Raw genomic sequence first — 144,179 nt, 5'->3', positions numbered from 1 at the left:
TTTTAATCTGAGAAAATTAGCTCTGAGAGGTTATAACCCCCCGAAAGGTAATATAGCTGATAAAGGAGGGATAGTAAATTTCTACAGTCCCCCCTTTTTATGCAGGTTGTAACCTAGGCATTTAACATTTGCAAACTTCAGTAATCCAGATAATTTCTTCTAAGGCAATGATTTTTTTTTTAATTGAAGTATAGTCAAGTTTACAATGTTGTGTCAATTTCAAGCTGTTTTTTGAATTTTGAATTAAAAAATATTTTTTGAGGAGGGTAATTAGGTTTTTTTATTTGTTTCATTTTTTAAAATGAGGTACTGGGGATTAAACACAGGACCTCATACTTGATAAGCACGTGCTCTACCACTGAACTGTACCCTCCTCCCCAAGGCAAGTTTTCTTATTCATTATTCTGCAGCTTAGGAGTTCAAATAAATTGGATAGAAATCCAGATATTTTGATCCCACTGTGGTTCTTTTCTTTATATTCTGCTTAAAGGGGTGTGGAAAGCAGTTCCTTTGTTCATTTCTTTATTCAGCAGTTTTGAGCACTGTCTTTGCATTAGGGTTTGGCTAGGTGCTTGGAATAGAAAACAAGAAATGACCCTGCTCTGCAGGGGCAGGAAGCCTAGACCAAAAGCTGGGTAATGTGATCCGAACTACAGTAGCCATGTGCAGGCACTGAGGACAAACTGTACCCCCGTCTTTGCTTGGGCTTCCCTTGCCTTCTGGCTGATACACACCAGCTCACCGCAATCCAGAGGGGCCCACAGCCCACAGCAGAGTAAGTATATCGATCTCCTCTCCCCTCTCGGCAGGGGCTGCAACATGAGCACCCCTGACTACGTGCAGTGTGCTGAGGACAATGAGACTCTTCCCGTGGTGGTCAAACCAGTGGGGATCATCTCAGAGGAGAATTTCTTTTGCATCTATAAGCGAATCTCCTTGGTGAGCCAGATCAGACCGTGCAGCTCCCAGGGCGCACTCTGTATGCACTACAGGCACCACTATGCACCCGAGAATGGGTGGGGAATCTTCCAGACCCACAGCAAGGTAGTGGGCCTTGTCACCATTGCCGACTGCCTCTCGGCCAAGGCCTTTGAGAAGCTCCACGTGCAGAGGAGCTGTATGGCACATCGTTAATGACTCTCAGTTCTTTGTGCTGCATAGGTAGGTAGCCGAGCAGAAGCGCACCGACGTGGCCTTCAATCTACGAGGACTGCAGGCTGGTGGAGAAGAGGATCGAGGACTTCACTGTCTCTCTCTTCATCATGCTCAAGTCCAAGTGGCTGGATAGGGCCCCCAACAAGTCTGGGGATAAGATCCCCCTCCTCTGCACCTTGTTTGAGAAGGAGGACTTCATGGGATTGGACACAGACAGCAGGTAAGTCTACTTGGAGGCCCGGCCACCCTCGATATGTGCCAGATTGCTTCCCTATATCCAGGAAGGGATCATCAAGGAAGAGGGCTGTCTTGTAGCCAAGAGTGGATAGAGGTGCAGCCCGCTGGTTTACAGACATTTAAAAGTGAATCCGCCTTTGTTTCAGAGAGATCCTTTTAGGGATATTGGGGACACTTACTCCAGCTTTTCAGCCAGGACCCCTGGTGGGACCCCTGGAGTTGCTGTCCAATAGAGTAGCCACAGCCTCTGATGCTAGGAGAGCTGGGGAGGAGGCTGGTCTGAGCTGACATGTGCTGTAGGTCAAATGAACATCAGATGCTGAGACATCTAATAAAAGGAATGTAATCTACCTTGTTCCTTTCTATATTGATTACATGTCAAATTGATAGTATTCTACGTACAGTAGAATAAGTAAGATCTGTTCTTAAAATCACTTTCTAGTATTTGTTTTTTGTTTGTTTCTTTGTTTACTTTTTAAATGTGGCAACTGGGAAACTTTCTTTACATGGATCTCATTTCATTTCTGTTGGGCAGCCTGTCCTGCGACAGTCTCATCCCTTTGCTTAGATAAGAGATTCTGAATCCCGAGATGCAGAACGAGGCTCTGGTTGAGCTGGGGGTGGACCCGGTGTCTCCTGACTCCTAGGCCCAGTACCTGCACGGCTCAGGTCCTCTCTTCATGCCCGACAGACACCATGCCAGGTTAGGTCATCAGAAACACCGCCAGGGATTTACGAATGAACTCCTTACACAGGAAAAGGCGTGTCACGGAGTATGGGACAGAGCAGGGAAAGGTTCATCCTCACTTTGTCCCTGTGATTAGGTCAAAGGCCTCACTTTGCCTCGAAAGTGCAGATGAGTTCTTATGGGCTGCCTACCCACCACCCCCACTTTCTGCTCTGTTTCCCCGTGTGTCCATTGTGCCGTCCCTCGGGCAGAAGAGGTTGAGATGCCTTTGCCTAGAGGTGGTCCCCCTTTGCTGGGGAAAGTGAGGGAAGTTGTGTACCCCCGGCCTATGGCCTCGGGCCTTGAGTCTGGAGAGCACTTATGGCGGTCTCACAGGTGACGGTCGGAGAACCTAGCACGTGCAGCCGGGTCCGCTGTGGAGGCGGTGATCTGTGATTCTTGAACTTGCCCAAGATCAGATCCTACTTTCTGGTTGTTGGTCAGTTGGAGGAGAAGGTGCCAGAGAATTGAAAAAAAGAATGTCCAGACCAGCCCTGTGAGTGAGAGGCACAGGGGACCTGAGTCCCACCTGCGTGGGGATGCCTGGCAAACTCTGCATAAATTTTCAGTTCCTCCCCGGATATTCCTCTATGGCTTAAGGAAGGGGCAAGGCATGTCGTGGCAATGATCTGTACTTGTCCTCACACGGCCCTGCGATCTACATGTCCGCACTCCCCTTCTGCTCCTTGGAGATGAGGTGGCAGGTTTAGGAGCCTGGGCACTGCTGAAGGCACAGCTGCCAGCACCGGGCTTCTCCCAGACTGGCTCCGTTCACCTCACCTGTCACCTCCTGCTGAGCCCCCAGGCATTAGTCCAGGTAGGTGCATCAGTGCAACGTAAGAAGGGACCAACTTCTCCCCCTGGACAGACTGTTCGGTGAGCAGTGGAAGCCTGGAGCCATGCCCCAGCCCCATGGCCAGTGCTTCCTCTTTTGTCATAGGAGGCACTGGTGACATTTTTGCTCAGCAACTGCTTTGTTCTGAGTCTGTAGACCCACCAGAGAATGCCAGCTTGTTTTTGCCTTTTCAAGTCTGTCCTTGGGATTTGGCAGAGTAGATGGATGTGTGCTTAGCCCATAGCGGTTGACACTGTCACCATTGTTTACCCAGAATCTCGTGTACCAGGCATGGTTCTCGGCATCAAAATACAGCAGCGCATTAAACCTCCCTCCTGGTGGGTCTGTCTGTTGTGGTACAAAAAGCACCCAGCCAGCATCTGAACGTCAGTGAGATAACGCGGCCAGTGAGCTCGGGTCAAGCACGTTCTTCTCCAGTCACTTTTACTCCATTGTTCCTTTTACTATTCTACAGTCATTAATTTATAAAACAACGCTTTAGTGCAGTAGCAGAGCCTAATCCTCTAATGCTACTCTTGGTGGGAGTGAGTAAATCTGTCCAGCCTGAAATGTGACCACAATTTGTAGCTCAAAAGCTGTCTAGACGCATGTAGGTGGAGTTTTGGTTTGGGGCTCTGACCACGTTGGTGTCCTCTGGCAGCGCTGCTCCACACAGGCCCCTGCCTTCCCGGGAGCAGGAGGTGAGGATGGGTCTCACTGTCCCTGCGTCCCTGGCCTCACACACTCACGTAAATTCTTGTACAGGCTGTCAAATTCATTTTTGTTCTTGTGTGTTTCTAATTTTCGCTTGTTCCTCTTTTCCTTTTTCTTTATTCCTTTTTCTCTTGTACTGCCCTTTGAGTATGTTGTTGCATCTGAAAAGGTGGGCTGTGCACACCCTGCATTGGAAATAGCTGGATCGCCCTCCATGCTGTCTCCATCGCTTTAAAAACCAAAAACTTAACAGCTGCCTTGATCCATGTATTATCCTAGACAGCTTTTAATTTTCTAATTTTTTGGAATATTTGCTTTGTTAACACATCACCCACTGGTGTTTGATACCTGTTAAAATCCTTGCTTTGAGGAACCTGTTTAGTCCTCCTCATATTTGGTGACGAATGCGCACTTATTAAATTTGTTCGTTTGTTTTGAAGAAGTGAGATGGGAATTGATTTAGGCGGCTGCTGAAGGATTCTTTTCATGGAGTATTTAAACTTCTAAAGTCAAAGTCTGCAGCACCTTGCTCGATATCTGCTTTTACACAAAAGTGCTCAGCACGCGGTTCCTGGCTGTCGCTGTGTGACGTGCCTGATAGCCCTTCTTGGCCGGTGGTCACAGGTGAGGAAGTGGCATGCTCGGGGGTGAGCAGCTGCAGGGTACGCTGTTGGAGGAAGCAGTCACTTTTTTTTTTTGCATTCAAATTCCCCTATGTCATTTACTTTACTTTGCCTTCATAAAGGGGCAGTATCGGGTCCAAAATCCATGCCACTCTTTTGTTCCCTGTACGAGGCTGGTTTTTCTGAGTATCAGGACAACATGGCCTTCTCCGAAGAGGCTGGCTTACCTGGATCTGGTGGACACAGTGACCTCTAAAGGGGACCGTATGTTCCACTCTGCTTCATCCAGTGGGCATTCAGAACTGGGTCTGTGGTTTGCCTCAGCAGCCGTGGAGGCCTCCCTGCACTGGCCTTTACTTTTAACCCACGTTGGCAGTAAATGGCTGATTCAGTGTCTCTTGCAGCTGACGTCCACCACTGACGGCCATGTAGTTACTTTTCGGTAGTGAGACCCCAATACCCTAGTCAGCCTTGAAGGAAGATGTTTGGCCGACCAAACCTTGCATTCTCACCCCTACCATGGTTCATCTCACCCAGTGGAAGGGTTTGGCCACCACCATAATGCTGACCTTGAGGCTTTGTTTCTCCTTTCATGCTCTGGTCCAAATGTCGACACTGCGTTTTTCACTGACTTGGTCTTTCTTGAAACAGGCCAGAATTTATGAAAGAGTCCACCACATTCTGGGTGGGGAACAGAACAGAAATAAATGTCGCAAATAGAAGGAGTCTAGGCTGTCCGGGTTGGCAATTGCAGGCTGGGATCTGTGATGGCTGGGCTGTGCCCTGGACACAGGCCTTTCCCGTGGCTCCTGAGAGCCCAGGGGTCGGAGTGAGAACAGCCTTGCCTGGGTTCCTCCATTCTCTTCTGCTCACTGGCAGGTGTGTCTGCTAATTAGGAGCTCCCCCAGACCTCGGGTCCTTCAAAGCTCAGACCATGGACGAACCTTGAGTCCCTTCTCCTGGGCCTCCTGTGTGAGAATACAGTGCCTTCTGAGGTGACCAGCGGCAGGAGATGCCTCCTCCTCCAGGGAGCACCATTTGGAGGACTGTGACTCACTGCACCATGCTGTGAGCTTATGGGGTGACGGCCATGGTCCCTGCAGAACCAGACTTGAGATGGGCTTAGCAATGGAAATAACAGGACTGATTCCAGGGCAGGGCTGGTGGGAGGGAACAGGGGATATTGAATGTGACCTCAAACACCTAGGTGGGTGATGGTTCTGTTAGTTAAATGGGGAGCCTGGGAGGTACCTGCCAGGAATTGAATTCCAGAGTAAATGGTGGACATGAGGCATTTTTAAGATGCCATTTGTCATCCAAGCTAGGACTTCAAAGAGGCACTCGGGTCTATGAGCCTGGGGCTCAGGTGAAGGTGCCGGACTAGAGACACACGTTGGGATTTGTCCTTCTTAGCTGGAGTTCACAGCCTTACATGTGGGTTAGCTCTTCTCAAGAGGGCAGACTGAGGCTGAGGGAGGGCAGGGCTGTGCCTCGGTTGGAGGAAAGCCCAGATAATGCAGCTTTGGTGTGTCAGTCAGTGGCATTTGGGATTTTCAGAGCAATGTCATTTATCCTTAAAGGGCCGGGTGGTGGGCAGGGCCAGCCAGGATGAAATATAAAGGGAGGGTCGTGGCCACGTGTGCGTCTTGGGAAGATGCAGAGGCTTCAGGGTCCGGGAGGGGAGACTCCTCAGAAGCTGGAGTTGGATTGGGGAGTGGGGAGAAGGTAGTCACACTTACCTGTGACGGTGGGAAAGAGTCCTAGGGAGTCCCGACCCTACCGGACTCTCTTTCCCATGAACAGAAGGCAATTAGACAGAGGATCTGAGATGAAAAGGGATGGGTGCTGTGAGGGGAGCCAACCTGGAGAATGGTGCTTGGACAGTTCTGGAATAGTCTTCCTGCCAAATAGAGTTAAAAAAACACAGACTCTAAAGAATATTGACAGTAACTGAGGAGGAGGCAGTTTTTCTGGCCTCCTAAGGGTAAGTCATGTATACGGGGATACACAGAAGAATCGGGCAGTCTCTTGCGGGGGCTTGATCCTTACCAGAGGCAACAGTGCAAGTTTAAAGGGGGAGAAGGGCAGCGGAGGTAAACTAGCCAGGCCTTGTGTCAGGTACCAGTTGGCCGCCCTAATTGCTTGTTCCATTCACATCCATCCCTCCCATGTGGGCGGTGGCAGCCCCCTTTTGCGGATTGACAAGACTTCTCAGAGGGGTTAAGGTATCGGTCCATTTAGCGGCTAGTAAATGCTGTAGCAGGATTCAAGCTGGGCCTTGTCAGACTTAAGGGGCATGTTTTATCTACTAATTCCGGTACCTCCCTGTTGTACCTGGAATGGTGAAGTGGGTCAGTTTTGGAGCCTTTCAGAAAAAGTGCGATTTAAGTGCCTCAGGACTGTTTCACAAAGCTCAGTGTTCTTTGATTGTTCGGAAACAAAGCAGTGCTTTACGCCCCACCGATGTAAGGTCTTACTCCTTTGACGATGACGTGGTTGCAAATGACATACAGGTGCAAAACCAGACTTAGCAGCTTCTGAAGGGAAACTCTCCAGTTCTTCCTTGATCCGCTGTCTTCTGCGGGATGTAACTCTGCTGCAGCGTAAGCCTGAGTTTTCCGTATGGATTGAGGGTTTGATAACCAATGTTAACATAAAACGATCAGATGGAGAAAATCGACGTTGGCAATTTATTTTTGGGTATCATTAGACAAGATGCACTATCGGTTAATGGCCCATATAACGTATGAAATTGAGTACAGAACATTGCATTTCTTACTTTCTACTTAGAACTGTGTTCCATTGTAAGGTTGTCTGCTTTGAAAATTCAGCTCAGCCACTAGGGCGCCTGTCAGTGTGTTGGTGTGATTGCTTTTACACAGTGCATGTAATCTGGGCTTCCTCAACCCCAAACACTCCAGTGCAGAATCATGGGCTGTAGCAATCACTTAGTTATACAAATACTTCTGAAACTATGATTCCAAAAAAAAAAAAAAAAAAAAAGGAGAGAGAGATTGCCTTTATCATAGTTCCTTTGGAATTAAACTGCAAACTGTTGTTGAGCAGTTCTGGCTTGCTTTATATATGAATATATACATTTCTTTGCATGTAACTTGGTTTTTGGACTAGAACACCAAGCTCTTGTTTTCCATGAGCCACAAAAATCGTAGCCAAATGACACACGTATGAAACATTTTATTCCTTTTTTCTGAGAAAGGATACTTAAATTTTGAACTTAGTCTCTGATTTTGGTTTTAGCTCTTCCCTACCCTCTTGTCATCTCACTCCTATTTCCCACGTGGCCACCAAGATGTCATGGTCTCAAAGGAGTGGGTGGACAAACACCATTTGTTCGCCATGCACTGCTGCTCTAGATGAAGCCCAGCCAAGAACTAAAGGACATTATCAGAGAGGACTTCCTGGAAGAAATGGGCTCTACATACAGTTCTGAGGACAGAGTAAGAGTCAGCCAGGAGAAGGAGTCAAGAAGGTGGCTCAGGTGGCAGGTGAAGCCCGGGCAGAGACATGGAGGCTTGTGGGGTGGGGACCCGGGGAAAGTGCCCTCTGTGGTCCAGGGTGAATGGTGCCCTTACTGGGGAGGACAATGGAGAGGACCTGGGAGGAGGGCTTTGGAGGAGCTTGGGTTTTACTAAAACTGACCAAGGAGGCAGTGAAGGGTGTCAGCAGTAAGTGACTCTCAGGAAAGGTACTTCTGGTTTTGCTTCTGATATTCTACAGAAAGAAGGGCAGGGATGGGCGAGAGCAGGTAAGTCTCTCCCTTTGAGACCCATCCCGTCATTCATTTATTCATAACATGCGCAGTTCTGAGTGTCTAGGGGAGAGTGAGCCCACATTAATAAGCAAAATTTATTAGCTTCTTGGGAGCTTAGAAGTGTCAGAAGTTGACTTAGCCTAGAATGTTCTAGGAACAGAGGAACAAAGTGCCGAGGTTGGAGGGAGGGAAGGCTTCCTTGAGAAATAGTCAAGATGAGCCTGGAGGCAAGTGGAAAGTAGGAGCAATTCAGGGGTCCCCTGAGGTCACTGGGGACCATGGTGCTGAGGTGAGGCTTGGCGAGCAGGGTCAGGGTCAGGGTCAGGGTCAGGGGTGGGGCTAGAACTCTACCAGGGAGCCTCTGAAGTGTTTGAAGTGGGGGTTGATGTAATCAAATTTGTGCTTTGGGAAGGCTGCCCTGGCTATGTGTGTGTGTGTGTGTGTGTGTAGCGGGGAAGAGGGGGAGGGTGCCACCAACTGGGGGGGGGCATTAGAAGACCATTCTCAGGCTGGGAGGCGACCAGTGGGAGAGGGACATCGGGGTTGCTTGGGGAAGTCAGGGGCAGTATGGATGCCGGATTTCCTTTTGGGGAGGGCTTGTTAGCGGGGCCGCCCTAGCGGCACCTTGTGGCTGGAAGGAAACAGATGGAGGTCGCCAGGTGGACTTTCCACTTCTCTCCTTCCCTGCCTTGCCTGATGATCTTAGCTCAGCCAACATTTGGAACAGAAGAGGTAAGTTCTAGGGTATCCCAGTACTTTGTTCCGCTCGTTCGAATGAGATCTGATAGGACATAAGTTTGTGTTCAGATCTGCATGTTCACTTAGCTAGAAACGTCCCGTCTTTTGGATTTCCATAGGGGTTTTTATTCTTGATAAAGATTGCTTTCTTGGTGAGAGGAAATTTAATACAGCTGTTGTTTTTCTCAAAAAGAAATCATATCTTTTAAGAAATTTAGCATTCAAAAGAATCAGAATATTTAAAAATGATAAAGTAAGGTTTTGGTGTAGTTTCTTTGGTTTCTGAGTTAATGTGGAGTTAGAGCCTTTGCATTACTTAATAGCACATCCTTGTCAGTATTTAAAGAGCAGTTAGTGAGCGCCACAGGCCCCACCTCTCAAAGCATCGTTAAAGTTTGCTCTGAAATAGTGAAGTCATACAGTTCTTGTTTGCAGAAGCCAAACAGTTGGTTTATAATATGCAGCATAGCTCCCTTTATAAAATAAACATAGGATCAACATTAAGAAAGTGGAAGATAATTGATTTTTTTTAAAGCTGAAACAAAAACTTTCTTGTTCTAATGTTGCAACTGGAAATTTTGAAAAGAAAAATCCTTCTGTAATATCATCTACTTGGAATACATATAAACCTTTCACGTTTGAAAAGTAACTGCGCAGTGGTTTTTGAAGTCAGGAGAATTCCACATCAGATACTGGCAGTGATGGTTGCTGGTTTTCAATGGAAGAGCCCAAATTTGCCTTCTTAGCTTTTTTTCTTTTTTTTTTTTTTTTGTAGTGAGCGGGTTGAGTAGTTCTTTGCCAGCATGATTTTGGGGCAATTTGGGGGCAGATGTCATGCACCAGCAGTGAGATATTTCCATGCATTTTACTTTCTTGACATCAACAGGGTACATGTTGGGTTTATACCTGCAGGCTGGGATGCTGAAGTACTCCCTGATCCATCACCGTTATGTCCTGGAGCTGCTCCGGTCAGTGAATGATTTTCTGTGGCTTGCATGTAAGGTGGTCTGATGCAGATGATCAGATGTGTAGTTAAAATGCTATTACTTGAAATAAGAGAAACCAACTAACATGGCTCTAAAAATACAGGATGAGGGATGAGAATTACCTGAGCTGCTTGCAGTAGAGAGTCTTCTCAGATGACACCCTCACCGTGATTCCTGCCAATATCAGCCCCAGCCATGCACGGTAATCCTGCCGAAGCAAGCATGCACTTTGCTCAGAAACGCAGTGAATTTCCTTGTGCCTCCATTGGTTGGCTTTTTTTTTAAGGTACATCTTGCCCTTTGTTTAAATGCCATCCCTGTTATTCACATTTTTCACTCATTGTTCTGGACCTCGTCCATACATAGCTGCTGAATGGATGAAAAGAATGTAGTATCTCCATGTAGTGGAATATTATTCAGACGTAAGAGTGACAAAAAAAGAAAAAATAAAAATAAAAGGGCAGATGAAAAAGGGCTCCTGTTCTGGGAAGTCCACCCTGTCTGCTCAACCCGACCTTTTATCTTTGAAACCCAATCCATTATATTCCACTATACTCTTTTTGACAGTACTTACCACCTTCTAATAAACTTTAACATTTTCAAAAAAAAAAAAAAAAAGAGGGAGATGCTGATACCACTTCAACATCTACGAGCCTTGATAACAGCATGTTAAGTGAAAGGAACCAGACACAAACGGCCACATATTGTTGATTTCAGTGATCTGAAATGCCCAGAAAAGGCACATGCAGAGGCAGAGAGCAGGTGATGTTTGAAAGGGGCTGGGTGGAGGGGTGTTAGGGAGTGACTGCTAGTGACAGGGGTGCTCTTCTCGGGTGATGAAGTGTTCTGGAGATAGATGGTGGTGAGGGCTGCACAACCGTGAGTGTGCAGAAGACTGCTGAGCGCTGTCTCTGGGAGTGCCTGTTGTTGGGGCGGCTTTATTTTGACCTCATCCTACAATGTGAAGAGTCATCTTCTGCTGTGGCCTTTCTACTCCTGTGAGTGGTGAGGGTCAGACACTTTGCAGAGTCATGTTTCTTTTTTCACCCTTGCTAAGTGTAGGCAAAAAAGGTTTAAGCCTGAGAAAGTGCTCCATCTGCAGAAATGTCTTTTAGTTTTGCATGGTGTAAAAATCTTGAGAGCATTTAATCGTTGAGGACAGTCTGTGGGGGGAAAGAGCCCGTGAAGCCTGGGTGAGACCTGGAAGAGCCGTGCTTCCCTTCCAGACACGGGTGGGGACTTCACCCCCGTTCAGGCAGTGAAGGGCCCAGACCCGTGAGCGGAGTTGACACTCGTGAATATTTACGTGTATTCGCTGCTTCATCTTGGATATTAATTTCAAGCTGAGTCAGTTTGTGGCGGCAGCCTCATCCTACATCAGGAATTTATAGTATCTGCTCTTTGAGGTGAAGACCAGACAGACTTGATTATTTAACAGTCTCTCTTGAATTGATATCTCAGATTCCTTTGTCAAAAGCAAAACAGCAGAAATACAGACGTCCTTTAATGCCGATGTGACCTGGAACGGGTTTAGTCTCAGTGCCTCAGTAGCCTTGTCTGCGGGTGGAGAACATGATAACAATGCTTCCCTCAGAGGGGCTGGGGAGGGGGGAGTGAGAACCACAAATGTAGGACTTACACGTGATGCTCATGAATGACCGAATTTAGTGCTCTCAGCCTGGTGAGGCCTCAGGGGCAGAGATGTCAGAACAGAGCAGTCCTAGCCGGAACTCGATCCGTGTTGGCAGCTGTTACGATCACTATCACCACTGTGGGTTATCAGGTAGTTTTAAGACTTGGTAATATGAATTCTTGAATAATGTTAAAAGACTAGACATCTCAGACCCAGTTTACATAGTTCTCAAGAATTCCTCTGAGAAATGGATGTTTTTTTCCCCATCTTAAATCTGAGTTGTGTCTCTAAAAAAATTCTGTATTCCTCCATCATTTTGCTTTAATTCTCCATTTCTTAAAAAATTTTTTTAAATGAAGTTACTGGGGACTGAACTGAGGGCCTCGTGCATGCTAAGCACATACTCTCCCAAATGAGGTATAATCTCCTCCCTTTTTTTTTTAAACTTTAGTTTCTTAATATTCAGAGTTTAGAGGCCTCTAATTCTTTTTCTGGAGACTTGTCCATGAACCTGTAAATCTATAATTAATGGACAAAACTTGTTTTATTAAAAAAATCAATAGAATATTCTGCAATCCATCCAAAAGGGAATGCTCATTGACATAAAATGTTTCTCCTTTATGGTGATTTCTCCTTTTTGGTCTAGCTTAATTTATTAACAGCCATCCTCATCATCATAATGACCAAACTCTCTGTGACTGGACACTTACCTAAGGCTAAAATGCTTTCCTCATGTTTTACTTCATAGCAGGTGTTTGAGGGTAGGTATCAGTGTCTCCTTTTTTGCAGCTGAGTGATTGAGAGATGGGCCAGCTTGTCCCAAATCACACGCAGCTGGTGGTGTCTAGCTCGGTGCTGGAATCCAGGCTGCACAGGATGCAATCTCAATTGCTCCTCTAATCAGCCTCCCATTGAGTGGTTTCCCGAACTCCTCTGAGTCCATAAATGACCGATTTTAGCGATCTCAGCCTGATGAGGTCTTCAAAGGAGAGACACCAGTGAGAATGTGAGACAGACTGGCATAAATTAAAATTGTACATTTTCACAAATGTTTTATTCTCAGGTAATGACTTAAAAAGGTAATTATTTTTTATTTTAGTGCTTTGTAAGCACTAAAAACAAAACATTTAAAATAATTATTGTGCAAAAGAGAAGTGGGCTTTGAAAATCCAACCGGTGCTAATGATGTTACAGTTTTTCTCTAGGGGAGCTTATTGACTGAAAAATTTACACAGACTGAATTGTTTTTATGTAGCCTTAGTATGGAAGAAAAGATTGTCAGTGAGTATTGTAAGTAAAATCCTTACTCTTTTCTTTCCTGATGATGAATATGTTAGTTGTTTTCATGGCTGAAATACATTTCGTTATTTGTGAAATTTGAGTAATATCGTTTACCTTGTCTGACTGTGAGAGTTAGACTCCTTGTATACAAAGCACCGTAGAGGTGCTTAATAAAAACGTGCTGTCACAATGACTGATACTTTAGAAGTATCAACTCTGAATACTAAAAAGTGTAGCTTATTTCCGATGCATATTCAGTATGTATATATATGATATATATGAATATGGCTTAAAATAACGAGGATTCATTTTTTTTTCCTTAGTGCAGTATGAAGTTTTAATGAAATCTGTATCATTCTTGTGAGACAGGGAATACTTAAATTGCCTTAAGCAGACGACCTAGAAAATTATTTACACAGAATGTGTAGTGTTAAAGCTCAAAATTAATGTTGCCGTGTAAACATCCACTCAGACTTTTAAATTCGTGGGATTGTGACCAGAAACATTAAGTTTAGAAAAATCCGCATTGATCACTTTCAGGGAATAAGCTTCTCTCATTTGTGATTAAAGAAACTTTTGATATTTTTTCTGCACTCTTAACAGGTTTTAAAATATCAACATTTTGATTAGACATGTCACATTTTTAATAGAGAGAATAAAGCTCAGGCTGTTTTAATATGTAAATAAATGTTTTTTTATTTCAACAAACTTGTATGATTTCCTGGCCCTTTGAGAAGTATTTTGCAAGATACTTTGATTACCTGCTGTTGGAAAATTACAGACGTGACTTTTATGAATATAGGCCTAGTACAGATCTGTTGGTTTTTGCTAGAGTGCAAGACATGAGGCCTAGGAGAGCTTTGCTGAGGATTGCCAGGAGGACATATCCAAGGTCTCAGTCTCCCCTCCTGTAAAATGAAGTGGCTGGACTGGATTATTTCCTCTTCTAAGATGAGTTTCCATGAGCCTGTGTCTTTTGTTTATATTCAGGAGTATTAGCAATATCAGATTAAATACTGACTACCCCTTCCTTCCCCCAAAGCAAAGTGCAGTATGTGGTACACAAGCTTTTAGTTACCTGATTCTCTTTTCTGATCTTACAGGCAATTTTTGTGTTGCATGTTTACCGGGAACCTGGAAGGTATTTTTAGCCGTAGGTGGCGCTGTTGCACCTTCTTAGAGTCTTAATTTTCCTGTTTATAAAAGAAGGTTTAAAAAACATGATTTTATTTTGATTTCTTCGCTTAATGCTTCAGAATAGCACAATGTCCATTGTGTCTGTCTACCTGGAAAAATTATTCTGCTTATATCTTAGTTTTATTCTGTCATCTCGCTGTGAACATTTCAGACTTGCTGTGCAAACAATGGCAAAATCGGACTTTTCTTCCAGTGTTAGAAATCAGTGGGCCGGGATTTTATAAAAGAGCAAGAAGCGGCCTCTGGAGCAACTTAAAGCTAAAAAGTGTGTTGAGTTCCCTGAGAATTGACCCCGCCGATGTGTGTTAATTGGTGGGAGATGACTTGGTACATATACAAAGGGGTGTAGTTTTTTGACTTGGATTTGTGTGCACGTGCTGCCACTGAACCACGTGAGCCTGAGTCAGTTCGTTCTGAGTTTTTCCCTCGTCTGTGAGATGGGGACGCTCATATCTGCTTTGTAGAATTGTGTGAATTAGAAGTTATGTGAAGTGTTTACCACAGTGGGTATGTCAGGAGGGCTCATAAACTTTAGCTGCTGTTTTGTGTGAAGCATTCATTTGATGGTCTTTGGCAATTACTAAGAAACAGGAAAATAAGAAAAGCTGGTTTTATGACGAAAGATATTTGAGGAGGTTCCATAGTTCCTATACCCATAATTTAGCATCAGCAGAGTCAGAACTGTTACACAGTCGCCCTGAAACAATGTTAAGCCTCAGAATTTTTTGTTACTTCATATATGTTGGGGCCTAAGGGGATCCAATAATATACATATGTTGTCTCCAGCACCAACTGAGAGATGACACAAAAGAGTAGACAGGCGATAAATGTCTTATTTTTTACTGATGAAGCCAAGTTCTCCATGAACTTCAGGGCTGTGGGTAAATGAGTGTCGTGATACAGTGTCCCAGCAGTAGAGACTTACCCTCTCCCAGGTATCTCTGGGCCACAGCGAGCCTTCCCTTGAGAGGATCTGCCCCATCATGCACAGGGATGTCCTGCCATGGAGCGGAGCATCCAAGGTGCTTCCCAAGGGTGGCCAACCCTGGAGGGAAAGGAAGGGTTTCACATGCCCTGCTTGTCTCCCTGGAATCACACCTCACTCTGTTAGTGTGAGGAGGGCTAGCTGTGTGGAAAGGGGTCAGGGGTGTGAAGGGAGATGCACTCTCCATGGCCCAGAGGAGTGGGGAGGAGGTATCACCTCCCTCAGTTTAAAGACGTGGTGGGATGGAACAGAACGGTGCACCCCAAGATTTTATAAAAGGAGAAATAAGGGTTTTCTTTAGGACTTAGACTAGCCAGGACACACAGAAGATGATTAGAAGGGAGACTTGTAAACCACTGTAATATTAATTTGACATTTGTTGAGCACCAAAAAAGTGCTACATTCTTTTCTGAGCGTTTTACAGAAATGTATCCTTCAATCTTCTCAACAAGCGAGTAAGAAAAGTTTGATTTTTATCCCAGCTTTACAGTGTGGAAATTGAGGAACACAGAGGGTAAGTTGGCCAAGGTCACAGAGCTAGTAAGTGGTAGAGCTGGTATTTAAACCCTGGCTGTCTGGTTTTGAGGCTCACAGAGACGGGCTTTGGGTGTTTAGATGTATCTGCATCCCTGGATTTCTGTACATCTGTGCATCAGTTAGCCCAGAAAGGACAGAGAAAGGAGTCACACAGTTGCTCACATTCGTGTCTCGGCCACTGTCCACGAAGAGTGCACCGTGATTAGCGTTGTTTTCCAGGCAGTAGATCTGTTGGTATAACAGAAATTCAGTCCATTGAATTAATCTAGAAATCCTTACTGCTCTGCTTCTGTCCACGCTTGCCATGTGACTGCCTGCCCGTGATTGGGCCATGGAGGAGAACATGTACTCATGGTTGAACTCTGATATTGCAGTCTGGTTCATATTTTCACGTCTTCTGTTACATTAATAAGTTAAATTTCTGGTTTTCTTGCATCAGTGTCTCATGAGTTTGGTTAATGTGAAACCAGTCCATGGGAGCCCAGGGGTAAAGACAGTATAATTTCTTAGCACGTTGTGGCACTTCTAGCAGTGCACACCTGACTGGAGGATGTTCGCGTTCCTCAATGATTTCTCCCAACTGCAGGGTCCTCTCTCATCCCTGGATGTGACGCTGGGAGCTCTCTGAGTAGGCCAGTCAGAGGCCATGTCCACCAATCAGAAAATGATGAAGTACCTGGAAGTGGGTTTAATAGAATAAAAGGGCTTCCAGGTAGTCCGAAGGGCTGTTCGAGTAATTTAGTGAAAAGCTATCCACTGTCTGTGGTTGAGCTGCTTCTTTGCTGTTGAAAAGTCTGGATTAGATGAAGGGATTTTAAAAAGCAGAAAGGAATGATTTCAGGTGGTATATCCACACCGGGGAGAATTGATGGATGACCGCCTGTGTGAGGCATAGACAGAGTCTTACAAACTTAATAAAACAGCTTTAAAAGCTCTGCCATCTGAGTGCACTTCATAAGGGGTCCAGATCATCACTGGTCTTGCTGAGAGGGCAAGTAACTGATGATGGCAGAAAGGACACGGAGGCATCTAAAAGGTCTCAGTCACGTTCACTTTTTAAAGAATGTGGCACAGTGTAATATATTTGAGCTGGTATTCCACTGAAAAATTTTTAGTGTTTTCTGGGACTCCCCAGTTCCCCAAGGTTCCATGCAGCTGGGTGTCCCCTCAGTACAGCTCTGTCAGCTTTTGCCTTGGGCTGACGTGGTGTCACGGGGAGCAGGACGGTCAGCGTCCCCGGCTCCTCCGAGCTTCGTCTCCTCATCCTCAGTGCCGGGTTTCTCATCTGTGTCTACTTAGTAGGGTTGCTGAGAATCACACGTGATGGTTGTCAAGGGTGATTTGTGGTTGTCTCTGTGATTGGCATAAAGTCAATATTTGATAGAAACACTTGTTTTTTTTATTCCAATTGTGGCTCCTAGATTGAAGTGGTTTTTATTTGAATTTTTTAATAACTTTACTCATTTTTAAATAAGCACTTATTTTTATTTATTTTTTTGGAGGTACTGGTGACTGAAGCCAGGATATTTTGCATGCTAAGCAGGTGGCCTACAACTGAGTAACACCCACCCTCCTTGTCTGCACTTAAAAATAAATATTGCAATACACAAAAGAACTCTTAACACCATCATGGGACATAGTCTCTGTATAGGCATTTGAACATGTATACTATATCAAGAAGAATAAATGTTGTTGGGACAAACCTTTCTGAATCTGTTAATGTGCTTAAAAAAGATCATAGCTAGTGATAAACACGAGACTTGGATCCAGTACTTCTTAGTGTCTGTTTTGTCATCATGGGAAATTACATTCTACAGAGAAGGCTAATTGGGTCTCTTTGATAATTGGATGGTTTAGCAGATGATCAAGGCTTTCAAAAGCTGACAGTTTTGTATTTTAAACTAACTACAAATTTATCTTCTAGAAGTTGGAAGTCCTAAGCTTGTGAAGTGCCCAGTAATCCAGGGGGAATATGTCTGTGTCCCTGTGAACGATTGTGTGTGTTATTTCAGGAATGTAGAAAGAAGTTCCATATAGACTTCTGATATATTACTCCTCTAGTTTAAGCTGTAGGCATGTATTTACACAAATAAATTGATATTCTTTTGTCATTTGGCATATTGGTGGGAATAAGTTGTTCTCATACTTGTTTCAGAAGGGTTGGGGAGCATGAGCTTAGAAAACGGGAGGAGAAAGAGGCAGGGAGGCACTTCACACACTGCAGGATGTGAGAAACAGTAGCTTTTGTTTTCTCTTTTATTCTAAAGCAAACTGGCACTGAATCGTAACATACTATTACTCAGAATTTCTTTTCTAATCAGATACAAGTGCCTCAGATTTTTCAAGGCAACATGAATGATGAAATGTGTTTTAGCATTTATCTTTAAAAGTAGTTTTATTTTTCAAGGAAAAGGGTATAGTTTGTTCTTTCTTCCAGCGGTACATGAAGTTCTCATTGATCCAGGTACATGATCTATGTGCTTAGTTTCTTTGGGTTTTTTGTTTTTTTTTTTAAGTGCTTGTTTCATTGTGGTGTGAATGAATGTTTAAAATTTCTGGATTTTAATCTTTACAACATGCTGATTTATCAGAACTGTTAAAAAACTGATTGTTCTTTGGTCCTTGTTTGATGGGGCACCCTATTGATTACTGTTGTCTGATAAAGAGAAAAATTCTTCCTCTAGCCTGCAGATCATTAAGTGAATGGTTTTCAGTGTGCCTTTAAATTTCCTTGAATGCATTGAGCATGTTTGTCCAGTGAATTCTGTATTAACTCATTCTATTGACTTTGCTTTGTTTCTGTGGCTTTTGCTCCTCTCCACAAGAGTTTGAATTCTCTGTTGCATTTTGTATACGTGTTCTTAACAGTGGAAGAAATTTTGAATATTTTACAGAGGTGGGTTTTCCTAACCCCTCTGAATGCCTTCTGTAATTGATACAACAAAAATCTGTTATTGCACTGCTTCATTATTTCATACACTAGTTTTTGGCTTAATCAGAAACAATGACAGAGTGATAATAAAAATAGGAAAACCTTCCTTCCTTTGAATAATAGAAATCAGGTGGTCAGGCCCACCCATGCTTTACTCTCATGCCATTGTGTATCATGATTCGGAGATGGAGTTACTTCAGGTTTATAGATTTTTGTTTAAACATTTGTGTTGAATTCTTTCTCCAGGCTGATGTATCCTGTTGGGTATGTTGAAAGTGTAGAAGGGAAACAAATGCTTTTTTTTTTTTTTGGTTTCCGGAGGCCTGAGTTGCTGATGATAAAGAGTTGAGGGTGAGCTGAGGAAAAAATTGACACTCCCTATACTCCCAGCTGAAACTGATGAACAATGAAATCAATTAAGTGTATCGGTATTTGACCAATAGAATTCAGCGAGACCAAACTGGCTAGTTATGCCCAAAGAAAGTACTGAATTCACCTGCAGAATTAGTTGCTTTTCCAAGAAGAAGCAGCTTAGAGCAATCAGAAAAATCAGTCCTATGATGAGATATAAAATGAATATAATACCTTTTATTTCTGAAACTTTTCTACGTTAAGTTGTGTAGAGCTAAAATTAAGTTTCAAGCACCAGGAGTTAAGAGTGTGGGTGGTTCTGTAGGATCGTTATCCAGGGATCTGCCTAGACCCTGCTAGAGAGGCTGAAGCTGGCAGGAAAAGGCCCAGAGCCAGGATTTGTCACCCAAGGGTGTCCTCCATAATGGTTCCATGTGGGAGCCCATGATTGGATTAACAAATTGAAACAGACCCCAGCCGCCTGTCAACTTTAAGGAGAAAAAAAAAAAAGCTTAGTAACTGCTTTGCAAGCAAGCGCCTGTGCATCCTCACTCCTGTCTTCTTGCCTTAAAATGCAGAGACAATGTTTTGCTTGCATAGTTGAGATTTTAGATAGCACTCTGCTCATTGCAAACCAAGGACCCAGGCCCTCAGCTATAAACGCTGGGCTTGTGTGCAGTTAGATAGTCTGTTATCCCCAAAACAAGGACTTAGCTGTTCTGGTGGTCTGCTTTGTAATTCACATATCAAAGAATGTATCTTATTCCCCTCAACCCATGACTTCCCTAAAGATACAGTAAGACTTTGTACTCATGGTGGATTCTACAATCTCTTTCTCATCCCTTCTTTCCCCAAGTTCCTGCTTAGTATCACACAACTGTTAATGACTTTTTCCTTTGATTATACACAATAAATATGGGAGCATTTGATAGGCTCGTGGAGTTGGCTCCCTACTCCCTATCGATTTCTGGGTTTTTTCCACAGAGTCTTGAGTAATCATTTACTGTAGCTAAGATTTCTGCAAGCAAGAAACCACAGTTCCAGGTGAGAAGGATGCAGATTTATCTCTCCTACCCGAGGGAGAGAGAGTAGAGAATTGAGATCTGCTCCTTCATGGTCCCTTCCTGCCCCAGGGCAACTCCAGTTCACCTGCAGCCTTCTGGCCTCTGCTCACAGGGCCTCTGTCCCAGGACTGACTGCAGCCTTTTCTTCCCTGGTCAACATTTCCTGTGCCTTTTAGAAGTTGGTCTCTTCTCTGCAATACAACCCTGGCAGATGTGATGGTGGTCAGTGTGCTGGTGGGCAGTCACTTGGGGACTGCCAGGAACCATGCTGATTCTCCTGAGTCTCTCATTCGGGGTTACAGAACTGTCGAGCACCAGAGAAAGCCCATTCACGTGAGGCCAGCACAGCATTGCGTCACTTTCATTTTATTTTTGAAATTTCAGTGGAGAAATTATTTGTAGCTAACTGTTCCAGAATTTCGGCCACCTGCTTTCCTCACCACCATTTCCTTGTTGGCTCTGGTGCTTGTTTTAAGAACCAGGTTTCTTCTCTGGTCATTTTTAGCAGCTGGGCTTGCGGAATCCTTGATCTTCATTTGAAGCAGTATGCTTCTTCGTGATGTCAGACTGATTTTCCTATTTCTGAATATTTCGTGTACACTCAGCAAGTGTTTCAAATGAAATGCTCTTGTCCAATTTCAGTTTACCCACATTTGAAGATCTCCTGCTTTCATGCTGAGGGCAGTTTCTTCTTCCTGTGATAAAAGTTAGCAATTTGCATCTACTATTTGAAAGTACTGGCCCTAGGTGCTTTTGTCCTTAACAGTTTTAATACAATTCACCCATTAAAATGTACAGCGGCTTTTACTCTATGCCATAATTGTGCATTGCAGTCAATCTTAGAACATTTTCATCCCACAACAGGAAGCCCCGTACGCACAAGCAGTCATTCCCATCTTCCCCATCCTCCCCCAGCCCCAGGCAGCCATTGTTCTCTCTCTGTGGATTTGCCTGTGTTGGACATTTCATGTAAAACGAGTCATTTCATGTAAAAGGAACCGTCTATTATGACTGACTTCTTTCACACTGAGTAATCTTTTAAATGTTTGTCCATGTTGTTGCCTGGGTCAGTACTCTATGCTTTGCTATTGCTGAATAATATTCCACTGCATGGCTGGGCCCCACTGTTTACCCATTCATTAGGTGATAGTCATTTGTGTTGTTTCTGCTTTTTGGCTGTGATGAGTAATGGCGCCGTGAATATTCCTGTAGGAGTTTTTATGTGGACATTGGTTTTCAGTTCTCTTACGTGTGTGCCCAGAGAGCAGAAAGGCTGGGTCATTCATAAACCAAATGTTCAAATCTCTGAGGACCTGCCAGGCTGTTTTCCAAAGTGGCCACACAGCGTTACATCCTCACCAGCAAGGGCTGCGAGTTCCTCTTCCTCTGTGTCCTCATTAGAGCTTGTTACACTTTTTGTTATTATAACCTATTGTAGTGAGTGTGAAGCCGTTTCTCCTAGTGGTTTTGACTTGATTTCCATTACAGCTAATAATATTGAACATCGTTTGATTGTGCTTATTGGCCATTTGTATATTTTCTTTGAAAAATACATTTCCAGATCCTTTATTCACTTTTTAATTGAGTTCCCTTTTTATTGTTGAGTTATAGGAGTTTTTTTTTTTTAATTTGAAGATAAAAATTCCTAATCAGATAAATGATTTGAAAAAATTTTCTCCTGTTGCTTTTTCACTTTCTGGATGGTGTCCTTTGAAGAAAAGATTTACATTTTGATGAATTCAAATTTATCATTGTTTCCTTTGTTCCTTGTGTTTTGGGGTAATATTTATAATCTGAGGTATTTTATTTAAACATTTATATATAAAATAACTTAATTCTTAGGACCGTTTTAGGAGACGGGTTCTGTTGTTGTCCCCAGTCTATGGATAGGAGACTGAGATGCAGAAAATTTCACTGACATATCAGTGTCAAAGCTACCAAGTGCTGAGGGAGTTCAGACACTCATGTTTGTCCCAAGCATCTGTGCTCTTCACCACCATGCTCCACTCCTTCCTGGAATCGTTATGGAAAAAGTCTTTCCTTTTTTGATTTCTTGTTAGTTTGTTTTCTCATTGGGGACCTCAAGTCCTCATTTTCCTTGCAGAGATCAGTGTAGGTTTATTTTAGGTCTCATGTAGGCAGAAGCATTGCTATCAGTTTACTTCTTTATTACTCACTTTCCAGTGATGATTGTTGCTAGTTGAACTAATCAAGTCATGCTTAACTCTTTCCTGCTCATGACACTAAAAAGAGAGTCATTACTTACAGAATGCTCAAAGAAGAAAGTACTTGAGTGATTTTATTTTTCTAACAAATCAAACCAATCAAATAAAAACCCCTATGTTGGAATAGATTATAAGCCCTCCAGAATAGGGTCACTGTCATCCTTGTGTTTCATTTGTTTAGTCACAGTGTCTGGATAGTGCCTTGTTGTCCAGCAGTTTTGTTAGGATACGGTGCTCGTGAATCATTGTAAGGACAGAATTTTGACGACAGACTGTGTTGTTCATTTCACGAGGGAAAAGATCATATAGAAATACTGCTCAGATCTATTTTAAAATTAAGCTTGGAATTTTGAGAAGAGTTCAAGAAAGCATATAAAGATCTTTTTCACTAATTTTAGATCTATCTTACACACATTATGTTTACATAGCAGAGTAACTTATCAACAAGATTTGACAAGAGTAGTGTATTATTGATTATTTGTTTTAGTTGAAATATTCTACCTGGGATAAAGTAATCAGTGCCCATAAATGAACATATATATATGTATTTCTATGCAACATGGGAGCAGACTTCATATGTTTCTGTATAATATATATGACTGTGTGTTTTAATCTGTCTGTCAGTGTTTTTAGTTTTTCAGCAATGTTGTAGCCTTAGAATTCTTCTAAGAAAATCACCCCCTATTCTAGTGCAGTTTGTACTGTGTATCCTGTCTTATGCATGGGATTCCATTCTTCCCTCAGTGAGGAATTTCCTCTCCTACTGAGGTAGTAGCAGAGTTAAAGGAACTGTGATTTCTAGGACTTTGCTCTCCATGTGTTTGCAGTTGGCTGTCAATCACGATTTTCCCTTTCTTGAGTTTTCATTCTTCAATTAGAATTTTTGAAAATAACTATTAATATGTTGCATCAGTCTCCCTAGAAACTTGATGTGTTTGTACTTTTCAGTTTTCAATTTATGAAAAATATAAATGCACTCTTGTTTTAAGTAGTCCTTTTTCACTAGATATTTGTTTACCTCTTTATAGTTAAAATATTAATTTCCCAATGAATGAATCTGTGTGCATGTTTTAAAAGATACCTTACTTTTTATTTTTCTTATTGTAACAGTTATATTCATTGTAGAGAATTTAGAAAATAAGGATAAACACAATAATAACTTAAAAATGGCCTCTAGCCTCACCTAGAGATACAGTTGTAAGGTTTGAAATTGAGAATTACAAGTCCTCTCACGTTGTTCTTTTTCAAGCACATTTTGGTTACTGAGACCCTCGAATTCCCATATGAATTGTAGCAGCAGCTAGTCAGTTTCTGCAGTGGAACCCGCTGGGATTGTGATCAAAACCACGTTGCATTTATGGATCGCTCTGGGGAGCACTGCCATTCCAAGAGCGCTGTCTTCTGATCCAGGAATGTGCGTGCTGTGTCTGTCCAGGAATTTAGGTCTTCTTTAATTTTTTTCAAAAATGCTTTGAGTTTACAGAGAATTATTTTACTTTTTTTTCTTTGCCTTTATACTGAGGACAAGTGTGCCAGTTCCGGGATCAGAAGTGTATTTGAGCCCCGCCACTTGCTGCCACCATGGACGCTGCACTCTTGCTTTGCACTGTGTAAAATCTTGCACAAAGTAGGACCTCAGTAACTCTCTTTTGAATGAATGATAATATGATTGTTGAATGATGCTTGAGAGTCCTTGTAATGATGTATTTTTCCCAGCCTTTCCCCTATTCATAATGAAGCCCTTTCCCTTCCTTTCCTCCAGCCTGGTTTTAAGCCTGCCTGTGGCATTGATTTTCCCTGTCTGTAGACTCTTCTTTTCACTGGTTCACGATAATCTTACATGTGCCCTTTGGAAACTTGCTAAATGACAAGAAAGAGCAAATCCATTGCATGCTAGTATTTTTAGAGTGTGTTATTCTTGTATCGATTGAAATTAAATCAGGCTTACCCCCTGAGCCCTCCCATGAGCTTTTTCTGCCTTCCTACAGGTGATACTGCTCTTGTTGCTGCATGTCCCTGCACCCAGCCTTGGTTTTGGAGTTGAGTAAGTCACCATCAGTGGAGTACTCTCTTTAAAATTTGAAGACATTTGCTCCTTCTCCCTTGTTGGGGACTTGGATGAGATGAGGTACCAGATAAAGAATGGAGCCCCACCTCATTCTGACCCCTGCTCTTTCCGTTCCTTTCTCCAGGGGAAAAGAGTACAATTCTACAGTATAAAGATTGATTGTGAGCTAATGAGATAGACAAGACAACCGAACATTTATTAAATATACTTTCATGCCAGAAAAAAATGTATTATACACACAAAAAGCACACAGAGCACGTTAGTACCGTGCTTACAAATGTGGGTCCGAGTTCGAGTCCTGCTCTGGAGTGACCAGTCCTGTGAGATGGAGAAATGTTAGGTCAGCTTAGCCTCTCCCGGACTTGTTTCCTGTCCTGCAAAGACGGACTCGATAGGCGTCCCACCCCCATAGAGGTGCTGTGGGGTGTAAATGACGTGCATGGGCAGACCAAGCACAGCTTCTCGTTCCTCGTAAGTGCAGGATAGAATGGATTTGCGGAGACGGCGTTATGGCCGCACCGTGTAGACTCTCAGTGCTCCAAAGGGAAGACTTGTGGTTTGGAGATGGGATTCTCACTTCAGTAAATACCCAATGATTGTGTTATTGGGCTCTTCTGATTTGAATCTATTCTTTGGAAAGTACATATTGTAGATATATTTTTTCAAGCATGCGTGCTTTTTTTCTTTTATTATTTACAGTTCTACTCTCTCATCTCTTGGTGTGACTTTTCATGGAATCCAGGAAACAGCCCTAAGCCACCTGCCTCTTCACACTTCTCCGTGGTGGTTTTCTTCCCTGACTAGAAGAGGGTTTTGCATAGGAAATTTTCTTTGTTCCCCTTTTCTTGCAGTCTCTCTCTCTGTCTGCCCATCTCTCACCTGTCCATCTGTCCATTTATCTACCCACTCATTCTTCTGACATGTTCCAAGAAGCACTTCAGGCAGCTTACAGAAGAATAGATACCAAATAAACAGGTGAGAAAATGGGGCCAAGTTCAGACAGTGAGGCTAGGAAGCGAGCTTGTGTGATGTTTGCAGGCGTGAGACACACGCCTCTGCCCTGTGACTTATCAGATCGACAACAAGAGTGTGCCTGAGGCTCCCAGCAGACACAGGGAAATAGGGTTTGTGGGAGATGCTCACTGGCTGTGAAATAAATAAGTGGATGTGAAGAAGCCCAGCCTTTCCAGCTACTAAGGCTTAGGAGGATATTTTGAGTGTCTTCCAAAATCAGAGTATTTCATCTTTTATATTGTCAGAGTTCTACATATTGTTGGTTACATTCTATACCTGGAAATTTCTCCAAAACTCCTTCCTACATGAGTCCCATGGCTCAGGAATGGGGTGGTCCTGCTCATTGACGGTGTTTGGACAGAAACAGAAAATGACAGCCTCAAAGGAGCCTAGGATTTGTCAGTTATGTTTTGTCAGTGCTGTAGATTTCAGAGAATGTTTTCACAGTTTCTCTCCATCTGAGGCCGCAGTGTGCTCTCTTAGCAGCATCAGGAGCTCAGGGCCACGGGATGGTGAGTGCTGACTGCACTGCCGTCAAGGCATCTAAGGTAGTCACTGCAGGCGTGGTGCTTTTACATACGGCATTTCATGTTCTTTAATAGAAGGTTTCAACAGGGAGTTAATTGAGTTAATTAACATTTAATAAATATGATAATTTTTTGAAAAGACAGTTATAAGCAGAATATAAGCTGTGAAGATTTTAAGAACGGTTTCATTACTGAAATTTCAGTAGGGAAGATTCAGTTTACCTTATTTATGCCTCTCTTTTAAAGTAACAAAGAAACAAGACAGAAAAATCAGAGGATGATTTCTGTTCTTCCTCTCGGCTTGCAGGTGCCCTTACCTCCAGTGACATCCATCCAGACACCAGCACTGACACTGGCCGTGCTCAGAACTGCCTCAGCCCTGAAGACACAACTGACAAATAGAAGGGGGCCACGCCCTGCTTCAGCAGGTGCTCTCACTTAGTGGGTCCTTATGTAACTGTGCGGTGTTAATCAGGATCGCCCGTTCTACATTACATGACTCTGCTGCGGTGTCTCCTAGTTACTTGTTTCTGTATGTACTCGTGTATTTTCTCCAATGTGTAGTACTACACATCTTAAAATGCTTTTTTCAGATGAAAAATAATGTGTATTTAATATAATAAGTCTGAAAAAAGGGGCAAAAGAGGCTATCCTTATCCCACTACTCAGAGATAATAATTAACACTTTAACATCTATTTTCTGTTCTTTTCATCAGTGTGTATCAACTCTCTCATAAAAACCAGTGAGCACTCTGTGCCTGTTTACTGTGTGGAGACCTCCATTTTCCATTTGGCTTTTTATATGTTTTTCTACAATATTCTAATTCCCCTGGCATGATTTTTAATGACCAGTATAGCATTCTGTCTTGTGGAGGCATTGTCCATTTTACTTCGGACTTAAATAAACTTTTAAATTCCAAGTATATTTAACTGAAATACTGAAAAGAGAACTGTGGTGGTACTGAAAGGCCCCTATATCCCTTCCCCTTTTTTCCTGAGGGCAAAACTGTTGACAATGTGGTGTATATATTTCATGACATTTATGCCTATGTATATACACATACATACATAGATACATACACGAATCTGGGAAATCTATGTATATGTGTGTGTATATATGCTTTATTGAAAAATAAGGCCATAATACATGTTTTATGCAGCTCGCTTTATTCACTCAGGGGTATAACATAGACGTCCTCCCACTCCATACTCACCCGGTCCTTTCAGATAGAGTGGAGGGGTCCCCTGATGTGCAGGTCTGTTCTCTTGTGCAAGGACAACTTTGGTGGGAGAGTGCTGTGGACAAGGCCCTGAACCATGCCGAAACGCCTGCCCCATCAGAGCCCACAGCTTGCCGTGATTTACCGCTTCATTGTATTGATGGTGGACACTTAAGTTTTCTCCATTTTCCACTGTCAGAAAAGATGTTTGACTGGCATCCTTCTTCTGTAAATATTCCTGTGATCTCGTATGAGTATTCCTTTAGTTAAGGCTTCTGGAAATTTAGTCCCTGGATGTGACATTTACATTCATCACAGGCTCTTTTCAAGTGACTCTAGAAATTCCATCTCCAGTGGGAAATGAAAAGATGTAGAATTACTTATGTAACCATTTCTCTATAGCAGGATTTGATTTCACTTCAGCTTTTCATCCCACCATTGTAAACAGTGCTGTGAAAATATCCTGATGAGTACATCTTTTTGAACTGATTTTTTCTAAACGAAACGATTCCTAGAAGGGGAGTTCAGTCTGTGTGTACACACGTTTTTCAGAGTTTACATATCCATTGACATGTCGTCCTCCAAACACGTTGCTCACAGTTTGTTCTCTCACAGATGGACACTAGCTAGAACAACTTTTAAAAATATTTGCCAATATGATGAGCAAAAGTGCTTTTTCATTGTTTTAGTTTGCATTTGATGACCAATGAGGTATTCAGCATTTTTCACTTATTAGCTATCTGACTTTTAAAAAGTGAATGATCCCTTTTGTCCTTCGCACACAGTTAAGTGAGGGAGCTTCTTGTTGCTTTGTGACAGCTCTTTGTATGTTATGAACATTAACCCCTTGACTTCATCAATATGTATCATGCAGTTTTTACTTGTCATTTCTTGCCTTTCATTTTATTCAGTAGGTTTACTTTTGTTGTGGCCCAAAATATACTTAAGATAGTAAATGTCTTCTTTTTGGGTTTTATTTTTGGTATTATTTTAGAAATACTTTCTTATAATGGTACAAATCTCTTCTGTAGGTTTTTTAATCTCTAAGATGGAGATGATAATAGTACTTGTTATAGTGAGGAGAATTTGAATTAATATGAGCAAAGAGTTGTATTTGCTGTTATTAGTACTTTTTAATATTTACATCACTATCTGTAATTTTTCTTGTGGTCATTATGACAGGAATAGAATTTGTTCTTTCCAGGTGATTCTCTGATTTTCCCAGGACAATTATTGAATTCATACTTTGCTCTTTGATTTGAAATCCCACATGCACAAAATACTTATGTACACTAAAGTCTCTTTTTGAGCTCATGGTTTATTTCTGTCAATCTTACTTTATTACTCCAGCACCATAACTTACATATTGTAAAAATTTATTTAATATCTGACAGTGTGATTTTTTTTTGATTCTTTTCTTCCATCCCAATTTTTCTTGGCTAGTATTATGACTTTATTATTCCTGAAGAATTCTAAAATACTTTGTTCAAGTTAAAGAATAAAAACAGATAAGGGTTTTCATAGGATTTTTTAGTAAGTTTTGAATTATCTTTAACAGAGCATTCATTTTACAAAGCTGCTTTCCTCCATGCAATATGTTGATGTCTCTACATTCACATCTCTTACTTTACCCCTCAGTATAGTCCTGTATTTTTCTCCATGTACAACATGGGCATTATTTTTGAGTTTAGCCCAGATTATTGTTTATGTTTTACTTAATTTTGTAAGTGAGAATTTTTTGCAATTATATTTTTTAACTCTTCAAACTGACACCTAGGAAGGCAGATTCGGATTGTCAATACTCACTTTGTAACTTGTCATTTAAAATTGTAAGTATTAAATACTTGTTCCAGAATCCTTTCTTTTCTGTTTTTCAAAATTTGTTTCCAAGATTATCAAAGTGGTCGTAGCTAAGTAGTATATTTGGGGAGACTGATGGAGAGAGGTAGTGTGGCTCATGTACAAACTGTGAGCATTTTCATGGCTGCCTTTAGGCTGGAGAGGCCTCCGAAGAACCCAGGTTAGACCAGGGATGGCTTTTTATGCACTTGAAAGCCAGCATTCCTGCCTTTGTGGAGAAGCCTGTTGGGCGTGACAGGTAGATGATCAAGGTCCGATGGAGGCCATTGGCTGCACAGAGCGCTGTGACTGTGAGAACTGGCGACCATTAACATGGGAAATGCTTGGGGACAGGAACACTGCAGGGGAGCTGGGGAGCCTGTGTGTTAAGGATTTTCCAGTCCTGGGAGTGAGAAGAGCAGACTCTGCATTCAGATCTGAGTTTGAATTCATCCTCTCTTGTTTAATGGTCCTCTGACTTTTGTCAAGTTATATATCCGCTTTGAACTCCTGTTTTCTTGTGTCTCAAAATAGGAGAATTACGGCCTGCTGCTAGAGTGTTTGATCAGGGTAAATGATTTGTGTCTATAAGATGCCACGTACTGTCACAAGTTCAGTGAGAAATGGGCTGTTGCCTCTTCTGCAACTCAGTGTTCGACAAGACACCTGGGGAAAGCCAGTCCCTAATTTGTGTGTGATGCAAGTAGGAACAAAATTAATGTCTTGCCTTTCGCTAGCAGTATTCTTACTCCTTTGCTTCATTTACTTCTTTCCTCCTTTCATTTCCCCTTTCCCCTCCTCCACCAAAAGAACCTGAGAATATCTCAGAACACTAGATTCAAATTACTTTAAAGGTTGTCTCATCCTCATGAAATGACAGTAACATAAAAAAATCTGTACACATCCCAGAATTCATTGTATTTGATTTACGCACACACGCGCGCGCGCACACACACACACACACACACACACACAATCAGGCTACCTCCCACTTACAGAGGAAGAAGAACCACTTATTCTGAGTTTTCATTCACTGTCCGTGAGAGCAAAGTGTCTTACGCAGAATTTCACCTGGCTTCATGCATGGTGTTTTTAGTTGGATTTCTGCTTTGTGGCCATAGAATTATTCTCCTAACAGAAGAGAGGAAGTGGAGACATAGACATTCTGCTCAGATATTGGTGTCATCATATTTGAGTTGGGAAGGACTTAAGACAGCATAGAGTTGTATCTGTTTATAGGTGAGAATCCATGATAGTGTAACTTGGACAAGAACCTGGATCTTCGGCCATCGTGCCCACGAGGGTGAAGAGGCAACTTGGTGGGGGATGGCAGTTATCCTTCTTGCTTGAGTTCCAGGGTCTTGCTAGTTTTCATTGCTCACCTGCCTTTAGTTAAGGTCCATGTGGCCTCTCATGGGAAGGTCACGCTGTTCTGATAAATAAAGTTACTAATCAGCAAAGAGCTCTGGACCCACTCATATTTCCCAGAGTTTTTTCTGCTGACCTGCTGACACTTTATATAAATGAGACCTAAGAAACTACTGGATATAAAATCCTTTGTGTTATCCTCGAGTTCCATAGGAATGGGGTGCTGTCTCAGGCTGTCTAAGGCTAGATCTGAATAAAGATAGGGTGATAGGCTTTGCTGCTGGACCCTCCACAATCATATGTGTTTTCCACCTTAGTGTTTAGAATCAGGCAGATGAGCTCAAATCTTGCCTTTACCAGTTATTAGCTTAGTGACCTTGGGGAAGAAACTGTACTTAATTGTGTTCAATTTTCTTTGTTTGTAAATAAGTTCAGTATTTATTTTAAGGTTTTTGATTTAGAGTTGAATGAGTTAATTTCCTCATTTATACCTAAAATATATATCGCGTGGCTCTATGATGGTGCCTTGGTTGTTGATTACTAAGGCACTCGGCAGGGAGAAAGGGGGTGGGGGACCCCTGGATTCTAGAGCTTATTATATTCCAGGATATGCTTGTAAAAGACTGGATGTGCAGTGGATTTTTAGTAAATATCCATTCCTTTCCTAATCCGCATTGATTGTGTATATATCTTTATATTAATATATGAACAAATTTATAATGCAATTTAAATATTTCTGTAGAATTTAAAATATGTAGTTGTAACAAAAATACGTGAAATAAAATGATTTCACTTTTATTTTCTTTTCAATAAGCAAAACAAAATAAAATAGAAAAGAAAAAAAAAGGTTTGAAGGAGTAGAAATAACTTTCTTTCCATAGAATCAATTCCCTAACAAAGGTTTTTTGATTGTGTTGTTAAACAGCATATAAAATTGATAGGTTGTGACATATTGGAAATGAGGAAACAGTGGAGACATACTACCTCCAATGAAGTCATTTAGTTACCACGTCAAAACTAGTTCTGCTTCCTGAATGACAGGCCAGTAAATCGGGAGATGAGGTGTTAGAGCAAGGAATACTGACTTTATTTGAAAAGCTGGCAGACCCAGAAAATGGCATACTGATATCCTGGAGAACCCTCTTCCCCAAGTAAGAATTCAGTCTCCTTTTTTACTAAAAAGGGGCGGGGGTGTTGTTGGTTGTTGCAAACTTCTTGCTGTACCAATTGATTTCCTTGGAATCCTTTGTTCTTGCAGCTGTCCATGTGGGTCAAATCATGGTACCCCTGTAAAACCTCCAAAAATAAACAAAGTTTATTCTGTTTTACTACTTGTCATCTATATATAAGTGCAGAAGAGCTAACATCCTTAAAGATCAGAGCCCGGAGAATAATCTCTCTTGGATATTTCAGGCTAAAGGCAACTTTCTTTTACAAAAGCTCCAGAGCTAACAAGTCTGAACCTAGAAAACAGGGCAGAGGTTTAAAGCCAAAGGAACACATCTAATATGGAGTCAAATTTGTTCTTTTCTATTACAATTTCTTTTTCCACCTCATAAATAATTTTATTAAGAAACATGGGCAATTTTTTTTTTTTATTTTTGCTTCTTAATAACGGATAAGTGGACCAAATACATTTTTGTGAACAGGGATGCTGTGCGTGCCTTGGGGTCACAGCAAATTCTTGTTGGGGGTGGTCGACCCTGCAACATGCCTGCTGCCCCGTGACCCTTGGTGAGAGTCCCCCTAACCAGGGGCTATCTTCAGGAACCAGCATATGGGCATTGACCTCTGGAGACCTCTTTTTCAGGTGCAGGAAATTTTTTCAGATTCTGTGATTGAAAAATCACTCCAGCTGGGGAAAATTAGGGAATAAAGGAAGAGGAAAGGGGCTTGGAGTAGAGTAGAAGAGAAGGACAGAAGATCATGGAGCCTGGGAGCTTGGCAGCGAGGCCTCCGGAGAGAGAGAAGCAGGGGTGGGGATGGGCCCTGTTCCAGAACCAGCTCCTGCACCTGTCCCCGCGCCCAAGACACACAGCCTTTAATGACCCAGGACTCTCTGCTGTCTGGGCGTCACCCTAGGCAGAACCTTGAGAACAAAATTAAGGGGTGGGCAGTACTCACATAGGGGGTCACAGAGGACTTTGTTCAAGTCCACAGTGCGTTTTCTGGTCATGTGTCTTCAGTTGTCCTTTATCTCAGGATCTGAGGAACAGGAGCAAGGAACTCAGGGAGAGATCCAGGAAGACATCTGAGTGTGTTAGGGAGGACATTCACAGCGAAACGGGGAGCGAGGACACCTGCAGCAAAGTAAAATGACTTTACAACTATTGCCTCAGAGCTGCAGGTATGAGAGAGCCTAAGCCTGTTTCAGAGTGCAGGGGACAAGTGGAAAGGAATGGTAAAATTTCCACTGACAATTGAAATTTTGTTAAACAGCCTGCTACTCTTAATTGTATCACTTGAATGTAGGCAGGTGTATGTCTGTGAGCATTTATAGGTTCACACAAACCCACCAGCCCCTCTTGACCCCATCAGGGATGGGCTTTCTCAAGCACAGTGCACCTCCTGCTTGGGTGGGCCATGCTGCATGTCCTCACCTTGGGCCGGGTTGCTGCAGGGCACTGAGTCCCCAGGCACGGGCTGTGAGACACGACAGGAACATCTCTGCTCATAACTGAGAGCATCCGTTTCCCCCTGCAGTGTAAGAATGCCGGTGACTCAGTTAGAAGCATGCTTCAAAGCTGTCCGTGTCTTTGCCATCCAGAAGCGGAGCCTGGGAGCTTCCGAATTTCTCCAGAATGCGGTTTACATTCACCTTCGATAGGTGAGTGCATGTCCACTTACAATTGGAGGAATTACTGCAGTTTTTCTGAAACTTACCACTATTCCATCTGATTTTTCTGTGCTAGGATTCAGTATAGCCTGCTAAAAATTCTGGAGTCAGATCTTGAAACCCTGATGAAGAGGACTATTTATCTTATTTCTTTATATGATAGTATTTTACTTTCAAAATTCAGAGTTTTTGGTTTTTTGAGGAAATTTGGGGGGGTTGGAGAATCAACTTTTCTCTTACCATCTATGTGACCTGTTGCTATATGCCTCTCACCTGTCTTCTGTCACTTGTGAGGCAGTTCCATTTGTGACCCTGTCTGGTTTGTTCATGTTATAAAACATAAAGTCTGTAAAAGTACAGTCCCTTTTACTCTGAAGACATTCCACAAGTACTACTTAAATCTGAGTGTGGTTTTTAGAAGAGAGAATCATTAGAACATGTACTTGCAGGTTGCTAGTGCAAAATCCCCAAATCAATACTCTAGCTCAACATCTAAGATCTTTCTAATCTACCTTGGATTTATATGGATAAGTGAAGCAGTTTGCTAAGAACACAAGACCAGGTTTAGAATACAGGCTGGTGTAGCTCAGCAGGTCCTTCCATGCTGATGCTCTGCCAGAGGGTGGGGCCAAGGGGAGAGGGCGTGTCCTGCCCTCCCTGAGCTGACAGTTTGATGGCAAAGACCTTCACCAGGTGAAGAACTGGGAGTTTCTTCTAAGAACAGTGGGATTGAAAAGAGTCCTATAAGCGCGGGACTGACAGAATCCCATTTGACTCAAGTAGGGGAGAGCGGTTGTGGGGCCACTTGGGAGACTCGTGAGTCCAGGAGTGCAGTGCTGGTGGCTTCCACTTGAGCGGTGAGATGGTCAGTGGGTAAAAGCGAACAGATTGAAGACATGTTTAGATGGTAAAAAGAAAGGATGAATGCTGTCTGTGAAGGTAGGATGGAGTAAGGCCCAGCTTTCTGGGTGGATTAATCAGGTAAATGATGGTCCTGCTGTGCTTTTAGGAGGGAAACTTGCAGAGGAATTTCGGGGGGAAAACTGATGAGTTCAGTTGTGGGTAAAGTGAAAGGCTGCTCGATGTGTGGTCTGGGAACTCAGGTGAGAGCCAGTAGTGAGTAGAGGAAGGGGAGAGGGTTTTTCAAATCATTTTGTCTTGTGAACATACAAACAAGAATGAGTAATGACACACAAAACCTCTAAATTCTGGATTTAAAACCCAATAACATTTTGTTATATTGAGTGCAGAGGTTCTTAAATTTTTAATAGAAATTAAACAGATAGAAACAAAATAGTGGAGTTAATCAACATCTTAGAGTTGATGTGTGTCCTTGTATGTATTTTGATACCTCATCTCTTTATAAGCATAATCTACAAAAGCTTGTTTAGCATAAGATTTAAAAAAAGGGATGGGGCACACAATGTTGTGGGTTGAGGCTGATCACCTTGGGCAAATTTTGTAGTCTCTCTGTGCCTTAGTAGCATCTTCTGTGACTGCCCCCGGGCCCCTCATCACAGCTGATTTCCTAAACTAGATTTTGGGAGGGAGGCTGCTGAAGGGATTAAGAAATGGCAAATGCTAGAGATACTGAAGAGAGACAAAAAAACAGATTAAAGCCTATAAACTTTGTACAAATACCCTCAAAAGTGAAAGAATCCCGCAGTGTTTTGAGCCACTTAGCGTAAGGGAAACAAAATCACGTGGACCCAATTCTCTTGAGCATGTGAGTATTGTGGGTGGGAGGATGTCATCAGAAAAGTGTTGAGAAGAGGCCTTTTGGTTTCCCTTGACATTTCCAGTAAGGATGGGGCAGAGGAGCGAAAACCCCCTCTTCACAGTGGAAGCTGCTGTTTTGTGCGAAACTGACCAAAGGTTGGAGACCAGTCATCAGCGGTGCTGGCAAATGAAGAGACTTCAGGTGCTGGGGCACTTGCTGTGACTTCCAGGTGACCTGCTGACTGGGGGCTGTGAGGAGGGCAGTAGGTTTGCAGGGTGACCCGGGCATAATCCCTGGCTCTGAGGCTGCTGGTCTGATTAGCAGACCTGGGCACCCGCAGTCCTAATGGGGCAGCTCATGATGTAGCCTGGGACACCTGCCATTCTGAGGGCGAGAAGAGGGCTCCTCTGAGGGGGTGTCCCTGTGGAGAGTGGAAACATCCTCCTGCAGGGGAGAAAGTGCCTCTGAGCACGGGGCCGGAAACACAGGCAAGACCAGCCTGAGCACGGAGGGTTTGGGAACCCGGAAGTCATACAGTGGCCTGAGCAGCCTTGTTCCTGAGAGACTGGAGGGACAAGATGCTGAAAAGTCAGGCAATGGTCCGACCCTGTGGTGGGTTATGAGTGACAAGAAAGGACTGGTCAGGCAGGCACGAGAGAACCCTGTGGCCATCCCAGCTGGGGCATCACGCCGGAGGGAGGAGCAGTTATAGACTTTGCCACTTATTAGCTGTGTGACTTTGAGCAATATCACTCCACCTCTCTCTACATATATCTTGATGTGTAAAGTGACAGAGTGACAGGCTCGTGTCATCAGAAGGCTTAGTTTAGCTCTGATCCTCTGTGTCCTGTCCTGTCAGTGCTACCCTGCAAGTTTCTGCAGCGGCTGCTCTTACCCTGAGATGGGAGGGCGCAGAGGGACATTGTAGAGCCTGAGGGCAGGAAGAGGTTGCTTTAAAAGCAGACTTGTAGCCGCCTGCATTTGCAGACCTTCAGGCAGTTTGGTTGAAGTTAGTGGAGAGAACTTTGGAGGCCTTAGTATCCTCATAAAACTTGTTTTCCCTTGGGGACTGGATTTAACTTTGCAGATCCATGTTGAAGATTTGAGCTTCTGGCAAAGCTGTTTTCAGAGATGGGTATATACATAACATATGGTATAAAATAAAATGCTTTTATTTAATGTGTGGGACTTTGCAGGTCTTGGGAACAGCTAAGTTGGCCTGGTCTCCACGGATGACAGTAGGGGTCAGCAGAGCGTGCGGGAGGGCAGGCTGACCGCCTTGCTTCTGCAGGGGGTTCTCCATAGCAAGACACTCTGTTGAGTTGACTCTTCTCTAAGTTTGGTCTGAGCAGACAGCAAAGTAATGAGTTCTGGTGGGATTGTATAATGACAGGAAGAAAGAGGAACCCGTGGTTTTCGGGACTAGAACACGCTTTTGGTTCGTGATCCAGTGTGTTCCATTACATAATTGATGAGTTGTGTCTATTCTGGGACTTGATTGAAAGAAACATTCAGCCTTAAAGTTAAGAGTTATGTATTATTTGGAGGGAGGACTCGAGCCGGGATGACAGCCTTTCAGATCACTCTGAGGGACTGCTCCCAAGAGGTAGGGAAGGAGCTGGGATATATAGGAGCTTTACAACAAAGACCAGGTAGTTGGAACAATAAAAGATTGTTATCTAAGAAAGCCAGGTATCTCAAGTTCAAGAATTTAGTGTTTTTCTATGTATGGGAGGATGTGAACATTTTGGTCATTGAATTCAATTCTTTAACGAGCACCTGGCTATCTAGGGCCAGTATCCTGTTGTTTCTTACTGTGAGTCCGCTCAGAGGGCACCACTGTGAGTGGCTGAGAGGCTAGGCTGCAGGCTTGTACTCGCTGAGGAGTGGCAGCAGCTGCTGATGACTTGGTTTCAGCATTCTTTGTTTACTGACATGGATGCAGTATTTTCATTCACATTGTAGTATTTTCATTCACAGTGCTCCCCCTTGGTCCTAAATTCGACCAATATTTTGAGAGACATTTCATGACCAATTTTGTCCCATTGTGCTAGGATGGCTCATTCCTAGTTAAGTTGAAGAATATTCTGAGCTGCCATTGAAGGTGTTAGATTTTTTATCAGGACCTGTTGATACTAAAATTTCTCTGGATCGCCTGTCTTACTAGTCTATTATGATCGAGGAAATGTTTGCCCTTCGTTGCTCATTCCCATACCTAGAATCACACTATTACAATTATTTTATACAGGGTTATAAATTTTATCTATTTCTTCAAGATGTTTAGCCATCATCAATCTTGTAGGCCTAGTTACACATTGGGAAATGTAACAGACAACAATTTTATTATATAGACAGGATATAAGTAATAAAGCTAGTAAAGTTAATAAAGTCACGAATGAGAATTTAATAGTCGAGAAGTTATATTTTTGGGTTAAAATTTTGCTTGTGTTCCTGATTGAGTTTGAGTCATCTTATGAGGAATTTCATATTTATGGTCAGGGTCAGAGCAGGTATTAATTAGCCTGGTGAGGTCTCCCACCTTGTAAGATCAACAGTGGCCTAAACAGAACTATAATTTCCTTTTTAGAATAACGTTTCTGAGGGCTATCTAGTTAGAGCCTTGGAGTAGGGAAACCCACCAAGGTAACACAGAAGTACTAGACATAGGTAATTTACCATAAACTTAACAGTTGGAGTAGTTCATAATCAAAGGTAGGAGAAATTATCAAAGTAATTGGCATACAGGCCTGGTTCGGTGTTTTGGGTCAGCTGTCTTACCTCAGATGTCGTCGTCTTCTCATCCTGGCCTGGGTAGATTTTTCTTCATTTGGGCATTGTTTTAAGGTGAGCAGTGCTCTATAGGCCAGTGCACTGCAGGGGCTGTTTCTGATAGGAAATGAATCCAAAAGTCCATTTCCTTCAGCTTTGGTGTGTACGGTCTAGTTAAGAGTACCTGATAAAGGATCCTTCCATTCAGGTAGTAGACAGTTCTTTAAGTCATGCCTGTTCCAGTATGTATAATCCCCTGGCTGCAGGTCATGGGGCATTGGAACTTTACCCAAGGATAGATTACTGAACTTCAGAAACAAACCTAGAGTATTCTTTTCATAATTCAATTAACCTTTACAGCAATGTGACATAACAGCAAGGAATGATCTGGGAAATGTCTTAGTAAATATAGACCTCAATTAACAAAACTAGAAATTAATATCCACTAAAATATAATCTTTTTTCTCTCTAAAGTTACCCTCATTTTTCTCAAATATAGTCAAATCAAGAGTAATTTGTTTACAAGTTAAGTCTGATTATTTGATCATATAGGCTTTTTTAAATTGGCTGTGTTGGAACTTTTAATTAGGAGTCTCAGGGTAGAATGTTAATAAGGTTTTCTAAGGCCAGGAAAGCCACATCAAGGTCTTGTCATGGTTTTCTGCCTTACACATTTAGGTAAATTCTTTTCTCTTTAAAATCCTTAAAATACCTTGAGATTCCTATATCTGTTAGGAGATGATCTTCCTCATTTGTCTGATAGAGCCACTGGGGACCTAAGAGATTTTAGTCCCTTGAGGGATCAGATAGAGAGAAAAGATAACTGTTCCAAGTCTGCTTACATAGGTATAATTTATCAAATTTCTGTGAATCATAACTAGTTAAGGAGAAGAGTTTCTTTATGTCAGGGAAACAGGTTAAAAGCCAGTAGTATGTCAGACAAAATCAAAAATTATAACCATATTCACCAGTTTACTCAGTCCCATGTAACTAATTTTTTAATCAGTTTTCATTAGACATTTAAAATTTCTTACCGAGTTTAGTTCAGTGTTATAGTTTGAAATTTATTAGAAACCAGTAAATCTCCTTGAAGAGAAAGCATTTTGCAAAATCATCAGAAGAAAGCAATTAACTGTCTATAAATGACAAAAATTTAAAAGCATATTTAGACACCGTTACACTATAATCGATGAAGAAACCTGGTCACTATAACCAGAAATATGACTGGTAACATTTTAGATATGCCAGATTTTAGTGAGTCCATATAATTTCTAGAGTATCTATATTAATAATATTTTCTCATACAATATAACCTTAGAAGATTTATTATTCATTTGACAATACCGTGTATTTAACATGCCAAATAAATTTACTAGTTTAAAATCTCTCTTTGGGATGTTTCAGGGGCCCTCTGTAGCATCCCAAACTTAACTGGAGATTAAAAGAACTTTAATTAGAAATTGATATTTGGGGAGTTTGTTAAAAGATTTCAAAACACTTGGTCACGTAAACATATAGATCACTGTGAAGTAGTACTTATTCATTAAGAAAATACGTCAAAGGTAAAGGCAGAACAGATCAGGTAAGTGGTATAAGAAGCTTTACAATTTGTTACTGAAGGTGGATTAACATTTCAAGACAATTTTGTCCTCTTAACAGAGAGTAAACCAAATCTACTCTTGTACCAGTTTATGTCTAAGATTCATTTACTTTGCCCAAGTTGATTCTAAATTTAGCCAATTCCGACCACGTACAAATCCCTTTCTTCAGGGTTCCTCTTCCACAAGCCTTCCACAGCTTTCTATACTCATATTAGTTTGTTCCTTATTTTCTATTCCATTCAGAAGTAACCAGCTTCAGGACAAAGTCACTATTTTTCATTAACAAAATATAATTCCATTCTTATATCTTCCTTTACACATTTATCTTACTTTCCTAGGATACTGAGATCATTCCCTTAATAATAAAGACTATTTCAAGGTGGCACCAACCATTTATTAATACTTCTAAACACCTTTATTTTCTCTGTAAGAGGAAGTTAAATGTTAAATAATTCATATTTCAATCTTATTTTATCTGAAAATGGCATAGCTATTTAATAAAATCCTATCATTTGACTTAATGTAGCACAACTCTAGAATTTAAAGATATCAAACATTTAGATTATCTTAAATATACATTTTAAAAATATATTTTAAAAATTTACCCAAAGCTCTCATCTCATTTGCATTTAATTTATTTAAATTTTACCACACCTAATTACTATTATATTTAACAAATCTGCACCAGATATAACAGGATCTTATTTGACTTTCATTAAACCTAGGTTCAGTAAAAGTACTATACTTAATATTGGTGACTTTAAAGATGTCTATATTAATTAGAACATACTTAAACTAAACAATATCAAATATTATCTTAATATTGAATATTTTCCAGTTCACATGAAGGTGAAGGTCAATTTGGTCAGTTTTTATTTTAAAACTACTTAATTTGTAAGCTCTTATTTTTTACGCCAATTAAGCAGAGCTCTTTGACATTGATTTTTATTTTTTCAGCTGTAGAATTATCTCACATCTACAATGTGTACGCAGGCTTATAAACAGACAAAAGTTAGAGATTTCATAGCTTCACTTCAAAACTTACTTATGAGATAAGTATAATAATAGTTGTAGTGAACTGAATTTGCTTGCTCAAATCACTCTTACCATTTATGAAACAGACATTTAAGATTTCTTGACAAAGACTTAAGGACCCATCAGGGTTCTGAGTTGTAAAATGCCACAAATTTCTTTGCCCCTGAGTTTTATCTCGTTGAGCCAATTAGGCTCAGTCCTAGGTCACTGTTTGCTGTATTTACATTTCTGATCTGCAAGACAAAGACACACGCTTCCAGTTCCCCAGAGAATTTCTCTGTCATGCAGGCCCAATTGTATCTCCTTAATTTGCTTCTTTGTATCAGTGAGAAGAGCTGTAAACAAAGAATTCCATGTTTAAAATTTTAAGGTTTACTTTATCTTGCCTTTGAAAGCTTGCATAAGGCATTTAGTAAGGTCTCTTTTCCTTGAGTTATAAGTTAAACCCAGGGTAAACCTCTTATTATATTTTTTATTAGCTACTGAATATTAGTTTTTAGTTTTACGTTATATTGGACAGCTCATGTAACTCTATTGGTTTCCTTTACTGTGTTCAATTAATATTTTCTGAGGGATAGATACGTGCCCAGCCTTGTAATACCAAGAAAAGGAAGCGTTTATCCATTGAAACATATCTATCCCAAAAGATAATTAAGGAAGATGTTTATACAAAGCCCATTTAATATACCAATTTTACAAACTTTTATCTCAATTTTATTAAATCTTATACCTTTAATTTTTATATTTATTATGTTTAATCAATAATTCTTATTTCTAGAAGGAGTGCCAAAAGCCTTTTTTTTTTTTCCGTGCATTGTATCTAATTTTATAGAAAAGTCTCTGGGATCCCAAAGTTTGAGCCAAAGAGCTTAGGCCCTTCTCAATTTTAATTTCATTAATTGGTCTGTTGTCCCAATCATTGATCAAGTATTTCAGTCTCTATATATTTATATATATATATATATATATATATATATATATATATATATTTTAGCCCTATAAATACATATATTTAAAACTGTGGTAAATAAAACGGACTTGTTTGAACTTTAATGTTGGAGGTAGTAGGTGATATCTTTGGCTCTTTTTTTTTTAACTTTACGTAGTGTAGTATCAAAACCTTGCATGTAAATGCAAAAATGTCCATTTTATTTATCTCATTCAAAATAACCATATAAAAATATTTATCCATTTGGGATAAGCCCCTTATCTTTTTTTTTCCTACATATTTACAATTCTTTTTCCAGTTATTCAACCTAATTAACATTAATTATTCTAAGTTTTTATTAGCATGTCTAAAACCATTGATTGGAAAGTAAAAACACAAATGTAGCTTTTGAAACCAGTTTTTTTTTTTAACTGAGTTATTAAGTTAAACATTAGATATATTTTTCGACCTTTAAACTTGATTTTATTAGTTACCAATAAAACAGATGTTTATACAGAGAGCTCTTTCAACTTTCACCAATTTAAAAGTTTTTCCAAATTAAAGGATCCAACATATGGCCATCAATTTATATATATTCATTTATATAAAATAAAATATATATATATTTTTTAAACCAATAAGATGAAGAGGATTTTCCACATGAGAGTGGGTGTGTTGCCTAAATAAAATTCAAAAGTTTACTCTCCAAAAGCTAAAGGCCTTTGTGGTACATGCTGATGAAACAAAGGTTAAGATGGCAAAATATCTGAAAATTGGTACAATCAAAGGATTGTTGAGAATCCCAATTTATTTGCGTGGCCACCATATGTACACAATATTTCTACCTTTTGTATGGCAGATTCCAAGGTTTCCTTTAAAAAAAAATGAAACACATATATATATACGTAAACAAAAATAAAATACCCAGAGAAAGATAAAAAGTTTTCATTTCAAGGACATAGGAAAAAACATCCAAGATACCCCTAAAGGGGATTTTGTTTTATAAGTTCAGAATTCCTAAAAATGTTTTTAACAGTCCTGGTTAGTTACTTTCAGGGTGAGGTTTTTTTTTTTTTTTTTTTTTTGCAATTAATGTTGTAAGATTTGTACGTATATAAACCTGGCTGTGGTATAAGATGGAGGCTGGCAATCTGTCATTTCTTTTTCTTTTCTTTTCTTTTCTTTTTTTTTTCTTTTTTTGAAAGTTCTATTCCCCATTCTAAGGTCGGGTTCTCAAAATAAAATTGCTAGTAAGTTTTCCCACAGGGACAACTATATGGCATGAAGTATTTGCCTCTACCAATCCTGCAAGTTTCTCTGTCACTGGAGAAAGCTGCTACCAGCCAGGAGGAGGGTCCCAATTTTGGAGTTGAAAGGTTCCTCATAAGAGTTTTACTTTTATCCTGAAAAATTCAGTAGAGGTAACCAAATTGAGGAAAACATTAGACCAGCCTCTTACCTAACCACTCAGTCCTGAACCCAGTGTCTTTCAACTTGGACCAACTCGGGACGTCTCCACTGGGTGAGTACTTTCCTGGTATGTTTCCACCAGCCCCACTTTGGACGTCTCCTCAAGTTGGGTGTTTCCTGTTATCTTTCAACCAGGCCCCACCCAGCATGTCTCCACTGGGTGGGTAATTTTCCCCCCAGTATCTTTCAACTGGAGGGCCAGGTACCTGGATACACTGCCAAATAAAACTCAGGATCATCAACCAATATGGGAGATCCTAGAACCAGAAGAGACTCACTCAAATTCATCTGGACTCCCCGAGGAGGCAGACGGGCACAAAGGGCCACTGCTGGTACCAAGGCTCCAGTTCCTCGGAGAGTTCAGCTGGAGAGAAGTCTGCTCTGGGTCCTTTCATGGTTTCCAAAACTTTTGACTGAAATACATGTGCAGCCTAAAAGTTAAGAGTTATGATTTATTTGGCAGGAGGACTTGACCTGGGATGACAGCCTCTCAGATCTCTCTGAGGGACTGCTCAGAAGAGGTTCGGGAGGAAATAGGATATAGAGGAGCTTTACAACAAAGACCGGGAAGTTGGAACAATAAAAGATTGCTTGTTATCTAAAGAAAGCCAGGTATGTCAAGTTCAAGAATTTAGTGCTTTTCTATGTATGGGAGGAAGCAAACATTTGGACTCACTGAATTCCTTCTTTAGACAAACACCTAGCTATCTAGGGCTAATATCCTGTCCTTTCTTATTCTGAGTCTGCTCAGAGGGCACCGTTGTGAGTGGCTGCAGAGGCTGGGCTGCAGGCCTGTCCTTGCTGGGGTGTGTTGGCAGCCGCTGATGACTTGGTTTCAGCATTCTTTGTTTACTGACATGGTTGCAGTATTTTCATTCACATTGTAATAATTTCTTTCACAGACTGACTATGGATAATCTGCAACCTTGGAAAGCAACCGAGATGGAATTACTGCAGGTACCTTCTACTTTAATAAGCTGCGTGCAAACATAAACATGGAGGAAGGATACAAAATGATTTGGTGGTGTAGGGAAGGCTTTCTGCACATTACAGGAGAAGGCAAGGCAGATTTCCTCTCCTTTGTGGGCAGGGACGTGATTCCACCTTTCTTTTCTGTAGTGGTTTCTGAGAACAATTTATGGTAATTAACCAACATTGACAAAAGTTGGAACACAATGCATTTAAGAGCTGGCCAGCTGGAAATTGTGTATTGGACAGGTGGATTTCATAGGCAAGTGATCAGGTGGATGGGAGAGAGATGAAGCCCACGTCTGGGCCCAGATTCAGGTTTAAATCGCCATTTCCTCACCATAGGGCCTTGGAATAGAATGTAACCTCTCTTAACCTGTTGGTGATTCTGTGAAATGCGCATGATAATACTCTTTTGTTCCTGGGATTGTTGTAAGTTGTAAAGAGTATTAGAGCACACATGAAGCACTTAACACACTGGCACTTAGCAGTGTTCACTGTGTGCGGCCGCCCCGCTTCGCGTGTGTCAGAGCCGTAAAGACAGCATGTGTCTGTTGAGGGCGCACTGGTGGCCCCTTGAATACGTTGTGAATTTGGTGATTTCTATTAATCCTTGTAACTCTGTGTGCCATGGGCAGTTATTTTCATGGACAGATGAGGAATCTCAGGGTAAAGAAGACTGTGTAATTTGCCCAAAGTCAGACCATAATTTTGGGTGCAGGTGCCTCGATTTGGCATGGGCCCCTGGGCCTTCTACCCTCTTCGTTAAGCACCAGAGCCAGATGTGGGGTCGACTGTCACCCAGCACAGAATATCCAGCAGGTAGCAAGACACACCTGGCCCTGTGCTCCTTGAGGAAAACTCCGGAGGGGAGGCAGTTACAAAAGTGATAAACATAAAAACAGATGACTGCAAACTGTGATCAGCTCTGAGAAGGAAAGGAACAGGCCTCGCAGTGCAGCGCTGGGATCTTTCTCGTCGGGGCTGCTCTGGGGGCGTTCATCTCAGCTAAACAAGCTCTGCTGCTGCACCAAGGCAGGAAGGCAGGGTGCTTGTGACCAGGTAGACTGGGCCTCGTTGATCATTCTCATTCCCCATTAAGTGGCAGCTGTCACAGTCACTTACCTAGTAAACAGATGTTGGCCATAATCATCATGCATTTTGCTAGGTAGTTTTATTGGCCCCACCTTTGAGATGAGGTCATTGAAGCTGGGAAATTTGCTGCATGCCCGTGATCACCATGGAAATAACCCCGCTTGTCTTTCAACTTAGACTGGTGTGGCTCTCATGCCCCAGCCCTGTGAATGGCATCATGTAGCTTCTCCCAAGTGGCCCAAATGACTGACATTGATTTTCTTAATTCATAGGAAATGGTATGTGACAATAGGAGAAAAAGATAGTAAGAAATTTTTTGGAAAAATAGAAAAAAACCATTTCTTCCCCAGCTGGGGAAGCGTACCCTGTGTCACTCACCCCACTCACTGTCTGGCACCTCCTCCCTTCTGACTCCGTGTTCAGAAGCCACTCTGAGCCTTTGAAGAACATTTTGCCTCATGACACTCTTGACTAGGACCTGCGACCTCTCTGTCCCTGGTTAACTCTCTCTTCAAAGTCATTTAAATTTTATGCAGGCTCATCTGCTCAGATGTAAGAATAGCCTCTTTAAAACGTCTTGATGCAGCCCCTTAATGAAGATCTTGAGAAGGAAACCTAGCCAAAAGCAGGGTAGTATGCACATAGTGACCGTAAACTCAGCACTTTGTGAAGTTCAGAATCAGTTGGGTGGGAGACTCAGGAAAGACTTTTTTAAGGTAGCAAGGGTAAAGTGAAAGGACGCAGGCTGTGTGAGACTGAAACATCTCGGTCCCAACCAGCAAGGCACCTGCGTTCACGATGGTGTGTGGGGAGTGCAGAGTTCTCACAAAGAAAGAAGTGGTGGGATCGGAGGGAGGACAGTTAGGTTTTTACTGGGGAAGGAAAATGTGGGCTGAACATTTCCTGGTTGAACAAGAGGACTGTGACATGATGTGCTTGTATTTTGGAGAGAAGGGTTTTGTGGGGATAGGCCTAGGGAGAACTCTCTCTGGCTGGGGAGTCAGCACAACAGAGAACCACAGAGAACTGAGCAGACCCCAGGCCCCTGCTGGGGGAGGGGCTGCCCGCCAATTCGAGCCCTGGGGGCTGCTTCTGTCCCTTAGCTGGGTCCTCAGAGCTCCCTTCAAAATCCAGTCCTGTTGATACAAAAAAAACATGGGGCATGAGAAGGGCTGTGCCCCAGGCTTTGGTTAAGCCCCTGGAATGTGCCCCGTCCGATGTGGGTCCTTGGTTTCATGCAGGAAAGAATTCAAAACCAAGCCACTGTTGAGTAAAGGTAGATTTATTCAGATAGATACATTGAAAAGCAAGAGAAACACCACGAGGTTTTGGGGTTTGATGCTCAGATTAAAAGTAGGTACTGGGATATCAAAATTGTAGAATAGATAAACAAGATTATACTGTACAGCACAGGGAAATTTACACAAAGTGTTATGGTAACTAACAGAGAAAAAAGTGTGAAAATGAGTGTTAATATGTGCATGTATGACTGAAAAATTGTGCTGAATACTGGAATTTGATACAACATTGTGAAATGATTATAAATCAATAAAAAATATAAAAAAAAAAGAATGTGAGGAAGTTTTTAAGGAATGGTTCCAGATATAAAACCCTTTCTGAGCATTTTCTCTATTTTGTGTGAAATGCATTTTTACTTGAAATTTGACTATAGTTGATCTTAATTCTTTTAAATATGGCAGGGTTTTTTATTTTTTTCAATTTCTTCTTTCTCTTTTTTTTTGTTTTTTTTGAGCATGAAATCTGTTAGAACTATGGCTAAAACGTAAACAAAGCGTTGCTGAATTTTAAGTGTCATCTGTTGGCTGTAATGCTTAGAAAACGTCTGTATTTTGAAATAAAAATCTTTAATGCTAACTAAAAAAAAAAGCAGGTACACACTCCACAGACAGAGTGTGGGCCTTCTCCAAAGAGGGAGAGGGAGGGGTGCCCGCGAGGTGGTGCTGTGTTGCTGGTTTTCATGGGCTTGGTGGTTTCATATGCTAATAAGTAGAAGGACCTGCCTAGGGGCAAGGGGTTGGAATTCCCAGGGAGTTGGCCATTTCCCACCATTTGACCTTTTTTGGCTAGCCTTGGGACTGCCATGATGCCTGGGGTTGTGTTATTCACCATGTTACTATTGCAGTGGGTGTAAAATGATGCTCAAGTTCTGCTAGAAGTTAAATCTCTTCATCCTGAGCCTCAAGGCCTATTGGGGGTTGAATGCTTCACCATTTTGATGTTAATTACTGTGGCCTTCCTTGAATGGCTGTGCTCTGGCCCCTTCCATCCTGTCTCACTGTGGTGACACAGAGAGAGCAAAGGCCAGGCCCTGCTTGTGCTCCTGCATTTAACAGGGGGAGGGGTGGTGTGGGCTGAGGATGACTCTGAGTGGTGAGAAGGATGTTTCAGATTTTCCCACGTGGGACATGGGGACTTGCCAGCAGCCACCGCAGATTTATCTCACGGGCATTATCGCTTGTGTCACTCATCTTTTTCTATTTTTTTTTTTTAAGTATTTAATCGAAATTTAATATCAGATATCTTTCATAAAGAAATTTCTCTTTTCCTTTTCTTTGGGGCTCTTTTTGGGGGTTAGGCAATTAGGTGTATTTATCTGTTAGTGGAGGCCCTGGGGCTTGACCCCAAAACCCCGTGCATGCTAAGCACTCGCTCTACCACTGAGCTCTACCACCACCTCATCATCTTTTTCTTTTTGCTTTAGCTGCCAAGAATCTTACAGCTGAATTTCTAGTCGGCCTTTAACACTTACCCTGACTTCATGGTATCCATTTTTATGACTTTACCTCCCCCTGGTTTCATTTAAGTATTGAATCTCCTTTTTCTCTTCACTGTCACTTTTGTCTTTTTGTTGTTATGGTTGTTAAGCTGTGTTTAAAAAATTGTTTAAATTCTCTTTTAGCAGGAAGTTGAAAGTAAATATATATGTAAACAAATTTATCACACTTAAATGCTTTTATACATTCTAAGCTGTTTAGTAGTTACTTAAAAATCGAATGGAATATTAAAGGGAAAACATTTTAAAATCACTTTTTTAATTTTTTATAAAGGTATAGCTGATTTACAATATGATATAAGTATCAGGGTTTTAAATAGATGCACAATTTTTAATGTTATGCTCCTTTTATAGTTTTTGTAAAACATTGGCTATATTCCCTGTGTTGTAAGATACATCCCTGTAGTGTGTTTATGTTACATGGAGAAGTTTGTATAAGAAAGCTGGTTATCGCAGAGTCTGGGGCGTGGCTGTGTCTGACCCAGGTTCACGCTCACCCTGCCTGTCAGAGCCCAGGCCCTCACTCCTGCCTGCAGGGCCGCAAGTGGAGGCAGGTCTCATCAGCGCTGGCACCACCCCCTGAGTGGCAGTGACAGCAGTGACTGTCTGTGGACATGCAAATTGTTGTTCCAGGAGCTTTACATGCATTTCTGCATTTAATAATTAAAGCCCTCCTGTGAGGAATCGTTTTATGTTTTTAATGAATAATACATTTTATTTTGATTTTGATAGAATTCAAACCTCCGGAAAATTTATAGGAATAGTACAATAAACGCTTAGATACAGTTCACCTAAAAGGGCACAATTAGCCCTTTTGTGTCTGGCTTTTTTTAGCATAAAGTTTGAAGGTTCATCCATGTTGTAGCCTGAATCAGTACTTTATTCTTTGGTTTGATAATATCCTTTTTCTTTTTGTTCGTTTTTGGTCTATTTAAACATATTTTAATTGAAGTCTAGTCAGTTTATAATGCTGCATCAGTTTCTTGTGTACAACACAACACTTCAGTTATATAGGAACATACCTGTATTCATTTTCACATTCTTTTTAAACATAATTTACTATAAGATACTAAATATATTTTCCTGTGCTATACAGTATAAATTTGCCGTTTATTCTATACATAGTCGGTATCTGCAAATCTTGAACTCCCAATTTATTCCTTCCCATACCCTCTCCCCTCTGGTAACCATAGTTTGGTTTCTATGTCTCTGTGTCTGTTTCTGTTCTGTAGATAACTTTATCTTTTTGTTTGTTGGTTGTTTTATTTTTTTTTAGATTCCACATGTGAGCGATCTCATATGGTATTTTTCTTTCTCTTTCTGGCTTACTTCACTTTGAATGTCATTCTCCAAGTCCATACATGCTGCTGCAAATGGCATTAATTTATTATTTTTTTATGGATGAATAGTAGTCTAATGTACAAATATACTACAACCTCTTTATCCAGTCATCTGTCAGTGGACATTTAGGTTATTTCCATGTCTTGCTATTGTAAATAGTGCTGCTCTGAACATTGGGGTGTAGGTGTCTTTTTGAATTAGGGTTACTTCTGGATATAAGCCCAGGAGTGGGATTTCTGGGTCATATGAGAGGTCAATTTTTTGTCTTTTGAGGAACATCTATAGTGTTTTCCACAATGGCTCCACCAAACTGCATTCTCACCACACTGTAGGAGCGTTCCCTATTCTCCACAGCCTCTCCAGCATTTATTGTTTGTGAACTTCTGAATGATGGCTATTCTGACTGGTGAGAGGTGATACTTGATTGCAGTTTTGATTTGCATTTCTCTGATAATGATATTGAGCATTTTTTCATGTGCCTATTGGCCATTTGTATGTTTTCATTGGAGAAATGTTTGTTTAGGTCTTCTGCCCATTTCTGGATTGAATTGTTTGTTTTTCTTTCTTATCAAGTGTAAAAGGTGTTTACGTATTCTGGGAATTAGGCCCTTGTCAGTTTAATTCATTGCAAATATTTTCTTCCATTCCATAGGTTGTTTTTTTTTTTGCTTACTGTTTCCTTTGCTGTTCAAAAGCTTGTAAGTTTAATTAGATCCCACTTATATATATTTGCTTGTATTTCTATTGCTTGAGTAGACTGCTCTAGGAGAACATTGCTGAGATGTATGTCAGATGATTTGCCTATCTTTTCGTCTAAGAGGTTTATAGCGTCTTGTCTACATATTTAAGTCTTTAAGCCATTTTGAATTTATTTTTGTGTATGCTGTGAAGGAGTAGTCTAACTTCATTGATTTACATGCAGCTGTCCAGTTTTCCCTACACCATTTGCTGAAGAGGCTATCTTTATTCTATTGTATGTTCTCACCTCCTTTGTCAAAGATTCAAAGACCAAAACTTTGTGGGACTATGCTTGGTAATTTTGTTTATACATTCATTGATGGATGGATATTGTTTGTAACTTTTGGCTACTATGAATATTGATGTACAAGTTTTTTGTGAGAATATGTTTTCATTCTTTTGGCTGTAGAGTTGGCCCACCTTATGTGTAGTTTCCACTTCATGGATCCAGATGGCTGATTGTAAAGAGACTCGAACATCCTTGGATTATGGTATCCAGGGTGGGGGTTCCAGAAATCAACCCCCCGAGGATACTGAGGGATGGCTCAATATGTAGGAGGGGAATTGCTGAGCCATATAACTCTAAACTTTTGAGGAAACACCAGACTTCTGCAAAGAAGCTGCACCATTGTCCCTTTCCAATGGCCACATATAAGGTATCTCTTCCTCCTGAACGACACTTGTTATTGTCCATGTTTGATTATAACCATCCTATTGGGTGTAAAATGAGATCGCATTTTGATACTGATTTGGCTAGTGATGCTGAACATCTTTTCATATGCTTATTGGACATTTGTGTATCTATTTAAATCCTTGGCAAATTTAAAAATTGGGTCGATTTTCTTTGTCTTGTTCAGTTGTAAGCATTTGTTATATATCCTGGATACTACTCTCTTATTAGATATATGCTTTGCAAAATTTTTCTCCTATTCTGCAGATTCTCATTTCACTTTAGTTTTCTTAAACATTAAAACAATTTCTTTATAGGGGAGGTAATTAGATGTATTGATTTATTTTATTTTTCTTGCTAAGCACGCACTCTATCCCTTAGAAACAACCTTCCCCTGTAATTTCACTTTCTTGATGATGTCCTTTGTAAGAAAAAGGTTTTAACTTTGATGAAGTCCAGCTTATCTGCCTTTATCTTCTGTCACTTCTGCTCTTGGTATTGTATCTAGGAAACCAAAACCTATCCTAGGACCACAAAGATTTATACTGTGTCTTCTTTTAGAAAGTTTATAGGTTTAGTTATTATGTTTCTGTCTGTGATCCATTTTGAATTAATTTTTATTTGTTATATACATTATGGGGGGTCCAGATTCCATATTCATTCTTTTGCCTGCAGATACCCAGCTGTCCTTGCACCATTTGTTGAATAGACTATTCTTTCAATGGAGTGTTGTTGGCACTCTTGTGGAAAACTGACTGTAAATGTAAGTTTTTCCCCTCTGGGTTTTATTGTGTCTCATTGACTTATTTATCAAAACTTATGCCAGCACTCTACTGACTTGAGTACTGTAGCTTTTTAGTAAACTTTAAAGTGAGTCCTCCAACTTTGTTCTTCTTTTTCAAGATTGTTTTGTCTGTCCTGGTCCCCTTGCACTTCCATATGAATTTTGGTATCAGTTTTTCAATTTTTGAAAAGAATTCAGCTGGAATTTTGATAGCGATTCCACTGAATTTGTAGATCACTTTGGGGAGTCTTAACATTTTTAACAATATTGTCTACTATTCCATGAACATGGGATGCCTTCCATATATGTAAATCTTTTAAAGTTTTCTTCGGTGATACTTCAAAATGTTCAATGTACAAATCTTGTAAATTTTTGTTAAATGTATCTCTCATTTTATTTTTAATGCTGTTGTAAATGGAAAGGCTATGCTTCTTCAGGCGGACTGTATATCAATTTGTTTATTTCTAGGATTCCTACACAACAAATACCCTAGGTTTAAATTTGCTACATAAATCTATCCACATCTCTTCCCAACCCTGTGTTATAAGAAACCAAGACCCAAGTTAGGCTACATGAACACCTATGTGGAAGTGAGAAATGAGAAATGAGACCCTTGTGTGGGGCTTTGTGTAGATGATACTGACAGCTTATTCAGGATGGCTTTATCTTAATTTCTTTTAAACAACTCTTCCGGTGTATTTAGTCAGATACATTAAGAACATGCCCTTTTGATGTGCAGAGGAGCTAAGATTATCATTTTCAAATAATTTCTAGTGAGAGTGTTGTACTTGAAACCCAATTTGCATCAATCTTTGAAGATTTATGTTTCAGGAGCTTTGACTAAACTACACATGTTTATTCAATAATGACAACTAAATGCTCAAGCAACATGTAAGAGTTTGAGCAAACTGCCCCCCGCCCCATAGTGCTGGTTGGCTGCAGCTGTAAATGGAATCAGCGCTTACCTCTCCCTGTACGCTTGTGCTGATCTGCTCAAAGGGTTTCATCCAACAGTTTGTCTGTAGTCTGTTGGACAAAGCCATAAAACGTTGATTTAAGTTTGCTGGAATGGAATATATTCTTATTAATATTAAGTAAGCACATATTGAGCGCTTACTGTATGGTGGAATTGTCCCTCAGCCTCACATGAATATTATTTCTCTTAAAACCTCACATATTTCCTTGTTATTCTCACTTTACAGATAAGGAGACTGAGAATTAGGTCTTCTCTCTTTTGGGGGGAGCTCATTATCAATGACTGGAAGTTGTGAGGAAAAAGATATTGATTCATCCTGAAAAAACATTTTTTTGAGAGTCAGCAATGAAGAGGGTGACCACTGAAGAAGGTGATCATTGTTCGAGTGAGATGAGCCCCAGGTTGTACGGAGTCAGCATCCTTGTCTTGGTCATGGCCAGTGTAGAGCTGCGTTGTGGGTGAGGTGGCGTGGCCATGCAGGGAACGAGGATGCCGGGCCATTGGGCTGTTCTCAGGCCCAGTGGGGCTTTCTCTTAAGGGCAGTGGACCGTCATTGACAGATTTTAATTAGGGGAGTAGGGTGCTCTCATAGATCACTTTTGTATTGTAGAATGCTGGGAAACATTTAGAAGGCTCGGCAGGAGGTGATGTGATGAGTCAGAGTAGGGTGGCTGCGAGGTGTAGCAGTGTTCAATTTTCAAGTGGTTTTCAGTCCCATGTTTGTGGCTTAGTAGCCGTTTCACTTTGGATGACGCACTCAAGGAAGTGAAACAATTTATCTAATCAATTAAAGCAGTGACGTACCGACTTCCCAGGACTGCTGTGGAGATCCAGTGAGATAACGTGTTCACAGTGTGCAGCATGGACCCCAGCACAAAGTCAGTGCTGAGTGAGTTCCAGTGAGTACCTGGTAGGTCAGGTGTGGGTGGTGGGGCTCGGTGACTGAGGAAATCTGGGCCCTGAAGGATGGGTCCAGTCACATCTGTGAGTGATGGGCCTGAGCTGGGAGAGGCAGAGAGACCTTGCCCCCCAACCAGTGGCCCTGGGCAGGACGGCTATGGGAGGAGATCCATGAAGTCAGCTCTTTGCAGGTGGAGTTGGAGGTGCCCTTGAGACATCTAAGTGCAATGTCACGAGCTCAAAGAGGAGGTCTGGGCTCAGGCTGTGCATTTTCCTATAATCTCAATCACTGAGGACGCCGAGGTATTGATCACTGAACGTGAAGACATACTTTACAGGACAAGTGAATAGTAGTATCATCTCTGTCATGAAAGCTCACGTCTCTTTACTCATCACCCACTTTCCTAATTGGGTACTTACAGGGCGGTTCTTCACCGCCCTCCCCTGGGCTCTGGCTCCACATTAAAGAGCTGGTGGGCCTCCCTCTTTTCCAGAAGAAGACACATTTAGCTGGTAGCCTTCTGTACCTTGCCAGACGTAGAATTTCAGTTTGTTGTTTTAATTCTATTTTCTGTTGGCCATCTCCTGACAAGAGAGAAGTTCTACCTCATGGTCATGTTTCAATTAGCTGTTACTGAGAATTGCTGCTCTGATCCATTATGTATGTATTTTATTAACTTTGTAGAGTATTTCTCATTTTTCTGCCTTTGCCCTTTAATTTTGTATACCATTTCAAGGTTCTATCCTATTTGGGGCCTTATTTTTTTAATTAAAGAGTATCTGTTAGTTAAGAAAAGAAAAGCAAAGAAAAAATGCACATGATACCTAAATTTAGAAAATATCTAGTGTGTTTCCTGTCTCGGCAATGGAGTGATATAGAAACTCGTTAAAACCTTCATTACATAAGTTCCTTAAAATGCTGATTAAGAAATAAAACCTTCCTTCCTCATCTTTCCAGCTGCACAGCTAATTGCCAAGAAAGTGAGGGGAAATACTCAGAATCCAAGACAAACAAGAAAGGGATTCTGGGAAGTAAGCGAGCATTAGAAGTGCTTGGGGGGCCGTTTGGCTCCTGAGCTGGGTTTCAAATGCCCTGACAGGAGGGCAGGAGTTGAGCCCCAAGCCTCTCACAATGGGATTTGAGTGGCTGATCTTATGTAAGGCCAAGCAGATCCTGAGAAGCCTGGTTTACTAAAGGGTGAACTAAGAAAAAAAAATTCCTCAAGGCAAGAAAGTAAGGAAAGTCAATTTTGTTGGGAGAGGGGAAAATAACAAATCCAAAGTAGGGATTTAATTTAAAGCTGTTCTGGCATGAGAGTGACCACAAACTCCTGGCAGAAAAAAACAGCTACTCCTGGAATGAGAAATTGTGTTTTGAATGGATCAGTGAACCGCCATTCCGAAAAAGGCCTCCAGAGTCTTGTGGATCAAGATACTGGACCGCAAACACCTCTCTTCCAAAGTCTCATTCAAATAACCAGAAAGGTTTTAAAGGAAAGAAGCCATAATCATAGTTCTATTTATTGACATTACTGTATGCTAGGAATTCAGAGGTGACTATGGAGTCACCTCTTTTATGGACCTCACTTTCTGTTTGGGGAGACAAACTGACATAGTTGGGGAGCTTGGTGGAGGGAGTTGTTAGTCTGTTGCAATTAGCTAGGAAAGGAGATTAAGAAATCAGTGAAGAGTGGGTGAACTTTTTAGCTGAGGAGAGTCTTGTTCAGTTGGCTTTTAATTGCAGGCTCGATGAGTTTTCACTGGAGGGAACAGATCTTATGGAGGATGGACTTAGCTCAAGCCTCTTTAGAATGGACAAGTGAACCTGGACAAAGACAGTCAAATCTGTGCAGACATTGAAGTTCACTTGAATGAGCTCCATCCCTGAGCCAAAAATAGGACAAATATTCAGCACTCCTTGAGGACAGAGGAGTGGTTTTTAAGGTTCTCCAAGAATGAATCCCAGGGAACTCTGATGGCCAGTTGTCAAACTGTGACTTTGTTCTTTGGACGGTGTACCCACCAAGTGTATTGGAATTTTATAGGTTTCCATTTCTCTTTAATTCATGTCAGGTGATGAGGACGTGGTCACAAGCATTTGACACCTTGTCGAGGTGACTTTGGGTACCTGCCTAGAAGCGCAGGCACAGCTGAGGATGCATCATACGTCTTGCCGCCCTTCCCGTTCCCTGGCTCCGTGATCACGGCAGAGTGGTTCCTTGTTGACCTGTCCGTCTCCTCTGTGACATCATAACCCATGAAAATATTGGAGCATATTAACTTGGCTTTGTTAAAGTCAAAGAACAGATCTAATATGGAGTCAGATTTGTTCTTTCCTACTTCAGTAGTACCATGGAGAAGGCACTTTGGGCAGCTTTTTATAGGGTCCTGGAGGCTTTCTCTCTCAGCCTCTGGGCGCCTCTATAACAAACTCTTCATAGATATCTGGCTTGCTGGAAATCACTCCGACTCTTTTGCCCTGAAAATGTGTTCTGTTTATAACCCATCCCTACACCTTGGAAAAAACTCAATAAAAACTCAGTGGGTTTTACACAAACCAAGGGCAGGGGTGAGGGATAGCATGTTACAATTTTATAAAATTAATAATAATAATAATAATAATAATAATAATAATAATAATAATAATAATAATAATAATAATGGAATACTTAAAACAGCACTGGGCACATAGGAGAGAGTCAATAAATGGTTCCTGGCTTAAATCAAAAGTGATGGTTCAGTGATTCCATGGCTGCTGTATTTGCTGTGCTAGTTACTCCTTTGCTCCATTACAATTTTTTTTACTGAAAAAGAAATACATGCATGTGGTTAAAAAAATTCAAACAGAGCACAAAAATACACAAGTGAAAGAAGTTTTCCCTCATCCTCTGTTCTTTCAGCCCTCCCTGGAGATGCCACTGTTTACTAATCTTTGTGTGATTTTCCAGATATGCTATGCACATTCCCACCTATGTATGTGAATTCCTTTAAAGTTTTAGTTATATTTAACTTAAAGTGATGTAAATACTGAAGTGGCTTCTTCCCCGGTAACAGAAAAGAACAAATCTGTCTCCATATTAGATCTATTCCTTTGATTTTAACCCTGTGCTCTGCCTCCTAGGCTTCATCTTGCTTGTATAAAAATGTTGCCTAGAGCCTGAAATATACAGGAGAGCCTATTCTGAAGGCTCTGCCCTTTAAGGATATTTAACACTTTTTCATTCATAAAAAGATTACAAGTTGCAGAATAGAAAATAACGTTTGTTTTGCTGGAGGTTTACAGAGATTTGACCCAGGCAGATAGCTGCAAGAACAAAGGATTCTAAAAACAAAGAATTCCTACACCAAGAAGTTTGCTACAACTAAGCACGTAGGAAAGGAGCCTGAATTCTGACTTGGGGAGATGGTTTTCCAGGACATTAGTTTGCCATCTAGGTCTAAAGAAACTTGCTATTCCATGCCCCAACACCTGGTCTCCGAAATTATTGGCCTGTCCTAAACTGAGGAGAATGAATTTGGACTCGGTAACACTCCTATCTACCTAGCAAGCTGGGCACTGGGACTGAGGACATCTTTCCCACACCCAGGGAACTGCTGTGAGCCCTTGATGGTTCCACTAGGGTGGGGTGTGGTTTACCCAGGAGGGATAGGGACTATGCACCAACACTGAGGCAGTCTGCTCTGTCTGGGGCTCTGATCTACCTCCCGCTCCCCACCAGCCCAACAACTGGGACAGTGGAGCCAAGGCAGAGATCGTGCCTGCCTGTTTCCCAGCGTGTAAAAGCTGAATATGTACTCTTCCCAAGGTAGTTCTGAGCGACAACACCTTCGGGCGCTTGGTTCCCAGAGCAACAGAAAACCCAGCTCTGCGTGGGGGCAACGGGTGTGATCCCTGTAGGGGTTCTGCAGAGGCCTTGGCTGGAGGGCTGGACCAGGGAGGTAAAACTTGAGCTGCGGGCCTTGAAGTGTTAGAGAAGGGTACAGAGGCAGGACTGCCTCCTCCTTTGTGGTGCCCCCAGAGGTAAAGATTTTTCTCCCCATCTCCGCTACTCCCCTCCCCTCTCCAGATCCCTCCCTTCTCTCTGCACCTCCTGTCCATCTGTTTCACTCCACTTTCCCCTCCTCTCCTCCTTCTCCCATCTTATCCCTCCATTGCTGCCCCAGCTTTTCTCGCAGAACCAAGAGGATCCCTGGTCCTCCTGCGCATGCGAAGTCGGTGCACGCTGGACCGCCGGGTTGGAAGCCCCAGCTCCAAGCCGGGGATCGGCCCCAAAGGCTTCTCAACTCTGTCTCCCTGTAGGCTTTGGCTCCTTCCAGAAGCCTGGGCCTCTTGCTGTGGAAGTGCAAGTTGGGGGTCTCCCGGGAAAGGGGTCAGGCGGCTGCGGGAGGGCGGTCTGCGTGTCACAGCACGCGAGGGCATGAGTCAGCGTGTGTTCAGCTGAATTCATTGGACCAGGCACCTCTGACCGCACCACCTGCCCCGGCGCCCCGGCCACAGCTGCCCAGGGCCAGGTGTGCAACTGCCGCCTCTCGCCCCAGCCGGGCTCCCTTCAGTCCGCGGCTGGCGTCCCCTTCCCCTCTCCCGCTCGTGAGTCCTCTCCTCCCGGGCTTCCTCTCCTCGGCTGCCGGCCCGTCCCTGCCCCTGGGAGGGCTGTGTCCCGGGCAGGCGGGGTCTGTGGACCCAAACGGGGGCGGCCGGCTGGGGCTGGAGCTGGCCTCCGAGCGGGGCTGCAGCCCGCGTCCACACACCGCCACTTTCCCTGCCCCGCGACCCCGGGGCTCCCCTCCTCTCCCTTTCCCGCTCCCTGAGGACAAGCTCAGCAGCGTGGGTGCTGCTCCCCGGGCTGAGAGTCTCCAGCTGTAAAGCCCAGCTTCTCCTGGTGGAGTCAGGAAAAGGGAGCGCCAGTGCTGAGCGAGCTTCCTTCTCCTCCCTCAGTGTTTCTGCTCCAGGTAAGTACCTTGAACACTTTCAGTTTTTATGATGGCGGTGCTTGTTGATGACACGTGTTTTTGTAGTGAGAGGGATTACAGTGTTGAAAGCAGGGCTTTGTTCAGTTAGAAATGAACTGAAGGCATGAGGCTGCGACAACCTCCTTCCTTCCCTCTCCCAGAGTGAAACATGTGACCGCTGATTTTAGGAATACAGTTACAGTCCCTAAGTAGTCCAGCCCAGCTAGTATGTGTTAACAGGAACAGCACCACCAGAGGCGTTGAAGACCTAGGGACATTGCAGTCCTAAAGAGCTCCTGGCACAGTTTGGTTTGTTTTGGTTTTTTCTTTTTCTTAAATTGTGGGGCAGACTAGTTGTATAGAGTGAAAAATAAGTGTCAAGAAATATTTTTTCATATAACAGCTTTATTGTGATATTCTTCACACACTGTGAAGTCCATCCATTTAAATGGTACAATTCAGCAGCGTTTAGCATATTCACAGTGGTGCAACCATTATTATTCTAGAACGTTTTCATCACTTCAGAAAGAACAGTGGAAATGAATGACCTAACTACCCTTCCCCAGTGGTGGTTCTAAAGAAGTTTCTTGGCTGTTCCTGACCCTAAATTAACTTGTTACATTCCATGAAATATCTGGTTGGTATTCTAATCAGAATTGCATTGAAACTGTCTATCAAGACAGGAAGAATTAATGTCTTTATGGCTTAAACTTCTTCTACGCATGAATAAATCTGGGATCCTATCTTTTCATCTGTCCAGAGCCTGGCCCATGGGAAGTCCTCACTAATTTTGGGGCTTGTGAATGATGAGATTCTATACATCGTTAGTTGCAACTGTTGCCTTTCACAGGAGAGAAAAGTAACCTCAGTGAAGCCAAGTAACTCTCTGATGGTGAGAAAGATTTCAGTCAGTGCTGGAGTGATCCAGTGGACTTGGTGCTTGCAACCAGAATTCTCCACCACCTACTGCTAAGGGGATTAGAGTTTTCTTCTATTTTTTTCTTAATGGCGTTGCTTTTATTTTTACTTATTTTTTAAATTATTTTCATTGAAGTGTAGTCAATTTTCAATGTTAGTTTCAGGTGTACAACAGAGATTCAGTTATAAACATATTCATATGTATATACATGTTTTAGATTGTTCTTAGTACAACTCATTACAAGAAATTGAATATAGTTCTCTGTGCTATATAGTAGGTCCTTGTCATTTATTTTATATTTATTAATGTGTATCTGTTAATCCCCCCTTTCCTGCCTGCTAAACACAGTTTGCTTTCTATGTACATGAATCCATTTCTGGCAGCACCGTTTTTCCTATAATATATGCTGGTTGTCTGCTTTCAGTTTCAGTAATTCCATCTTATCTGTGGGCGTTTTTCTTCTGGTGGGCCTCTATGTGTTTTGCACACGTGGTAATAGAGATCTGTATTTGGGAGAACTCCAGGCCTAGTGTCGTCCCTGGTATGGAGTGCCCACTGAGCTGATGCTTGAACTGGGAAAAAAGCATATTAAATGTTGGAATTTCCACTATGGTTGAGAATTCCAGGTTTCTATAATCTGTTTAGCCCATCTTAATATTGGCTGCACCCATACTGGGTAATTTGGTGGAAATTCATGGTATTGTGTTGTAGATACAAGGACGTGTATGCTTCTTCTCTTTCCTTTTTCTAACACATATTCTCCTGGGCCTCCCAGATCCTCCCCCAGAAGTGCCGAGGGAAGGTTTGGTGCTATGCTGAGGCAATATCTGTTAATAAGGCCCTTTCCTCATCTCTTCTGAGCCTCCATTTCCTTCTCTGCACAATGAGGGTTTAGACTAGATAAGTCCTTTTCAGTTTCTTTTTAAGCCATGTTTCCTTTGAGAAACAAAAAATGCAAATCTCTCCTCCCATCCCAACACTTTAGATTTTGATAAGTCCTCCAAGGAGTGACATAGCTCTTTGTGGAAAATTGATGTGATTGTGATTCCAGGTGGCATAGAAAAGACTCTTCAGTGATTTATTGCAAGGAGAAAGCAGGAAAGGGTCAGTATGTCACACTTTCTAGTGTGAGCACTGGAGTAGGGGCTTGGGTTTAAATACGGTGACTGACGTGGCCTCTCTCTAATCTTGCACAATGTGATAAACCTCTCTCCCTCAGTTTCCTAATGTGTCAAGTTGGGGTGATAATATTTTAAGGCTTTTGTGAAACATTATACACATAAACCATTTGTGTCTCGGTAGAAACAAGACCTGCTAAGGAGTCAGGGATTTCTTCGAAAAAAAAAAAATCTTGTCCATAGCAATCTGTCTGTGTGTATTTTGAAGTTTCTGGGGAGTGAGGGTTGAGTCTAAAGTCCATCATGGGACAGGTGGCCCATGGGTCTGTGTGCCTCAGATTGCCCCCTCTCCCCAGTCCTCTTCCTCTCAGTCCAGGATGAAGTTCCCTAGTATATTTACACAAAGGCCTTGTGGAAATGGCTTTTCATTTTATTGTTTCACCAAGAAAGGCTGCCATCATGATCTCTGTGGTCAGTTTTTGGTGACCTGAAGGCTATGCAACTGGGGGTTTCTATTTAATAAAAAGAAAAAAAAAATTATGAATACAAAATAAGACCTAGGGTGGTGACAGGGGCTGTTGGAAGTGGGGAACATTAGCTTTGTTAGTTTCAGGTGCAATGTCCTCTGGCCAAGAGGACACATCCTCGTGCTCTTAAGTTGGAGGGACAAGTGGGTTCAGTTTGAAATTTAACTGAGTGTATCTCATGGGCTGGGCATTGTTCTATTTGTACTGTGTGTTCCTTATTTGAGACTGTGAGCTCATTTAAGCTCAATAGCCTCTTTTAAAAATTAGACTTTTTATTTTAAGATGTAATGTAGATTCCCATGTAGTCGTAAGAGATTATATGGAGAGGGCCTATGGTCTTTTGCCCAATTTTCCTTAATGGTTCCACCTTGCAAAGTTGGGATACAATTCATTACTGACTCACTAACCCTTTGAGGTTTGTGTTATTGCCCTCATTTCTATTCATGATTAACCTGGGTCTTAGAGAAGCACACAGGCATGCCCAGGTCACCCACATGGTTAATGTAGAGTCAGGTGGAATGGGGGCTTGGAATTTCCAGGCAGTACCATTATGATGGTCTGTGGCAGGCAGCAGCATTCACTTTGCTTGTTTATTCATTCATTCAACAAACTTTTATTGACTAACCTCAGTGGGTCAGATGCTTTCATAGGGTTATCTGATTCTTCAGCAGTACTGATAATCAGGTAATATTTTCTTTTTTAATCTGAGAAAATTAGCTCTGCGAAGTTATAAACCCCCCAAAGGAAATATAGTTCATAAAGGAGGGATAGTAAATTTGTACAGTTCCCATTTTTTATGCAGGTGGTACCCTAGGCATTTTACATTTTACATATCAATAATCCAGATATATTCTTGTAAGGCAAGGATTTTTTTTTAATTGAAGTATACTCAAGTTTACAATGTTGTGTCAATTGCAAGGTGTTTTTTGAATTTTGAATTAAAAAATATTTTTTGAGGAGAGTAATTAGATTTATTTATTTGTTTCATTTTTTAAAATGAGGTACTGGGGATTGAACCCAGGACCTTGTACTTGCTAAGCACGTGCTCACCACTGAACTGTACCCTCCTCCCCAAGGCAAGTTTTCTTATCCATTATTCTGCAACTTAGGAGTTCAAATAAATTGGAGTTGAAATCCAGATGTTTTGATCCCACTGTGGTTCTTTTGTTTATATTCTGCTGAAGCGGGTTCGGGAAAGCAGTTCCTTTGTTCATTTCTTTATTCAGCAGTTTTGAGGACTGACTATGCTTAAGGGTCTGGCTAGGTGCTTGGTAGAGTAAACAATAAATGATCCTTCTCTGCAGGGCCCGGAAGCCTAGACCAAAAGCTGGGTAATGTGATCCGAGCTACGGTAGCCATGTGCAGACTCTGAGGACAAACTGTACCCCCAGCTTTGCTTGGACTTCCCTTGCCTTCTGGCTGGTACACACCAGGTCACCGCAACCCAGAGGGGCCCGCAGCCCGCAGCACAGTATGTACTTCGATCTCCTCTCCCCTCTCTGCAGGGCCTGCAACACGAGCATCCCTGACTACGTTCAGAGTGCTGAGGACTACAAGACTCTCCCCGTGGTGGTCCAAGCCGTTGGGATCATCTCAGAGGAGAATTTCTTTTGCATTTATAAGCAAATCTCCTTGGTGAGCCGCATCATCCCCTGCGGCTCCCAGTGGGCACTCTGTATCTACTATAGGCACCACTATGCGCCCGAGAATGGGTGGAGCGAACTCCAGACCAACCGCAAGGTCGTGGGCCTTGTCACCATTGCGGACTGCCTCTTGGCCAAGGCCTTCGATAAGCTCCACATGCAGAGGAGCTGTATGGCACCACGCTTAATGACTCTCAGCTCTTTGTCTTTGTGCTGCATGGGGAGGTAGCCGAGCAGACACGCACCGACGTGGCGTTCAATCTACAAGGACTGCAGTGTGGTGAAGAGGATCGAGGGCTTCACTGAGTCACTCTTCATCTCGCTCAAGTCTAAGTGGCTGGATGGGGCCCCCGACAACTCTGGGGACAAGATCCCGCTCCTCTGCATCCTCTTTGAGAAGGAGGACTTCATGGGACTGGACACAGACTGAAGGTAATTTACCTGGCGGCCCGCCCGCCCTGGTTCTGTGCCAGGTTGCTTCCCTACATCCAGAAAGGGATCAACAAGGAAGAGGGCTGTCTAGTAGCCAAGGGTGGAGGGAGGTGCAGCCCGCCGGCTTACAGGCATTTAAAAGTGAATCCGCCTTTGTTTCAGAGAGATCCTTTTAGGGTTAGTGTGGACACTGCCTCCCACTTTTCAGACAGGAACCCTGGTGGGACACTTGGAGTTGCTGTCCAATAGATTAGCCACAGCCACTGATGCTAGGAGCTCTGGGGAGGAGGCTGGTCTGAGCTGAGAGGTGCTGTAGGTCAAATGCACATCAGATGCTGAGACTTGTCTAGGAAAAAGAATGTAAACTATCTTGTTACTTTATATATTGATTACATGTCAAAATGATAGTATTTTACATACAGTAGAATAAGTAAGATCTGTTCTTAAAATCAGTTTCTAGTATTTGTTTTTGTTTGTTTGTTTAGTTCTTTGTTTACTTTTTAAATGTGGCAACTGGGAAACTTTCTTTACATGGATCTCATTTCATTACTGATGGGCAGCGTGTCCTGGGATAGTCTCATCCCTTTGCTTATAGATGAGATGCTGAATCCCAAGATGCAGAATGAGGCTCCGGTTGAGGTGGGGGTGGAGCCTATGTCTCCTGACTCCTAGGCTCAGCACCTGCACGGCTCAGGCCCTCTCTTCATGCCTGACAGTCACCATGCCAGGTTAAGATATCAGAAACACCGCCAGGGACTTCCGAAAGAACTCCTTATGCAGGAAAAGGCTTGTCACGGAGTTTGGGACAGAGCAGGGAAAGGTTCATATTCACTTTGTCCCTGTGATTATGTCAAAGGCCTCACTTTGCCTCGAAAGTGCAGACGAGCTCTTCTGGGCTGCCTACTCCCCACCTTCTGCTCTGTTTCCCCGTGTGTCCAACATGCTGTCCCTCGGGCAGGAGAGGTTGAGATGCCTTTGCAGAGAGGTGGTCCTCCTTTGCTGTGGAGAGTGAGGGAATCTGTGTCTCCCCGGCCTACGGCCTTGGGCCTTGAGTCTGGAGAGCGCTCATGGCGGTCTCACAGGTGACGGTCGGAGCTCCTAGAATGTGCAGCAGGGTCCGCTGTGGAGGCGGTGATCTGTGATTCTTGAACTTACTTAAGATCAGATCCTAATTTCTGGTTGTTGGTCAGTTGGAGGAGAAGGTGCCAGAGAATTGATAAAAAGAAAGTCCAGAACAGCCCTGTGAGTGAGAGGCACAGGGGACCCGAGTCCCACCTGCGTGTGTTGCCTGGCGAACTCTGGATTAATTTTCAGTTCCTCCCCGGAGATTCTTCTATGGCTTAAGGAAGGGGCAAGTAATGTCGTGGCCATGATCTGTACTTGTCCTCACAGGGTCCTGTGATCTACATGTCCGCACTACCCTTCTGCTCCTTGGAGATGAGGTGGCAGGTTTAGGAGCCTGGGCACTGCTGAAGGCACAGCTGCCAGCACCGGGCTTCTCCCAGACTGGCTCCGTTCACCTCACCTGTCACCTCCTGCTGAGCCCCCAGGCATTAGTCCAGGTAGGTGCATCGGTGCAACGTAAGCAGGGACCAACTTCTCCCCCTGGACATACTGCTGCGTGAGCAGTGGAAGCCTGGAGATATGCCCCAGCCCCGTGGCCATTGCCTCCTCTATTGTCATAGGAGGCACTGGTGACATATTTGCTCAGCAACTGCTTGGCTCTGAGTCTGTAGACCCACCAGAGAATGCCAGCTTGTTTTTGCTTTTTCAAGTCTTTCCTTGGGATTTCGCAGAGTAGTTGGATGTGTGCTTAGCCCATAGTGTTTGACACTGTCACCATTGTTTACCCAGAACCTCGTGTACCAGGCATGGTTCTCAGCATCAAAATACAGCAGCGCATTAAACCTCCCTCCTGGTGGGTCTGTCTGTTGTGGTACAAAAAGCACCCAGCCAGCATCTGAACGTCAGTGAGATAACGCGGCCTGTGAGCTCGGGTCAAGCACGTTCTTCTCCAGTCACTTTTACTCCATTGTTCCTTTTACTATTCTACAGTCATTAATTTATAAAACAATGCTTTGGCGCAGGAGCAGAGCCTAATCCTCTCCTGCTACTCTTGGTGGGAGTGAGTAAAACTGTCCAGCCTGAAATGTGACCATAATTTGTAGCTCAAAATCTATCTAGACGCATGTAGGTGGAGTTTTGGTTTGGGACTCTGACCACTTTGGTGTCCCCCGGCAGCACTGCTCCACACAGGCCCCTGCCTTCCCTGGAGCAGGAGGTGAGAATGGGTCTCACTGTCCCTGCGTCCCTGGCCTCACACACTCACGTAAATTCTTGTACAGGCTGTCAAATTCATTTTTGTTCTTGTGTGTTTCTAATTTTCGCTTGTTCCTCTTTTCCTTTTTCTTTTTCCCTTTTTCTCTTGTACTGGCCTTTGTGTATGTTGTTGCGTCTGAAAAGGTGGGCTGTGCCCACCCTGCATTGGAAATAGCTGGATCGCCCTCCGTGCAGTCTCCATCACTTTAAAAGACAAAAACTTAACAGCTGCCTTGATCCATGTATTATCCTAGTCATCTTTTTATTTTCTTATTTTTGGAATGTTTGCTTTGTTATCACATCACCCACTGGTGTTTGATACCTGTTAAAATCCTTGCTTTGAGGAACCTGTTTGGTCCTCCTTATATTTGGTGACAAATGCGCCCTTATTAAATTTGTTTGCTTGTTTTCAAGAAGTGAGATACGAATTGATTTAGGCGGCTGCTGAGGGATTCTTTTCATGGAGTATTTAATCTTGTCAAGTCAAAGTCTGCAGCATCTTGCTCAATTCCTGCTTTTCCACAAACGTGCTCGGCACGCGGTTCCTGGCTGTCGCTCTGTGACGTGCGTGATGGTGCTGCCTGGCCGGCGGTCACTGGTGAGGAAGTGGCCGGCTCATGGGTGAGCAGCTGTTGGAGGAAGCATTCACCGTTTTTTTTTTTTTTTGCATTCAACTTCCCAGTGCCATTTACTTTACTTTGCCTTCATAAAGGGGCAGAAGCGGGTCTAAAATCCATGCCACTCTTTTGTTCCCTTTACGAGGCTGTTTTTTCTGAGTATCAGGACAACATTGCCTTCTCCTAAGTAGCTGGCTCACCTGGATCTGGTGGACACAGTGTCCGCTAAAGGGGACCGTGGCTTCCTCTCTGCTTCAGCCAGTTGGCATGCAGAGCCAGGTCTGTGGTTTGGCTCAGCAGCCATGCAGTCCTCCCTACACAGGACTTTACTTTTAACACATGTTTTCAGTAAGTAGCTGACTCTGTGTCTGTTGCAGCTGACTTCCACCACTGACGGCCGTGTCGTTAGTTTGCCGAGTGAGTCTCCAACACCTAAATCAGCCGTGTAGGAAGAAGCTTTGACCGACCTAGGACCTTGGATTTTTACCCCCACTCTGGTTCATCTCACCTGGGGGAAGTGTTTGGCCACCACCGTCATGCTGGCCATGAGGCCTTGTTCTCCTTTCATGCTCTGGTCCAAATGTCGACACTTCACCCTTCACTGACTTGGTCTCGCTTGAGACAGGCCAGGCTTTCTGAAAGAGTCCATCACATTCTCGGGGGGAAGAGAACAGATGTAAGTGTCACAAGTAGAAGGAGTCTAGGCTGTCCGGGTTGGCAAATGCAGGCTTGGATCTGTGATGGCTGGGCTGTGCCCTGGACACAGGCCTTTCCCGTGGCTCCTGAGAGCCCAGGGTTCAGAGTGAGAACAGCCTTGCCTGGGTTCCTCCATCCTCATCTGCTCACTGGCAAGTGTGTCTGCTAATTAGGAGCTTCCACAGACATCGGGCCCTTCAAAGTTCAGACCACGGGAGAACTTTGAGTCCCTTCTCCAGGGCCTCCTTTGTGAGAATCCAGTGCCTACTGAGGTGACCCGTGCCAGGAGATGCCTCCCCATCCAGGGAGCACCCTTCAGAAGATTGTGACTCACTGCACCATGCTATGAGCTTGTGGGGTTCCGGCCGTGGTCCCTGCAGAACCAGACTTGAGATGGGCTTAGCGATGGAAATGACAAGACAGATTCCAGTGCAGGGCTAGGTGGAGGGAACAGGGGAAATTTAATGTGACCTCAAACACATAGGTGGGTGCTGGGGCTGTTACTAATATGGGGAGCGTGGGAGGTACCTCCAGAAATCGAATTCCAGAGTAAATGGTGGACATGAGGCATTTTTAAGATGCCATTTGTCATCCAAGTTAGGACTTCAAAGACGCACTCTCGTCTATGAGCCTGGGGCCCAGGTGAAGGTGCCGGTCTAGAGATACACGTTGTGAGTCGTCATTCTTAGCTGGTGTTCACAGCCGTGTAGGTGGATGAGCTCATCTCGAGAGGTGCAGACTGAGGCTGAGGGGGGGCAGGGCTGTGCCTCGGTTAGAGGAAAGCCCAGACAATGCAGGTTTGGTGTGTCAGTCAGCGGCAGCGTTTGCGATTTTCAGAGCAATACCATTTAACCTTAAGGGGCGGGGGGATGGGGAGGGCCACCCAGGAAGAAATCTGAAGGGAAGGTTGTGGCCACGTGTGCGCGTCTTGGGACGATGCAGTGGCTGCAGTGTCCAGGGTCCGGTAGGGGAGTCTCCTCAGAAGCTAGAGTTGGAGTGGGGAGAAGGTAGTCACACCCATCTGTGAGGGAGAGAGGGAGGCCTAGGAAGTCCCCACCCTACTGGACTCGCTTTCCCATGAACAGAAGGCAATCAGACAGAGGATCTGAGGTGAGAAGTGATGGGGGCTGGGAGGGGAGTCAACCTGGAGAATGGTGCTTGGACAGTTTTGGAATAATCTCCCTGCAAAATAGAGTTAAAAATTCTCAGACTCTTAAGAACATTGATGGTGACTGGGGAGGAGACAGTTGTTTTTCTGGCCTCCTAAGGGTAAGTCATGTATCCGGGGACACACAGAAGAATCAGGCAGTCTGTTCCGGGGGCTTGACCCTTACCGGGGGGAACAGAGCAAGTTTGAAGGGGGAGGAGGGCAGCGGAGGGAAACGAGCCAGGCCCCGTGTCAGGTACCAGTTGGCCGCCCTACTTGCGTGTTGCATTCACATCCATGCCTCCCAGGTGGGTGGTGGCAGCCCCCTTTTGCAGATTGGGAAGCCTTCTCAGAGGGGTTAAGGAATTGGTCTGTTTTGCGGCTAGTAAATGCTGTAGCAAGATTCAAGCAGGGCCTTGTCAGATTTCAAGAGCATGTTTTCTCTACTAATTCCGGTACCTCCCTGTTGTACGTGGAATGGTGAAGTGGGTCAGTTTTGGAGCCTTTCAGAGAAAGTGCAACTTATGTGCCTCAGGACTGTTTCACAAATCTCAGTGTTCTTTGATGGTTCGGCACCGCAGTGCTTTTCGCCCAACAGAAGTAAGGTCTTACTCTTTTGACGATGACGTGGTTGCAAATGACATACAAGTGCAAAACCAGACTTAGCAGCTTCTGAAGGGAAACTCTCTAGTTCTCCCTTGATAGACTTTCTTCCGCAGGATGTAAACGTGCTGCAGCGTAGGCCTGAGCTTTCCGTATGGAGTGAGGGTTTCATATATAAAGTTAGCATAAAACGGTCAGATGAAGAAAATCGACGTTGACAATTTATTTTTGGGTTTCACTAGACAAGATATACTATCAGTTCATGGCCCTTATAGCGAATGAAATTGAGTACAGAACATTGCATTTCTTCCTTTCTATTTAGAGTTCTCTTACTGCATAAGGCTGCCTGCTTTGGAACATCAGCTCCACCACCAGGGCGCTGTCTTTGTGTTGGTGTGATTGCATTTACACAGTGCATGTAATCTGGGCTTCCTCAGCCCCAAACACTCCAGTGCAGAATTACGGGCTGTAGACATCTCTTAGTCACGCAAATACTTCTAAAATTATATGATGCTAGAAAAGAAAAAAGAGAGAGAGAGAGACTGCCCTTATCAAAATTCCTTTCAATTCTAACTGCAAACTGTTGTTGAGCAGCTCTGGTTTCCTTTGGATATGAATATATACATTTCTTTGCATGTAACCTGGATTTTGGACTAGAACACCAAGCTCTTGCTGTCCACAAGCCACAAAAATAGTAACCATATTGCATACGTGTGAAATATTTTATTCTTTTTTTCTGAGAAAGAATCCTTGAATTTGGGACTTCAGCTGTGATTTTTGCTTTTTGCTTCTCCCACCCCTCTTGTAATCTCTCACTCCTTCACACGTGGCCCCCAAGAGGTCGTGGTCTCAAAGGAGCAGGCAAACACCCAGTTGGTCTCCATGCAGTGCTGATGTAGAGGGAGCCCAGTCAAGACCTAAAGGACATTATCAGAGAGGACTTCCTGGAAGAAATGGGCTCTATATTCAGTTGTGAGGACATAGTAAGTGTCAGCCAGGAGAAGGCATCAAGAGGATGGCTCACGTGGCAGGAGCAGCCCGGGCAGAGGCCTGGAGGCTTGTGGGGTGGAAACTCGGGGAGTGTGCCTTGTGTGGTCCAGGGTGGAGGGTGCCCTGCTGGGGAGGACACTGGAGATGACCTTGGGTGGAGGGCTTTGGATGAGTTTGGGTTTTACTAGAACTGACACAGGAGGCAGTGAAGGGTGTCAGCAGGTAGTGACCCTCAGAAAAGGTACTTCTGGTTTTGCTTCTGATATTCTACAGAAAGAAGGGTCGGGATGGGTGAGAGCAGGTATGTCTGTAACTTGGAGTCCCACCCCGTCATTCATTTATTCATTACAAGAGCACTTCTGAGTGGCCAGGGGAGAGAGAGTGGACCCACATTAGTAAGCAAAATGTATTTGCTTCTTGGGAGCTTAGCAGTGTCAGAAGTTGACAGCCTAGAATGTTCTAGGAACAGAGGAACAAAGTGTGGAGGTTGGGGGGAGGGAAGGCTTCCTTGAGAAACAGTCAAAATGAGCCTGGAGGCAAGTGGGAAGTAGGAGCAGGTCAGGGGGCCCCTGAGGTTACTGGGGACCTGGGAACTGTGGTGAGGCTGGGTGAGCAGTGTCGGGGGTGGGGCTAGAACTCCACCAGGGAGCCTCTGAAGGGTTTGAAGTGGGGGTGATGTAATCAAATTTGTGCTTTGGGAAGGCTGCCCTTGCTCTGTGTGTATGTGTGTGTGTGTGTGTAGCGGGGAAGAGCGGGAGGGTGCCACCAACTGGGGTGGGTCATTAGAAAACCATTCACAGGCTGGGAGGTGACCCGTGGGAGAGGGGCGTCGGGGCTGCTTGGGGACGGCAGGGGCAGTGTGGATGACGGATTTTCTTATGGGGAGGGTTTGTTAGCGGGGCCGCCCTTGCGGCGCCTTTTGGCTGGAAGAAAACAGATGGAGGCCACCAGGTGGACTTTCCTCTTCTCTCCTTCCCTGCCTTGTGTGATGATCTTAGCTCAGCCAACATTTGGAAGAGAAGAGCTAAGTTCCAGTGTAGCCCAGGACTTTGTTGAGCTCGTTCGCTTGAGATCTGATAGGATTTAGGTTTGTGTTCAGATCTGCATATAACTCTGGTAGAAATATCCGTCTTTTGGATTTCCATAGGTGTTTTATTCTTGATAAAAATTGCTTTCTTGGTGAGAGGAAATTTAATACAGCTGTTATCTTTCTCAAAAAAAATCATATCTTTTAAAAACATTAATATTCAAAAAATAGGAATATTTAAAAATGATAAGGCTTTGGTGTAGTTTCTTTGGTTTCCTAGTTAATGTGGACTTAGAGCCTTTGCATTACTTAATAGCACATCCTTGTCAGTATTTAAAGAGCTGTTAGGGAGCGCCCCAGGCCCCACCTCTCAAAGCATCATTAAAGTTTGCTCTGAAATAGTGAGGTCATAAAGGTCTTGTTTGCAGAAACCAAACAGTTGGTTTATAATATGCAGCATAGCTCCCTTTATAAAATAATAATAGGATCAACATTAAGAATGTGGAAGATAATTGATTTATTTGAAATCTGAAACATAAACTTTTTTGTGCTAAAGTTGCAACTGGAAATTTTGAAATGAAAAATCCTACTGTAATATAATCCACGGAATACATATGGGCCTTTCACGATTCAAAAGTAACTGCGCAGTGGTTTTTGAAGTCAGGAGCATTCCAGCTCAGATACTGGCATTGATGGTTGCTGGTTTTCAATGGAAGAGCCTAAATTTGCCTTCTTAGCTGTTTTTGTTGTTGTTGTTGTTGTTGTTTATAGTAAGAGGGTTGAGTAATACTTTGACAGCATGATTTTGGGGAAATTTAGGGTTAGATGTCGTGTAACAGCAGTGAGATATTTCCATGCATTTTATTTTCCGGACATCACCAGGGCACATGTGTGGTTTGTGCTTGCAGGCAGGGATGCTGCAGTACTCCCTGATACATCACCGTTATGTCCTGGAGCTGCTCCGGTCAGTGAATGATTTTCTGTGGCTTGGAGGTAAGGTGGTCTGATGCAGATGATCAGATGTGTAGTTAAAGTGCTATTACTTGAAATAAGAGAAACCAAGAAACATGGCTCTAACAATACAGGATGAGGGAGGAGAACTGGCTGAGCTACTTGCAGTGGGGCGTCTTCTCAGGTGATTCCCTCCCCGTGATTCCTGCCAATATCCTCCCCAGCCCTGCACGGTAATGCTGCCAAAGCAAGCATGCACTTTGCTCAGAAACGCAGTGAATTTCCTTGTGCCTCCATTGGTTGGCTTTTTTTTTAAGGTACATCTTGCCCTTTGTTTAATGTCATCCCTGCTAGTCACCTCTTAAACTCATTCTTCTGGACCTCGTCCATACATAGCTGCTGAATGGATGAACAGAATGTAGTATCTCCATGTATTGGAACATTATTCAGACGTAAGAGTGAATAAAAAAGAAAAAAAATAAAGGGGAAGATGAAAAAGTCCACCTGTTCTGGGAAGTCCACCCTGACTGCTCAACCCGACTTTTTCCCTTTGAAACACAATACCTTATGCTCCACTCTACTCTTTTTGATAGTACTTACCACCTTCTAATAAAATTTAACGTTTTCAAAAAAAAAAAAAAATAGAGCGAGATGCTGATACCACTTCAACATCTACGAGCCTTGATAACAGCATGTTAAGTGAAAGGAACCAGACACAAACGGCCACATATTGTTGATTTCAGTGATCTGAACTGCCCAGAATAGGCACATACAGAGGCAGAGAGCAGGTGATGGTTGCAAGGGGCTGGGTGGAGGGGGGATGGGGTGTGACTACTAGTGGACAGGGGGTTTCTTTTTGGATGATGGAGTGTTCTGGAGATAGATGGTGGTGAGGGCTGCACAACCGTGAGTGTGCAGAAGACTGCTAAGCGCTGTCTCTGGGAGTGCCTGTTGTTGGGGCTGCTTTATTTTGGCCTCATCCTGCAATGTGAAGAGTCATATTCTGCTGTGGCCTTTCTACTCCTGTGAGTGGTGAGGCTCAGACACTTTGCAGAGTCATGTTTCATTTTTCCCCTTTGCTAAGTGTAGGCAAAAAAGGTTTAAGCCTGAGAAATTACTCCATCTGCAGAAATGTCTTTCAGTTTTGCATGGTGTAAAAATATTGAGAGCTTTTAAATCATTGAGGACAGTCTGTGGGGGGAAAGAGCCCGTGAAGCCTGGGTGCGACATGGAAGAGCCACGCTTCCCTCCCAGACACGGGTGGGGACTTCACCCCCGTTCAGGCAGTGAAGGGCCCAGACCCGTGAGCGGAGTTGACACTCGTGAATATTTACGTGTATCCGCTGCTTCATCTTGGATATTAATTTCAAGCTGAGTCAGTTTGTGGCGGCAGCCTCATCCTACATCAGGAATTTATAGTATCTGCTCTTTGAGGTGAAGACCAGACAGACTTCATTAATTAACAGTCTCTCTTGAATTGATATCTCAGATTCCTTTGTCAAAAGCAAAACAGCAGAAATACAGATGTCCTTTAATGCCGATGTGACCTGGAACGGGTTTAGTCTCAGTGCCTCAGTGGCCTTGTCTGCGGGTGGAGAACATGATAACATTGCTTCCCTCAGAGGGGCTGGGGAGGGGGGAGTGAGAACCACAAATGTAGGACTTACACGTGATGCTCATGAATGACCGAATTTAGTGCTCTCAGCCTGGTGAGGCCTCAGGGGCAGAGATGTCAGAACAGAGCAGTCCTAGCCGGAACTCGATCCGTGTTGGCAGCTGTTACGATCACTATCACCACTGTGGGTTATCAGGTAGTTTTAAGACTTGGTAATATGAATTCTTGAATAATGTTAAAAGACTAGACATCTCAGAACCAGTTTACATAGTTCTCAAGAATTCCTCTGAGAAATGGATGTTTTTTTCCCCATCTTAAATCTGAGTTGAGTCTCTAAAAAAATTCTGTATTCCTCCATCATTTTGCTTTAATTCTCCATTTCTTAAAAAATTTTTTTAAATGGAGTTACTGGGGACTAAACTGAGAGCCTCATGCATGCTAAGCACATACTCTCCCAAATGAGGTATAATCTCCCCCCTGTTTTTTTTAAACATTAGTTTCTTAATATTCAGAGTTTAGAGGCCTCTAATTCTTTTTCTGGAGACTTATCCGTGAATCTGTAAATCTATAATTAATGGACAATACTTGGTGTATTAAAAAAATCAATAGATTATTCTGCAATCCATCCAAAAGGAAATATTCATTGACTTAAAATATTTCTCCTTTATGGTGATTTCTACTTTTTGGTCTAGCTTAATTTATTAACAGCCATCCTCATCATCATAATGACCAAACTCGCTCTCAGTGGACACCTGCCTAAGGCTAAAGTGCTTTCCTCATGTTTTATTTCATAGCAGGTGTTTGAGGGTAAGTATCATTGTCTCCTTTTTTGCAGCTGAGGATTTTCAGATGGAGCAGCTTGTCCCAAATCATACGCAGCTGGTGGTGGCTACCTCTGTTCTGGAACCCTGGCTGCACAGGATGCATTTTTAATTGCTCCTCTAATCAGCCTCCCATTGAGTGCATTCCCGAACACCTCTAAGTCCATAAATGGCCGATTTTAGTGATCTCAGCCTGATGAGGCCTTGAAAGGAGAGACACCAGTGAGAATGTGAGACAGAGTGGCATAAATTAAAATTGCACATTTTCAGAAATGATTTATTCTCAGATAATGACTTAAAAATTTAGTATTTTTTTATTTTAGTGCCCTGTAAGCATTAAAACAAAACATTTAAAATAATTATTGTGCAAAAGAGAAGTGGGCTTTGAAAGTCCAACCATTGCTTATGATGTTATATGTTTTTCTCTAGTGGCCCTTATTGACAGATATACTTACAAAGACTGAATTGGTTTTATGTAGTCTTAGTATTGAAGAAAAGATTGTCAGTGAATATTGTAACTAAAATCTTTACTCTTTTCTTTCCTGATGATGTATAGGTAATTTGTTTTCATGACTTAAGTATATTTCCTCATTTGTGAAATTTGAGTAATATTGTTTAAGTTGTCTGACTGTGAGAGTTAGACGCCTTGTATACAAAGCACCCAAGGTGTGCTTAATAAAAATATGCTGTCACAACGCCAGATAGTTTAGAAGGATCAACTCTGAATACTAAAGAATGTGGCTTATTTCTGATGCATATTCAATATGTTTATATATGATATATATGAATATGGTTTAAGGTAACAAGGATTCTTTTTATTTTTGTGTGCAGTATGAAGTTTTAATGAAATCTGTATCATTCTAATGAGACAGGGACTAGTTAAATTGCCTTAAGCAGACGACCTTGAAGATTATTTACTCAGAATATGTATTGTTACATCTCAGAATTCATGTTGCCGTGTAACCACCCCCTCAGTCATTTAAATTCGTCTGATTCTGAACAGATCCATTAAATTTAGAAAAATCCACATTGATCATTTTCAGGGAGTAAGCTTCTCAATTTTGTGATTAAAGAAAATTTTGATTTTTTTTCCTGCACTCTTAACAGGTTTAAAATATCAAAACATTGATTTGACGTGTCACTTTTTAATAGAGAGAATAAAGCTCATGCTGTTTTACTATGTAAATAAATGTTTTTGTATTTCAACAAACTTATATGATTTCTGGCTCTTTGAGAAGTATTTTGCAAGATACTTAGATTATCTGCTTTTGGATAAATACAGACGTGACTTTTATGAATATAGGCCTAGTACAGATCTGTTGGTTTTTGCTACAGTTCAAGACATGAGGCCTAGGGGAACTTTGCTCCGGATTGACAGGAGGACAGATCCCAGGTCTCAGTCTCCCCTCCTGTAAAATGAAGTGGCTGGACTGGATTCTTTCCTCTTCTAAGATGAGTTTCCATGAGCCTGTGTCTTTTGTTTATATTCAGGAGTATTAGCAATATCAGATTAAATACTGACTACCCCTCCCTTCCCCTGAAGCAAAGTGCAGTATGTGGTACACAAGCTTTTAGTTACCTGATTCTCGTTTCTCATCCTACAGGCAATTTTTGTGTTGCATGTTTCCCGGCAACCTGGAAGGTCTTTTTAGCCATAGGTGGCACTGTTGCACCTTCTTACAGTCTTAATTTTCCTGTTTTTAAAAGAAGGCTTAAACAACGTGATTTTATTTTGATTACTTTGCTTAATGCTTCAGAATACCACAATGTCCATTGTGTCTGTCTGCCTGGAAAAATTATTCTGCTTATATCTTAGTTTTATTCTGTCATCTCGCTGTGAACTTTTCAGACTTGCTGTGCAAACAATGGCAAAATCGGACTTTTCTTCCAGTGTTAGAAACCAGTGAGCGTGAATATTATAAAACAGCTCTAAGCGCCCTCTGGAACACCTTAAAGGTGAAAAGTGTATTGAGTTCCCTGAGTATTGACCCCGCTGCTGTGTGCTTATTGGTGGGAGATGATTTGGTACATATAAGAAGGGGTGTAGTGTTTTGACTTGGGTTTGTCTGCACGTGCTGCCACTGAGCCACTTGAGCCTGAGTCAGTTCGTTCTGAGTCTTCCCCTCGTCTGTGAGATGGGGACCCTCGTATCTGCTTTGTAGAATTCTGAGAATTAGAAGTTATGTAAATTGTTTACCACAGTGGGTATGTCAAGAGGGCTCTTAAACTTTTGCTGCTGTTTTGTGTGAAGCCATCATTTGACTGTCTTTGGCAACTACTAAGAAGCACGAAAATAAGAAAAGCTGGTTTTATGATGAAAGATATTTGAGGAGGTTCCATAGATCCTATACCCATAATTTAGCATCAGCAGAGTCAGAACTGTTACACAGTGGCCCTGAAACAATGTTAAGCCACAGAATTTTTTGTTACTTCATATATGTTGGGGCTTAAGGGGATCCAATACTTATACACATGTTGTCTCCAGCAGCCAACTGAGAGATGACACAAAAGAGTAGGCAGGCGTTAAATGTCTTCTTTGTTACTGATGAAGCCACGTTCTCCATGAACTTCAGGGCTGTGGGTAAATGAGTGTCGTGATACTGTGTCCCAGAAGTAGAGACTTACCCTGTCCCAGGTATCTCTGTGCCACAGCGAGCCTTCCCTTGAGAGGATCTGCCCCATCATGCACAGGGATGTCCTGCCATGGAGCTGAGCATCCCAGGTGCTTCCCAAGGGTGGCCAAACCTGGAGGGGAAGGAAGGGTTTCACATGCCCTGCTTATCTCCCTGGAATCACACCTCACTCTGTTAGTGTGAGGAGGGCTAGCTGTGGGCAAGGTGTCAGGGGTGTGAAGGGGGAAGCACTCTCCATGGCCCAGAAGAGTGGGGAGGAGGCATCCCCTCCCTCAGTTTAAAGACGTGGTGGGATCAACAGAAGTGTGCACCCCAAGAGTTTATAAAAGGAGAAATAAGGATTTTCTTTGGAAATTTGACGTGCCAGGAAACACAGAAGATGATTAGAAGGGAGACTTGTAAACCACTGTAATATTAAGTTGACATTTGTTGAGCACCATAAAAGTGCTACATTCTTTTCTGAGCGTTTTACAGAAGTGTATCCTTCAATCTTCTCAACAAGCGAGTAAGGAAGGTTTGATTTTTATCCCAGCTTTACAGTGTGGAAATTGAGGCACACAGAGGGTATGTTGGCCAAGGTCACAGAGCTAGTAAGTGGCAGAGCTTGTATTTAAACCCTGGCTGTCTGCTTTTGAGGCTCACAGAGACGGGCTTTGGGTGTTTAGATCTATCTGCATGCCTTGATCACTGTACGTCTGTGCATCCGTTAGCCCAGAAAGGACAGGGAAAGGAGAGTCACACAGTTGCTCACAGTCGTGTCTCGGCCACTGTCCATGAAGAGTGCACCGTGATTAGCGTTATTTTCCAGGCAGTAGATCTGTTGGTATAACAGAAATTTAGTCCATTGAGTTAATCTAAAAACCCTTCCTGCTCTACTTCTGTCCATGCTTGCCATGTGACTGCCTGCCCGTGATTGGTACATTGAGGAGAAAATGTACTCATGGTTGAACTCTGATATTTCAGTCTGGTTCATAGTTTCACGTCTTCTGTTACATTAATAAGTTAAGCTTCTGGTTTTCTTGCATCAGTGTCTCATGCGTTTGGTTAATGTGAAATCAGTCCATGGGAGCCCAGGGGTGTTGACTGCATAATTTTTGAGCACGTTGTGGCAATTCTACCCGTGCAGTCCTGACTGGATGATGTCCGCCTTCAGCACTTTTTTACCCAATATCAGGGTCCTATCACATCCCCGGATGTGAGGCTGGAAGCTTTCTGAGAAGGCCAGTCAGAGGCCAAGTCCACCAATCAGAAAATGATGAACTACCTCAAAGTGGGTTTAATAGAAGAAAAGGGCTTCCAGGTAATCCGATGGGCTGTTCAAATCCCTTTGGTGAGAAGCTGTCCACTGTCTGTGGTTGAGCTGATTCTTTGCTGTTGAAAAGTCTGCAGTAGATGAAGGGACTTTAAAAAGCAGAAAGGAGCGATTTCAGGTGGTACATCCACACCGGGGAAAAGTGATGGATGACCGCCTGTGTGAGGCATAGACAGAGTCCTACAAACTTCATAAAACAGCTTCAAATGATCTTCCATCTGAGTGCACTTCATATGGGGTCCAGTTCATCAATGGTCGTGCTGAGAGGGCAAATATTAATGATGGCAGAAAGGACACAGAGGCATCAAAAATTCTCAGTCATGTTCCCTGTTTAAAGGATGTGGCACAGTGTAATATATTTGAGCTGGTTTTTCACTGAACAATTTTTGTGTTTTCTGGGACTCCCCAGTGCCCCAACGTTCCATACAGCTGGGTTTCCCCTCAGAGCAGGTCTGTCAGAGCTTGCCCTGGGCAGAAGCGGTGTCACGGGGAGCAGGACGGTCAGCATCCCCGGCTCCTCCGAGCCCCGTCTTCTAATCCGCAGTGCCGGGTTTCTCATCCATGTCTACTTAGTATTATTGCTGAGAATCACACGTGATGGTTATCAGGTGTGATTTGTGGTTGTCTCTGTGATTGGCATATAGTCAATATTTGATAGAAACACTTGTTTTTTTATTCCAATTGTGGCTCCTAGATTGCAGTGGTTTTTAGTCTGCATTTTTTTTAAATCTTTACTCATTTTTAAATATGCACTTGTTTTTATTTATTTTTTTGGAGGTACTGGGGACTGAAGCCAGGATATTTTGCATGCTAAGCAGGTGGCCTACAACTGAGTAACACCCACCCTCCTTGTCTGCACTTAAAAATAAATATTGTAATACACAAAAGAGCTCTTAAACACCATCATGGGACATAGTCTCTGTATAGGCAATTGAACACGTATACTATATCAAGAAGAATAAATGTTGTTGGGACAAACCTTTCTGAATCTGTTAATGTGCTTAAAAAAGATCATAGCTAGTGATAAACACGAGACTTGGATCCAGTACTTCTTAGGGTCTGTTTTGTCATCATGGGAAATTACATTCTACAGAGAAGGCTAATTGGGTCTCTTTGATAATTGGATGGTTTAGCAGATGATCAAGGCTTTCAAAAGCTGACAGTTTTGTATTTTAAACTAATTACAAATTTATCTTCTAGAAGTTGGAAGTCCTAAGCTTGTGAAGTGCCCAGTAATCCAGGGGGAATATGTTTGTGTCTCTGTGAACGATTGTGTGTGTGATTTCAGGAAGGTAGAAATAAGTTCCATATAGACTTCTGATACCTTTCTCCTCCAGTTCAAGGTGTAGGCATATATTTACACAAATAAATTGATGTTCTTTTGTCATTTGGCATATTGGGAATAAGAGGTTCTCATACTTGTTTCAGAAGGGTTGGGGAGCATGAGCTTAGAAAACGGGAGGAGAAAGAGGCAGGGAGGCACTTCACACTTTGTGCAGGATTTGAGGAACAGTAGGTTTTCTTTTCTCTTTTATTCTAAAGCAAACTGGCACTGAATTGTAACTTACTATTACTCAGAATTGCTTTTCTAATCAGATATAAGTGCCTCAGATTTTTCAAGGCAACATGAATGATGAAATGTGTTTTAACATTTATCTTTAAAAGTAGTTTTATTTTTCAAGGAAAAGGCTATAGCCTGTTCTTTCTTCCAGCGGCAAAAGAAATTCTCATTGATCTATGTACATGATCTATGTGCTTAGTTTCTTTGGGGTTTTTTGGTTTTTTTAAGTGCTTGTTTCATTGTGGTGTGAATGAATGTTTAAAATTTTTGGATTTTCATCTTTAGAACATGCTGATTTATCAGAACTGTTAAAAACTTGATTGTTCTTTGGTCGTTGTTTGGTGGAGCACCCTATTGATTTCTGCTGTGTGTTAAAGAGGGAAATTCTTCCTCTAGCCTGCATATCATTAAGTGAATGGCTTGCCGTGTGCCTTTAAAATTCATTGAATGCATTGAGCATGTTTGTCCAGTGAATTTTGAATTGACTCATAGTATTACTTTGTTTTTTTTTCTGTGGCTTTTGCTCCTCTCCACAAGAATTTGAATTCCCTGTTGCATTTTGTATACGTGTTCTTAACAGGGGAAGATATTTTGAATATTTTACAGAGGTGGGTTTTCCTAACCCCTCTGAATGCCTTCTGTAATTGATACAACAAAAATCTGTTATTGCAGTGCTAAATAATTTCATAAACTATTTTTTGGCTTAATCAGAAGCAATGAGAAAGAGTGATAACAAAAAATACGAAAACGTTCCTTCCTTTGAAGAATATAAATCAGGTGGTTAGGCTGACGCATGCTTTGTGCCTGACATACTTACTCTCATGTCATTTTGTAACATGATTCGGAGATGGAGATACTTCAGGTTTATAGATTTTTGTTTTAACATTTGTGTTGAATTCTTTCTTCAGGCTGATGTTTCCTGTTTGGTTTGTGGAATGTGTAGAAGAAGGGAAACAAATGCTTTTTTTTTGTTTGTTTTCAGGAGGCCTGAGTTGCTGATGAGAAAACAGTTGAGGGTGGGATGAGGAAAAGAGTGACACTCCCTCTCCTCCCGGCTGAAACTGATGAACAATAAAATCAATTAAGTGTATCGATATTTGACCAATTGAAGTTAACGAGCTCAAACTGGCTAGTTATGCCCAATGGAAAGTATTGAATTCACCGGCAGATTTAGGTGCTTTACCAAGTAGAAGCAGCTTAGAGCAATCAGAAAAATCAATCCTATGATGAGCTATAAAAAGTATATAATATCTTTTATTTTTGAAACTTTTCTAAGTTAAGTTGTGTAGAGCTAAAATTAAGTTTCAAGCACCAGGAGTTATGAGTGTGGGTGGTTCTGTGGGATCGTTATTCAGGGATGTGCATAGACCCTTCTAGAGTGGCTGAAGCTGGCAGGAAAAGACCCAAAACCAGGATTTGTCATCCCAGGATATTCTCCATAATGGTTCAATGTGGGAGCCCTTGATTGGGTTAACAAATTGTAGCAGACCCAGGCCGCCTGTCAACTTTAAGAAGAAAAACTATGCTTAGTAACTGCTTTGCAAGCAAGCGCCTGTGCATCCTCACTCCTGTCTCCTTGCCTTAAAAAGCAGAGACAATGCTTTGCTTGCGTAGTTGAGGTTTTAGATAGCACTCTGCTCATTGAAAAGCAAGGACCCAGGACCTCAGCTATAAAAGCTGGGCTTGTATGCTGTTAGATAGTCTGTTATTCGCAAAACAAGGAACTGGCAGGTTTGGTGGTCTGTTTTGAAATTCACATATCTAAAGAATGTATTTTGTTCCCCTCACCCCATGACTTCCCTAAAGATACACTAAGACTTTGTACTCATGATGGATTCTGTAATCTCTGTCTCATCCACTTTTCCCCAGTTTCTGCTTACTATCACACAACTGTTAATGACTATTTCCTTTGATTATACACAATAAATATGGGAGCATTTGATAGGCTCGTGGAGTTGGCTCCCTACTCCCTATCGATTGCTGGACTTTTTCCAGTCTTCAATAATCATTCCGTGTCTGTAAGATTTCTGCCAGCCAGAACCCAAAGTTCCAGGTGAGAAAGATGCAGGTTTATCTCTCCTACCCGAGGGAGAGAGAGTAGAGAATTGAGATCTGCTTCCTTGTGGTCCCTTCCTGCCCCAGGGCAACTCCAGTTCACCTGCAGCCTTCTGGCCTCTGCTCACAGGGCCTCTGTCCCAGGACTGACTGCAGCCTTTTCTTCCCCGGTCAACATTTCCTGTGCCTTTCAGTTACTTGGTCTCTTGTCTGCAATTGAAACCTGGCAGATGTGATGGTGGTCTGCGTGCTGGTGGGCAGTCACTTGGGGCTCCCAGGAACCATGCTGATTCTCCTGAGTCTCTCATTCGGGGTTACAGAACTGTCGAGCACCGTAGGAAGCCCATTCACGTGAGGTCAACACAGCATTGCGTCGCTTTCATTTTATATTTGAATTTTCAGTGGAGAAATTATTTGTAGCTAACTGTTCCAGATTTTCGGCCTCCTGCTTTCCTCACCACCATTTCCTTGTTGGCTCTGGTGCTTGTTTTAAGAACCAGGATTCTTCTCTGGTCATTTTTAGCAGCTGGGCTTGCCGAATCCTTGATCTTCATTTGAAGCAGAATGCTTCCTCGTGATGTCAAACTGATTTTCCTATTTCTGAATATTTCGTGTAAACTCAGCAAGTGTTTCAAGTGAAATGCTCTTGTCCAATTTCTGTTTACCCACATTTGAAGATCTCCTGCTTTCATGCTGAGGGCAGTTTCTTCTTCCTGTAATAAAATTAGCAATTTGCGTTTACTATGGGAAGGTACTGGCCCTAGGTGCTTTTGTTCTTAACAGTTTTAATACAATTCACTCATTAAAATGTACAGCGGTTTTTACTCTATGTCCAGAATTGTGCATTGCAGTCAATCTTAGAACATTTTCATCCCCCAACAGGAAGCCCCGTATACATAAGCAGTTATTCACATCTTCCCCATCCTCCCCCAGCCCCAAGGAGCCACTGTTCTCTCTATGAGGATTTGCCTGTGCTGGACATTTTCATGTAAATTGAGTCATTTCAAGTAAATGAAACCGTCTATTATGACTGACTTCTTTCACACTGAGTAATGTTTTCAATGTTTGTCAAACTTGTGGCCTGGGTCAGTACTCTATGCTTTGCAATTGCTGAATAATATTCCACTGTATGACTGGGCCCCACTGTTTACCCATTCTCAGGTGATAGGCATTTTGTTTGTTTCTGCTTTTTGTCTGTGATGAATAATGGCGCCGTGAACATTCCTGTAGGAGTTTTTATGTGGACACTTGTTTTCAGTTCTCTTACGTGTATGCCCAGAGAGCAGAAAGGCTGGGTCATTCATAAACCAAATGTTTAACTCTCTGAGGACCTTCCAGGCTGTTTTCCAAAGTGGCCTCGCTGTGTTAAGTCCTCACCAGCAAGGGCTGGGATCTCCGCTTCCTCTGTGGCCTCATTACTGTTTGTTATTCTCTTTTTGAGTATATACTACTCTAGTGAGTGTGAAGCAGTTTCTCCTAGTGGTTTTGACTTGCTTTCAATTATAGCTAATGATATTGAACATCGTTTCTTTGTGCTTATTGGCCATTTGTATATTTTCCTTGAAAAATACCTTTTCAGATCCATTATTCAATTTTTAATTGAGTTGCCTTTGTATTGTTTAGTTGTAGGAGATTTTTTTTTTTTTTTTGGAGATACAAATTCCTAATCAGATAAATGATTTGAAAAAATTTTCTCCTGTGTGTTGTTTTATCACTTTCTGGATTGTGTCATTTGAAGCAAAGTTTTCACTTTTGATGAACTCCAATTTATCTCTGTTTTCTTTGTTCCTTGTGCTTTTGGGTAATATTTAAAATCTGAGGTATTTTATTTAAACTTTTATATATAAAATAACTTAATTTAGGACTGTTCTAGGAGACGGGTGCTGTTGTTGTCCCCAGTCTATGGACAGGAGACTGAGATGCAGAAAATTTCACTGTCATATCAGTGTCACAGCTACCAGTGCTGTGGGAGTTCAGACCCTCATGTTTGTCCCCAACATCTGTGCTTTTCATCAACATGCTCCACTCCTTCCTGGAATCGTTAATGAAAAAGTGTTTCCGTTTTTGATTTCTTGTTAGTTTGTTTTCTCTTTGGGGACTTCATCTCCTCATTTTCCTTGCAGAGGTCAGTGTAGGTTTATTTTAGGTCTCATGTAGGCAGAAGCATTGCTATCAGTTAACTTCTTTATTACTCACTCTCCAGTGATGATTGTTGCTAGTTGACCTAATCAAGTCATGCTTAAGTCTTTCCTGCTCATGACACTAAAAACACAGTCATGACTTACAGAATGCTCAAAGAAGAAAGTACTTGAGTGATTTTATTTTTCTAACAAATCAAACCAATCAAATAAAAACCCCTGTGTTGACACATATATAAGCCCTCCAGAATAGGGTCACTGTCTTCCTTGTGTTTCATTGGTTTGGTCACATTGTCTGGATAGTGCCTTGCTGTCCAGCAGTTTTTTTTAGGATACAGTGCTCGTGAACCATTTTAAGGACAGAATTTTGACAACAGACTGTGTTCATTTCACGAGGGAAAAGATCATATAGAAATACTGCTCTGATCTATTTTAAAATTTAGCTTGGAATTTTGAGAAGAGTTCAGGGAACCATAAAAAGATTTTTTCACTAATTTTAGAACTATCTTAGACACATTATGGTTACATAGCAGAGTAACTTATCAACTAGATTTGACAAGAGGATTGTATTATTGATTATTTGTTTTAGTTGAAATATTCTACCTGGGAAAAAGTAATCAGTGCCCATAAATGAACAAATATGTTTGTATTTCTATGCAACATGAGAGCAGACTTCATATGTTTCTGTATAATATATATGACTGTGTTTTAATATGCCTGTCAATGTTTTTATAGTTTTTCAGCAATGTTGTAGCCTTAGAGTTCGTCTAAGAAAATCACCCCTGATTCTAGTGCAGTTTGTACTGCATATCCTGTCTTATGCATGGGATTCCACTGTCCTCTCAGTGAGGAATTTCCTCTCCTACTGAGGTAGTAGCAGAGTTAAAGGAACTGTGATTTCTAGGACTTTGCTCTCCATGTGTTTGCAGTTGGCTGTCAAACATGATTTTACCTTTCTTGAGTTTTCATTGTTAAATTAGAATTTTGGAAATAAATATTAATATGTTGCATCGGTCTCCTTAGAATCTTGATGTGTTTGTGCTTTCAGATTTCAATTTATGAAAAATGAAAATGCACTCTTGTTTTTAAGTAGTCCTTTTTCACTAGATATTTGTTTACCTCTTTATAATTAAAATATTTTTTTTCCCAATGAATGAATCAGTGTGCATGTTTTAAAAGATACCTTACTTTTTATTTTTCTTATTGTAAAAGATATATTCATTTTAGAGAATTTGGAAAATAAGGATAAACACAATAATAACTTAAAAATGGCCTCAAATATCACTTGGAGATACAGTTGTAAGGTTTGAAATTGAGAATTACAAGTCCTCTCATGTTGTTTTTCTTTTACAAGTACGTTTTGGTTACTGAGACCCTCGAATTCCCATATGAATTGTAGTAGCAGCTAGTCAGTTTTTGCAGAGGAGCCTGCTGGGATTGTAATCGAAACCACGTTGTATGTATGGATCGCTCTGTGGAAAACTGCCACTCCAAGAACACTGTCTTCTGATCCAGGAATGTGCGTGGTGTGTCTGTCCAGGTATTTAGGACTTCTTTAATTTTTTTCAGCAATGCATTTTGTTTATAGAGTATTATTTTACTTTTTTTCTTTGCCTTTATACTGAGTAAAAGTGTGCAAGTTACCGGGATCAGAAGTGTATTTGAGCCCTGCCAATTGCTGCCACCATGTAGGCTGTGCTCTTTCTTTGCCCTGTGAAAAATCTTGCACAAAATAGGACCTCAGTAACCCTCTGTTGAATGAATGATTATATGATTGTTGGATGATGCTTGAGAGTCCTTCTGATGATGTCTTTTTCCCAGCCTTTCCCCTCCTCTTAACTATGCCCTTTGCCTTCCTTTCATCTAGTCTGGTTTTCAGCCTGCCTGTGGCATTGATTTTCCCTCTCTGTACACTCTTCCTTTCACTGGTACATGATAATGTTACATGTGGGCTGTGGAAACTTGCTAGATGTCAAGAAAGCGCAAATCCATGGCATGGTAGTATTTTAAAACTGTGGTATTCTTTTATCAATTGAAATTAAATCAGGCTGAGCCCCTGAGCCCTCCCGTGAGCTCTTTTCTCCTTCCTACAGGTGATACTGCTCTGGTTGCTGCCTGTGCCCTACCCCCAGCCTTGGTTTTGGAGTTGAGTAAGTCACCATCACTGGAGACCTCTCTTTAAAAGATGAAAACATTTGCTCCTTCTCCCTGGTTGGGGACTTGGATGAGATGAGGTACCAGATAAAGAATGCAACCCCTCTTATTCTGACCCCTGCTCTTTCCGTTGTACTCTTTTTGAAATAGTACAGTTCAACTGTATAAAGATTGATTGTGAGCTAATGAGATAGACAAGACAACCGAAAATTTATTAAATATCCTTTCATGCCAGAAACAAATGTGTTATACACACAAAAAGCACATAAAGCACAGTAGTACTGTGGTTACAAACATGGGTCTGAGATCGAGTCCTGCTCTGGAGTGACCAGTCCTGTGAGATGGAGAACTGGTAGGTCGGCTTAGCCTCTCCCATACTTGTTTCCTGTCCTGCAGAGACGGGTCTCGCTAGGCGTCCCTCCCCCTTAGAGGTGCTGTGGGGTGTAAATGACGCACGTGGGCAGCCCGAGCACAGCTGTTCATTCCTCGTAAGTGCAGGATAGAATGGATTTGCGGAGACAGCTTTATGACCACCCCGTGTAGACTCTCAGTGTGCCAAAGGGATGTCTTCTGGTTTGGATGTGGGATTCTCACTTCTCTAAATACCCAAAAATTGTGTTATTGGGACTTGCTGATTTGAATCTATTCTTTAGAAAGTACATATTGTAGATATATTTTTCAAGCATGCATGCTTTTTTTCTTTTATTATTTATAGTTCTACCCTCTCATCTCTTGTTGTGGCTTTTCATGGAATCCAGGGAAACAGCCCTAAGCCACCTGCCTCTTCACACGTCTCCGTGGCGGTTTTCTTCCCTGAGTAGAAGAGGGTTCTGCATAGGAAATTTTCTTTGTTCCCCTTTTCTTGGAGTCTCTCTGTCTGTCTGCCCACCTCTCACCTGTCCATCTGTCCAGTTCTCTACCCACTCATTCTTCTGACTTGTTCCAAAAAGCATTTCAGGCAGCTTACAGAAGAACAGATACCAAAAAACAGGTGAGAAAATGGGGCCAAGTTCAGACAGTGAGGCTAGGAGGCGAGCTTGTGTGAGGGTTGCAGGCGTGAGAAATATAAGACTTATAAGATTGCTGTGACTTATAAGATCGACAGCAACAGTGTGCCTGAGGCTCCCAGCAGACACAGGGAAACAGGATTTGTGGGAGATTCTCACTGGATGTGAAATAAATAAGTGGATGAGGAGAAGCCCAGCCTTTCCAGCTACTAAGGCTTAGGAGAATATTTTGAGTGTCTTCCAAAATCACAGCATTTCATCTTTTCCTTTGTCAGAGTTCTATGTATAGTTGGTTACATTCTATACCTGGAAATTTCTCCAAAACTGCTTCCCACGTGAGTCTCATGGCTCGGAATGGGGTGGTTCTGCTCATTGACGGGTGTTGGCCAGAAACAGAAAATGACATCCTCCAAGAAGCCTGGGATTTGTCAGTTATGTTTTGTCAGTTCTGTTGACTTCAGAAAATGCTTTCACTGTTCCTCTCCATCTGAGGAGGCAGCGTGCTCTCTTTGCAGCATCAGGAGCTCAGGGCCACGGGATGGTGGGGGCTGACTTCACTGCCGTCAAGACAGCTGAGGTAGTCACTGCAGGCGTGGTGCTTTCACACAGTGCATTTCATGTTCTTTAATAGGTTTCAACAGGGAGTTAATTGAGTTAATTAACATTTAATAAATATGATGCTTTGTTGTAAAGACAGTTATAGGCAGAATATAAGCTGTGAAGACTTTAAAACGGTTTCATTACTTAAATTTCAGCAGGGAAAATTTAGTTTATCTTATTTATGCCTCTCTTTTACAGTAAGAAAGAAACAAGACAGAAAAAGCAGAGGATGATTTCTGTTCTTCCTCTCGGCTTGCAGGTGCCCTCACCTCCAGTGGCATCCATCCAGACACCAGCACTGACACTGGCCGTGCTCAGATCTGCCTCAGCCCTGAAGACACAACTGACAAATAGAAGGGGGCCATGCCCTGTTACAGCAGGTGCTCTCACTTTGTGGGTCCTTATGTAACTGCGCATTGTTATTCAGGATCGCCCATTCTACATTGTTTGAAGCTGCTGCGGTGTCTCCTAGTTATTTGTTTCTGTAAGTACTCATGTATTTTCTCCAATGCATGGTACTAGACATCTAAAAATGCTTTTTTCAGATGAAAAGTAATGTGTATTTAATATAATAAGTCTGAAAAAAGGGGCAAAAGAGGGTATCCTTGTCCCACTACTCAGAGACAGTAATTAACACTTTAACATCTATTTTCTGTCCTTTTCGTCAGTGTGTATCACCTCTGTCATAAAAAGCAGCGATCACTCTGTGCCTGTTTATTGTGTGGAGACCTCCATTTTCCATTCGGCTTATTACATGTTTTTCTGCAATATTCTATCTCCGCTGGCATGATTTTTAATGACCAGTATAGCATTATGTCTTGTGGAGGCATCGTCCATTTTACTTCGGACTTAAATAAACTTTTAAATTCAAGTATACTTAACTGAAATACTGAAAAGAGAACTGTGGTGGTACCGAAAGGCCCCTAAATCCCTTCCCCTTATTTCCTGAGTGTAAAAGCTGTTGACAATGTGGTGTATATATTTCATGACCTTTATGCCTATGACATATATATATACCCATAAATACATACATACCTACATACATACACTTATATGAGAAATCTATGTATATGTGTGTGTATATATGCTTTATTGAAAAATAAGACCGTACTATATGTGTTCTGCAGCTCGCTTTATTCACTCACGGGTATATCATAGACGTCCTCCCACTCCAGACTCACCCGGTCCTTTCAGATAGAGAGGCGGGGTCTCCTGATGTGCAGGTGTGGTCTCTTGTGGAAGGACACCTTTGGTGGGAGAGTTATGTGGACAAGGCCCTGGACAATGCCGAATCGCCGGCCCCTTCAGAGCCCACATCTTGCCGTGATTTACCGCATCATTTTCTTGATGTTGGACCCTTAAGTTTTCTCCATTTTCCACTTTCAGAAAGGATGTTTGACTGGCATCCCTCTTGTACAAACCTACCTGTGATCTTGTATGAGTATTCCTTTAGTTAAGGCTTCTGGAAATTTAGTCCCTGGATGTGACATTTACATTCATCACAGGCTCCTTTCAAGTGACTCTAGAAATTGCTCCTCCAGTGGGGAATGAAAAGCTGTAGAATAACTTATGTAACCAATTCTCTATCGCTGGATATGATTTCACTTCAGCTTTTCATCCCACCATTGTAAACAGTGCTGTGTAAATGCTCTGATGAGTACATCTTTTGAACTGATTTTTTTCTAAATGAAATGATTCCTAGAAGTTGAGTTGAGTCTGTGTACACACGTTTTTCAGAGTTTACATATCCATTGACATGTCGTCCTCCAAAATGTCACTCACAGTTTGTTCTCTCACAGATGGACACTAGCTAGATTATCGTTTATAAATATTTGCCAATATGATGAACAAAAGTGCTTTTTCATTGTTTTAGTTTGTATTTGATGACCAGTGAGGTATTGAGCATTTTTCACTCATTAGCCATCTGACTTTTTAAAAGTGAATGATCCCTTTTGTCCTTTGCACACATTTAAGTGAGGGAGCTTCTTGTTGCTTTGTGACAGCTCTTTGTATGTTATGAACATTAACCCCTTGTCTTCATCAACATGTATCACAGAGCTTTTTCTTGTCATTTCTTGCCTTTCATTTTGTTCAGTAGTTTTTTTATTTTCTTTGTGGCCCAAAATATTTTTAAGATTGTAAATGTCTTCTTTTTGGGTTTTATCTTTGGTATTATTCTTAGAAACACTTTCTTATAATGATATAAATCTCTTCTGTAAGTTTTTTTAATCTCTAAGATGGAGATGATAATAGTACTTGTTATAGTGAGGAGAAGTTGAATTAATATGAGCAAAGAGTTGCATTTGTTGTTATTAGTATTTTAATATTTACATCACTATCTGTAAATTTTCTTGTGGTCATTAGCACAGGAATAGAATTTGTTCTTTCCAGGTGATTCTCTGATTGTCCCAGGAAAATTATTGAATTCATACTTTGCTCTTTGATTTGAAATCCCAATTGTACAATATACTTATGTACACTAGAGTCTCTTTTTGAGCTCATGGTTTATTTCTGTCAATTTTACTTTCTTACTCCAGCGCTATATCTTACATATTGTAAAAATTTATTTAATAACTGAAAGTGTGATTTTTTTTGATTCTTTTCTTCCATCACAAATTTTCTTGGCTAGTATGAATTTATTATTCCTGAAGAATTCTAAAATACTTTGTTCAAGTTAAAAAACACAGATAAGGGTTTTCATGGGATTTTTTAGTAAGTTTTGAATTATCTTTAGGAGAACGTACATCTTTACATAACTGCTTTCCTCCATGCAATATGTTGATGTCTCTACATTCACACCTCTTACTTTACTCCTCATTAGAGTCCAGTAGTTTTCTCCATGTAGAACATGGGCTTTAATTTTGAGTTTATTCCAGATTATTGTTGATGTCTTTGTTAATTCTGTAAGTGAGAATTTTTTGCTATTATATTTTGTAAATGTTAAAACTGACACCTAGGAAGGCAGAATCGGTTTGTAAATACTCACTTTGTAAATTGTCATTTAAAATTGTAAGTATTAAGTACTTGTTCCAGAATCCTTTCTTTTCTGTTTTTAAAAATTTGTTTCCAAGATTATCAAAATGGTCATAGCTAAGTAGTATATTTGGGGAGACAGATGGAGAGAGGTAGTGTGGCTTATGTACAAACTCTGAGCAGTTTCATGGCTGCCTTTAGGCTGGAGAAACCGCAGAAGAGCCCAGGTTAGACCAGGGATGGCTTTGTATGCACTGGAAAGCCAGCTTTCCTGCCTTTGTGGAGAAGCCTGTTGGGCGTGACAGGTAGATGATCAAGGTCCGATGGAGGCCATTGGCTGCACAGAGCGCTGTGACTGTGAGAACTGGCGACCATTAACATGGGAAATGCTTGGGGCCAGGAACACTGCAGGGGAGCTAGGCAGCCTGTGTGTTAAGGATTTTCCAGTCCTGGGAGTGGGAAGAGCAGACTCTGCATTCAGATCTGAGTTTGAATTCATCCTCTCTTGTTTACTGGTCCTCTGACTTTTGTCAAGTTATATATCCGCTTTGAACTCCTGTTTTCTTGTCTCTCAAAACAGGAGAATTACGGCCTGCTGCTAGAGTGTTTGATCAGCGTAAATGATTTGTGTCTATGAGATGCCACGTACAATCACAAGCTCAGTAAGAAATGGGCTGTCACCTTTCTTCTGCAACTCAGTGCTTGACAAGACTTGGGGGAAAGCCAGTCCATAATTTGTGTATGATGTAATTAGGAAAAAAATTAATGTCTTGCCTTTCCCTAGCAGTATTCGTACTCCTTTGCTTCATTTACTTCTTTCCTCCTTTCCTTTCCCCTTTCCCCTCTTTCACCATAAGAGCCTGAGACTCTCTCAGAACACTAGATTCAAATTACTTTAAAGGTTGTCTCATCCTCATGAAATGACTGTAAGATAAAAAAATCTGTAAATATCCCAGAATTCATTGTATTTCATTTACACACACACGCACACACACACGCACACACACACACACAATCAGGCTACCTCCCACTTGCTGAGGGAGAAGGAACACTTTTTCTGTGTTTCCATTCACTGAGCGTGAGAACAAAGTCTCTTATGCAGAATTTCTCCCGGCTTCTTGCATGGTGTTTTTAATTGGATTTCTGCTTTGTTGCCATAGAAATATTCTCCTAATAGAAGAGAGGAAGTGGAGATATAGACATTCTGCTGAGATATTGGTTTAATCATATTTGAGTTGGAAAGTACTTAAGATCATAGAGCCGTAAATTTTTATGGTTGAGAATCCATGATGTTGTAACTTGGACAAAAACCTGGGTCTTCTGCCATCGTGTCCATGCGGGCGAAGAGGCAACTGGGCAGGGGATGGCAGGGGTCCTTCTTGCTTGAGTTCCAGGGTCTTGCTAGTTTTCATTGCTCACCTGCCTTTAGTTTATGTCCATGTGGCCTCTCATGGGAAGGCCACTATGTCCTGGTAGACTGAGTTTCTAATCAGCAAAAAGCTCTGGATCCACTCATATTTCCCAGAGTTTTTCTGCTGACCTGCTGACACTTTATATAAATGAGGCCTAAGAAACTACTGAATACAAAATCCTTATTGATATCACTTGCCCTCGAGTTCCAAAGGAATGGGGTGCTGTCTCAGGCTGTCTAAGGCTAGATCTGAACAAAGATATGGTGATAGGCTGTGCTGCTGGACCCTCCACAGTCAAATGGGATTTCCACCTGGTTTTTAGAATCAGGCAGATGAGTTCAAATCTTGCGTTTACCAGTTATTAGCTTTGTGACCTTGGGGAAGAAACTGTACTTCTTTCTGTCCAATTTTCTTTGTCTGTAAGTAAGTTCAGTAAATATTTTAAGGTTTTTTTTTTATACAATTGAATGAGCTAATTCCCTCATTTATACCTAAAGTACTGATCACGTGGTTCTATGTTGGTGCTTTGGTAGTTGATTACTAAGGAACTCGGCAGTGAGAATGTGGGTGGTGGACCCCTGGATCATAGAGTTTATATTCCAGGATATGATTGTAAAAGACTGGATGTGCAGTGGATTTTTAGTAAATATCCATACCTTTCCTAATCCACATTGATTGTTTATATATCTTTACACTAATATATGAACAATTTTTTATTGCAATTTAAATATCTTTTTAGTATTTAAAATATGCAGCTATAACAAAAATACATGAAATAAATAGATTTGACTTTTATTTTCTTTTCAATAAGCAAAACAAAATAAAATAGAAAAGAAAAAAGATTTGAAGGAGTAGAAATAATTTTATTTCCATGGAATCAATTCCCTATGTTAGGTTTTTTGGTTGTGTTGCTAAACAGCATATAAAATTTATAGGTTGTGACATATTGGAAATGGGGAAACAGTGGAGACATACTACCTCCAATTAAGTCATTTAGTTACCACGTCAAAGCTAGTTCTGCCTCCTGAATGACAGGCCATTAAATCGGGAGATGAGGTGTTAGAGCAAGGAATAGTGACTTTATTTGAAAAGCTTGCAGACCCAGAAGATGGCATACTGATATCCTGGAGAACCCTCTTCCCCAAGTCAGAATTCAGTCTCCTTTTTTACTAAACAGGGGTGGGGATGTGGTTGGTTGTTGCAAACTTCTTGCTGTACGAATTGATTTCCTTGGAATCCTTTGTTCTTGCAGCTGTCCATGTGGGTCAAATCACGGTGACCCTTTAAAACCTCCAAAAAAAAAAAAAACAGGTTATTCTCTATTTTGCAAATTGCCATCTCTACATAAGTGTAGAAGAGCTAACATCCTTAAAGATCAGAGCCCGCAGAATAGGCCCTCCTGGATATTTCAGGCTAAAGGCAACTTTCTTTTACAAAAGGTGCAGAGCTAGCATGTCTAAGCCTAGAAAACAGGGCACAGGTTTAAAGCCAAAGGAAAACATCTAACATTAAGTCAAATTTTTTCTTTTCTATTACAATTCCTTTTTCCACCTCATAAATAATTTTAGTAAGGAACATGAACAATTTTTAATTTTTTTCTCAATAATGGATAAATGAGCCAACTACATTTTTGTGAGCAGCGATGCTGTGCGTGCCTTGGGGTCACAGCAAACTCTTGTTGGGGGTGGTCGACCCTGCAACAAGTCTGATGCCCTGTGAGTGTTGGTGAGGGTCTCCCTAACCTGGGGCTCTCTTCAAGAACCAGCATATGGGCATTGACCTCTAGAGACCTCTTTTTCAGCTGCAGAAAATTTTTCAGATACTGTGATTGAAAAATCACTCCAGCTGGGGATAAGTAGGGAATAAAGGAAGAGGAAAAGGGCTTGGAGTAAAGTAGAAGAGAAGGACAGAAGATTAGGGAGCCTGGGGGCTTGGAAGCGGGGCTTCGGGAGAGAGACGAGCAGAGGTGGGGAGATGCCCGGCTCCGGAACCAGCTCCTGCACCTGTCCGTGCGCCCAAGCCACACAGCATTTAATTAGCCCAGGACGCTATCCTGTCTGGATGTCACCCTGGGCAGAACCTTGAGAATCGAAGGTAAGGGGTGGGCAGCACTCACCTAGGGGACACTGAAGGCTTTAGTCAAGTTCACAGTGCCTTTTATACTCATGTGTCTTCACTTGCCATTTATCTTAGGATCTGAGAAGCAGGAGCAAGGAATTCAGGGAGAGATCCAGGAAGACATCTGACTCTGTTAAGAGACGACATTCACAGCGACAAGGGGAGCGAAGACACTTGCAGCAAAGCAAAATGAATTCACAACGATTGCATCAGAGCTGCAGGTGTGAGAGAGCCTAAGCCTGTCTCAGAGTGCAGGGGACAAGTGGAAAGGAATGGTAAAATTTCCACTGACAATTGAAATTTTGTTAAATAGCCTGCTACTCTTAATTGTATCACTTCATTGTATGTAGGTGTATTTCTGTGAGCATTTATAGGTTCACACAACCCCACCAGCACCTCTTGCCCCCATCGGGGATGGGCTTTCTCAAGCACAGTGCACCTCATGCATGATTGGCCACGCTACGGGTCCTGGCCTGGGGCCGGGTTGCTGCAGGGCACTGAGTCCCCGAGGCACGGGCAGTGAGACAAGACAGGAACATCTCAGCTCATGACTGAGGGCCTCCGTTTCCCCCTGCAGTGTAAGAATGCCGGAGACTCAGTTAGAAGCATGCTTCGAAGCTGTCCGTGTACTTGCCACCCAGAAGCAGAGCCTGGGAGCTACCGAATTTCTCCAGAATGCAGTTTACATTCACCTTGACAAGTGAATTATGTCCTTTTACAAGTGGAGGAATTGCTGCCGTTTCCCTGGAACTTACTCACCACTAGTGTATATGATTTTCCTTTGCTAGGATTCAGTATAGCCTGCTAAAAATTCTGGAGTCAGATCTTGAAACCCTGATGAAGAGGATTATTTATTTTATTTCTTTATATGATAGTATTTTACTTTCAAAATTCAGAGTTTTCAGTTCATTGAGGAATTTTTTCGGGGGTTGGAGAATCAACGTTTCTCTTACCATCTTTGTGACCTGTTGCTATATGCCTCTCACCTGTCTTCTGTCACTTGTGAGGCAGTTCCATTTGTGACCCTGTGCGGGTTGTTCATGTTATAAAATATAAATTCTGTAAAACTACAATCCCTTTTACTCCGAAGACATTCCACAAGTACTACTTAAATCTGGGTGTGGTTTTTAGAAGACAGAATCATTAGAACATGTACTTGCAGGTTGCTAGTGCAAAATCCCCAAATCAATAGTCTAGATCAACATCTAAAATCTTTCTAATCTACCTTGGATTTGTATGGATAAGTGAAGCAGTTTGCTAAGAAATCAAGACCAGGTTTAGAATACAGGCTGGTGTAGCTCAGCAGGTCCTCCCATGCTGATGCTCTGCCAGAGGGTGGGGCCAAGGGGAGAGGGCGTGTCCTGCCCTCCCTGAGCTGACAGTTTGATGGCAAAGACCTTCACCAGGTGAAGAACTGGGAGTTTCTTCTAAGAAAAGTGGGTTTGAAAAGAGTCCTAAAAGCGCGGGAGTGACACAATCCCATTTGTCTCAAGTAGGGGAGAGCGGCTGTAGGGCCAATTGGGAGACTCGTGAGTCCAGGAGTGCAGTGTTGGTGGCTTCCACTTGAGCGGTGGGACGGTCAGTGTGTTAAAGCGAACAGATTGAAGACATGTTTCGATGGTAAAAAGGAAAGGATGAATGCTCTCTGTGAAGTTAGAATGGAGTAAGGCCCAGGTTTCTGGGTGGATTAATGAGGTAAATGATAGCCCTGCTGTGCTGTGATGAGGGAAACCTGCAGAGGGATTTCTGGGGAAAATCTGATGAGTTCAGCTGTGGGTAAATGAAAGGCTGTTAGATGTGTGGACATGGAGCTCTGGTGAGAGCCAGTAGTGAGTAGGGGGAGGGGAGAGAGTCTTTCAAATCATTTTGTCTTGTGAACATACAAATAAGGATGAGCAATGACACACTTAACACCTCTATATTCTGGATTTAAAACCCAGTAACATTTTGCATTATTGACTGCAGAGGTTCTTAATTTTTTAAGAGAAATAAAATAAATAGAAACAAAATAGTGGAGTTAATCAACATCTTAGATTTGATGTGTGTCTTTGTGTATATTTTGATACCTCATCTGTTTATAACTATAATCTACAAAAAGTTAACTTGCTTAACATAAGAGTTAAACAGAGGGACGTGACACACACTGTTAGGGGTGGAAGCTGATCACCTTGGGCAAATTATGTCGCCTCTCTGTGCCTTAGTTGCATCTTCTGTGACTGCCCCTGGGCCCCTCATCACAGCTGATTTCCTAGACTTGATGTTGGGAGGGAGGCTGCTGAAGGGATTAAGAAGTGGCAACTGCTAGGGATACTGAAGAGTGAGACAAAAGCAGATTAAAGCCTATAAACTTAGTACAAATAACCTCAAAAGAGAAAGAACCTTGCAGTGTTTTGAGCCACTTAGCGTAAGGAAAACAAAATCACGTGGACCCAATTCTCTTGAACATTTGAGTATTGTGGGTGGGAGGGTGTCATCAAAAAAGTGTCAAGAAAAGGCCTTTTGGTTTCCCTTGACGTTTCCAGTAAGGGTGAGTAGCATAAGCAAAACCCCTCCCGGTTCACAGTGGAAGGTCCTTTTTGTGCAAAACTGACCAAAGGTTGGAAACCACTCTTCAGCGGTGCTGGCAAATGAAGAGACTTCTGGATTGGGTGGGGCACTTGCTGTGACTTCCAGGTGACCTGCTGGCTGGGGACTGTTAGGCGGGCAGTAGGTTTGCAGGGAGACCCGGGCATAATCCCTGCCTCTGAGGCTGCTAGTCTGATTAGTCCCCTGGGCACATGCAGTCCTAATGGGGCAGCCCGGGATGTGGCCTGGGACACCTGCAATGCTGAGGGCGAAAAGAGGGCTTCCCTGAGGGGGTGTCCCTGCAGAGAGTGGAAACGTCCTCCTGCAGGTGAGGAAGAGCCTCTGAGCAGGGGGAAGGATGCACAGGCAAGACCAGCCTGAGCACGGAGTGTTTGGGAAGCCAGAAGTCATACAGTGGCCCGAGCAGCCTTGTTCCTGAGAGACTGGAGGTAAAAGATGCTGAAAAGGCAGGCTAGGTTCAGACCCTGTGGTGTTTTATGAGTGACAGGAAAGGACTGGTCAGGCAGGCATGAGAGAACCCTGTGGGCATCCCAGCTGGGGCGTCACGCCGGAGGGAGGAGCAGAGTTATAGACTTTGCCACTTATTAGCTGTGTGACTTTGAGCAAGATCACCCCAGTTCTCTCTATATATATCTTCAACTGTAAAGTGACACAGTGACAAGCTCGTGTCATCAGAAGGCTTAGTTTAGCTCTGATCCTCTGTGTCCAGTCCTGTCAGTGCTGCCCTGTGAGGTTCTGTAGCGGCTGCTCTTACCCTGAGATGGGAGGGCGTAGAGGGACATTGTAGCACCCGAGGGCAGGATGGGTTTGCTTTAAAAGCAGACATGTTGCCGCCTGCAGCTGCAGACCTGCAGGGAGCTTGGTTGATGGTCGTGGAGAGAACTTTGGAGTCCTTAGCATCGTCTTAAGACTTGTTTTCACTTAGGGACCAGATATGCCTTTGCAGATTAATGTTGAATATTTGGGCTTCTGGCAAAGCTGTTTTCAGAGATGGGTATATACGTAACATATCATATAAAATAAAATGATTTTCTTAACGTGTGGGACTTTGCAGCTGTTGGGAACATCTCTGTTGCCCTGGTCTTCACAGAGGACACTAGGTGTCAGCAGAGCGTGCGGGAGGGCAGGCAGCCCACAGTGCTTTTGCCGGCTGTTCTCCCCAGTAGGGCAGTCTGCTGAGTTGACTCTTCTCTGAGTTTGGTTACCAGATGAGCAGACAGCAAAGTAATGAGTTCTGGTGGGACTGTATAATGACAGGAAGAAAGAGGAACCAGTAGTTTTTCAGGACTAGAACACGCTTTTGGTTCCTGATCCAGTGTATTCCATTACAGAAGTGATGAGTTGTGTCTATTCTGGGACTTGATTGAAATAAACGTTCAGCCTAAAATTAAGAGTTGTGTTTCATTTGGTGGGAGGACTCGAGCCGGGATGACAGCCTCTCAGATCACTCTGAGGAACTGTTCCCAAGAGGTATGGGAAGAGCTAGGATATACAGGAGCTTTACAACAAAGACCAGGTAGTTGGAACAATAAAAGATTGCTTGTTATCTAAAGAAAGCCAGGTATCTCAAGTTCAAGAATTTAGTGGTTTTCTATGTATGGGGGAAGCAAACATTTGGACTCACTGAATTCATACTTTAACAAGCACCTAGCTATCTAGGGCAAGTATCCTGTCCTTTCTTATTCTGAGTCTGCTCAGAGGGCACCAATATGAGTGGCTGAGAGGCTGGGTTTCAGGCATGTACTCGCTGGGGTGTGGCAGCGGCTGCTGATGGCTTGGCTTCAGGATTCTTTGTTTACTGACGTGGTTGCAGTATTTTCTTTCACATTGTAGTACTTTCATTCACAGTGCTCCCCCTTGGTCCTAAATTCGACCAATATTTTGAGAGAGGTTTCATGACCAATTTTGTCCCACGGTGCTAGGATGGCTCATTCCTACTTCTGGTGAAGTATCTTCTGAGCTGCCATTCAAGGTGTTAGTTTTTTATCAGACCCTATTGATACTAAAAGTTCTCTGGATCGCCTGTCTTACTAGTCTATTATGATCCAGGAATTGTTTACCCTTCGTTGCTCATTACCATAACTAGAATCGCACTATTACAATTATTTTATACAGGGTTATAAATTTTATCTATTCCTTCAAGTTGTTTAGCCATCATCAATCTTGTAGGCCTAGTTACACATTGGGAAATGTAACAGACAACAATTTTATTATATAGACAGGATATAAGTAATTCAGATAGTAATGTTTATAAAGTCATGAGTAAGAATTTAATAGTCGAGAAGTTATATTTTTGGGTTAAAATTTTCCTTGTGTTCCTGATTGAGTTTGAGTGATCTTATGAGAAATTTCATATTTATGGTCAGGGTCAGAGCAGGTATTAATTGGCCAGGTGAAGTCTCCCACCTTGTAAGATCAACAGTGGCCTAAATAGAACTATTATTTCTTTTTAGAGTAACGTTTCTGAGGGCTATCTAGTTAGAGCCTTGGAGTAGGGAAACCCACCAAGGTAACACAGAAGAACTAGACATAGGTAATTTACCATAAACTTAACAGTTGGAGTAGTTCATAACCAAAGGTAGGAGAAATTATCAAAGTAATTGGCATACAGGCCTGGTTCGGTGTCTTGGGTCTGCAGTCTTCTTCAGATGTTGTCTTCTTCTCATCCTGACCTGGTAGATTTTTCTTCATTTGGGCATTGTTTTAAGGTGAGCAGTGCTCTATAGGCCAGTGCACTGCAGGGGCTGTTTCTGATAGGAAATGAATCTGAAAGTCCGTTTCCTTCAGCTTTGGTGTGTATGGTCTTGTTAAGAGTACCTGATAAAGGGTCCTTCCATTCAGGTTGGAGACAGTTCTTTAAGTCATGCCTGTTCCAGTATTTATAATACCCTGGCTGCTGGTCATGGGGCATTGGAACTTTACCAAGGATAGATTACTGAGCCTCAGAAACAAACCTAGAGTATTCTTTTCATAATTCAATTAACCTTTACAGCAATGTGACATAACAGCAAGGAATGATCTGGGAAATGTCTAAGTAAATATAGACCTCAATCAACAAAACTAGAAATTAATATCCACTAAAATATAATCTTTTTTCTCTCTAAAGTTACCCTCATTTTTCTCAAATATAGTCAAATCAAGATTAATTTATTTACAAGCTAAGTCTGATTATTTGATTATATAGGCTTTTTTTAAATTGGCTGTGTTGGAACTTTTAATTAGGAGTCTCAGGGTAGAATGTTAATAAGGTTTTCTTAGGCCCGGAATGCCTCGTCAAGGGCTTGTCATGGATTTCTGCCTTACAGATTTAGGTAAATTCTTTTCTCTTTAAAATCCATAAAATACTTTGAGATTGCTATATCTGTTAGGAGATGATCTTCCTCATTTGTCTGATAGACCCACTGGGGACCTTAGAGTTTTTAGTCTCTTGAGGGATCAGATAGAGAGAAAAGATAACTGTTCCAAGTCTGCTTACATAGGTATAACTTATCAAATTTCTGTGAATCATAACTAGCTTAAGGAGAAGAGTTTCTTTATGTCTGGGAAACAGGTTAAAAGCCAGTAGTATGTCAGACAAAATCAAAAATTATAACCATATTCCCCAGTTTACTCAGTCCCATGTAACTAATTCTTTTACTCAGAGTTTTCATTAGACCTTTAAAATTTCTTACCCAGTTTAGTTCAGTGCTATAGTTCGAAATTTATTTGAAATCAAGAAATCTCCTTGAAGAGAAAGCAATTTGCAAAATCATCAGAAGGAAACAATTAACTGTATATAAATGACAAGTGATTTAAAAGCATGGTTAAACAATGTCACACTATAATCGATAAAGAAAGCTGGTCACTATAACTAGAATTATGACTGGTAACATTTCAGATATACCAGAATTTTAGGGAATCCATATAATTTATAGAATATCTATATTAATAATATTTTCTCATACAATATAACCTAGGAAGATCTATTATTCATTTGACAATACCATGTTATTTAGCATGCCAAATGAAACTTACTACTTTAAAATCTCTCTTTGGGATGTTTCAGGGGCCCTCTGTAGCATCCCAAACTTAACTGGAGGTTAAAAGAACTTTAATTAGAAATTGATATTTGGGGAGCTTGTTAAAGGTTTTCAGAACACTTGGTCAGATAAACATATAGATCACTGTAAAGTAGTTCTTTTTCATTAACAAGAAAATACGTTAAAGTAAAAGCAGAACAGGTCAGTTATGTGGTATAAGAAGCTTTACAATTTGTTACTGAAAGTGGATTAACATTTTTAGAAAATTTTGTCATCTTAACAGAGAGAAAACCAAATCTAGTCTTGTACCAGATTACTTCTAAGATTCATTTACTTTGCCCAAGTTGATTCTAAACTTAGACAATTCTGACAACGTACAAAACTCTTTCCTCAGGGTTCCTCTTCCACAAGCGTTCCACAGCTTTCTATACTCACATTAGTGTGTCCTTCATTTTCTCTTCCATTCAGAAGTAACCAGCTTCAGAAGAAAGTCACTATTTTTTATTAACAAAATATAATTACATTCATATATCTTCCTTTACACATTTATCTTACTTTCCTAGGATACTGAGATTATACCCTTAATAATAGAGATTATTTCAGGGTAGCACCAACCATTTATTAATATTTCTAAACACCTTTACTTTCTTTGTAAGGGTAAGTTAAATGTTAAATAATTCATATTTCAATCTTATTTTATCTGAAAGTGTCATAGCTATTTAATAAAATCCTATCATTTAACTTAATTTAGCACAACTCTAGAATTTAAAGATACCAAACATTTAGAGATTATCTTAACCATACATTTTAAAAATATATTTTAAAAATTTACCCAAAGCTCTCATCTCATTTGCATTTAATTTACTTAAAATTTTACTACACCACATTACTATTTTTTTTCTTGACAATTCTGCAACAGATATAACAGGATCTTATTTGACTTTCATTAAAACTAGGTACACTAAAGGTATTGTACTTAATATTGATGACTTTAAAGATGTCTATATTAATTAGAACATACTTAAACTAAACAATATCAAATATTATCTTAATATTGAATATTTTCCAGTTCACGTGATGCTGAAAGTCAACTTGGTCAGTTTTTATTTTAAAAATACTTAATTTGTAAGCTCTTATTTTTTTTTACGTCAATTAAGCAGAGATCTTTGACTTTGATTTTTTTTTTCAGCTGTAGAAATATCTCACATCTATAATGTGTACGCAGGCTGATAAACAGACAAAAGCTAGAGATCTCATAGGTTCACTTTAAAACTTACTTATAAGATAGGTATAATAATAGTTGGAGTAAGCTGAATTTGCTTCCTCAGATCACTAAGGCTTACTATTTATGAAACCGACATTTAAGATTTCTTGACAAATGCTGAAGGACGCGTCAGAATTCTGAGTTCTAAAATGCCAAAAATTTCTTGGCCTTAAGTATTATCTCATTGAGCTAATTAGGCTCAGTCCTAGGTCACTGTTTGCTGTATTTATATTTCTGATCTGCAAGACAAAGACAGAAGCTTCCAGTTCCCCAGAGAACTGCTCTGTCATCTAGGCCCAATTGTATCTCCTTATTTGGCTTTTTTGTATCAGTGAGAAGAGCTGTAAACAAAGAATTCCATGTTTTAAAACTTTAAGATTTACTTTAGCATGTCTTCCAAAGCTTGCATAAGGTATTTAGTGAGGTCTCTTTTCCTTGAGTTATAAGTTAAACCCAGGATAAACCTCTTATTTTATTGTCTATTAGCCACTGAATATTAGTTTTTAATTTTACGTTATATTGGAAGGCTCACGAAACTCTATTGGTTTCCTTTACTTTGTTCAATTAATATTTTCTAAGGGACAGATATGTGCCCAGCCTTATAATACCAAGAAGGGGAAGCGTTTTTCCATTGAAATATATCTATCACACAATATAATTAAGCAAAAGTTTTATATAAAGTCCATTTAATATACCAATTTTACAAATTTTATCTCAATTTTATTAAATCTTGTACCCTTAATTTTTATATATATTAGGTTTAATCAGTAATTCCTATTTCTAGAAGGAGTGTCAGAAGCTTTTTTTTTTTTTTTTTGTGCATTGTATCTAATTATATAGAAAAGTCTCTGGGATTCCCAAGTTTCAGCCAAAGAGCTTAGGCCCTTCTCAATTTTCAATTTGATTAATAGGTCTGTTGTCCCAATCATTGATCAAGTATTTCAGTCTATAATTATGTATTTTTTTTAGCTCTATAAATACATATATTTTAAACTGTGCTAAAGCGGACTTCTTTGAACTTTAATGTTAGGGGGCAGTAGGTGATCTCTTTGGCCCCTTTTTTTTTACTTTACATAGTGTAGTATCAAAACCTTGTATCTAAATCCAAAAATGTCCATTTTATTTATCTCATTCAAAATAACCATATAAAAATATTTATCCATTTGGGATAAGCCCCTTATCTTTTTTTTTTCCGACATTTTTACAATCCTTTTTCCAGTTATTCAGCCTAATTAACATTAATTATTCTAAGTATTTATTAGCATCTCTAAAACCATTGATCGGAAAGGGAAAACACAAATGTAGCTTTTCAAACCAGTTTTTTTTTTTTTTAACTAATTTCTTAGGTTAAACATTAGATATATTTTCCTACCTTTAAACTTGATTTTAATAGGTACCAATAAAACGGCTGTTTATAATGAGAGCTCTTACAACTTTCACCAATTTAAAAGTTTTCCCAAATTAAAGGATCCATCATATGGCCATCAATTTATATATATATATAATAATATATATATTATTATTATATAATATATATATATAGTGATTTTAAACCAATAAGATGAAGAGACTTTTCCACATGAGAGTGGGGGTGTTGCTTAAATAAAATTCAAAATTTACTTTCCAAAAGCTAAAAGCCTTTGTGGTCCAGGCTGATGCAACAAAGGTTAAGATGGCAAAATATCTGAAAATTGGTACAATCAAAGGATTTTTGAGAATCCCAATTTATTTGCTTGGCCACAATATGTACACAATACTTGTACCTTTTGTATGACAGAGTCCAAGGTTTCGTTTAAAATAAAAGAAACACATATATACATATATACACACACATAAAACACCCAGAGAAAGATAAAACGTTTACATTTCAAGGACACAGGAAGAGAAATCCAAGTTCCCCCTAAATGGGATTTTGTTCCTATAAGTTCAGAATTCCAAAAAATATTTTATCAGGCCTGGTTAGTTACTTTCAGGGTGAGTTTTTTTTTTTCTAATTCCTAATTAATGTTGTAAGTTTTGTACGTATATAAACCAGGCTAGTGTATTAGTTGGAGGCTGGCAATCTGTCATTTCTTTTTCTTTTCTGTTCTGTGTTTTTTTTTTTTTTTTAATTTTTTTTTTTTTTGAAAGTTCTATTCCCCATTGTAAGGTCGGGTTTTCAGAATAAAATTGCTGGTAAGATTTCCCGCAGGGACAACACTATGGCATGAAGTCTTTGCATCTACCATTCCTGTAAGTTTCTCCATCACCCAAGAAAGCTGTTACCAGCCAGGAGGAGGGTCCCATTTTTGGAGTTGAAAGGTTCCACATAGGAGTTTTACTTTTATTCCAAAAAATTCAGTGGAGGTAACCAAATCGAGGACAACATTAGACCAGCCTCTTACATAAGCACTCAGTCCTGAACCCAGTGTCTTTCAACTTGGACCCACTCAGGACGTTTTCACTGGGTGAGTATTTTCCTGGTATGTTTCCACCAGCCCCACTTCAGACGTCTCCTCAAGGTGGGTTTTTCCTGTTATCTTTCAATCAGGCCCCACCCAGTATGTCTCCACTTGGTGGGTAATTCCGCCCAGTCTCTTTCAACTGGAGGGCCAGGTATCTGGATACACCGCAAAATAAAACTCAGGATCATCAACCAATATGGGAGATCCGAGAACCAGGATAGACTCGCCCAAATTCATCTGGATTCCCCAAGGAGGCAGATGGGCACAAAGTGCCAATGCTGGTACCAAGGCTCCGGTAATTCGGAGAGTTCAGCTGGAGAGAAGTCTGGTCTGGGTCCCTTCCTGGTGTCCAAAACTTTTGACTGAAATACATGTGCAGCCTAAAAGTTAAGAGTTATGTTTTATTTGGCGGGAGGACTCGAGCCGGGATGACAGCCTCTCAGATCGCTCGGAGGGACTGTTCCAAAGTGGTTGAGGAGGAGCTAGGATATATAGGAGCTTTACAACAAAGACAAGGTTGTTGGAAGAATAAAAGATTGCTTGTTATCTAAAGAAAGCCAGGTATCTCAAGTTCAAGAATTTAGTGCTTTTCCATGTATGGTAGGAAGCAAATATTTTGACTCACTGAATTCATTTTTTAGACAAGCACCTAGCTATCTAGGGCAAGTATCCTGTCCTTTCTTATTCTGAGTCTGCTCAGAGGGCACCGTTGTGAGTGGCTGTAGAGGCTGGGCTGCAGGCCTGTCCTCGCTGGGGTGTGTTGGCAGCCACTGATGATTTGGTTTCAGCATTCTTTGTTTACTGACATGGTTGCAGTATTTTCATTCACACTGTAGTATTTTCGGTCACAGAATGATTATGGATAATCTGCAAACTTGGAAAGCAACCGAGATGGAATTACTTCAGGTACCTTCTAATTTAATAAGCCGTGTGCAAACATAAACATGGAGGAAGCTTACAAAAGAATTTGGTGGTGTAGGGAAGGTGTTCTGCACATTACAGGAGAAGGCAGAATTCCTTTTCTTTGTGGGCATGGACGTAAGCCCACCTTTCTTTTCTGTAGTGGCTTCTGAGAAAACTTTATGGTAATTAATGAACATTGAGAAACGGTGGCAAACATTGCATTCAAGAGCTGGCCGGCTGCAAACTTGTGTATTGGACAGGTGGATTTCATAGGCAAGCGGTCAGGTGGATGGGAGAGAGATGAAGCCCAGGCCTGGGCCCAGATCCAGGTTTAAATCGCCATTTCCTCACCATGGGGCCTTGGACTACAATGTAACCACTCCTAACCTGTTGGTGAATCTGTGAAATGGGCATGATAATATTCGTTTGTTCCTGGGATTGTTGTAAGTTGTAAAGACTATTATAGCACACATGAAGCACTTAACACACTGGCACTTAGCAGTGTTCACTGTGTGTGGACGTCCCGCTTCGCGTGTGTCAGAGCCGTAAAGGCAGCATTTGTCTGTTGAGGATGCACTGGTAGCCCCTTGAATACGTTGTGAATTTGGTGATTTCCTTTTATCTTGGTAAATCTGTGTGCCATGGGCAGTTATTTTCATGGACAGATGAGGAATCTCAGGGTAAAGAAGACTGTGTAATTTGCCCAAAGTCAGACCATAATTTTGGGTGCAGGGGCCTCAGTTCAGCATGGGTCCCTGGGCCTTCTGCCCTCTCCTTTCAGCACCTGAGACAGATGTGTGCTCGGCTGTCTCCCAGCCCAGAATAACTAGCAGGGAGCAAGACATACCTGGCCCTGTGCTGCTTGAGCAAAACTCCAGGGTGGAGGCAGTTACAAAAAGGATAAACATAAAAACAGATGACTGCAAACTGTGATCAGCTCTGAGAAGGAAAGGAACAGGCCTCGCCGTGCAGCGCTTGGACCTTCCCCGTCACGGCTGCTCTGGGGGCGTTCATCTCAGCTAAACAAGCTCTGCTGCTGCACAAAGGCAGGAAGGCAGGGCGCGTGTGTCCAGGTAGACTGGGCCTCGTTGGTCATACTCATTCCCCATTAAGCGGCAGCTGTCATGGGCACTTACCTAGTAAATAGATGTTGGCCATAATCATCACGCACTTTGCTTGGTAGTTTTATTGGCCCCACCTTTGAGATGAGGTAATTGAAGCTGGGGAGTTTGCTGCATGCCCGTGATCACCATGGAAATACCCCCACTGGTCTTTCAACCTAGACTGGCGTGGCTGTCATGCCCCAGCCCTGTGAATGGCATCGTGTAGCTTCTCCCAACTGGCCCAAATGACTGATATTGATTTTCTTAATTCGTAGGAAATGGTATGTGACAGTAGGAGAAAAAGATAGTAAGAAATTGTTTGGAAAACTAGAAAAAAATTCAATTCTTCCCAAGCTGGGGGAGCGTAAGCTCTGTCACACACTCCACTCACTGCCTGTCACCTCCTCCCTGCCGATTCCGTGTTCAGAAGCCACTCTGAGCCTTTGAAGAACATTTTGCCTCATGACACTGTTGACTAGGACCTGCGAACTCTCTGTCCCTGGTTAACAGTGTATTCAAAGCCATTTAAATTTTATGCTGGCTCCTCCGCTCAGATGTAAGAATAGCCTCTTTAAACTTCTTGATGCAGCTCCTTAATGAGGATCTTGTGAAGGAAACCTAGTCAAAACCTGGGATGTATGCACATAGTGACCGTAAACTCAGCACTTTGTGAAGTTCAGAATCAGATGGGTGGGAGACCCAGGAAAGGCTTTTTAAGGTAGAAAGGGGAAAGTGAAAGGACGTAGGCTGTGTAAGACTGAAACATCTCGGTCCCAGCCAGCAAGGCACCTGCGTTCAGGATGGTGGGTGGGGTGTGCAGAGTTGTCACAAAGAAAGAAGTGGTGGGATGGGAGGGAGGACAGTTAGGTACTTTACTGGGGAGGGAAATAGTGGGCTGAACATTTCCTGGTTGAACAAGAGGACTGTGACATGATGTGCTTGTATTTTGGAGAGAAGGGTTTTGTGGGGACAGGCCTAGGGAGAACGCTCTGTGGCTGGGGATTCAGCACAACAAAGAAACACAGAGAACCGGGCAGACCCCAGGGCCCCTGCTGGGGGAGAGGCTGCCCGCCAATTCGAGCCCTTGGGGCTGCTTCTGTCCCTTAGCCTGGGCCTTAGAGCTCCCTTCACAACCCAGTCCTGTTGATACAAGAATAAATAAGTGGGGCATGAGAAGGGCTGTGTGCCAGGCTTTGGTTGAGCCCCTTGGATGTGCCCTGCTAGATGTGGGTACTTGGCTTCATGCAGGAAAGTATTCAAGCGCAAGCCACTGTTGAGTAAATGTAGATTTATTCAGAGAGATTCATTGAAAGGCTAGAGAAACACCACGAGGTTTTGGGGTTTGATGCTCAGATTAAAAGTAGGTACACACTCCACAGAGTGTGGGCCTTCTCTGAAGCGGGAGAGAGAGGTGTGACCCCTAGGTGGTGCTGTGTTGCTTGTATTCATGGGCTTGGTGGTTTCATATGCTAATAAGTAGAAGGACCAGCCTAAGGGCAAGGGGCTGGAATTCACAGGGAGTTGACCATTTCCCACCATTTGACTTTTTTGGCTAGCCTTGGGACTGCCATGGTGCCTGGGGGCGTGTTATTCACCATGTTACTATTACAATGGGTGTATAATGAAGCTCAAGATCTGCTAGAACTTAAATCTCTTCATCCTGAGCCTCAAGGCCTATTGGGGGTTGAATCCTTCACCATTTTGATGTTAATTGCTGTGGCCTTCCTTGAATGGCTGTGCTCTGCCCCCTTCCATCCTGTCTCACTGTGATGACACAGAGAGAACAAAGGCCCGGCCCTGGCTGTGCTCCTGCATTTAACAGGGGGAGGGGTGGGGTGGGCTGAGGATGACTCTGGGTGGTGTGAAGGATGTTTCAGATTTTCCCACGTGGGACATGAGGACCTGCCAGCTGCCACCGCAGAATTATCTCATGGGCATTATCGCTTGTGTCACTCATTTGTTTCTATTTTTCTTTTTTTTTTTTTTTTAAGTATTTAATCTAAATTTAATATCAGGTTTTTTTGGGAAACAAATTTCTCTTTTTCTTTTCTTTGGGGCTCTTTTCTTTTAGGGGGGTAGGTAATTAGGTGTATTTATCTGTTAGTGGAGGCCCTGGGGCTTGAACCCAGACCCCGCGTATGCTATACACACGCTCTAACACTGAGCTTTACCACCCACCCCTTCATCTTTTTCTTTTTGCTTTAGCTGCCAAAAATCTTACAGCTGAATTTCTAGTCGGCCTTTAACACTTACCCTGACTTCCTGGCATCCATTTTTATGACTTTACCTCCCCCAGGTTTCATTTAAGTATTGAATCTCCAATTTCTCTTCACTCTCAGTTTTGTCTTTTTGTTGTTATGGTTGTTAAGGTGTGTTTAAAAAAATTGTTTAATTTCTCTTTTAGCAGGAGGCTGAAAGTAAATAAATATGTAAACAAACAGCACACTTAAATGCTTTTATACATTCTAAGCTGTTTAGTAGTTACTTAAATACCGAATTGAATATTAAAGTGATAACATTTTTAAATTATTTTTTAATTTTTTACAAAGATATAGATGATTTGAAATATGATATGTTTCAGGTGTACAATAGATGCTCCATTTATAGTTACTGTAAACATTGGCTGTATTCCCTGTGTTGTAAGATACATCCCTGTAGCCTTACATTACATGTTGCAGTTTGTATAAGAAAGTTGGGTAACGCAGAGTCTGGGGCATGGCTGTGTCTGACCCAGGGTCACGCTCACCCTGCCTGTCAGAGCCCAGGCCCTCACTCCTGTCTGCAGGGCAGCGAGTGGAGGCAGCCCTCATCAGCGCTGGCACCACCCTCTGAGCGGCAGTGACAGCAGTGTCTGTGTGTGGACGTGCATAGTGTTTTTCCAGGAGCTTTACATGCATTTCTGCATTTAATAATTAAAGCCCTCCTGTGAGGAAGCGTTTTAAGATTTTAATGAATAATACATTTTATTTTGATATTGATAGACTTCAAACCTCCGGAAAATTTACAGAAGTAGTACAGTAAACGCTTAGATACAGTTCACCTTAAAGGGCACTATTTGTCCTTTTGTGTCTGGCTTATTTTAGCATAAAGTTTCAAGGTTCATCCATAATGTAGCCTGAGTCAGTACTTTATTCTTTTGGTTTCATAATATCCTTTTTCTTTTTTTTCGTTTTTGGTCTATTTAAAAATACTTTCATTGAAGTCTAGTCAGTTTATAATGTTGTGTCGGTTTCTTGTGTACAGCACAACAATTCAGTTAAATAGGAACATACCTGTATTCATTTTCATATTCTTTTAAACATAAGTTACTATAAGATATTAAATATATTCTCCTGTGCTATACAGTATAAACTTGCGGTTTATTCTATACATACTCAGTATCTGCAAATCTTGAACTATCAATATATTCCTACCCACACCCTCTCCCCTCTGGTAACCATAGTTTGGTTTCTATGTCTCTGTGTCTGTTTCTGTTTTGTAGATAAGTTTATCTTTTTGTGTCTTTGATTTTTGATTTTTTTTTTTAAGATTCCACATGTGAGCGATCTCATATGGTATTTTTCTTTCTCTTTCTGGCTTACTTTTCTTTGAATGACATTCTCCAGGTCCATTCATGTTGCTGAAAGTGGCATTACTTTATTATTATTTTATGGCTGAATAGTAGTCTATTGGAGAAATATACTACAGTCTCTTTATCCAGTCATCTTTCAGTGGACATTTAGGTTGTTTCCATGTCTTGCTATTGTAAATAGTGCTGCTGTGAACATTGGGGTAAAAGTGTCTTTTTGAGTTAGGGTTCCTTCTGGATATATGTCCAGGAGTGGGATTGCTGGGTCATATGGGAGGTCAATTTTTTGTCTTTTGAGGAACCTCTATACAGTTTTCCACAATGGCTCCACCAAACTGCATTCCCACCACAGTGCAGGAGGGTTCCCAATTCTCCGTAGCCTCTCCAGCATTTACTGTCTGTGAACTTCTGAATGATGGCTATTCGGACTGGTGAGAGTTGAGTCTTGATTGCAGTTTTGATTTGCATTTCTCTGATAATGATATTGAGCATTTTTTTCATGTGCCTATTGGCCATTTGTATGTCTTCATTGGAGAAAAGTTTCTTTAGGACTTCTGCCCATTTTTGAATTGAATTGTTTGTTTTTCTTTCTTATTAAGTGTAAAAGCTGTTTACATATTCTGGGAATTAAGCCCTTGTCAGTTTCATTTATTGCAACTATTTTCTCTCATTCCATAGATTGTCTTTTTGTTTTGCTTTTTGTTTCCTTTTCTGTGCAAAAGCTTGTAAGTTTAATTAGATCCTACTTGTATTATTTTGCTTGAATTTCTATTGCTTGAGTAGACTGCTCTAGGAAAACATTGTTGAGATGTATGTCAGATGTTTTGCCTATGTTTTCTTCTAAGAGGTTTATAGTGTCTTGTCTACATGTTTAAGTCTTTAAGCCATTTTAATTTATTTTTGTGTATGCTGTGAGGGAGTGGCCTAACTTCATTGATTTACATTCAGCTGTCCACTTTTCCCTACACCATTTTCTGAAGAGGCTGTCTACTCCATTGTATGTTCTCACCTCCTTTGTCAAAGATTTAATGACCAAAAGTTTGTGGGACTATTCTTGGTAATTTTGTTTATCCGTTCATTGATGGATGGATATTGTTTGTAACCTTTGGCTACTCTGAATGATACTGCCATGAATATTGATGTGCAAGTTTTTGTGAGAATATATTTTCATTCTGTTGGCTGTACAGTTGGCCCGCCATTTCTGTAGTTTCCACTTCATGGATCCAGATGGCTGATTGTAAAGGGACTCGAACATCCTTGGATTATGGTATCCAGGGTGGGGGGTTCCTGAAACAAACCCCCCGAGGATACTGAGGGATGACTCTATATGTAGGAGTGGAATTGCTGTGCCATATAATTCTAACCTTTTGAGGAAACACCAGGCTTTTCCAAAGAAGCTGCACCATTGCCCCTTTCCAATGGCTGCGTATTGAGGGTTCCCATTTCTCTGCCTCCTGACCGACACTTGTTATTTTCCATGTTTTGATTATAACCATTCTAGTGAGTCTAAAATCAGATATCATTTTGATGTTGATTTCGCTAGTGATGCTGAGCATCTTTTCATATGCTTATTGGCCAATTGTGTATCTATTTAAATACTTGGCATATTTAAAAATTAGGTCGAATTTCTTTGTATTGGTCAGTTGTAAGCATTTGTATTATATCCTGGATACTAGTCTCTTATTAGATATATGCTTTGCAAAATTTTTCTCCTATTCTGCAGATTGTCGTTTCACTTTAGTTTTTTTAAACATTAAAACAATTTCTTTCTAGGGGAGGTAATTAGATTTATTCATTTTATTTTTCTTGCTAAGCACGCACTCTATCACTTGAGCTACACCCTTCCCCTTCATTTCACTTTCTTGATGATGTCCTTTGTAACAAATGGTTTTAATTTTGATGAACTCAATTTTATCTTTCTTTTTTTTCACTTGTGCTCTTGGTATTGTATCTAGGAAGCCATAGCATATCCTTGAACCACAAAGATTTAAACTATGTCTTCTTTTAGAATGTTTATACATTTAGTTTTTACGTTTCCGTCTGTGATCCATTTTGAATTAATATTTTATTTGTTATATAAAATACGGGGGTCCAGATTCCAGATTCATTCTTTTGCCTTCAGATACCCAGGTGTCTCTGCACCATTTGTTGAATAGACTATTCTTTCAATGGAGTTTTGTTGGCACATTTCTGGAAAAATGACTGTAAATGTAAGTATCCCCCCTGGATTTTTTATTGTTTCTCATAGATTTATGCATCCAAACTTATGCCAGTACCATAATGACTTGAGTACTATAGATTTGTAGTAACCATTGAGTGAGTCCTCCAACTTTGCTCTTCTTTTTCAAGATTGTTTTGGCTGACCTGGGTCCCTTGCACTTCCATATGAATTTTGGCATCAGTTCTTCAATTTTTGCAAAGAAGTCAGCTGGAATTTTGATAGGGATTCCATTAAATTTGTAGATCACTTTCGGGAGTCTTAACATTTTTAACAATATTGTCTACCATTCCATGAACATGGGATGCCTTCCATATATGTAGATGTTTTAATATTTTTTTGGTGATACTTCAAAATGTTCAATGTGCAAATCTTGTAAAATTTTCTTAAATGTATCTCTCATTTTATTTTTAATGCTGTTGTAGTTGGAAAGGCTGAGCTTCCTAAGGGTGGGACTATATATCAATTTATTTATTTCTAGGATTCCTACACAGCAAATACCCTAGATTTATATTTGCTACATAAATCTATCCACAATTCTTCCCACCCCCGTGTCATAAGAAACCAAGACCCAGGTTAAGCTACCTGAACACTTATGTGGAAGTCAGAAGTGAGACCCTTGGGTGGGGCTTTGTGCAGATTATACTGAAAGCTTATTCATTATGGCTTCATCTTAATTTCTTTTAAACAATCCTTTCAGTGTATATAGTCAGATACATTAAGAAAATTCCCTTTCGATGTGTGGAGGAGCTAAGACTATAATTTTCAAATAATTTCTAGTGAGAGTGTTGTACTTGAAACTAATTTGCATCAATCTTTGAAGATTTATGTTTCAGGAGCTTTGACTATATAATACCTGTCTTTATTCAATAACTACAACTAAATGCTCAAACAACATGTAAGAGTTTGAGCAAACTGCCCCCGCCCCGTAGTGCTGGTTGGCTGCAGCTGTAACTGGAGTCAAGCCTTACCTATCCCAGTACGCTTGGGTGGATCTGCTCAAAGGGGTTCGTCCAATAGTTTGTCGGTAGTCTTTTGGACAAAGCCATAAAGCATTGATTTAAGGTTGCTGGAATGGAATCTATTTTATTAATATTAAGTAAGCACATATTGAGTGCTTACTGTATGTTGGGAATTGTCCCTCAGCCTCACATGAATATTATTCCGCTTAAAACCTCTCATATTTCCTTGTTATTCACACTTTACAGATAAGGAGTCTGAGTATTAGGTTTTCTCTCTTTTGGGGGGAGCTCATTATCAATGATGGGAAGTTGTAAGGAAAAAGATACTGATTCATCCAGAGAAAACATTTTTCTGAGAGTCAGCACTGCAGAGGTTGATCATTGTTTGAGTAAGACGAGCCCCGGGTTGTACGGAGTCAGCATCCCTGTCCTGGACACGGCACGTGTAGCACTGCGTGGTGGGTGAGGCGGCGCGGCCGCGCAGGGAACGCGGATGCCGGGCCGTTGGGCTGTGCTCAGGCCCGGTGGGGCTTTCTCCTAAGGGAAGTGGAACGTCATTGTCAGAATTTAAGTAGGGGAGATGGGTGCTCTCGTAGATCACTTTTGTCTTGTAGAATGCTTAGAAACATTTAGAAGGCTCGGCAGGAGGTGATGTGATAAGTCAGAGTAGGGTGGCTATGAGGTGTAGCAGTGTTCAATTTTCAAATGGTTTTCAGTCCCAGGTTTGTGGCTCAGTAGCCGTGTCACTTTGGATGACGCACTCAAGGAAGTGAAACAATTTATCTTATTACTTGAAGCAGTGATATACCGACTTCCCAGGACTTCTGTGGAGATCCAGTGAGATAACGTGTGCACAATGTGCAGCGTGGTCCCCAGCACACAGTCAGTGCTGAGGGAGTGCCAGTGAGAACTTTCTAGGTGAGGTGTGGGTGGTGTGACTCGTTGACTGAGGAAATTGGGCCCTGAAGGAGGGGTCCAGTCACATCTGTGAGTGATGGGACTGAGCTGGGAGAGGCAGAGGGTGGAGTTGGTGGTGCCCTTGAAACATCTAAGTGCAGTGCCACAATCACAGAGGAGGTCTAGGCCCGGGCTGTGCATTTTCCTATAATCTCAATCCCTGAGGACGCCAAGGTATTGATCATTGAACGTGAAGACATACTTACAGGACAAGTGAATAGTAGTATCATCTCTGTCATCAAAGCTCACGTCTCTTTATTCATCACTCACTTTGCTAATTGGGTACTTACAGAGCTCAATTCACCATCCTCACCTGGGCTCAGGCTCCACAGAAAAGATCTTGTGAGTCTCCCTCTTTTCCAGAAGAAAACACATTTAGCTGGTAGACTTCTCTACTTCACCAGACTTAGAATTTTAGTTTGTTGATTTAATTCTGTTTTCTGTTGGCTGTCTCCTGACAGGAGAGACATTTTACCTCATGGTCAGGTTTCAATTAGCTGTTACTGAGAACTGCTGATCTGATCCATAGTGTATTTTTTCTATTAACTTTGTAGAGTACTTATCATTTTTCTGTCTTTCCCCTTTAATTTTGTTTCCTCTTCAATGTTCTATCCTATTTGGGGCCTTATTTTATTTTTTAATTCAAAAATGTCTGTTAGCAGTTAAGAAAACAAAAGCAAATAAAAAATGCACATGATAGCTAGATTTAGAATATATCTAGTGTGTTTTCTGTCTCGGCATTTGAGGGTTCTAGAAACTCTTGAAAACCTTCATTACATAAGTTCCTTAAAATGCTGATTAAGAAATAAGACCTTCCTTCCTCATCTTTCAAGCTGCACAGCTAATTGTCAAGAAAGTGAGGGGAAATCCTCAGAAGCCAAGTCAACCAGAAAGCAGGGATTCTGGGAGATACACGAGCCTTAGAAGCCCTGGGGGCCAGTTGGCTCCTGAACTGAGTTTCAGTTGCCTTGACAGGAGGGCAGGAGGTGAGCCCCAGGCCTCTCACACTGGGAGTTGGATGGCTGTTCTTATGTAAGGCCAAGCACATCCTGAGAATCCTGCTTTATAAAAGGGTGAATTAGAAAGAAAAGTAAAAAAGCATTCCTCAAGGCAAGGAAGTAAGGAAAGTCAATTTTTTTGGAAGCGGGGAAAAATAACATATCCAATGTAAGTATTTAGTTTAAATCTGTTCTGGCATAAGACTGACAACAAACTCCTGGCAGAAAATCACAGCTCCTCCCGGAAAGAGAAGTTGTGTTTTGAATGAATCAGTGGGCAGCCATTCCGAAAAAGCTCTCCAGAGTCTTCTGGATCAAGATACTGGACCCAAACACCTCCCTTCCATGGTCTCATTTAAATAACCAGAAAGGTTTTAAAGGAAAGAAGCCATAATCATAGTTCTATTTATTGACATTAATATATGCTAGGAATTCAGAGGTGACTATGGAGTTGTCACCTCTTTTATGGACCTTACTTTCTATTTGACATAGTTGGGGAACTTGGTGGAGGGTGGTGTTAGACTGTTGCAATTAGCCAGGACAGGAGATTAAGAAAGCAGTGAAGGGCGGGTGACATTTTTAGCTGAGGACAGTCCTGTTCAGTTGGTTTGTAATTGCAGGCTCGTTGAGTTGTCACTGGAGGGAATTGATCTTATTGAGTTTGGACTTAACTCAGGCCTCTTCAGAATGGACAAGTGAACCTGGAGAAAGACAGTCAAATCTGTGCAGACATTAAAGTCCACGTGAACGTGCTGTATCCCTGAGCCAAAGATAGGACAAGTAGGCAGCACTTCTTGAGGACAGAGGAGTGGTTTTTAAGGTTCTCCAAGAATGAAGCCCAGGGAACCGGGATGGCCAGTTGTCAAACTGTGACGTTGCTCTTTGGACGGTGTACCCACCGAGGTTATTGGCCGTTAATAGGTTTCCATTTCTCTTTAATGCATGACAGGTGATGAGGACGTGGGCATACAATTTTGACACCTTGTCAAAGTGACTGGGTACCTGCCTAGAAGGGCGGGCACAGCAACGGCTGCGCCATACATCTTGCCGCCCATCCCGTTCCGCGGCTCCGTGATCACGGCAGAGTGGTTCCTTGTTGAGCTGTCCGTCTCCTCTGTGACATCGTAACCCAACAAATTACCGGAGAGTATTAGCTTGGCTTTGTTCTTTTCCATCCTTCCCTTCAAATGATGATGACTGATAATGGACCCAGTTACGTTTGCAGATGATTTACACGTAGTGCTGTCAATACAAACCTTGTAATCCCCACTATGTGATCTAGAGAAGAAAGTTACATTCTTTCCAAATTGTTTTGATGCACTTATGTGGGAAAATGATGTACGTTTGAATATGTATTTCCTCTCTGAATCATCATGGCTACAGATGAATATTTGTAGACATGGAATGAGTTTACTGTATTTGAACTGTATGGTCTCCTAAATTCTCCCCAGCTTTTTAAAGTCATCACTGGAGTGCTACCTCCACAGTGTCCCAAAGCATCCACCACTGCCTGTTCTTCGGACACTGTGAGTTTCCAAGTTGGAGAAGGCTGCTGGCTGTTGAGGCATTCTCTGGCACATCTCTGGCTGGCTGATGTGAGCTTAGCACACAAGATTTGGCAGACAGTATCTAACCATGGTCACGTCCATTTCTGGAACACTCATTTAGGATTTTACACCTATGCTAGTGGCATACGTTATTTCATTTAGTTTTCAAAACAATCATAATTAGATTTTATCACCTGTATTAATAAGGAAACTGTCAAAGCGAGTGATGTGCAGACTTTGGACTGGAACACGTGTCTTTCTGATCCCTATCTCTGTTCCCTCCCCAGCCTATCCTTCCAAATGTCCAGGAGACTCTTCCTCAGTCTTGAGTTTCCCGCTGATGTTACCACTGTCTTTGTTTCTGGAGAGGAAAACAAGTCTAAACTTACTTTCCAGTTGGAAATGGAATGGAGAGTTAACGTTGGAAGCCGGGAGACTCTGTCCTGTGATGAAGCGGTCTCTGAGCCACTTCCATGGGGACGTCACGTCACTGTCTGGGCCCCTTGCACAGCCTGTGCACAGGTGATAAGCCAGATGTGCTGAGCAGTCCTACCGGACAGGGAAGTGCGTTGGAAATGAGTTTGGGTATTTGGTTTCATTACATATGTTCCTGAGGGCCTTGGCCTGGCACTTCAAATGGGACCACTCCCTGTCCCACAGACTCGTGCTCTGGGCCGTTGCAGACCTAACGTGGCCTCAGCCTGAGGCTCAGGGCCCGTGGTGATGAGGAGCATTTTAGTCCAGGGTCTGCCGGAGGCTCTGACACTTCTGGGCCATGGGAATTTGTCCAGGATGATAATAAATCCTCCCCGAGATTCAGATTTCCTTGCCTGTGAGCTGGGGTAGTAATAGTTTCTGAAATGATTGTAATGATTCAGTAACGGGCACAGCGTGTGCTGGCAGGTAGCTGGTGTTTAAGGAGCAGAAGTCGCAGTCACTCTGTCAGCCTCTCACTGTGTGCTCTGTGCTTTGAGAGGTTGTGTGTTTGGTGAAAGTCCCGCCCAAACCCTAGGGTGTAGATGAACTGTTGTTCCTTTACTTTCCCGTCCTTTTCCTCTTTCCCTTCTCTGTGTCCCATGTTTAGGTAGCAGATTCCTCTGTTTCAGGGAATACGGACCTTTCTATTAAAACGAGAGGCGGAACGCGGAAAGGTGGGGCCCAGAGGGGGTCTGGAGCATCCGCACAGCGCTGCTTCCCTGCATTTCTGTATCCGGTCCCATCAGTGCATGAAGTCAGCCTTCCTCTTCCTTCCTGTGTCGTTCGGTCTCTGTTTTAAGGGAAAATTTTTTACGGGTCTTTTTTCCATTACATGTTTCGTTCAGATGCTTGTTGCTTTTCTCCCTGTGCTTCAGCATTCCTAGGAGAGAATTCAGCAGTGCAGCATCCTCTCCGAGCTCTATGAGTTGATCGGCTTCCAACGCAAGTCCGCCTTCTTCAAGCGGGTGGCCCCCGTGCAGCGCGCGGCCCCCGGCATTACGGAGCCTGGTGGGAAGGCCTGCTACCGACTCCTTCTGCAGACGCTTCCTGGCTACAGTCTGTCGCTGGATCTGCAGGACTTCAGCAAAGGTTTTGGAAGTAAAACATTGCTTCAGTCCCATTAACCATGCCTGGTTTGGGCCCTGCTGTCCTGTCTCATCAGGGTGAATACTGATTCGTTTAGAATAGGGCTCAGCAGACTTTTTCTGTCAAGGGCTTGGGAGTAAATATTTCAGGGTCTGCAAACCTCCTGATCTCTGGTGCAGCTGCTCAGCTCTGCTGTTCAGACGCCAGAGCATCCGGACATTCCACACACCCACAGAGCTTTATTAACAGCGGTGTCTGGGGCTGGATTCAGTGTATGAACTGCAGTTTGTCCCCACAGCCTCCTCAATATTGACGCCTGCACCAGAGCATGCATTTGTGACAATGGGTGAACCTGCACTGACACGTCATCATCACCCAGAGCCCAAACTTAACACTAGGATTTACACTTGGTGGTGTGCACTCTGTGGGTTTGGACAGATGTGCAATGACATGTATCCACCGTCACAGCATCATACAGAGTAGTCTGTCTTAGTGACCTTAAAATGCTCCGTGCTGCACCTCATTCATTGCTCCTTCCCCTCTAGCCTCTGACAGCCACTGATCTTTTAGTCTCTGTGGTTTTCCCTTTCCCAGAACACCATACAGTTGGAATCAGACAGTTGCGGAAACTTCCCAGATTGGCTTTTTCCCTTAGTAATATGCATTTAAGGTTCCTCCATGTCTTTCCATGCCTTGATAACTCATTTCATTTTAGCACCAAATAATAGTCCATTTTCTGGCTGGACCACAGTTAATCCATTCACCTACTGAAGAACAGCTTAGTTGTTTCTGAGTTCTGGTGATTATGAATAAAGCTGCTATTAACATCTGTATGCAGTTTTGTGTGTGGACATAAGTTTCCATTTCGTCGAGTAAACACCAAGGAGCACAGTTGCCGGATCATGTGTTAGGAGTACGTTTAGTTTTGTAAAAAATTGCCAGACCGTCTTCCAAAGTATCTGGGCCATTTTACATTCCCACCAGCAATGCATGAGAATTCCTTATGCTCCACATCCTCACCAGCATTTGGTGCTGTCAGTGTTCTGAGTTTTGGCAGTTCTGACAGGTGTGCAGTGGTACCTCGCTGTTTCAGTCTGCATCCCCTTGATGACAGATGCTGTGGAGCATCTTTCCATAGACTTCTTTGGCATCTAGATTTTTTCTTTGATGAGATCTGTGTCAGGAATTTTGCTCATTTTTTAATCAGGTTGTTCATCCTTCTTGTTGAGTTTAAAGAGATTTTGGTATATTCTGGATATCAGCCCTTTATCAATGTGTCCCTGTCCTTCACCTGCAGCACCGGAGTTGTCCTTTGGGTCTCAGTGGAGTGTCAGCTCTTCAAAGAGGTTCCCTGTCTTCCCTCAGCCTAAATACTGTCCTTGTATTTTTCACTTTCATTGACTCATTTTGTTCTTTTTAAATAGCATTTCCCATAATTTGTAAGTATATTAAAAATAAGGGCAATGATTGAACACCACCTCCCCCACCAGGCTGTGTGCCCTGTGAGAGCAGAGGCCCTGTCCCCACTCACCATTTCCCATGACAGCACATGGCACATGTCCATGTAAAAGTGTGTAACGTGGGGCCAAACCTGATGAGCAGCTATGATGACATGTATTGGCTACCATTTATTGAGTAGACTTTGTTTCTGATGTAAATTATTAAATCACATGAATTAAACTTGTATGTTTTGAAAAATAAAACAAAGCCCACCTCCATTTGATTGGTACTTTCTACTTAGCCTTCTGACACAGGAGGGGATGTTCACAATCATTTTCTGGAGGAGGTTGGGGAGGTAAAGTAAGAGAGTGAGATCAAATAAAGTAAAAATGATAACTATCAGTTGGCTTTATTTTCACTAAGACATAAAAGTTACTTTAAACCCTATCTCAGCTGTTGTTCTGTTGTTTTAAACATTTCTCATAGAATTAAATGGAAGCCCACTAAACCCTGAAAGGGAAATTGTGTGCTCAAGTCCTGAAAATTGTTTATGTCTATTTCTTGAAATGCACATTTTCCCTGCTGGTTAAAGAAATTCGAGGCGGGAACACAGCCGTGCGCTGTGTGTCTGCCGGCTTCACGGGCTGCTCACTGTCATTTTCATTTTCTTGTGTTGCAGTTTATGAAGGTTTTCCCATGAGATATATTGCTCAGCCTTTTCCTGAATTAAGGATTGAATTTTCCACAGGAAATCTTATGAAAGAGAGTGACAAGGCACATGGGTTTCCCAAAAAGGAATACTTGATGTAATAAACTCTCACTATGGTGAACCTTTTTTAATACAAGCCAGTTGAAAATTTTATCACTAGGTCATAGGCCACAAATCTGTCTTAAGAATAAAAAGATTCAAATTTTATAGAAGAAGCAGTTTGAATCAAGTAGAAATTATGATTTGTACACTAGTTGGTGTTAGAAATTATACTCAGTCTTATCATAATTGCCTGTGGTAGGAACTGGATTATTATTTATTTATTAAAAAAAAATCCACTAGGTGCTATTTGCCCCATTCTTGATGCAGCAGTGCTGAGGTTAGTTAAGTTGGGCCATTTAGGATTGTTAGCTAGGTTTTCCGGACATTGATTTCAGCCTCTTTATCTTTTTTACAATCTCTTCTTTTGTATCGGCCTTTGGTCTTTTGACAACGTGGAAATACTCCACGGATCTGCCTTTCCCTTTTTTCCTGTCTTTGTGGGAAAAGATTTCTGAAAGACAAACTACTAGGATATTAAGGATTTTGTGTGGGGTAAGTTTGTTCAGTTCTAAGGATTTCAATTAATACGCATTAATACTTGCTATTCAGCTAATGACAGTAAAATTATAAACTAACTTAAGTATACATGAGTAAGTATAGTACAATAAGCCAATCACCCAGATTAAGGAATTCACAAACTTTTCCATATTTCCTTTATTCAGACCTTTGTTCTTTTATTTGTCCTTTGTTGAAGTATTTGACAGCAAATCCAAGAAGACATGTCATTTTACCCTATGTGCTCAAGTAGGCATGTCTGAAAAATGAGGGCCTTTTTTTGATCAGGTTTTTCCATTTGACCCATGTGCTCATTAAGTACCAGCTTTATCATGCATCTCACTAGGCATTAGGGATCCTTGGGGCAATGAGACAGTCCTGGCTCCCAAGGAAGTAAGGGCTGATGGAAGAAACCAACACAGGAGCTTGGGTGCCTCACTTAAGGTCCCTACTGGATGACACCAATTGGACAAAATTTGTGCACAATACAGTAGGATTCACAGAAGGGACTGGTCAGACTTGTAGGGCAGGCCGTGAGAGAGGCGGTCAGCAGGGCTACAAGAGGAGGACTCATTTGATCAGAATCTGAAATCCTTTTTGCCAACCTTTCTACCAAGCCCCCAAGGCCATCACAAACAACCCTGTGCTGTAACTGTTTTTGATTCCAGTTACCACAACTCCTTCAGGAAGGATTTTAAGGTGGAAAATATTTAAAATCCGTAATTGTTGCCAGAAGGGACATAGAACAAGGAACATGTAAACAACACAAATGTCCATCAGCACATGACTTGATAAAGACGAGGTGATACATATATACAATGGAATACTACTCAGCCATAAAAGATGCCATTTGCAGCAACATGGATGGACCTGAAGACTGTCATTCTAAGTGAAGTGGGGTGGAAAGAGAAAGAAAAATGCCATATGACTTCATTTATGGGGAATCTAAAATTAATAGCAATAATAATAAGACCACAAATGAACTAAATATTGTTTTGATTTCTTGAATATATGCAAGCACATCTGACCATCCTTTGTGATTGGATTACCATATTCTGTTTATTCTTTTGTAGATGTCCTTATTCCTCTGGTAACTAATTTTAAAAATCTAAAGCTCTAATCTGTTCTTATGAAACAATAATTAGTACATATATGTAAACTAAAAAATGCAGTATGCTCTATACATGTATTTACATGCAATATGTGTATGTGAAGTTGAACTGTAAAAATTCTACCTGATAAAACTGAAAAAGGAAAAAAATAAAAAATTTATTTTAAAAAAACACCCCTCTTTAGATATTAAAACGTTCATTTCTGAGATTCTGTGAAAGACAGCATGGAAGTAGGTTTTTAAGATTTTCTCCTTGTTCCTCGGTGAGCAGCCTGGGCTGCACAGCTTGGCCGCCACAGGCCCCCAGGACTTGCCGGCTTGCTCCTCACTTGTTGGGAGGAAGATTAGCTGCTTCAGGAATATTTATGTTCTTAGAAGTTGCTGAAAACCCCACAGAGCTTCTGTTTACATGGAGTGTATCTGTCAATATACCCCATTATAGAAATTAGAACAGAAAATTTAAACCCAAGAACTGACAAGCACACGCTGCCCCAGCACGTGTTCAAAGTAGTGCTGCCACGGTGGCGTGTGTTGGTTCTAGAAAAAATGCACCATACAGTCAAGAATGAGGGTGAACCCACAAATCTCATCTCAGCAATGCTATGAAGAGGTGGGACCCAAAGCCCCTAAAACAGTGCTGAAGTCCCCAGAAGTCCCAGAACACACAGAGCCATGGGACCAAGAATCCAGTGTCTCATGGATCATCAGCTGTGGAGACCGAGTCCTGGGTCAGGAGGAGCAGAATTAGGGATAGAAGGCACACAGTCCTATTGACAGCAAAGCTTTAAAGGTTTTGAATTGACTGAAAGTTTGGCAAAGATTTGCATTTAGACTACTACATTTCCTCTCCTGGAGACGTTAGAAGGAAAACACTGATTAATAGAGGATGATTGTAATGGATTAATTATGATACTGATGACATGGGCTGTGAACACTAACCCTGCACTCAGTGTAGACTAAGCCTTTTATGTACACACTTCATTAGGTCTCCACACCCCTGCAACGTGGCATTAAGCACTCATACAACCATGAAACCAGTGACTATAAAACAGTCACAAGCCTTCCTCTCCAGCATGAGGTAGCAAAACCAGTAAGGTTTTCAATGACAAAAGCCAAAATCATATATTTTTGGGAAAGAAAGCAAATGAAACACTGAAGAACAATAAACCAAAAGAGCAGATGGAATGGAAAATTTTATTGAAGAAAGCAATGATTGATTCAATTAAAACAGCTAATGTCCCTGGTATAATTGAACCATCAATCCAAATTTTTGGAAAAGTGGGTTGTGAAATTACTGTTTCATTTAATATTGGAATTCTTATTTGGACCAATTTGATATGCACCACTGGTGTGAGGTTAGATATTTAGGTAAATAACAATATTCCTATTTTTTAAGTTAACAGGAAACATAACACAGGACTCCAGATTTAGGGAGAGAATGCAAAAAACTACTATCATACTCCATCCAGTAAGGACAAGTGTCCCTGGGTCACCAAAGCAATGAGAATTTGCACAAAGAAAACACAGTTCCAATTGTGACAAATACGAGACCGTGAGCCATGAGTTACGAGAACAAGCAACTGTTTAAATGCCATGGGCAAATTTTTCTTATCATCTTGAAAACATGACTGATGTTCTAGGTAAGAAAAATAATTGTTTTACTAGCAAATCCAACTGACACGGGAGTTTTTCCAAGTGAGAAGGTGATTCCAAAAAGTGCAGTAAAATGAGTAAAGATGATCTACGCAGTGACGGAGATGGTCTTAGACTAACCAGCACCACGATTCCCGGTTTTACACTTGCTCTCTGCTCATCACCTCTGACACAAGAACTCATCAAATGATTGTTTTTTCTTTAGGGAAAAAAAGATAAATAAAATCTAAATACAAGATGTGGTATGTAAAGCGGTAATGAAGTTTTCAAACCTTATAATGCAGCCAGTGTAATGTAGCACTTATTCGGGCACTAGAATTTTTTAATTTATTTCTTTTATTCCCTATTTCTATCCTAAAGGAGACACTTAAAGTTTTCTACTTTATTCAACGTATCTTGTGAGGGTTGTGATATACACTGGTATGGCAGTTTTAAGAGATTCAAAATCGCCTCTTTGGTTGTGGTCAGGAAAGACAAGGCTCCCTCACAGCTGCGACGGAGAAGGAATCCCCGGAGTCAGCCTCCGGGCAGCTTCCGAACCGCATCTGCTTGCACTTGGCACAGGACACCATAAGCAAGTGTAACTCTGACAAGGAGATTTCCCCAGGGACTTGGGAGGTGCTCTAACATTCTGAAGCCACTTTTTTCCCAGTTAGGTGAGGGTTGGAAAAATAGTTTATTAGAAGTGACTCCCTTTGTATGTGCCTTTTGTCCTGAGTGGTCACTAATTAGCATAGAATATAAAATACCCCATAATATAAGAATTTAGGCAAAACATCTTTCCATCTACCTGTCTATTTGTTTATCATATTTATAGTTAGGTTACATTTACTATGACGTTCACTTCCAGGCACCAGAAAGAAAGGTTACAAAATATTTATTGTCAATAGGGGGGACTGGGTCTAAGGATTAAAAACCACTCCTGCTAACAATAAAAACCATATAATAATTTTAATCTCAGTTGCATCAGACCTTCCAGAATTACTCCTTCAATTTCACTGTTAAAACAGTAATGGAATCTCTGTTCTTCCAAGACTTGGGCCTGATCGCCACCCTTCCAGACATCTGTCTGTGGGTCCCTACTTGTCCTCGAGGCCCCCGAACACACCTTATGGGGTGAACTTTCTTCAGTGTCCCTACTGTAGGGGGAACCAGGAAGTCCCAGGCACTATCCAGGATTCACACCTACCTGCAAAAATCAAAGTCATGTGACTGAAACGGGACAACCCAGGTGGAGTTATAGGACTGAAAGCTCACCAAAAAACAGGTTTGGGGGCCTAACACAAGCCCTCCAGCTCCTAAAATGAAGAAGGACAGGGAGTCCCAATTAGCCACGAGACTGGGGGGCTTCATTACTCCATGAATAAATGATTTGTTCCAGTGCCACCTTTAGACAGGGAACCCCAGAACCCAAACTTGGAAGCACCCCGTCCCCTCCCCTCTGAACAAATATTCTCTCAAGACACGTAGTGAGAGATGGGAGCCCCGATGAGCTCTGGAATAAGATGCAATCTGAAAGACTGCTGGTAACAAATGGTGTGGAGCTCGGGCAGCCCCCAGGGCCACCAGCCCTCCTGGTACCCACACTTCCATCCACAACAGTTTCTTCAGGACCCTTATGCACACATAACCATCAAACAAAAATGATTGCTTAGACATATTTTAAGAGAAATAACATGAGAATGCCAAATTCAAGACAAGTCAGAATCAAGACCCCAGAGTATTTACTGAATGAGATCTCACGTGTGCTCCACAGTGAGCTTTAAACCCTTAGGACACAGTCATGGAACAGTAGGCATTTTCTTTCTTTCCTCCAAGTTGGCTTTACTGCAAAACTCAAACACAGGAAGACTCTGGATCCCACCTCTACTACTTACACAAAGGGCTCATCTCACCATTTGGAGTGGGATCAGCGATGGTGCGGCCGGCTTCAATGTGCGCACTGCCGTGCCCAGCTCCCCGAGGAGCAGAGCTCCCCCAACGGGCACTGCAGTGCCTGCAAGAATCAGGTGTCTGATGAGTGAGCCTGGGGCGGGCAAGACAGGAAGCAAGCACCGCTTCCTCACACTCTGCAGGTGATCTCTGTGTCATCTTGAATAAATACAGTCAGCATTAAAGATGTTTGGCAAGAGGGTAAAAGTTAAGGCCTCCCCAAATCTCCTCGCATTCCTTTAGTGGGAGTCCTGTTAGAACACATGGTGACAAGAGACGCTGGCTTTACATGCGCACGTTGCCCTCAGGGCTGCAGGTGAGGCCACGGTGCTGCCTCCTCCCCACCTCCTGCCCTCGTCCCCCAGACCTCACAGGGGCCGCTGACTCATTTCTCTGACTTTCTCTCCTTGGTATTGCTGCTCTTCCAGCTTTTAAGAGCTCATAAGAACCTCACCAGAAAATCTTTAACAATGAAAGCAAATCAAATGAAATCAACCACAGAAACACACTGCCTTCATCATTACTTTACATTTTAGGAAGAAATTCTTGAAGACGACTCCCTGACCTGAAGGGATGAATGGAGGAGAAAAGAAAAGAAGACAAGCATTTTTGGCCCACAAAAAATGAAAGGTAACCAGATGGTGGCTAGTTTTCATTGCACCTCTCTGCCCGCCCCAATTTCACATGCCCCTCCCAACTCAACTCATCAGAAATCGACTGAAGGAGACGGCTTTGCAAATTTATTGGAAGCCAAAGAAATCGCTCCAGAAACAGTCTCCCAAACCCAGCGAGAACACTGTAAACTGACCAGTGCCAGGATCTGAATACTAAAACACACAGATTCAAACTCCGACACCCTCCCTGGTGGGTGTACTTACCGTGAAGGTGTTGCCGTGAAATTTGTCAGCATCCAACATATAAAAATGAATGGGACACCAGTTTTCAACATCACAGTCCCTCTGAAACAACTGGTAGTCAATTAGCGTTTGTCGGCAGCAAAAGTCGATTTTCTCCCCTGCACGTGGAGATCAACACACAGAAGAGACTGATGATCCCCGCTGCGAGTGTAGCTAAGTGTGTCTAAGCAAACTGGCTCCATCAGCCTCCTGATGAGCAGGGGAGTGTGTGAGCCGCGGGGCTCTGCAGACTAATGGCCAGGCATTGAGGGCGCTTCCTTACTTTGGGGAGAAAAACGCGGAAGCAGCACTCGCTGTAAATAAATTCTAATTAAAATTTCAGGTGCAGTTACTGCAGCATAACCCAGGCCAATAGATGAGGCTCCCTCCGTGCTGTCCAGTCATGTGAGCCAGGCTCATTATTGTACCTGTGTGTTTGGTTTAGCAAGTGAATCATGTCTGTTTTCTGGAAGTTAAATGAGGGTGGAAAACCTTCCAAACATGTTCATTTATTTGCTGTGGAATTTGTTTAATACTCTTAAGAACATTTACAATGACAACCTTCTTAAATAAGCATCTTTGCCCGAGAGACATTTCCAGGCACATGTGCCAAAACCTAGGACAACCCAGAAGCAAAATCAAATCCGTTTCAGCTGCACAGCACCACAGAATGCGTCCAGTTTGCGAGTCAACGATTTTTTTCTCCATACCCTTTTACACTTCTGCCCAAATTAATCAGCCTCTGCTTCTCTTGTATAGTGAGTATCGTATGACTCATCTTCTCTGCCTGTAAAATGGAAATGGGAGATAGTTCTACCCAATAAAATGTCATAGAACTAACCACCAAAATTATATATATTAAAAAAAAAAAGCCAGGGCTTTATGCTGTCCAGGGATATGAATCATTTATTTAATGTGTCAATTGTTACAAGAATAAAATTTTCTAAATGTAAAACCTCCTCAGAAATCTTCAAGTACTTTTCAAGAAAAATATCACAGAAAATTTCTGAAAAGTATTTAAAGGAAAACCATTTTTAACTGAATCATATTCTAGGCACACTGAATAAATTCTCTTTAGAGAACTCCTACTTTTTTTTTAAATAAATGACCTATAAAAATACACCCAGCATTAATCAGTAAATCTTCATTCCTTATTTTTAAAATTCTTAAGGCATGCTATTTTTCTTAAATCAAATGAGGAGGTATTCTCAAGCCAATGGACAACGGAATTACCTAAGAGGACATTATAAACCAGCAAGAGCAACTAGCACTTTGCCAAGCATTCTGCCTGAGAGTCACTCATACCATCTCATTTTGACCTGACCACTTGGAGGTGAGCTCCATCAGCCCATTTAACACATGAAGAAACTGAGGCTGTAGGTGGTCATGTTTCCAGTACTTGATGGAACCAGGATCCAAACCCGGATCTTTGTCTATAGAGCCTGCGCCTTTACCAGATCACACTTAACATTTCTCACTCTTCAAATGCACTCAGTCCCCGAGGTAACACACCTTCCTTGCGTTTCTGAGAATTTTAGGAAGTACTGAATTACAAGGACTAAGAAGTCATTTGTGTGGGCCAATTTTTTATTTTCTGATTTTCCTGAATCAGCTCAGGCTGAATTCATACTACTTACGAGGAGAAGTCCTGAGGCAGATGAGAGAGGGGAAGATAAGACAGACATAAACAATTTCAAGAGATCCAATTCATCAAGGAAGCAAAGTATTAAATAAACCACTTCAGCTACACGCTTGTCAATAAACCTTGGTGTCTCTGTCTCAGCCTGAAGGAGGGTAAGCCCTCCAACCCATCTGCCTTCCAGCCACTTACCCTGGATGATCTTGGTTCCCTCACCTGTGACACGTGTGTTCTCCAGGGAATCTTTGTAGAGATTAAATGATAAAAATATATGCAAAGGGGATACTTATTTGTTAGACAGTAGGCACTAAACAAATAATAAAATTATTTTATTTCATGAAAATGGGAGGTAGGTCTCCCAATTAAACATTCCTAATAGAATCCCAACAGACTGCCAGAAATTGTAAAATAACTTTTCTTTTTTAAAGGCTGTATCCATTCTCCCTACTTTTTACCAATCCTGGCTGTTATCCTGAAAATCTATTCCCAGAACTTGGCATCCATCTCCCATGTTTAAATCCTTAAAGTTTGAAATTATGATGAAGCTTGGGCACATAAAGATTCACACCATAATTCACAGAATAAACAAAGACCACAGGAACAGGGCCACTTCCAGACCCCATGTGCTCAGGACAGTCTCCAAACTTCATAAAATCAGATGCATGCTGTTTGAACAGAAAGAAAATTGAATGTGATCAAGGAGGCTGACATAGAGCACTGGCCGGCTCACGAGACGACTCCTTCACCCCTCATCTGACTTAAGTCATCTAACAGTTATCAGTTGACCTCTAACTAAAAGTAAAACAGGGGTAGGGTTGGAAAGTAACATTTTTCCTACAATATATACATATTGTCAACTAAAAATTGGCACTTGTCATCTGCCTCTGATTTGATTAAGTCATGAGCCGCTGCAGCTGCTGACCTTGAACACCCTCTGAAAGTAGTTCAGGGTGGAGATCAGGAATGGGGTGCTCTGTGCTCTGGGAAAATGGGCAGAAAATCTTTCAGATAGTTAGACATTTTCAGGAAATTTTATGAGCCCAAATTCTTGCATCTCCTCCTATCTAGAAAAGCACTAAAATCATTAACAGAGACACCTGTTCCTCGAATAGCAGCAGCCTCTGACTTAACGTATACTTGAGTGCACGTCAGCATTCAATGAAATCTCATATAATGCTGAACTCCCCCTCAACTTCAGAGCAGTTCCTCCGAGCTCTCTGAGATGCTGACACCTGGGCTCTGGTCCTCATTTTGCCCCAGATAAAACTTAACCCACAATTCTCACGTTGTGTGTTTTAACGACAGTACCACAAAAATTAAGCTTACATACTTGGACTCATAGTAAACTTTCAGTATCAAACATTTCTTGACTTAAATTACTTTTTAAAAGTAAATAATTATTCCATTTTTGAAATATAGCATCTTTAAATATAAAGTAACAGATATTTGTGAATCTTAGGAAAATATATTCTGGAAAAATTTTTAGCTAATTAATAAAAAAGCTATTGTGTGGAGTTATAGAAATTCAGAAGTGGAAAAGAATAGTATTGTAACTCAACTTCTTGTTTTAATTGCAGAGATCCCGAGGCCTCAATAGACACATAAATTTGCCCGATTTTATACACTGTCCTTTAACAGAAAGCCTAGAACTTAGATCCTGGTCTTTGAGAAACCAAGACTTGCTCTGCTTGTGCAGGGCTGAATCTGATGAAATTGGGTGGTGAGAAATAACCAGAATGCAGGGGGCTGGGCGAGGCAGTGGAGAAAAGGAGGGTCTCACCTGGTCGTGGGTGAGAAATAGGCTCCCACAGTGCTGGTGTGATGGGCATCCCCCAAGTGCCTGAAAACTACTATTTAGCACACCTGCCACCGAAACGCACACAAGCTGTTTAACTAGAAGGCTGACCAGGAGGCTTTCTCAGTGACACAAGGAGCTATTTTCATGTGAACTCTACAACTACAGGAAGAGAAAGAATAGAAAGCTGATATTAATTATTAATAATTTACACCAATAGCCAAGGAATTTCCAGGAGAAATATAAAGACTTGTTGGAAGTTTCATTATGTGAACTTACTGCCAATTCAGTTGTCTTAAAAGTTGTTCTATAAATTATATTGTCTTTGCTGTTAAAAATCACATTTGAAAGAAATAATGTTTCTTAACGGTGTTTCTGGAATTTTCTTCTATTTCCTAACACCAAATCTCAGAGCTTTAAAGAAATGGAGGGTTGGAATTTTGTCCACTCTTCTCTAGGCAATTTGTTGTTCCTTCAAAGAACAAGGGGGGAATCACACAGAAAAGCATTTGAGCATCAGGCTGCTTACATTTCCTCTGGAAGTCTTGGAAAATAACGTGGAAATGAACAGCAGGACAGCAACCTGGCGGGAGGGTCACTGGCTAGAAGGTGAGAACAAATGTGTTCTCCAACGTGCTCTGGTAGCCACTAGTTTAAATGAACCGAGCAATTGTTCAAGCATACACGCACCTCTACGTGAAAATCTCAACCGTTACCAACCGCTCAGTGCAGCCCAAAGCAATGGGCGGACTGCAGAGGCCCCCGGCGGCTCATCGTGGTGTCTTACACCATGTGCAGGATGATCGGTTCTTCCCCGCGCACTCCATCCCCTCCCCTCGAGGGTGAAGGCTGGTCCTGAGTTGAGCTTACCTCATAGCAAGCTGTCTCTCAGCCCTCTGTCTAAAGCAAGATAAAAGCAGGAAAGCTACCTGGGACTTTACAGAACCATCCCAAAAGGGAACTGAAGCACCTTTCTTCCCTCCTCTCTGCTGCCTGGAATGTGGACCTGATGGTTGATCCTCAGGCAGCCACTTTGGGCCATCAGGTTGATGGGCTGAAGATAACAGGCATCTTGTTCTCTGACCCAGGGGCCATCATGCAAACCAGCCCTGGGCTACCGATTGCTTGACTTCTTTATGTAAGAGGGAAATACAATTTTAGCATGTTTAAGCCACGGCTGTTATCTGGGGAACTAGGTGTTGTGCATTGCCATGGTAAGACCTAATAATAAAGTTCAATATTCACCAAAAACTCTTTACCAAATAGTTAATAAATGATAAAGAGATCTTGATTTTTGTTTTAATGCTATGAAATGTAAATCAAGTTACAGCATATGCCAGTAAAACAAGACACTGTGGAGATAAACAAAACAGAGTTTGTATAACAGAGACCCAAAGCATCCTCCTCTCTAAGGCACAGAAGGATAGCAGTGACTCTACGTGCCAAGGCTGGAGTCACATGGGCTCCCTGTTTTCCTTGTCTTGGGTTATGTTTTGTTTCCAGCCTTGGGAAAAATGGATAAGACTGCTGGTCAAATCATTTCAGGAGCAGCTTCCATCGTGTAGAACCCCAGTCTCTTCCTTTCCTCTGCCTCCTGGAATGTTCTGACACAATATCAGTCCAGCCTTCTAAATTGAGCAAATGGGGCTCAATCAATCTGCTTTTAGACAGAGTTAAAAATAGACATTAAAAAGCATAACTAGGAAATCTTATCTTCCAGAGGTCATTGCACAGATGAAATAGGAGAATATCTGTGAATCACTCTGTAAACACTAAGTACAATACAAACAATATTAGTACTGATTCTATGTTAGATTCATCAATAAAGGAATACAGAACCCTTTCTTACCAGAAGGAAAAGGTGCTTTGTAATTTTCTGTCACTTTAATTCTTCAAAATTTTCTATAAAATTGATGTCTTTAAAAAAATCAATGCACATTAGGGACTAATTTTAAATCCTTCACATCCCCCGGTTTAACACATATCAAGAATGTTACTATTTCTAGATATTTTATTTAGGAAAGCCTTTGGTATACATGTGGCACAGAGCACGGCAAATTGTCAGTATCACTCAGGATAGGAAAACCATGTCGGATACCCGAACTTGAGGACATGAAGAAGATGCCTGACATGTCCCACTGACCTTTCAAGCTATTCTTTTTCAAACACTTGTTTCTTCTTGGTCCAGAACAGACACGCATTTGTTGATGTGAGACCCTTTAAGTGAAAAGGTCAACCCATCATTGCCACTTTAGAGACTGAAATCTTACCCTCCTCATCCATGTGGACATAGCATCCTTACTTTTTCCGAACATAAAAAATGACAATTGATGACATCTCAGGATGCTCCAATGCAGAGGTCCTCTGCTGCAGTGAGGAGGAAAGAGTCGTGTGCTTCAAGATGTACTTACTGTATTTAGCTCACTTGGCAAGACACGGCAACTTGTCTAAGCTAAAGCTTAAAAGTGGCGAATAGAGACAACATCCATGGCAAAGGGCATTCGGAGGCTAATTCCTTGGCCTCACTTCATCGCTTCTCAAGAGCCGTGGGCAATACCTTGACAAAGGCAGCAACGTGGTACCCAAGTCTTCAAAAAGCTGCACCTCCACTAGTTGACAGTAAAGCAAGTGTCATCTGGCTCAACAGATCTCCCTGTGTCTCTACAGTGTATGGCTACATTTTCTTAATTTTCTCGGTTGGGGGACACTCCATTTTTGAAAATCCCCCTCCCTGCAGTAGAAGTTCTTAGTTTCCCAATCAAAATGCAGGTTTGAAGGGGGGATAACAGAGCTGATAAAACATATATCACTATTTATTCCTTGATATATTATTGGCACATGGACTAAAAATCTTTGGGTCAGTTGGACATCAAGATCATATCTAATTTACACAATTGTCAACTGTCATTTTACTACCAGCTCCTGAAACAGTCACGTGGTCACTAGTTTTTTTTTTTCCTTCCCTTGACACTGGATTTGATGATTTCTAACAAGACACAATAGATTTTTGAAAAGAAATCTGCTTCACCTTTTGTTTTTAAACTAAATTTGTGTACCTGACCCTGACTTCACTCTAACATTCACAAAAAGCTATCCAAGGACACCCACTTTTGACATCATCTCTAGATGTCTCGAATAGACTGCTGAGCTGATTCTTCCAGATCATTAAAATATATATGCACATTATGCTGTGGTCCTCTTCAATTTGTGGTGTTTTCAGTAATCATTACCTCTTTGGATACTTTATTACACATTTAACATTTCTTTATCCAATTCAGTTACATTAGTATATAAGATTTCAAAAGAACTGGTTTCTCAAAATGATGATATTTAACATCTATGGTCTTTTCTTAATCAAGTAATTCTATAAGGCTGTCAAGGACAGCAGTGGAAGTTGTGTGTGGTGATTGCTGCTTCAGAGTCTCCGGTCCTGCCCCATGATCTTGCAGGTGTTTACGCATCCTTGTGAATGTCAACACATCAGTCTATTAGGAGCTGAAATTAAACTACCTGGATGTTAATTTTTCTTTTAAAAACAATAAACTCAATTTCCCCTACTAATTCTTTATTGTTTCTCATACTGAGGCTCACCACTTTTCCTAATATATATGTTTGGTGGGGAGGGGGCACAGCCCTGAAAGCCTGCAGACAGCACCCACTCTATAAGATTAGCCAGAGGTGGCCGTGGATGTTGTGTGACTTCAGCCACTGAGCACGAGCACCTGCTATCCCTCCAACTGTTCTGCCTCCATTGCTGACAGTCCTGAAGGTCACTGCCTCTTGTAAAATTCTACAACATTACACTTCATATATTTTTAAAAGGTATCAAATTGTGAAAGTCGTCTATTGATTGTGTAAAATGGGGGGTACTTGCCTTTGCTCATTTCAGTCTAAACTAAGTCCAGAAGGACACACACACACACACACACACACACACACACACACACACACACTCAGTTCTGAGTGCCCCCAAAGAAAAGTTTGAAAGTCTTCGGGACAGTGGTGACACTCAAACCTTTGGAATTTTGAGCTCTGTGAAAGTATCACTTATTCAGAAATTAAGCATTATAGTTCTAGACCAACAGAATCAGTGTCCTCCACAAGTTACTTACCAGAGATTTTTTAAAGAAACTATCTTCCCTAAAATCCAATGATAAATCAAATATCCATGGAAAGAATATAGATCAGTAATATCAAGCAACAATTTCTACACTAATGCTGATTAGCCATCAGCCCAAACCAAAGGACATAGAAATAAGACACCTGGAGATAAAGAGATGGAAGAGAGGTATTAAAAAGCAAGAATATAAAAGAAGTAATGGCCCTATGGAAACCTGCTCATTTTTTTGAAATAATTACTTGGTCAAAGGAACTCACTCTTGAGGATTGGTAATGCACCAAGAGGAAATCTAGCAGGGAAAAGAAGCAGAAGCAGGTCTCAGTTTTCTCCGAGGCTGATCCTAAATGAAAAAAAATTTCCTTGGCTTCCACAATACACAACCTGCATTGATGTCTAAGCAGAAGAGTGAGGATGAGAGAAAACCGAATATGTGTGGAAGCCACACTTCAACAACACTGCTGGAAAAACAGAATTGTGGTGTTGGGGCACTGCCCTACCGATATATATAACAGCAGGAATAAGCTCTAACTAGGTATCTGAGCGAAAAATGCTTTTAGCTTTAAATCTACTCAAGTAAACATGCAGAGAAATCATGGTAAGTGCTTGAGATTTAGCCTTGCTGTTTAGGTGAGACAAAGGAATTCTTCTACACTTGTTCCATTTTGGAAACATATGTGAGTGGAAGCCAACTTTCACCTAGGTTTTTGAGAACCCAGTTTCTGGTCTCGGGGAATTACGGTACTTACTTATATAAGGTGAGGCACAAGCTCCAGTTGGCTTTTCCATTCCAAAGAGCTTTTACTTGAAACCAGCTTTCAGAATCATGCTGAGAAATCAGAGTTAGTGTTTCTATATGTCACTCCACCTTTTATGCTGTATGAAAGAACTCCACACCACATGCTCAATTTTTAGATAATATATGAGTTTGGAAGCTGTCCTTCAACTAGCTAATTGGGAACCCACAGTTTCTGGGGTAGGGAAACTACGCTACATACATATCTATGGGGATGCATTAGTACCAAAACGGTTTTTCACTGCAAACCGTGTTTACTTGCTACCGGCTCTGAAAAACACACTGAGAAATCAGAGTAAGTGTTTCTGTATGTCACTTTACCTTCAATGCTGGATGAAAGATCTGTATACAGATCAGATCTGTATAAGTGTGGAGGCCGCCCTTCACCAAGCTTGTTGGGAACCCAGAATTTCTGGACTAGGGAAACTACGCTGCTTTCATATATATGGCAATGTACTAACACCAACTCGGTTTTCCTATGCAAACCACTTTTACTTGAAACCGGCTTTGCAAAACATTCTGAGAAATCAGAGTAAATGTTTCTGTATGTCACTTTACCTTCAATGCTGGATGAAAGAACACATCTCCACATGCTCACATCTGACAGCTGAATGTGTGTTGGAACTGTCCTTCACCTAACTTGCAGTAAACCCATTGTTTCTGGTCTAGGGGAACTACGCTACTAACATGTCTAAGGGGAGGCACTTGCTTCAACGTGGATTTCGACAGCTAACTACTTTTACTTTGAAATCGGCGTTAGTAAACATGCTGAGAAATCAGAGAATGTGTTTCTACATGTCACTCTGCCTTTTATGCTGGGTGAAATAAGACCTCTACACATGCTCTATTTTCAAATCTGTATATGTATGGAAGCCGTCCTTCACCTAGCTCGTTGGGAACCAACAGTTTCTGGACTAGGGAAACAACGCTGCTTTCATATATATGCGAACGAACTAGCACCAACTCTCATTTCCACTGCAAGACGTTTTTACTTGAAACGGATTTCAGAAACATGCTAAGAAATCAGAGTGAGTGTTTCAGTATGTCACTTAACCTTCAATGGTGGAAGAAGGAACGCCTCCCAACATGCTCACTTCTGACATCTAAATGTGAGTTGGAGCCATTCACATAACTTCTTCGAAAACAAGGGTTTCTGGTCTAGGGGAACTACGCTGCTTACATATCTAAGCAGAGGCTCTCGCTCCAAAGCGGTTTTCCACAGCAAACCACTCTTCCTTAGAAACTGGCATTAGGAAACATGCTGAGAATTCAGAGTAAGTATTTCTGTATGTCACTTAACCTTTAATGCTGGATGAAAGAACGCCTTTCCACAAGATCACTTCTGACACTTGAATTTGTGTTGGAGACGTCCTTCTCCTAACCTGTTGGAAAACCAGAGCTTCTGGAAAACGGGAACTACCCAATTTACATATCAAAGCAGAGGAACTCGATTCAAAGCAGTTTACCAAAGCAAAGTGATTTTTCTTTCAAACCAGCGTTTCACAGTAAACATAAAAGGCAGAGTGAAATGTACAAACACGTTCTCTGATTTCTCAGTATGTTTCTTAAACCCGGTTTCAAGTAAAAGCGGTTTGCAGTGAAAAACTGAGTTCGTGCTAGTACGTCCCCATATATATGAAAGCAGCGAAGTTTACCTTGGACTGAAAATCTGGGTTTCCAACAAGCTAGGTGAAAGGTGGCTTCCACACTCCTATATTCCTGAAAATTGAGCATGTGGAGAGGCGTTCCTTCATCCAGCATAAAAGGCAGAGGGACTTCTAGACACACATTCTCTGATTTCTGACCGTGTTTCTTATGCCGGTTTCAATGTAAAAGCGGTTTGATCTGGAAAACGAATTTGGAGCGAGAGCCCCCCCTTACATATGTAAGTAGGGTAGTTCCCCTATACAAGAAACTCTGGAGTTCCAACAAGTTAGGTGAAGGACAGTTCCAAGAGAAATTCAGATGTCAAACGTGAGCTTGTGGAGAGGCTTCTTTCATCCAGCCTTGAAGGTTAAGTTACATACAGAAACAAGTACTCTGATTTCTCAGCATGTTTCTCAAAGCTGGTTTCAAGTAAAAGCCGATTGCAGTGAAAAATCGGGTTCATGCTAGTACATCCCCATATATTGGAAAGCAGCGTAGTTTACCTTGGACTGAAACACTGGGTCTCCAAAAACTTAGGTGAAGAACGGCTTTCACACTCGTACAGATCTGATAATTGAGCATGTTGAGAAGGGTTCCTTCATGCAGCATAAAAGGCAGAGGTATTCTAGACACAAATTCTCTGATTTGTAAGCATGTTTCCTAACGCCTTTTTCAATGTAAAAGCGATTTAGTGTGGAAAACCACGTTGGAGCGAGTGTCTCCCCTTAGATATGTAAGTAGCGTAGTTCCCCTGTACCAGAAACTATGGATTTCCAACAAGTTAGCTGAAGGACGGCTCCAACGCAAACTCAGATATCAGAATTGAGCTTGTGGAGAGACGTTCTTTCATCCAGCATTGAAGGTTAAGTGACATACAGAAATAATTACTCTGATTTCTCAGCATGTTTCTCAAAGCCGATTTCAAGTAAAGGCGATTTGCAGTTTAAAATTGAGTTAGTACTATTACATCCCGATATATATGGAAGCAGCTTAGTTTGCCTTGGACTGAAACTCTGGGTTTCCAACAAGCTAGGTGAATTACAGCTTCCAAACTCATAGAGTTATGAAAATTGAGCATGTTGAGAGGAGTTCCTTCATGCAGAATAAAATGCAGAGGTATTACAGACACACATTCTCTAAAATTTCAGCATGTTTCCTAACGCCGTTTTCAATGTAAAAGCGATTTAGTGTGGAAAACCACGTTGGAGTGAGTGCCTGCCCTTAGATACGTAAGTAGCTTAGTTCCCCTACAACAGAACCTCTGGTTTTCAAACAAGTTAAGTGAAGGTCGTCTCCAAAACAAATTCAGATGTCAGAAGTAAGCCTGTGGAGAGGAGTTTTTTCATCCAGCATTGAAGGTTAAGTGATATACAGAAACACATTCTATGAGTTGTCAGCATGTGTCTCAAAGCCGGTTTCAAATAAAAGAAGCTTGCAGTATAAAACCGAGTCCGTGCTAGAAAGTTCCTATATATATGAAAGAAAAGTAATTTCCATTGGACTGAAACTCTGGGTTATCAACAAGGTAGATGAAGGATGGTTTCAAACCTCATTCAGTTCTGAATATTGACAATGTGGAGAGATATTCATTTGTCTAGCATAAAGGGAATGGTGTGCAGGAGAAACACCTACACTGGATTCTCACTATGCTTCCTAGTGCTGGTTGGAAGTTCATGCAGTTTTCATTGTAAATACGAGTTGTAACTAGTATCTCCACATTTATAAAAATGTAGTGAATTAAACCACTCATAAGAAACTGTGTGTTCCCAACAAGAAATTTAATTGAAGACTTTCACACACACTTAACACTCAGAATTGTGCAAGTGGAGAGAAGTTCGTTCATCTATAAAAAGGAAAAGGGTTGAAATAGAATCACATACCAGGACTCACAGTATGATTCAGAGTGACGCTTTGAAGTTCACGCAGTTTTCACTGTAAAACCGAGTTGGAGCTACTATCTCCCCATATATATGCATGTAGTGTATTTACCCACGGAAAAGAAACGGTTTTTCCAACAATTAAGCTTTCTGATGCCATGCACAAATATTTATCTGTCAGAATTGAGAATGAGAAGAGAACATCTATCATCCAGTATAAATGGAATGGACTGTAGTAGAAAAAATTACTCTGGTTTCTAATTATCTTATCCTAGATCTGGGCAAATATCATGAAGTATTTCTGTAAAGCTGAGTTTGAGCTAGTAATCACCATATATATGTATGTAGGGGAGATTCCAACAGAAAAAAAAATGTGTTCTCAAAAATCTAGAAGATTGAAGATTTCCCAAAAACTTAACACTCAATATTCAACATATAGAGAGACGTTTGTTCAACTAACAAAAGGGAGTGTGTTCAGTAGAAAGACTTATAATGGATTCTTAGTCGGATTCCTAGTGCTGGTTTGAAGTTATTGCAGTTTTCACTGTAAAACCGAGTTGGAGCTAGTACATCCCCACAAATATATATGGAGAGTAGTTGCAAATGAAAAGAAACTTTGTGTTCACAACAAGCTAGGTGAAGGACGGCTTTCACACACAATTATCTCTCAGAAATCAGCATGTGGAGAGACGTTCGTTCATCTAGCACAAAGGGAACGGGTAGCAGGAGAAACTTTTACTCTGGTTTCTCAGTCTGTTTCTAGTGCCGGTTTGAAGTTCCTGCAGTTTTCACAGTAAAACCGAGTTGGAGCTAGTACCTCCCCATATATATGTATGGAGTGGAGTTTGCAACTGAAAAGAAACTTTGTGTTCCCAACAAGCTAGGTGAAGGACGGCTTTCACACACACAAAAATATCAGAACTGAGCATGTGGAGAGACGTTCGTTCATCTAGCACAAAGGGAACGGGTTGCAGGAGAAACTTTTACTCTGGTTTCTCAGTCTGTTTCCTAGTGCCGGTTTGAAGTTCCTGCAGTTTTCACTGTAAAACCGAGTTGGAGCTAGTACCTCCCCATATATATGTATGGAGTGGAGTTTGCAACTGAAAAGAAACTTTGTGTTCCCAACAAGCTAGGTGAAAGACGGCTTTCACACACACATATCTCTCAGAACTGAGCATGTGGAGAGACGTTCGTTCATCTAACACAAAGGGAACGGGTTGCAGGAGAAACTTTTACTCTGGTCTCTCAGTCTGTTTCCTAGTGCCGGTTTGAAGTTCCTGCAGTTTTCACTGTAAAACCGAGTTGGAGCTAGTACCAACCCATATATATGTATAGAGTGGAGTTTGCAACTGAAAAGAAACTTTGTGTTCCCAACAAGCTAGGTGAAGGACGGCTTTCACACACACTTATCTCTCAGAACTGAGCATGTGGAGAGACGTTCGTTCATCTAGCACAAAGGGAACGGGTTGCAGGAGAAACATTTACTCTGGTTTCTCAGTCTGTTTCCTAGTGCCGATTTGAAGTTCCTGCATTTTTTACTGTAAAACCGAGTTGGAGCTAGTACCTCCCCATATATATGTATGGAGTGGAGTTTGCAACTGAAAAGAAACTTTGTGTTCCCAACAAGCTAGGTGAAGGACGGCTTTCACACACAATTATCTCTCAGAACTGAGCATGTGGAGAGACGTTCGTTCATCTAGCACAAAGGGAACGGGTTGCAGGAGAAACTTTTACTCTGGTTTCTCAGTCTGTTTCCTAGTGCCGGTTTGAAGTTCCTGCAGTTTTCACTGTAAAACCGAGTTGGAGCTAGTACCTCCCCATATATATGTATGGAGTGGAGTTTGCAACTGAAAAGAAACTTTGTGTTCCAAACAAGATAGGTGAAGGACGGCTTTCACACACACTTATCTCTCAGAACTGAGCATGTGGAGAGAGGTTCGTTCATCTAGCACAAAGGGAACGGGTTGCAGGAGAAACTTTTACTCTGGTTTCTCAGTCTGTTTCCTAGTGCCGGTTTGAAGTTCCTGCAGTTTTCACTGTAAAACCGAGTTGGAGCTAGTACCTCCCCATATATATGTATGGAGTGGAGTTTGCAACTGAAAAGGAACTTTGTGTTCCCAACAAGCTAGGTGAAGGACGGCTTTCACACACACATATCTCTCAAAACTGATCATGTGGAGAGACGTTCGTTCATCTCGCACAAAGGGAACGGGTTGCAGGAGAAACTTTTACTCTGGTTTCTCAGTCTGTTTCCTAGTGCCGGTTTGAAGTTCCTGCAGTTTTCACTGTAAAACCGAGTTGGAGCTAGTACCTCCCCATATATATGTATGGAGTGGAGTTTGCAACTGAAAAAAACTTTGTTTTCCCAACAAGCTAGGTGAAGGACGGCTTTCACACACACATATCTCTCAAAACTGATCATGTGGAGAGACGTTCGTTCAACTAGCACAAAGGGAACGGGTAGCAGGAGAAACTATTACTCTGGTTTCTCAGTCTGTTTCCTAGTGCCGGTTGGAAGTTCCTGCAGTTTTCAATGTAAAACCGAGTTGCAGCTAGTACCGCCCCATATATATGTATGGAGTGGAGTTTGCAACTGAAAAGAAACTTTGTGTTCCAAACAAGCTAGGTGAAGGACGGCTTTCACACACACTTATCTCTCAGAACTGAGCATGTGGAGAGACGTTCGTTCATCTAGCACAAAGGGAACGGGTTGCAGGAGAAACTTTTACTCTGGTTTCTCAGTCTGCTTCCTAGTGCCGGTTTGAAGTTCCTGCAGTTTTAACTGTAAAACCGGGCTGGAGCTAGTAAGTCCCCATATATATGTATGTAGTGGAGTTTGCAACTGAAAAGAAACTTTGTGTTCCCAACAAGCTAGGTGAAGTACGACTTTCACACACACTTATCTCTCAGAAATGAGCATGTGGAGAGACGTTCTTTCATCTAGCATAAATGGAACGGTTTGCAGGAGAATCTTTTACTCTGGTTTCTCAGTCTGTTTCCTAGTGAAGATTTGAGTTTCCTGCAGTTTTCACTGTAAAACCGTGTTGGAGCTAGTACCCACCCATATATATGTATGGAGTGGAGTTTGCAACTGAAAAGAAACTTTGTATTCCAATCAAGCTAGGTGAAGGACGGCTTTCACACACAGTTATCTCTCAGACCTGAGCATGTGGAGAGACGTTCGTTCATCTTGCACAAAGGGAACGGGTTGCAGGAGAAACTTTTACTCTGTTTTCTCAGTCTGTTTCCTAGTGCCGGTTTGTAGTTCCTGCAGTTTTCACAGTAAAACCGGGTTGGAGCTAGTACCTCCCCATATATATGTGTGGAGTGTAGTTTGCAACTGAAAAGAAACTTTGTGTTCCCAACAAGATAGGTGAAGGACGGCTTTCACACACACTTATCTCTCAGAACTGAGCATGTGGAGAGACGTTCGTTCATCTAGCACAAAGGGAACGGGTTGCAGGAGAAAATTTTACTCTGCTTTCTCAGTCTTTTTCCTAGTGCCGGTTTGAAGTTCCTGCAGATTTCACTGTAAAACCGAGTTGCAGCTACTACCTCCCCATATATATGTATGGATTGGAGTTTGCAACTGGAAAGAAACTTTGTGTTCCCTACAAGCTAGGTGAAGGACGGCTTTCACACACACTTATCTCTCAGAACTGAGCATTTGGAGAGACGTTCGTTCATCTAGCACAAAGGGAACGGGTTGCAGGAGAAACTTTTACTCTGGTTTCTCAGTCTGTTTCCTAGTGCCGGTTTGAAGTTCCTGCAGTTTTCACTGTAAAACCGAGTTGGAGCTAGTACCACCCCCTATATATGTATGGAGTGGATTTTGCAACTGAAACGAAACTTTGTGTTCCCAACAAGCAAGGTGAAGGACGGCTTTCACAAACACTTATCTCTCAGAACTGAGCATGTGGAGAGACGTTCGTTCATCTAGCACAAAGGGAACAGGTTGCAGGAGAATCTTTCACTCTGGTTTCTCAGTCTGTTTCCTAGTGTCGGTTTGAAGTTCCTGCAGTTTTCACTGTAAAACCGAGTTGGAGCTACTACCTCCCCATATATATGTATGGATGGAGTTTGCAACTGAAAAGAAACTTAGAGTTCCCAACAAGCTAGTTGAAGGACGGCTTTCACACACACATATCTCTCAGAACTGAGCATGTGGAGAGACTTTCGTTTATTTAGCACAAAACGAACGGGTTGCAGGAGAAACTTTTACTCTGTTTTCTCAGTCTGTTTCCTAGTGCCGGTTTGAAGTTCCTGCAGTTTTCACTGTAAAATCGAGTTGGAGCTAGTACCCCCCCATATATATGTATGGAGTGGAGTTTGCAACTGAAAAGAAACTTTGTATTCCCAACAAGATAGGTGAAGGACGGCTTTCACACACACTTATCTCTCAGAACTGAGCATGTGGAGAAACGTTCGTTCATCTAGCACAAAGGGAACGGGTTGCAGGAGAAACTTTTACTCTGCTTTCTCAGTCTTTTTCCTAGTGCCGGTTTGAAGTTCCTGCAGATTTCACTGTAAAACCGATTTGCAGCTACTACCTCCCCATATATATGTATGGAGTGGAGTTTGCAACTGGAAAGAAACTTTGTGTTCCCAACAAGCTAGTTGAAGGACGGCTTTCACACACACTTATCTCTCAGAACTGAGCATTTGGAGAGACGTTCGTTCATCTAGCACAAAGGGAACGGGTTGCAGGAGAAACTTTTACTCTGGTTTCTCAGTCTGTTTCCTAGTGCCGGTTTGAAGTTACTGCATTTTTCACTGTAAAATCGAGTTGGAGCTAGTACCTCCCCATATAAATGTATGGAGTGGAGTTTGCAACTGAAAAGTAACTTTGTGTTCCCAACAAGCTAGGTGAAGGACGGCTTTCACACACACTTATCTCTCAGAACTGAGCATGTGGAGAGACGTTCGTTCATCTAGCACAAAGGGAACGGGTTGCAGGAGAAACTTTTACTCTGGTTTCTCAGTCTGTTTCCTAGTGCCGGTTTGAAGTTCCTGCACATTTCACTGTAAAACAGTGTTGGAGCTAGTACCTCCCCATATAAATGTATGGAGTGGAGTTTGCAACTGAAAAGAATCTTTGTTTTCCCAAGAAGCTAGGTGAAGGACGGCTTTCACACACACTTATCTCTCAGAATTGAGCATGTGGAGAGACGTTCGTTCATCTAGCACAAAAGGAACGGGTTGCAGGAGAAACTTTTACTCTGGTTTCTCAGTCTGTTTCCTAGTGCCGTTTTGAAATTCCTGCAGTTTTCACTGTAAAACCGAGTTGTAGCTAGTACCCCCCCATTTATATGTATCGAGTGGAGTTTGCAACTGAAAATAAACTTTGTGTTCCCAACAAGCTAGTTGAAGGACGGCTTTCACTCACACTTATCTCTCACAACTGAGCATGTGGAGAGACGTTCGTTCATCTAGCACAAAGGGAACGGGTTGCAGGAGAATCTTTTACACTGGTTTCTCAGTCTGTTTCCTAGTGCCGGTTTGAAGTTCCTGCAGTTTTCACTGTAAAACCGAGTTGTAGCTAGTACCCCCCCATTTATATGTATGGATTGGAGTTTGCAACTGAAAAGAAACTTTGTGTTCCCAACAAGCAAGGTGAAGGACGGCTTTCACACACACTTATCTCTCAGAACTGTGCATGTGGAGAGACGTTCGTTCATCTAGCACAAAGGGAACAGGTTGCAGGAGAATCTTTCACTCTGGTTTCTCAGTCTGTTTCCTAGTGTCGGTTTGAAGTTCCTGCAGTTTTCACTGTAAAACCGAGTTGGAGCTACTACCTCCCCATATATATGTATGGACTGGAGTTTGCAACTGAAAAGAAACTTTGTGTTCCCAACAAGCTAGTTGAAGGACGGCTTTCACACACACATATCTCTCAGAACTGAGCATGTGGAGAGACTTTCGTTTATTTAGCACAAAACGAACGGGTTGCAGGAGAAACTTTTACTCTGGTTTCTCAGTCTGTTTCCTAGTGCCGGTTTGAAGTTCCTGCAGTTTTCACTGTAAAACCGAGTTGGAGCTAGTACCCCCCCATATATATGTATGGAGTGGAGTTTGCAACTGAAAAGAAACTTTGTGTTCCCAACAAGCTAGGTGAAGGACTGCTTTCACACACAGTTATCTCTCAGAACTGAGCATGTGGAGAGACGTTCGTTCATCTAGCACAAAGGGAACGGGTTGCAGGGGAAACTTTTACTCTGGTTTCTCAGTCTGTTTCCTAGTGCCGGTTTGAAGGTCCTACAGTTTTCACTGTAAAACCGGGTTGGAGCTAGTACCTCCCCATATATATGTATGGAGTGGAGTTTGCAACTGAAAAGAAACTTTGTGTTCCCAACAAGCTAGTTGAAGGACGGCTTTCACACACACTTATCTCTCAGAACTGAGCATGTGGAGAGACGTTCGTTCATCTAGCACAAAGGGAACGGTTTGCAGGAGAATCTTTTACTCTGGTTTCGCAGTCTGTTTAATAGTGCCGGTTTGAAGTTCCTGCAGTTTTCACTGTAAAACCGAGTTGGAGCTACTACCTCCCCATATAAATGTATGGAGTGGAGTTTGCAACTGAAAAGAAACTTTGTGTTCCCAACAAGCTAGTTGAAGGACGGCTTTCACACACACATATCTCTCAGAACTGAGCATGTGGAGAGACTTTCGTTTATTTAGCACAAAACGAACGGGTTGCAGGAGAAACTTTTACTCTGGTTTCTCAGTCTGTTTCCTAGTGCCGGTTTGAAGTTCCTGCAGTTTTCACTGTAAATCCGAGTTGGAGCTAGTACCCCCCCATATATATGAATGGAGTGGAGTTTGCAACTGAAAAGAAACTTTGTATTC

The 144,179-nt window shown here is 41.8% G+C and overlaps 3 long non-coding RNA genes across 7 annotated transcripts; all 3 read left to right on the top strand.

Annotated features, from left to right (window-relative positions):
- Positions 1-24,722: 24,722 nt before the first annotated feature.
- On the top strand, positions 24,723-93,586 carry LOC135320642 (uncharacterized). 4 transcript variants are annotated; one of them, XR_010379895.1, is made up of 5 exons: positions 84,193-84,268; positions 84,822-84,878; positions 86,749-86,973; positions 93,068-93,267; positions 93,570-93,586. It is a non-coding gene; the product is annotated as an uncharacterized LOC135320642 (long non-coding RNA). The 4 variants fall into 4 exon arrangements; XR_010379894.1 differs by lacking the exon at positions 93,570-93,586 and having other exon boundaries at positions 93,068-93,555; XR_010379897.1 differs by lacking the exons at positions 84,193-84,268; positions 84,822-84,878; positions 93,570-93,586 and adding an exon at positions 24,723-25,035 and having other exon boundaries at positions 93,068-93,555.
- LOC135320643 (uncharacterized) lies at positions 42,276-56,927 on the top strand. 2 transcript variants are annotated; one of them, XR_010379899.1, is made up of 4 exons: positions 42,276-42,439; positions 42,851-42,999; positions 43,290-43,344; positions 56,722-56,927. It is a non-coding gene; the product is annotated as an uncharacterized LOC135320643 (long non-coding RNA). The 2 variants fall into 2 exon arrangements; XR_010379898.1 differs by lacking the exon at positions 42,276-42,439 and having other exon boundaries at positions 42,657-42,999.
- A 21,441-nt stretch (positions 93,587-115,027) lies between the features above and the next one.
- On the top strand, positions 115,028-117,957 carry LOC135320644 (uncharacterized). The gene is made up of 2 exons (XR_010379900.1): positions 115,028-116,083; positions 116,914-117,957. It is a non-coding gene; the product is annotated as an uncharacterized LOC135320644 (long non-coding RNA).
- Positions 117,958-144,179: the final 26,222 nt, after the last annotated feature.

This window comes from Camelus dromedarius, unplaced genomic scaffold (genome assembly GCF_036321535.1).
Source record: "Camelus dromedarius isolate mCamDro1 unplaced genomic scaffold, mCamDro1.pat HAP1_SCAFFOLD_4, whole genome shotgun sequence".
In the NCBI taxonomy this organism is placed as follows: domain Eukaryota; kingdom Metazoa; phylum Chordata; class Mammalia; order Artiodactyla; family Camelidae; genus Camelus; species Camelus dromedarius.
This window is presented reverse-complemented; position numbering and strand designations above follow the sequence as displayed.